The 136,944-nt window shown below is 37.7% G+C and overlaps 9 protein-coding genes and 1 pseudogene across 12 annotated transcripts; 6 read left to right on the top strand and 4 right to left on the bottom strand.

Moving 5' to 3' along the window:
• Positions 1-1,663: 1,663 nt before the first annotated feature.
• LOC149023572 (SKP1-like protein 1A pseudogene) lies at positions 1,664-4,198 on the top strand (annotated as a pseudogene).
• Positions 4,199-10,497: 6,299 nt separating this feature from the next.
• LOC149023571 (MLO-like protein 3) lies at positions 10,498-14,214 on the bottom strand. Its single transcript, XM_089144112.1, has 15 exons — positions 13,954-14,214; positions 13,817-13,874; positions 13,480-13,706; positions 13,264-13,374; positions 12,844-12,904; positions 12,569-12,651; positions 12,412-12,486; positions 12,190-12,278; positions 12,033-12,082; positions 11,892-11,932; positions 11,637-11,810; positions 11,505-11,540; positions 11,330-11,397; positions 11,155-11,215; positions 10,498-11,014 (listed from the first exon to the last, which is right to left on the bottom strand). The coding sequence occupies exons 1-15, from the start codon at positions 14,083-14,085 to the stop codon at positions 10,679-10,681; spliced, it is 1,602 nt and encodes a 533-aa protein (XP_089000238.1). The 5' UTR covers positions 14,086-14,214; the 3' UTR covers positions 10,498-10,678.
• Positions 14,215-15,827: 1,613 nt separating this feature from the next.
• On the bottom strand, positions 15,828-19,913 carry LOC149023570 (MLO-like protein 3). Its single transcript, XM_089144113.1, has 15 exons — positions 19,749-19,913; positions 19,600-19,657; positions 19,255-19,475; positions 19,025-19,141; positions 18,465-18,525; positions 18,015-18,103; positions 17,833-17,907; positions 17,613-17,701; positions 17,423-17,472; positions 17,282-17,322; positions 17,020-17,193; positions 16,874-16,909; positions 16,709-16,776; positions 16,536-16,596; positions 15,828-16,424 (listed from the first exon to the last, which is right to left on the bottom strand). Exons 1-15 carry the CDS (start codon positions 19,899-19,901, stop codon positions 16,116-16,118), a joined length of 1,602 nt encoding a protein of 533 aa, XP_089000239.1. The 5' UTR covers positions 19,902-19,913; the 3' UTR covers positions 15,828-16,115.
• Positions 19,914-36,756: 16,843 nt separating this feature from the next.
• Positions 36,757-41,623, top strand: LOC149023568 (serine carboxypeptidase-like 27). Its single transcript, XM_089144109.1, is given in 10 exon segments — positions 36,757-37,292; positions 37,413-37,508; positions 37,599-37,691; positions 37,785-37,870; positions 37,949-38,185; positions 38,187-38,210; positions 39,036-39,163; positions 39,257-39,352; positions 39,637-39,742; positions 39,849-41,623. Coding segments are annotated over 10 exon segments (1,371 nt in total). The 5' UTR covers positions 36,757-36,937; the 3' UTR covers positions 39,999-41,623.
• Positions 40,863-41,202, bottom strand: LOC149023569 (uncharacterized). Its single transcript, XM_089142756.1, has one exon. It carries the CDS (start codon positions 41,200-41,202, stop codon positions 40,876-40,878), a length of 327 nt encoding a protein of 108 aa, XP_088998882.1. The 3' UTR covers positions 40,863-40,875.
• Positions 41,624-41,868: 245 nt separating the features above from the next.
• LOC149023567 (tetraspanin-6-like) lies at positions 41,869-44,502 on the top strand. The gene is made up of 3 exons (XM_089144110.1): positions 41,869-43,317; positions 43,467-43,783; positions 43,881-44,502. The coding sequence occupies exons 1-3, from the start codon at positions 42,799-42,801 to the stop codon at positions 43,918-43,920; spliced, it is 876 nt and encodes a 291-aa protein (XP_089000236.1). The 5' UTR covers positions 41,869-42,798; the 3' UTR covers positions 43,921-44,502.
• Positions 44,503-54,376: 9,874 nt separating this feature from the next.
• Positions 54,377-58,431, top strand: LOC149023566 (MLO-like protein 2). 2 transcript variants are annotated; one of them, XM_089144108.1, is made up of 16 exons: positions 54,377-54,521; positions 54,727-54,854; positions 54,939-54,996; positions 55,079-55,305; positions 55,444-55,560; positions 55,679-55,739; positions 55,837-55,925; positions 56,238-56,312; positions 56,399-56,493; positions 56,614-56,663; positions 56,759-56,799; positions 56,914-57,087; positions 57,193-57,228; positions 57,332-57,399; positions 57,495-57,555; positions 57,647-58,431. In XM_089144108.1, the coding sequence occupies exons 2-16, from the start codon at positions 54,732-54,734 to the stop codon at positions 58,148-58,150; spliced, it is 1,779 nt and encodes a 592-aa protein (XP_089000234.1). In that variant the 5' UTR covers positions 54,377-54,521; positions 54,727-54,731; the 3' UTR covers positions 58,151-58,431. The 2 variants fall into 2 exon arrangements, with proteins under 2 accessions (XP_089000234.1, XP_089000233.1); XM_089144107.1 differs by having other exon boundaries at positions 54,377-54,854.
• An 8,341-nt stretch (positions 58,432-66,772) lies between these two features.
• LOC149023565 (Preprotein translocase Sec, Sec61-beta subunit protein) lies at positions 66,773-67,099 on the top strand. Its single transcript, XM_089142815.1, has one exon. It carries the CDS (start codon positions 66,773-66,775, stop codon positions 67,097-67,099), a length of 327 nt encoding a protein of 108 aa, XP_088998941.1.
• A 7,606-nt stretch (positions 67,100-74,705) lies between these two features.
• On the top strand, positions 74,706-80,421 carry LOC149023564 (uncharacterized). The gene is made up of 6 exons (XM_089142814.1): positions 74,706-75,038; positions 75,158-75,185; positions 78,429-78,659; positions 78,998-79,061; positions 79,151-79,210; positions 79,795-80,421. Exons 1-6 carry the CDS (start codon positions 74,914-74,916, stop codon positions 79,848-79,850), a joined length of 564 nt encoding a protein of 187 aa, XP_088998940.1. The 5' UTR covers positions 74,706-74,913; the 3' UTR covers positions 79,851-80,421.
• A 2,307-nt stretch (positions 80,422-82,728) lies between these two features.
• On the bottom strand, positions 82,729-133,635 carry LOC149023563 (uncharacterized). Of its 3 annotated transcripts, XM_089144104.1 has the most exons (8): positions 133,230-133,635; positions 132,709-132,884; positions 87,372-87,535; positions 86,347-87,090; positions 84,174-84,592; positions 83,366-83,464; positions 83,143-83,280; positions 82,729-83,042 (listed from the first exon to the last, which is right to left on the bottom strand). In XM_089144104.1, exons 3-8 carry the CDS (start codon positions 87,469-87,471, stop codon positions 82,890-82,892), a joined length of 1,653 nt encoding a protein of 550 aa, XP_089000230.1. In that variant the 5' UTR covers positions 87,472-87,535; positions 132,709-132,884; positions 133,230-133,635; the 3' UTR covers positions 82,729-82,889. The 3 variants fall into 3 exon arrangements, with proteins under 3 accessions (XP_089000230.1, XP_089000231.1, XP_089000232.1); XM_089144105.1 differs by having other exon boundaries at positions 132,709-133,635; XM_089144106.1 differs by lacking the exon at positions 132,709-132,884 and having other exon boundaries at positions 133,230-133,634.
• Positions 133,636-136,944: the final 3,309 nt, after the last annotated feature.

Below are 136,944 nucleotides of genomic sequence, written 5' to 3'. Positions count from 1 at the left end.
TTCAAACAATAATCCATAATTAACATACACACTAATATGAATCGCCTGTTTGATTGGATCTTGCATCCTGAGATATTAGTCATTATTCTTCAATGATGCCACATAACAATAGAATTCTATATATAGCTCACCTGTGTTACAAGGGCATACATTTATTTTTTTTTCATTTAAGTTGATTATATATGCACACACGAAATCAAAGCAGTCGAAATTTAATGAAATCCATGTGGCGTTCATCCAATAGTGGGGATCACAGACACCACTACAGAGTCTAGATTGTCTCACCCGATAGGGAGCAATTTGTGCTTCCAACGGGCATTAACCACAAATTACAGGGGGCCCCACAAGGTTAGGGTGATTAGATTTTTTTTTTTATATTTTATGTTTTATTATTTTTTACTTGTGGGCTCCACATAATTTGTGGTTTTAATGCCATCATGGGAGATGATACACCCTCCACCGCTACATTAGATGCATTACCCAAACAAGACCCCCAAAAAGTTTGGGAGACATGAGTTTGGAGATTTCAAATCTATGGAGTTATAATTCATAAAATTATCTGTGTGGTTAACTTGAATCTATGGATTCATCCCTAAAAACTGTTTGGTCGACTTGTTTTTGTGAATGCGTATATGTTTAGCGGTTTTATAGTAGGAGTCTCATAAATCTATAGATTCACGTTTTTAGTGTAAAAATATGAATCTCTAGATTTCATGAATCCTAGAATTGTCACAATCAAAAGGGTATAAATCTCACATTCATGAATCCAGAGATTTCAAATCTCTGGATTCATGTAACCAAACATGCCCTAAAAGTACTTTAAAACTTATGACTGGAGGGTAATATTGAAAATGAATGAATAAAAACTATTGAAAACTATTAATGCTGCGTTTGTTTGCTGGAATAAAGGTGGTGTGAGAAAATTCTCGAAAAAAACAATTTTTTTATATTTTTCTTAAAAGTGTATATTGTTTGGTTGTTTGGAGTGAGAAAGTGAGAGACAAGTTTAATTTTTTGAATCAAAGAAACTTGTGTGGTGAGGTGACAGTCAAACTTTCCCATCCCAAGGCTCTTTAAAATCCCATAAATTTGGTGGTATTTTATGGAAAAATAAAAAGTGGGACCAATCATTATCACTTTTCCACAAAAAACCTCTTTTCCTTTCCTTCTCCCTCAACCCACTATGGGGCCCACATTTTTTTCCTTTTTCTTTTCCACCCCTTATTTGCCACCCCCACCTTTGCAAACAAAGGCAACCTAATGGTGTTAGTAGTAAAGGGTCTCACCCTGTTTATTGCATATATGCAAGTTTGGTCGCTTTCCGCTCCTTGGTTCGGTGTGAACCTTGTGTTTTCATGCAGCTGTGTGTCTGGACTTTTCTTTCTTTAATGAATGAAGTACTATTTACCCAAAAAAAAAAAAATAGTAAGGTGTCTCTCTGGTAAAAACATAAAAAAATTTGTTACTATAGGTAAATAAATAGATTAAAAAAAAAGGCTTTCCACGAAGAGTTGGACTTACTGGCCAATGATCTGTTATTCAAGCGGTTAAAGACCCACGTGGGAGGTCTTCTGTTCGCACCGTGGCGTATATTAGTAATTTAGTTCCCACCCCTGAAAAGAAGAAGTTACAAGAAATTTTCAGAATTTTTTTTTCTGCTACAATGTCTTCCAAGAAGTTAGTTTTGAAGAGTTCTGATGGTGAAATCTTTGAAGTTGATCAATCCGTCATGCTTGTTTCACAGTTCATCAAGAACATGATCCAGGATGGTGTTCTAGAACATGATCGAGGATGGTGTTAGTGGAACGATACCGATACTTTGCGTTCTCATACTTGCTGCAAATTATCTAGAGATTGCAGGATTATTGGAATTAGGCACCGACAAAATAGCTAGCATGATAAGGGGAAAAACAGTTGAACAGATACGAAATATTTTTAACTTTTAATGTGGAAAACGATTTTACTTCTGAAGAAGAAGAGGAAAATCGAAATCAAGCCCCTTGAATTTCCAGTACTGATCAAGCTTTGATCTAAGATTAATTGGAAACACAGAGAACTCTGCTTTTAGAATTAGGGTTATGAACAGAGAGAGTTTTCGTAACAGATTTGGAGTCTTTTTAATATCTTTTCTTTTTTCACTGAGTCTGTAATTCTAGTTCGGAATTTCTTTAATCAAACTTAACAATATTAGTGTTTGTTCTGGCGTTGGGCGAAACTTGCTTCTAATGAGTTTTCTACGGATTCAATTTCTGAGCTGTGTATGCCACGATCTTTCTGGTGGAGGTTGAAATCTCAAACACGCCATTTTGCATTTTTTTTATATGTATGGTTGAAAAAGTAAAAATAAAAAATAAAAAATGCAAAACTAGTGGTTGAGATTTTACCCTCGGCCATCTGTTCCATCTGAACCGTATGCAACTCAGTACTGCACATTAATTGCATAGTACCGAAGCTCTATCCGTTTTCTACACCTTAACTTTTCCTGTGTCTTCCTTTATTTTTTGTTATTCTCTTACCATGCATGTTGAGAGCCATCTGAAGCCCTCCTTTCCCGCTCCTACAACCTCTCTTGTGCTTTGCCTTGGTCTCATTGTTAGTGTTGTTGCTGCCGCTGTTCTACACCTACTACAACCTCTCTCTCTTCTGGTTGTGAGATTCTTAACATTAAGGCTTCTTAATCCTTTGCTAGCTATGCAATAGATGAAACAGACCTCTTCAGCTTTGCTACAAGACTTGGTGTCGCATGTTGAGCCTTCTTGGTTCTCTTTTCTATGTCCCTCCCTCACCCTTCTTCTTCTCGGCGGCAAGGGGGGTGGGAAAAGGGGTTGGAAAAAACAGTGGGTCCAATGTGAGGGGGTGAGGGAGGGAAAGGAGAAGGGTTTTGGGAGACCTTTCTTTTCCCACTTTCCCACAAGTCCCACCAAAGTGGTGGCGGGGTGGGAAAGTTGGCCCGTGAACTTGCTCCCTCTCCCCCCCCTGCACCAAACAATCCACCATTTTGGGATTTGGAAAGTGGAAATCACTTTTTCAAGAATTTCCCCCCCCCATTCTTTCTTTCCTTTAGTAAAGAATTTTTCACTTTCCCTCTCCCCTTGCTCTCCCTCTCCCCTTGTTGTTCCTCTTTCTCCCGTTGGAATTTCATCTCTCCTATTGAATAAAAGTTTGTACAAGCGTGAGTTAAGGTAAAGATGGGCCAAATTCAAGCCCAGCCCAACTTTCAAAAGGCCAGAATCGAAAAGGGTTAAAGGAGGCCAGGCCCAACATTTAGTTTTAACTGCAAAACTTTGGCTGGGCCGTGTTAATTTGAAATTACATGTAAGCCCTCGTCGTTAGCTTAAATTTAATATATATAGACTAATTCTAGTCTTTGTATAGTATTATAGCAGCATTCCCAGAAGGAATTGGATTCCTAATTTCCTTCGGATTCCACTTTCCAATTCCTTCTATTTTTATTTTTTCAAACCATTAACTGCTCACTCCCTTTCCCTATAAATTACTCGCCTCCTTACATTCTAATTAATCTCAACATCTTTCGATTCCGTTTTGCTGAAATCGAAACAGTGGTTGAAGAAATTTTCTGAGCTCAGACTGCTTCTTTTTTATTTTCTCACACAAACAGAGACAGAGACAGGTGCGTTCAAGAATTTTTCAGATTTTTTTGGTGCTACAATGTCTTCCCAGAAGTTAGTTCTGAAGAGTTCCGGATGGTGAAATCTTTGAGGTTGATCAATCCGTCGTGTTTGTATCACAGTTCATCAAGAACATGATCGAGGATGGTGTTAGTGGAACGATTCCGTTACCAAACGTTAGTTCAAAGATATTAGTGAAGGTGATTGACTACTGCGAGAGGTTTAGCAACGTCGACAATGGATCTTCATCTTCGAGGAAAGGGAAAGAAATTATTCTGGTTGGCGAAGCAGATGGAGATGAAAAGAAAAGAAAAGACAAAGTAAATCAAGAAAAGAAATGGGAAGAAAAGTTTCTGGACGTTGATGAACAAATACTTTGCGATCTCATACTTGCTGCAAATTATCTAGACATTGCAGGATTGTTGGAGATGGGCACGGACAAAATAGCTAGCATGATAAGGGGAAAAACAGTTGAACAGATAAGAGAGACTTTCAATGTGGAGAACGATTTTACTCCTGAAGAAGAAGAGGAAATTCGAAATCAAGCTCCTTGGGCTTTCCAGTACTGATCAACTTCCTCGATTTTAGAATTTAGGTTATAAATAGAGAAGTTTTTTAATGATTTGAAGAGTTCATGTTAATTTCTGTTCTTCTTTCTCAGAGTTTGTAATTCTAGTTGGGAATTTCTTTAATCAAACTTAAACTAGATGAGTGTTTGTTGTATTTGTCTATTTCTATTACAGAATTTTTTTTGCTTGTTCCAATTCCTTACCAGCAATCAGGATTCATCTTGATTAATTGTTCAATTTGGCATAGCCCCTTCAACACAAATCTCCATCAACATTCAATTTGTGAAGGTAGAAGTAGTATCGGCTAGGAATTTGATACTATAAATTCCTGAGTGATTGATTTTAATTGAAAACTAGAATTTTCCCAAAGAGTATGAACTTATGTTCATTCACTGTAATCACATATCTGATGCAGTAATAAAACCAACTTCCTAAGAATTCTAAAAACCATGAAGTATTCATCAGGGAAGCAATTTGTTTTTCATGTAATATTGGGTGTAATGTTGATAATGTTCACCGAGATGAGTATCTTTTCCAATTCAGTTTTTGCTATTTGGGATATTCTTTTGGGTAAATAAAAAATTTATGGAGGCTAGGCAAGAAAGGAGAAAGCTCTACAATCTAAGGAGTAGAAAGAGGCCAAAGACTTGTTTGCTCCCAATCGACTAGGACTTCCGTGTGCAATCTGACTTTAGAATAACCTTCCCAAAACCTTTCTAATTTATTAAGTCGACAGGGTTTGCAATTTGGATTGAGAAATTGTATCCCAAAGAATGAATTTTATTTATATATATTAAGAGGTGAAGATTATTACATATATCATCATAGGGATCGAACCTTGACTTCTCTACTGAGAGACATTGGTCTTTTTTTTTTTTGTGATAGAAACTGAGAGACATTGGTCATTGCCCAAAAAAAGGATTTACATTGAGAATTTCTATTCCTAAGTCAAGGTTAGGTTAGGTCAGGTTTGAACCCTACAATTGTGTGTAGCCCATTTTGACTCGTTTTCTTCTTATTCGGTTATTCCTCTTCCATCTTCCTTACGATTATTTCTTTTACTCGTCCTTATACTCACTAGCTTTTTCACTAAGGGTGTCAATTGTGTACCGATACCTTTTTACCGTACCAAATCGTGCCGTTTTCAAATTCGGTACAGTATATACTGAAACTCTTTTTTGGAATTTGGTACGGTAGGTAGCATACCGTCGGCATGTACCAAATTAACGTACCAAATTTGACACCTTAATATCTAGGTTGGGTCAGACCCAATTTAAAGCCCCAATCCATGTTGACATTACTCCTGGGTTGAGCCCAATTTAAGGTTCAGTCCATCTTTGATGTTACTCCTGGGTTAGGCCCAATTGATAAAAGAAAAAGAAAAATAGACTTAAAATTAAGAAAGCTTAGATTGAAAGTATACTGTATGAAAAATATAATACACTGTTCTTCTTCTTCATATACTGTAAATCTAAACATTTAAAATGTTAACTAAAAGACCAAATTACACAACCAATACCGTAAACACTCTAAGTTGTAAGTGAAGAAGATTAGAAGAATGAGGTTTATACTGAAATTATACCGTACCATATACCAAACCGTACCTTTTTTTGTACCAATTTTATACCAAAATTGTACTGAACCGGTTTAAAAAAAATAAAGTTTTCATATCGTACCGTTTTTTCTTGTACCAAATTTATACAAAAAGTATATTGAACCGTTTTTAAAAATACCGTTTTTATACTGTACCGTATAAATTTAGAACAATATTGTACTTTACCAAATTGACACCCTTAATATTCATTACTGCCAATATATTTGGCTTTCTTGTTTTCTCGGTGTTTATAGGATATGCCATGTCAAAGTCACCCTTCAACGTATCCGCTTCCTCCACCTCCCTTTGAAAATATAGGGAGTTGAGGTTATGAGTTATGACTTTCAACGGTAAGTTTTAAAAAAAGTAAATAAACCCCATTGATAACCGGTGATTGGAAGTTATCAATTAGTTCAGATTTAATACAATAGGTTTAATAGCATAATTTTTATAAGTGTTCAGCCAAGCTAATCTCATGGCCATTCAATCACAATTGTGCTATAAAAAAAAAAAAAAAAAAAAAAAATCTCAGACAACATGTGTAGTAAGAATGCTCATTTTAGCCAAAGGTGGTATGTTAAAGTGGTTAAAGATCCAACATCCCTAGGGGAGGTTGCGGCATTAATATAAAAAATCTCTTGAGGATGTAAATCGTGGTGCGCGCAAGCTGGTCCGGATGAACTTCATATCCAAAAAACAGAATGCTCTTTTATTTCTATTGATAGTTAATAATACATAATCTTATTGGGTATTTTTCGGAATACAAGAACCTAAGAAGGTAAAGGAACCTAGGTTATTTTATTTCATTACATTTTATATCAAATCCTAGAGTTTAGATGCAATGTTTTGCTTGAACTTGTGGTAAGCTTCTATAATTAGAACAAACATTCATATCTTAATCGTTGGATGGCCCAACTAGGTTCTTCCACGTCTCTTTGGACTGTCCAATGAAAGACAGTTGTGGCCAAGGTTTAAAGTATCCCACGATACCATACTATACTAGCCGATACGTATCTATATTTGACCCAACCGATACGATACATCTCGATACGTCTCTCTATTGAATTACACTAAAATACATTAGCCAGAGCGATACAATACTCGATACAGGACGATACGTCTCTTAAAATCACCTGATCGATACAATAGTCGATACCGATACTTTAAACCTTAATTGTGGCATCCTACTGGGACCCTGCTTCCTCTCAGCGAAAGCTTCAGGTGTGGTAGTTGCACTGCCACATCAGGTTGACCAATTTCTTGATTTTTTTTTTGGTAAATTTTTTTCATAAACAAACATTTTCATCTCATTCTAGGATTTTCAAAATGTAAAATAAGAGCTACTTGCCAATGCAAGGTTGGAAGAGTGGTTTGATGACTTTAATCCATACTTTTCAGTAAAGAGGTTGTGGGTTCGACCCTTGTAGACGACAATCTCCCTTTTGAAGATTTAGTATGGCTAGATAAACTGCAGATACCCAAAAAAAAAAAAAAAAAAAAAAAAAACTAAAACTTGGACTTGAAATCTCCTTGATCTCCCTGAGTGGTTTAGGTTGAAATTTCTCGGCCACTCATTTTGCATATTTTTTTAACAACTAGGTATGGTTGTAAAAGTAAAAAAAGAAAGAAAAAAAATGCAAAACGGGTGGTCAAGATTTCACCCTTGACCATTAGTTCCATCCAAACCGTACGCAACTCTGTGTTGCACATTAATTGTGCAACACTAAAGCTCCATCCGTTTTCTACACCTTAACTTTCTACGATGGAGTGGAGTGTTTCAAATATTCTAGTTCATTGGGTGTGCATGTGTGAGTGCCCAATAAAATTCTCAAAATTATTATTCTAATGTGACTAGTTAAAGAAGTGGTTTAGTAATCGTGCTTGGGGAGTAGGAGAGGTACAATAACATAAATAATAAAATTTTTCAGGTGATATAAATTCGAGACAAAATATATAACCTACCATCTTCTCGAGTAGGGGTGTCAAAATCTAACCCTAACTGTTAAAACCGGCCGGTTATAGCCCGAACCGGCCCTCACTAAAGCTTAATGGGCTGTGTTTGGGATGAACAACCTCAGCCCACAACGGTTCGGGCTGGGCCGGGCTAGCCCGTGTGCGGCCCGCTAGCCCGAACCGTTTGTCCGAAACCAACCCGAACCCAAACCAACCCTTTAAACCCATTATACATAAATAAAATAAAATAAATTTAAATGTAAAAACCAAGAAAACCCCCAAGTTTCTATTTGTTTTCTTAATTGTTTTGTTTTATAATATGTAAACAATAAGCCTGTCAAAGCCTTCGCCATTTGGAAGATGGGTTTAGTAAATATTTAGCAAATGTATTATCATTTGAAAATCTTTTAATACTTTATTTTGATCCATTTTTACAAGTGTTAAGAAGGGAAAGGAGAATAGCCAAATACAACCTACTAAAATTCATCAAGATACTAGATTTCTTTTGTATATTAATTCTATAATTTTTATTTTTTTGTAGAAAAAGAATTTTTGATTTTGAACACCCAACACAAGAGATTTGAAGAGAACCCTTAATGCTTATATGTATTAAATGCTCTTGATAAATTCCACACATCAACAAAGTATTCAAAACATACAGCTAGTAAACCCGAACCCAAACCGCACCGGCCCAAAACCGGCCCGAAACCGTTATTTTCTTAATGGGCCATGTTTGGGCTGAGTGCTTTTCAGCCTAAAACCAACCCAACCCGAACCGTTGACACCCCTATTTTCAAGGTTGATGAATCCGTCATGTTTGTATCACAGTTCATCAAGAACATGATCGAGGATGGTGTCAGTGGAACCATACCGTTACCAATCGTTAGCTCAAAGATATTAGTGAAGGTGATTGACTACTGCGAGAGGTTTAGCAACGTCAATCATGGATCTTCATCGAATCTTCGATGAAAAGGAAAGAAATTATTCTGGTTGGAGAAACAGATGGAGATGAAAAGAAAAGAAAAGCCATAATAATTCAAGAAAAGAAATGGGAAGAAAAGTTCTTGGACGTTGATCAACAAACACTATGCGATCTCATACTTGCTGCAAATTATCTAGAGATTGCAGGATTATTGGAATTAGGCACAGAGAAAGTAGCTAGTAATGATAAGGGGGAAAACGGTTGAACAGATGCGAGAGACTTTCAATGTGCAGAACGATTTTACTCCTGAAGAAGAAGAGGAACTTCGAAATCAATCTCCTTGGGTTTTCCAGTATTGATCAAGCTTTGATCTCAAATTAATTGGAAACCCCAAGAACTCTGCTTTTAGAATTAGAGTTATGAATAGAGAGTTTTTGTTACGGATTTGGAGTCTTTTTAATATCTTTTCTTCTTTCACTGAGTCTGTCATATTAGTTCTTTCACCTGGATTAGTGCTTGTTCTATTTATCTATCGATTACAGGATTTTTGCTTGTTTTAATTCCTTACCAGCAATGAGGATTCATTTTGATTAATTGTTCAATTTTGTATAGCCATTTCAATACAAATCCCCATCAACATTCAACTTGTGGAGTTAGAAATACCACGCAATGAGGTTCCATCTGATGTGATTTGTGGGCTAGGGCCAAAACAAACATATATGGTGGATGGGCTGGCTCAAAATAAAGCCAAAAAGCAAAGCTGTCGAAAGAAAAAGTGTCTTTTCAAGGTTGTCTTATGCCACTTTTTTTTTTTTTTTTTGATAGAAGTCTTATGCCTCTCCACTAATAAAGTAAGGGTGTCAATCGGTACGGTACCAATTTTGAATACTGAAAATCAGAACCGTACCGTACCGTACCAAATTTACACGGTACGGTACGGTTTTGGTATTTGTAAAAAAGGTTCAGTATGGTTTCGGTATTAAATTGGTGTGAGAAAACGGTTTAGACACAGTATCTAGTGCGGTAAAATTTTAGTACGAATGAACCCATGCGACTTTTGCTATTAGTTCATTAAGATCCTAATGAAATTGTGATCAAACAATTCATTAAATGTGATATTAACAGAGACAAAACAAGTAAATCTAAGAAGAGGAGTGAAGGACGAAACAAAAAATTAAAACAGGGAACTAAGGATAGGGTAAAGGTAAAGTGTTTTAATTATAAAAACATATTTATATTCGTTAATTTGGTATGGTACCAATTTGGTACGATTTCAGTACATACCTAAAATTGGAACCGTACCGAAGAAATTCGGTTTCGGTATGTACCGTACCGAATTTTGAATGGTGTGGTTTTAGATGGCGCAGTTTGGTTCGGTTAAACGGTTTCGGTACATAATTGACACCCTTATAATAAGATGCTGCATGGAAGACTTGCTAGGATTGTTGATGATATCAAATTGTTGATGAGATCAAAGAGTCACAAAGGGATTCTTTCCATCTTCATAAACGTGGCCGTGTCTGTGGCTGCTGATTCAATGTCGAAGATGCCATTGAAAATGCAGAATTCCTTGACATTCTTTTGGGGTCATCCATTTGAGTTAGAGGAGATCCTTCAGGCGGATCACTCTATATCTATTTAGTTTTCTCTTTGCTTTGGGTCTTTGATGGTTAAAAAAAAAAAAAAAAAAAATCTAAATCCCCTCCAAGGAAAGAAAAATAAATCCTTCATTCCTGTTTGACAATTTGATCTTTATGAATGGATCGGTCTCCAAAGGTTCAGAACTTTAAATTAGTCTGGGTTTTCTTTAATAAAATTATTCTGTTATAAAAAATAAATTCATGTTTAAGTATTATGAAAAATAGTTGGTAAGGGAGGCTATAAATATACGGTAAGATCTAACTTTCAAGTATGCCACCAAAGAAAGAAGTTTAAAGAGACGAGAGAAAAGAAAATAGAAGAGAAACACAACCTAAAAATATCAATACAAGGAATTAACCCTCGGCAGAAATCAGTACTTCCTTTTGGACTCCAAAACTGACAATTCTAGAACTGCCTCCCCAGCAGGTAGGTTAGGCTCACCCAGTTCCTCTTCAACTTCATTAGTTACATCTTCAGCAGGAGATGAAATAGTTTCTGCAACTGTCACTGTGGGTTGTGCTATTGGTGAAGAAGAATTTTCCATATGACTAGTACTGCTCCCAGTTTCAGAGTTAAGACTACTTAGTAGTGGTTGATGTGATGATGATTGTCGTTTCTTTTTCTTCTTCACCCTTGTATGCCATTGCAGTATTGAATCTATGATTTTCTCTCCCAGAGCTGCACTACTCTTATACTGGGAACCCATCTGCCCAAACAATAATTCATAGTTAACATACATTAAAAGATGAATCACCTATTAGTTTGAAGTTTGAACCTTGCATCCTGAGGTAGTAGTCATTATTCTTCAACGATGCTCATGAAAGGAGAATTCTATATATAGCTCACCTGTGATACAAGGGCATATAATGGAAGTGTAATGTAGCTGCAAATGATCTGCACAATCATCCTACGAAACAAGAAAGAAGTTTGTTTTTAGAGTAGGATGAACATTGAACAACTCATGAAGAACTGGTGATGAAATGATTTATGATTCGAATGAAAAGAAGGAAAAGGTCCTCACGCTGATACCATTCTTGCGAGTGTGCTCCCTAAGTTCTCATGGTAACAGGTATCCAACCGAAATTGCCACTGATAGAAATGAGAAATAATAAACATAATAAACTAATTTAAGGGTTTTTCTTCTTCTTAATCATGGGTATCTTTTATGAAAGACAAGGGGAATAAGGGAAACGAACCAATGCCCAGAGAAAGAAAGCAAGCTCAAATGCATTCTACAATGATAAGGGCAGACAAAGAAAGAAAAATTAGATTTGAAATCAAGCATCACAAAATTGTAATCTGTTCTTTTGGAGTTACAGAGGATTTACCATGACCATGATGAAGTGTAGAATATACAAAACAAATCTTGGTTTACTAAACCAGAAAAGCTTGTCATCAGGGTGCACCTCTGGAGCTCCTCTAGTCACATCAGTCAGACCTTCAAGTTGCAGAGCCATTCTTGCCAAGATGACTTCGAGCTTGGTTCCAAGAACTAGTAGCATCTACAGAAGTAGAGTGGACTAGTGAGGATACAAGTAAACATGCAATAATCCCTAAACAAGTGTTTCTTGCTTAATACTTACTATCAGTGGAAAATAGGCTATCCAAACATAAAATTGAAATCCTGGTTCAGTACAAAAATGATCATTAGAATAAGTTAAAATCTTAGTAATCCAATTAATAGCACAAACATTGTAAACTAGAGGAATTAATTGCATTCTTACCATTCAAATCAGCTAGCAGTAGAAAAACAACAACCAACCACAAAGAAGGGCTGTTCGTTAAGAGACATAAGTCAGTTAATTTGCAAGTCTAAAATTAACTAAACCGATAGTTTATTTTGGCATTTCTACGAACACCTGAGGAGCATGACACATTTACCTGATTCCCACTACTACCTTGAAATCATCTTCCAAGGACCTCTGAATGTAATTTTGAAAATTGAAATTACTGTTCGTGGGCATATGTGCCTACATGAGTTACGAAACAATGAAGTCACAGAAAAGTTAATTGAAGGACCATCCGGTTTCAATTCTCAAATTCTCAAACTAAAGATTGAGACTTTGAGTGTAATGAGATTTCAAAAAAAAAAAGAATACTTACTTTGATAAACCCATGACGCAATGTAAAATAATCTACTTTTTCAACTGAGTGGAAGAATTGGCGGAAGAAACATTTCTGATTCATTTGAGAAATTAACATGAGCTCCTTCATTTCTTTAATTTCTAAATGACAAAAGGAGGGAAGAAGTGAAACTTACAACCCATAGAAGTTTCGTCGATGTTTTACCCAAATGTCTTCTCACGAATGTTGTGTCCCGGGTTAATCTGAAACGACGAGGATCTAATTTGGAAGGGTTATTGCATTTAATATAGTTGCATTGTTTATTCTGATCCAACACACAATGAGAACCCTAAGCATGAAGATGTGAACCTAATCATGATTATTTGTTCTTATCAATTTCTCGAGAGACAAACCATTGACAAACAAGAGGAAGGAGGAGAGAAATATAATTGTACAATTATATATACATACCACAGGCCACTTGGTATGAGATGGAATGAGTCTCGTCTTCCCAAGCTTTCCAACTACTCATCTGTTCAATCAAGAATGGGTAAACCCCAAGAAAAGGTAATCTGCTCATCAGTGTAAGTTTCTTCAAAATCTGAGAAAATAATGTTCTAACAAATCCTCAAAGAGTTTGTATTTTGGGTATCTTCAACCAATCCCCCAACCCCCAGAAAAAGGTCTATATTTAGAGAAGTGCTGGGTCTTTTTCATGTCTGAAAACATAATTGGGGTACAAGTATTCATTGATTTTGCTTTGGAGCAGTGTTGCTTCTAGCAGTCAAAGTCTAGATGCATTTTAGGGCCTAAAGCAAATCTGGACTGTTGAGTGAACACTGATATATAATAAAGGCTTCCAACCTAGCTAATTGTACAGGTTCTTCATACCTTTGCCCTTCCCAGGGCCATGATGAGTAGACTAAAAACAAGTTGTGTCGATGCCAGCAAAAATACGAAGATATGTAGTTGGTGTACTCCTTCTTTAGACACCAAAGTCACCTGCAGATCAATATCATATAAATGCTCCTCTTATTATCAGCTCATCTCTGTTTAGAGTTTAGGAGTTTTGGTGGAAGAGCAGCAAGGAAGTAGCCAGGGACATACCTTAGGGAATTCGTGATTGTCAGAAGTGCCACCGCAAGTTCTATGTGGTTTCCGTGGACCATCTACAGAGGGAGAACTACGGTTGAGTAGATTTTCAGTCTCCTTGAGTTTGTCACGTTGGCCGCATGGAAGCATGAAATTTGCATATTCAATGGGTACACAGATATTGGAGATGGGTCCTTGCAGTGCTGCTAATATAAGTGAAATGAAACCCAACTGCATCAACTCTTCACCAACCAAGCACACAGATCAAAACTAAACGATTAATACCTGCTAGCTGCTAACATATAGGAATTAATAAATCAACAACTTGCAACTAAAACAAAGGCAGGCAGACCTGATTTAAGCTTCTCTACAGCTTCCTCCACTGATTTCATCTTATGTTTCCTGAGCCACTGTGATTTGTTGTTTCCATTATTTGGCATCAAAAGGGTACATCATGAGAGCTGATGAAGAAGAAGGGAAGAAACTTACTTGGGTGATGAGATTTAGTGAGCGTTCAAGGATTATGGAGAGGAGTATCAGGAGGAGGCAAATGGTTGCCACTGCCCAAGTTGGTGTCTCTTGCAGATTGCGTGTTTCTGCTTCTGGTATTTCTTCTGTCATCTTAGCTCCCTGCAAAGAAGCAAGGGAAGGGAGGTGAGAAGTCCTGTGAAGAGAGGTGAGAGTTTGTAACAGCAGCAGCAGCAGCAGCAGAAGATAATTTGAGAGAAAACTTAGCTGGAAGAAGCTTTACTTTTAAAGTAAGATATATGGCTCCTGTATTAAGCAATAAAAAATCCACTTCAATATATCTGGACACTCTGATGGTGAATTTCATGTGGTTGACAAGAGGAATGTTTTTCTTTTTTTTGTAATCAAACTTTCAATTAGAAGGCAAGAAAAGATCGAGGCTCCTGATTACAAGCTTCAAGAAGCCAAGGAATGAGAATTAGGCCAAATAGTCCTACTTGCCACAGACTGGGCCTTCTTAGTTAGATTATCGGCTACAGAATTAGCTCATTTAGAAACATATCGAACCGACCACGACAGTTCAAGATCAAACACATGACGTATATCGTCCACCGACAAGAGGAATGTTTAATTGCTAAACAAATTAACTATCTAGTATAATCAATTATTATTATCTACTTTACAAATTCAATCATCTTCCATTAGAATGGTGTAGCATATTTTGCTGCTTCTCAATCAATGATCCTTCAGTAAACCCAATGCCATTATTAGGTTGTTTCCATTATATTCTAGAATTCAAATCCTTTTTTGTGTCCAATGCGTCTGGCATTTCTCAATTGTGGGCCTGGGCTGAGAGAAACAACTTTGGTTAATGGGCAGGATGGCCCAACTTAAAGCAAAAATGTTGAATAGAAAAGCCCCTTTTATCTGTGTGCTTTAAAGCTCTAATGGATGTTCTCTTTTACTTATCCATTCAGATTTCTCCTGTTTTCAGCCATTGGTTCCACATTGTGGAAAATCAATAAAGTTACCTACCTCACTTTATGTCTCTTTTGCAAGTTATATAGGCCCATTGCTAAACAACTTTTAAAATTCGTTTGTTTTTCTTTTTCTTTTTCTTTTCGACGTGGAAATGAAGACAAATTCTTGTCGTGTTCTCCCCAATTGGTTTCGGAGTCCAAACAAGGTCTGGGCTTAAAATTTTATCCTTTGAGGGTGGGTCAATGTTAGGACAGAGTTGAGTGTTTCACCTGGGTAGCTAGTGATGATATGAAATTCTGCTCGGCCTTCCCAGCTCGGTTCCTGCAACAATGTGCTCGACCTTGTTGGTCGAGGTACGCCTCCGACGAGCAAGTCAGTTACTCAGAAGATGTAAACGCAATTACTCTTTAAGAAACCAAAGCAATTGATCTCACCCAAATGACTTACCTTCCTCTGCTCGCTCGTGGGGTTTATATATATAGTTGAGTCGATAAAGTTTGATCAGGAGTCAAACTGTGGTCGGAATGAGGAATCTGCATAAGATAGAGTATTTTACCCTACCAAAAAGTATGTTCTCATCCTCCATACATTTGAGTGTTATGGATGTCTATTAGCTCGAACCTTTGATCTGATAATTGGTTGAACCGGCTTCACGGATAGCTCGGCAAGCTAGGTCGTGTAGGTATTCGTAGTCGAGCTTTATCACCATGGTCGGTCCAGTCATTAACAGCTAGACTTATTGGACCCGACCTTATCACTTTGCAGGATATTTTTGGAACATGTAGGATAACAATATGGAATTATGATTCTATTATATTGTTCTAAGTTCCATATTGTGTGCAGTCACATAGTTGTGAAATTTAATCAAGATTTAAATTTAAATTTGAACTAATTCATTCAATGGTGTGGGACTCGGCTGACAATTGGCACAACATCCTTGTTTGGCTGAAGGATGGCCGACACATCCATAGCTGCGAGGAATTAATTATTTTTTTTTAAATGATACATTTTTTTTTTATATATAAAAGAAGAAATGATACATTTACATATCTTTTGTCATCTTAAATCAATGCATGGGTTAGTTTCATGTAAACTCCAGTACGTACTCACAATTGAGGCAACAACACCCATGTCTTATGTTGTATGAAAACTATAAAAGAATCTCTATACATTTTTCGTTGCATGAACCAATATTTATTGTATCACTTCAAAGTCGATAGTTCCACGATCACAGACCCAGAAGCAGCATTTGTTCCAACTGTTACTGCTTTCACTTCCCTGGTTTCATTCCAAGAAGATGAAATAGTGTCTGCAGGTGGTGTTGTATGTCGAGGGGTAAGTGGTGAAATCGCCAAAGGACTCCCAAACTCAGAGTTCTTGGCACCTTTTATTAGAGGTTCGTCTGATGATTCTGGTTGTTGTTCTTTCTTCTTCTTTGCCCTTTCATGCCATCGCCTCACTGAAATTATCATGCTCTCTTCTAATATTGCACTCTTGTATTGAGAACCCATCTGTTTCAAACAACAATCACTGGTAATTATTCTTGGGAAAAAAAAAAATATTTGTGTTTGAAGTTTGAACCTTATTGCATGCTTGTATGCTAGGTTTTATATATAACACACCTGCGTGACAAGTGCATAGATTGGAAGTGTAATGTAGCTGCAAATGATTTGCACAAGCACCCTAAGAAAACAAATAAAGAAAGTTCTTTCAGATGAAAGTAAACAATTCAATAAGAGAAGAAGAGGTGAGAAAGATTGTGAAATCAAAACAGTAAGACGCTATAGGCCCTTACGCTAATGTAACCCTAATGATGGCGAGCGCAACGGTATCTTGAAAACAAGAGTCAAAGGTAAATTGCCACTGAAAATGATGATAAATGAGAAGGGTAAGATTAAATAGAACAAGAAGGAACACATTTTAGAAATTAAAGATAAAGGAACAAGGGGAATGAACATACTGTTGCCCAGAAAAAGAAAGCAAGCTCAAATGCATTCTGAAAATTAAGACAAGAAAAGATAAGAAACATCAGTTTTATGAGTGAATGAAACATCAATAAGTGAGTTTTTTTTGTCTTATACAGCGAAATATTATAAATGGATTTACCAGGAACATGGTGAAGTGTATAAGATGCAAAACCCATTTAGGTTTACTGAACCAGAAAAGATTATCATCAGGTTGAACCAGAGGGGCTCCTTGGACAACAGCATTCTGGTTATTGAGTTGCAAAGCCATTCTTGCCAAAACGACCTCAAGCTTGGTTCCAACAAGTAATGTTATCTACATATAGAAGGAGAAGAATGGTTTAGTTATAAACTTGTGATCCTTACAAGAAGAGAAATACAATGGTGATAGCTCTGATACTTACTGCCAATGGAACATAAGCTACCCAAAGAAATAAATGTACTCCTGGTTCAGTTCAAAAGATTTTTAGAATCAGAAATAGTTGGAAAACAGACACAAAAAAGAAACCCATAATTAAAAAAAAAAAAATTATTAGTATTATTACCAGTTACATCACCAAGCAGGAGGACAACAACAACCATCCACAGAAAGGGGCTGTTCAGAGAGATAAATTATAATGAAGATTAAAATGCGATATAGTGAAATTAATGTGAGTGGCTGCTAGAGTCTCTATGATATCTTTATAGGAAGAAAGAAAGAAAAAAATGTTCCCAGTTTAATTGATGATATATTACCTGATTCCAATTACGACCTTAAAATCATCTTCCAAGGATCTTTGTATGTATTTTCTGAAATTGAAATTGGAGTTTGCGGGCATATGTGCCTACAGGAATCATGCAACAACGAATTGAAATATTTATTTATAGGTCAAATAATCATAAATTTAAAGTGAACAAAAAAAAATCTTAGATGCATTAACGTTGAAATTAATAAAATAATTAAAGAAGCTCTTACAATGATGAAGCCATGACGAAGCGTGAGATAATCAACCTTTGCCACAGAGTTGATGAATTGAAGAAAGAAACATTTCTGATCCATTTCACATTCATGACCAATATAAGATTATCGTTCCATAGAGACTTTCATTCCAGTTAGAGATTTTTTTTTTGACATAACAAAGAGATGAAATAACTTACAATCCACAAAAGTATTGTAAACCTTGTCCAAATACCCGTGTGCCGTCTTGCAAATGTAGTTTCTCTTGTAAATCTAAACCGTGCAGGATCTGAAATATTAGAAAAAAATTACATTTAATTTAAGTCATCATATGTTGGTAGGTTATGAGACTAAATATATTTAAACATATAAGTTTAGAGGATAAGTCAGCCTTTCAGCTAAGAATATGAAAAGACAAAAAACCTACCTAAGATAATTGAAAAGTTACAATTGATGACCTAATCAAATTTAGAAGATATGATTGACAAATGATAGATTTAATTAGTTGTTTTCATTCGGAGCTAGGTGGATTTCTCAGGCATTGATATTTCTTAATTCTCTATTTTAGAGTCTTTGACTTTGTATATGTAGCAGGTAAAAATAATTCATTAAAAAAATTAAAGAGGAAGAAAGAGTTATATATATAATACCATGGGCCACTTGATAGGAGATAGATTGAGTTTCTTCTTCCCAAGCTTTCCATCGCCTCATCTGTAAAATAAAGAAAGAGATTCATGATCCCAACAAGTAATTAAGACAGAGATTCATGATTTCATTTACTTATCTCCCAAAGTAAGTAACTTCAAGAGAAAAAACTAAAGATAATGATTATGGCAAAATCTCGGTGAGATCCACTGGTAATTTTGTATTAGGAAATATAAAACCACCCTTACAAGTTACTTCTTTTATGAAACTAAGACTAATTGGATTGTGGAGTTGAATGAAAAACTCTCTCTCCTATTAAGTGGAGTTTAGGTTTTCCATCGTCAAGATAGAAGTTTGTGTTTTTCTCAAATCTCTTCATCATACATTAATAGGGGATTTATCTCTGATTCATTTTGTCACAACTTAGAAGTGATCGAACTCCTTTCTTAATATGTGGTGAGAAGTGTGAAGGGAGCACGGACCTCTACTCTTACAGATAGAAGATTGAGTCTCTTAGTGTTAATATTAACCTTATTCAAATAAAATAGAAAGTAGAGACTTTTACCCTTAGCCTTCCCAAGCCCATGGTGAGGAGACTGTAAACAAGGTGAGTCATTGCCAACACAAAGATGAAGATATGTAATTGGTGTACCCCTTCATAGGATATCAGTGGAACCTTACCCTGCATGTATAGATTCATACATCAAACATAATATCATTAGCTGATGAAACAATTTGTGTCAAGTCCAGATAGACTCTCTCTGTGTGTGTGTTGTGTTACGATGGGTGACATACCTCAGGGCATGTAGCAGTGGTGGTGGTTGTAGCAGCTAATAGTCTGTGAGATTGCCTTGGAAGAAAGAAGTGTTGGGTGAGACTGAATTTCCCAGTGGTGGTGACTGAAGGATTTTCGCAGGGAAGCATGGTGTCTGCAACTTTAATGGGAATGCAAAAACTGGAGATTCGTTGTTGTGAGGCTACTAATACAAGTGATATGAAACCTAACAGCATCAGCTCTGCAACCACCGGTTAATCACAGTGTTGATCACCCACCATAAAAGAAGCTTAATTTCTGCAATCCAGCAAAATTAAGAAATCACAAACATCTAAGAACGAAACTATCTATATATATATATATACCTGATTTAATCTTCTCCACTGCCTCCAACAATGGTTTCTTATTATGTTTCTTTAGCCACTGCAACTCATATTCCCAAATTCAATATCAAAACGGGTGTGTATGAGAGATAAGATAATCAAAGAAGAAGAAAATTAAAGATGATACTTACCTTGGTAAAGTACTCAAGGAATCGTTCGAGGATTATGGAGAGAAGTATGATGCAGAGGCAAACGACGGCGACCGCCCATGTTGGTGTCTCTTGAAGGTCGCGAATTGCAGTGGTGGTTGTTGATGATGATGATGATGATGATTCTGCTACCATTATTTCGATCGTTCTGCACGATTGTTAATTCACAGTAGAAAGACTTGAGATGGAATATCTTGACACTAAAAGTTAATATATGTATTTATATGAAAGAAGATTAATTTCAGTTGGCATATTATAAGGGTATTTGATCAAGTCCATGATTGTTGAGTGTTCTTCCATGGCAGCTTCTGAGTGCAACTTCAGATTTGGTGAAGGTGATATCCATATGGTTGACCAGACTAATTCTCCCGTTAACAAATCTAGGAAGAACCGTTAGATTGAAATCGCAGCGTTCCAAAATCCCCGAGTCGTGACCGAATCATAACAAGAAAGACAGAAAATTCTCCGAGTCATGCACTTCTCATATGGATTGATGTACCATTTTCAACTTGGAACTAGCTTACAGAGAAATGTGAAATGTCAAAATGTCAAAATCCTGAAAGCAGCCTGAAATCTACAAGTGGGAATTGGATATTTTTTTATGCGCAGCCATTGGAGATTTTTTTTATGCCTTGTTACTCGTGCTTTTTTTGGGGTATGAACCTTATATCCTCATTGAAAAGAAAATTAAATTCTCTTCTTCATAATAGGAGACAGAATATCTTGATTTCTCATCTTCTTCTTGATCTCAGCATTGCTTTTCTGGAAAATTAACAAGCAGCCTGGAAATTTTATATATCCAACTGTTATAAGTTGGAGTTAGCCTTGAAATACCAATAACTTACCTGGTTAGAAACTTGCCTTATACCGTTACTTACTTTTCTAGTCTCTAGGTTTTTTTTTTTTTTTTTCATAATTGGTTGGTCATTGAGATTTTTTTTTTTAATTTTTATTTATCAATTATCATTCTCAATTATGAGATTTTTTTTAATTATTTTAAATTGTTTGATATCTATTATTAGTTTTATTTTTATTTAAAACAATAGAAAAACCTCCAAAATTCATAATATACTTTTTGTCTATTATAGATTATGGTTAGAATTTCATTATCTTCATTTATGTACAAGTTTACTTAAAATTTTATAATTAAGCTGAGGATAAAATAGTCAATATATATATTTTTTAATAACAACCATATTTTCCCCCTCTTTTATCACTTGTTTACTATTATTTTCTAACAAATTTTTTTTTTACACCAAACTTATTTTTCATTCCATAATTTATTTTTGACAAAATTTATCAAACCATTTTCATTCTTGACAAAATTCTTGTATTTATTTCTTTTAGATAGACGTAATAGAGAATGAGAATTGTTACCAAAAGAGAAATAATATATGAAATAATAGTAATTATCCTTAGAATATAATGTATTTTCAAATCCCACATATTATTCTCTTTTACTTGGAAAGAACTATGGATATCTCTTTCTTTCCTTTTCTAATTGAATTAATAAGTCAGAGAATTTGTGCCAAATATTATGTTTGGTTATTTTTTGAATCGTATTTCAAAATTTTTTTTTCTCAATTGTAAAAAGATTCAACAAAGATCACTATGTTTTTTTCCTAGGTAAACTGATAGAATCAATAAAGATGGAGAAAAAAATCCTCTACTGTGCATAGTTCTCTATTGTGCACAATAATGCACATATATGCTAAATAACAGATTGTAATTTAAAACTTCATTTCAAATTTAAAAAGTCTAAAATACCCTTGTAATTTCTAAACTTTCTCAATCTGTTATTTGACATATATGTGCTCTACTGTATATAGTAGATGATGTTTTTTTTCAATAAAGACAACCATTTGTAATAAAAAATTAAAAAAAAAATTGAAAGTCTAAACATAACAGTTTGCAAACCCAAGAGATATTTGCATAATTTATCAATAACATTCCTCCCAAAGGCAAAATTAAAATAAATCAGATAAACTTTAAAATTAGAATATGAGCAAATTTTTTAAGAAATTGTCATTTTCTACGTTTTTCCTTTTACTTGGTAAAATGTCTTTTTCTATTAGTTTAGACATGAAGAAAAGCAAAACATAACATTTAAACTATCATTATGATTACTTTGGTGGCTGAGTCAACCAAACTCCCTCAAGATGGAGGACAAAGCAACAAAACAAGTTTTAAATTATTATCATTATTGCATTATTGGTGATATATTCAGGATTTTTATTTATTTATTTTAGAAATTGAAATTTATCCGCACCTACACTATATTCACGCGAAATTAATTAGATATAATTATTTAAATATATGGCAAAGCTTGCTCTTGACCTCAAAGAGATTCAAATTCTTACACATGCCTCAACTATATCCAAGAATATTCATATTCTACTTAATCAACTAACAATTCAAATCGCACCATATTCTTTAGTTAGGAAAAACATAATGCTTGTGTACTTACTAGTACAAACTTAATAATCTAAGACAACGATAATAGGGCTTCTAACAAGATCAGTATACTATACGCAACAAGAAATTGAAAAAGATTTACAATCGTTAGATGAAAAACCTTAACGGGCGGAAGGGGGGCCGAAGGGCCGGCCACCGAGTTAGACAAAAGAAGGGGGAGAGAAAAGCCGGAGGAACAAGGGCGGGAAAGGGAACGGGAAGAGAAAAGGGCAGCGGGGAACCCGGGGCCAGGGAGGCCCCACCTAAAGGGGGCCAAAAGGGTCCGGAGAAAAGCGCCGGGGGGCCGCCGCCCGCGCGTGAAACGTAAAAATAAATTGAAAAGTATGACATAATTTTATCATCCATTTAATTCTTATATTTTTTTTTCATAATTATTATTATAATTATTTTGAATTAGTATCTTGACTCTTTGACTCATTTTTATAGTTACAAAAATCAGTGGGAAAATAACTTAAAAGATATAAAACACATGGGAGGGGTAAAAGAAACAATTTCAATGACCATAGTAGAAAAGATATTTTCTCTGCTAATTAAATTAATTAATTAGAAATTTTACTTGTGATAAATTCACAATATTTTCTTAATATTCAATGGTGAGAATTATCGTATATTTTTTTATTTACCAGCATATATCTTGATGCTCAAGATTAACTACAAAGAATTTGTGCCAAATATTATGTCTTGATTATTTTTTAAATCGTATTTTAATATTTTTTTCTCAATTGGAAAAAGATTCAACAAAAGATCAATATGTTGTTTCTATTTAAACTATAACAGATTCAACAATGGGGATCATTTGTAATAAAAAAAAAATTTAAACATAACAATTTGCAAACCCAAGAGGTATATATATATATATAATTTATTCAATAACATATTACTAAACAAAATTTATATGGAAAGAATTACTCCCAAAGGCAAAATTATAATAAATCAAATAAATTTTATAATTTGAATATGAGCACATTTTATTAAGAAAATGTCATTTTCTATGCTTTTTCCTTTTTCTTGGTAAAATGTCTTCTTCTATTAGTTTAGACATGAAGAAAAGCGACATAAAATGTAGACTATCATTGATGGCTGAGTCAACGAAACTAGAAGATCCCTCAAGATGCAGGACAAACAAGTTTTAAATTAGGGATAATTACTATTGGCCCACTTTGATTTTATTACTAATAAAACCTCATTTTTTTATAAAATTAATATTATCTACCTCATTTCTAATGGTGTTAAGTGATTGTTAACATTGATTATGTAATGTCTATTTTGCCCTTCATTAAAATTAATTAGTAAAAAAGATGACATTATCCTCATTTATGGAAACTATATTATGAATGCCAATTATATCCTTAAAATCTTATATTTTAGAATTAATTTTAGATTTGAAAGAGTACTAGTTGTCTTCATTTAAAATGTGAAGAAGATCCAGATTAAGAAAGTGTGTGGGTGAATTATTTTTTGAGATCTTGCTACTTCATTCTTAATTCCATCAAAATATGCGTAATAGTAAAGACGAACTGTTTTGCAGTATAAATTTAAGTTCTATGGTTACCAAAAAAAAAATTAAGTTCTAACAGTAGGAGCAGTGATGTGGGAGAAATGAAATGAATCTCTGCGTGTGTGTTGTAATTCTTGGAATTTACACAAAAGAACAAAACAACAATGATTTTTGCTATAGTGTGATACTTATTAATGAGGGGTTTACTATTGCACTAAAAAAAATATAAATCACATACATTTTCAGGTAAGGTTCATTTTCAATGGAATCATTGTCCTGAAATTTTTTTTTCTTTTGAGAATTTGGTCGGAGATTGGTTGTTGAACTCAAGCTCCACTTAAATTTTCTATAATAACAATGATAGAAGTTTTACATACAAATTAGCATATAAGATGTTAATTGATAGGAAATTTGATAACATGCACAATGGTAAATTATGTGATTTTCAATTTGCAATTTAGAATTAAATTTGATATTTTCTAATATTTAGTTTCTATTTTGAGTTTTACTCAATCACATCTTTCTTTTTTTGGTGGTTTCTTTTTAGAGAAAAAAATTATGTCTTTTTTATTGGGTGGGTTCTTGTAAGATAAAAAAAAAATGTATTTAAGGTTATTTTTTCTCCTATAATTAATTAATGGTAATATTATAACTTAACAAAAAGGTAAATAAATAAATAGATAACCTCAGGGTTATTTTTGAGATTTATAAAAAATATATAGATGCCGCATCATCAGTAAACTAACGGAGTTCAATAGTGGGGGCAATAGTAATTGTAAAAAAAAGTTATAGGTTATATTAATAATTTTAAAAAATATGGAAGATAAAGTTGTAATAAAATCAAAGTACATAGGGACAACAATAATTATTCCTTCAAATTATTATCATTATTGCATGAAGGGTGATATATTTAGGATTTTTTTTTATATTTTATTTTAGAAATTGAAATTCATCCATCCCAATTTATGCACACTTGCATTATTCACATCAGGGTAATTGTATATAATTATTTAAATATATGAAAAGCTTGTTTCTAACCTCAAAGAGATTGAATTTCTTAAATATATAATTGTATTTTTATATTTTATGAAAAACAATTTCACTGTCCATAGTAGAAAAGGTATTTTCTCTGCTAATAAAATTAATTATAAAATTGATTTGCGATAAAATTCACAATATTTTCTTAATATTAAATGATGAGAATGATCATATTATTTTTTATTTAATCCAGCAGCAGATTTCTTGATGCTCTAAGAGAAAATTTTGCAACAAGGCAATGATCTTGAGTTGTAGGAGAGTGAGGGTTTTTAATTTTATAATGTACTTTAATCAAATATCCTCTGATTTGAGACCTTAGAAAATGCATACACATATTTATTATATTAAAAAATAAATTACATTCAAAAGAGCCACAACAATTTCTCGTAATCCAACCTTGTTTCAGACATGTTGGATTTGATGATTTAATTCTTTTTTAATTAGACTAAAATTTTACAAGTAAAAAAAAAAAATATAACATTGCTCTATGTGTAGGATTTTTTTTTCTTTTTCCTAAGACACAGAATTGATCTATGTTACAATTTTGACCGCTGACCATATACTGAAAAAGAAAATTGACCCCTGATTAGATATTTCATGATTTTTATTTTTTGGTAAACAAATTTTTTGAATTTTTTATTATTATGAAAGTGGAGATTTTCACGCATGGGTATCGTTTAGTGTTCATTTACCTAAAAAAAATAAAGAACTCCATTTTAGTTTCTCTTTGTAAAAGATAAGCTTCTGAATTCACCATAATTAACTCTATTCTTGATTGATATCTCCAATGGATCAAGAAGAGTTTGAGTTACTGTTAAAGTGTCAACAAGTTGTAGATTTTCATTTGCAAACAAGTTGTAATTCAAATTCAATAATTTAAAATATAGTAAATAATATTAATATACATCTCCCACTCACGAATTTGAATGTAGGAGAATTCTCTGTCAAACGAAAGTCTAACTTTGTCTATTTTTCTCTATCAAAAAAAAATGTTGCAAACAATAGCAACAATACATGTTGTGGGAGGAAAACACTACCCAAGGTAGCAAAACACGAGCCCTTGATATCTGCTTCAAAGATGATTTGTCTCCAATTTTCCTGAACCGCATAGAGCATCCATATGGTCATGACAACCAACACCATCTCGCATCCATATGGTCATGACAATTGCCAATAAAGGAAAAGGCAATGGGTTAAAAAAGCCGAGTTTGCTCCCTTATCATCCATAGGTACAAACAGAGGCAGAATTAGGATTCAACATTTTTTGTGGGTGGGGACCGAAGAATGAAAGTCCAAATAACTTTTCCGTTGGAGAGGCACTCATGCTTTTTCCGCACACATATTGTGTGGACCCTTATAAGACCTTATTGGGGTCCCACCTATGAATTATTTTATTATATTAAAGGATATACTCACATATTTTTTGTGGGGTCCACACATCTTTGTAAAAACAAGGTAACTTATTGATGATAATATATTTTCTTTCCAACAAAATATAGGTAAATTAAAGCAACAATACACCAAAGAAAAAAAAAATTTAACACATGACTTTGAATCCTAGAAAATTAGATGCAAACCAAAATTTTCTTTGGTAGGACATGTAAACCAATTACTTTTTTAGGTAGGAGATACAAACGAATGGTAGTTAGTTACCTTACTAACTATAACCATTTTATTCACCATATAAATTGAAATAACAAAAATTGAAACAAATAATAGAAACAAAAATATATGAAAAAAAGAAAAGATAAATAAATTGAGAAAGAGAAAGAATACCTAATTATGGAGAATATTTTTTTCTAAAATTTCTTTAACCTACTCTTATAGAATAGGAATAATAGATGAGAGGAGAGAATAAATATGGATTGAGGAGTTAGTTTCTAATTAGTAATGACATTTTGAATACCTAATAAGATTTTTTTTTTTTTTTTTGCCAACCCCAGTTTCCAAGGCTTTGCCCTGACTAATCCGGTGTTCGACCTGGGTCGCACACCTGGCTGTGGTGGGTGAGTCTCCCATCGAGAATTTTTTACATCCACAACTTGCTGCAAGCTGCTTACCACTTGGACCAACCCCCGTTGGTTCAAAATTTTCTTTAACAAACGTTTATTGAAAGAGAAGAGAATAAATAAGAAGAAAATATGAGAGAAAAAAAGGGAATAATAATTAGGAATGAGATTTATACTCATTATTTTATCTTTAACATTTGTTCTCGATATTGTAAGTGGAAAATAGTGATATTTCACATGTGGGAAGAGAAAAAATTAAAGAAATTAAGCAAAATTTTCACAAAATGGGGGGCCATGGCTCGCTTTGGCCCCAATATAGGTCCGCCTTTGGTAGAAAGGATCCTCATCTAGAATGACATATGATAGCGTACTACAAATCACGCGGCCTTCGCGAAGGAGCAACCCAAGATTACATGATTAAAATCCTCGGCATCTCTCTTCCACGGTGAATACAACTCAGGTCAATATGAAAGTGTCGCTTTGCCATGGCCTCACCCATGGCTAACCCCACCACACAACCTCTCCATAGGAACAACTCAATCTTTGATAAAACAGGTGCTCTTCAAAGGGATGGCATACTGACTGGGTAACTAAGATGTAGACGCTCCACCATGACTGAGCAAAACCGAGTTGGAGTTCAAGGCATGGTAGCCTTCACAGTAATCATTCCATTCCTAGCTCTAGTCCATTGTAATTAAACTTGTAAACGAGGTGGATGTGGCTCGGATACACCAGTATTTGAATTCGAATTCGATTAGCAAAACCATTATACGAATCCAAATCCGGTAAAAATTTAAAGAAGGCATTTGAATTCAAATCCGAAAAGTTGTCAGATATCGATAATACTCCGATCCGATAAACTACCCAATTTTTGATTGGTGATTGTCATTTTTTTATATTTGTTATTTCTGATTTCCAATTTCCGATTATTAGCCCCTGTTTTTAGAGAAAAGTGCTTAATACTTCACTTTAACCGAATAATCTAATTTTTGATTATCTGGTTGCTAATTACCGGTATTTGAATCCGATTATCATTCCTCTTTAGAGAAAAACTGTTGAATACTTTATTCTATCCAGATAAATTTTTATACGGATACTATCCGATCCGATAAACAATTATCCGAATCCGAATCCAGTTGCCTAGCAAACGAATGTTGATTTTTTCCAATAAGAAAAATTTTGGATATGGATACCCTTAAACGAATACGAATGTGAATTCGTGGACGAATACTGATTTTTTCTGAGTCAGAGACGGATTTCGGCTATCCATTTACAGGTCTAATTGTAATACATCAAATTTGGAAATAAACAGAGCAACATCTTGCAAAGAGCGGCAACCACATTGATAGGAAATAACTACTTTTTTTTTTCTTTTTTTCTTTCTTCCATATTCATAAATGCTGGTCAATAAGATTTTAAACAACCAAGTTCTCCAACCTTGGGGAGGGCTGTGTAGGTTGACAGGTGAAGGGAGACCCTAAATCCACTTATTTAAATTTTACACAATAATTATGTTATAAACATTTGGTTTGAACCCTTGGACCCAAGTAAACCCAATGAACCAATACCTCTGGTTCAGTCTTGGTTCATTGAGTTTATAAGGCACTTTTTGGCGAGGCATTTCTTAGCAAAACGCTTGCTGAAAAGAGCGCCTCATAGTGACAGCCAGCTGTCATGAGGGACTTCTCGAATGACCTTTCAATAAGCACCCGACAAGCTACATCTCAGATAAAGTAGCGTTGCCAAAGGATTCTGCGCATCTTTCTCCAAACGTCAATCAACACATTAATTTCAGCATTGAATGCGCTGAGATTCATTAAATGCTCATTGACAGCCAAGAAGTTTCTCATTCGCCTAAAGCTTCCTCGAGTATTGCACTATCCCGTTTTGTCTGTCGAAGATTGGACTTGCTGTCACATCCATGTCAGTGTGAATCTGATCGCCTTATTCTATGAAATTATGTGCAGCTATCTTGAGGCTTCTTTGGATAGTTTGGGCACTTATCTTGCTAATCAAGCTACACATCTAAAGCCATCGCCACCCTCCTTCTGGGATCAAGAGATCCAAGGGCTACGATACATCTTCGCCACCTCAGAGGCATAAACATGATATATATATATATATATACAAACACTCTATACAAATGAATGTAAGGTCTAAAAACATTAACTCTAGTTATTACTCTCCAGTAACTACCCAATAAGACATTCTCTCTTCATCTTCTAGGAGCCTTTATTCCTTCCTACGAGGATTTGTATTCATTAGAATTTGATTTAATCATAGGAGGTGGCTTCCTATTCTTTATTTCTCAAGAACAAGGTTTGCTCTTATAATGAATCAGTTTGCTAACATTCAGATTTTGGAGCAAGAAATTTTATTTTATTTTATTTTATTATTTTTTTTTTTTTTTTGTTTTCTATGACTTTCTAACACAAGTTATACAACGAACAATAAATCCTCCTCAAATGTAATTGAATTATATCATGTGTGTTCGCATATTGTGAATTATATAGTGGCAGTTATTATGTAAGCATAACACTAAAGAAAATACCGAAAATAAAGAATGAGACCCAAAAATATTATGTAATGCAACAGGATCCACATGACACGTATGAAGCAATGAAACCGACCATACACGTGTCGCATGTTGGCAGTTTTGGGCCAACAGACGACCCACACGCTTGTGCGGGTCCTTGGGGAGTGGCATGGGCCCAACAATAATACCTAAAGATCATACTGCAGGCCCAATACCAGTAACTGGGTCGAAGTTTAACCCACCCGTTTGAGTCCAATAGTTCCAAATTTTCTTTTCTTCTTCTTCTTCTTTCTTTTTTTTTTTTTTTTTTTTTTTTTTTTTTTTTTTTCTGTGGAGTGGGGTTAGACTAACGGGATCAAAGATCTAAAGGAAAGAAGACTACATCGCACCGGGTGCAAACTTGCCTGAAGGATTTCCTTTCAAATCTTGAGGGGGATCCAAAAAGAACACCGAGGGATTCTCCAAAAAGAGCTTCTGTTGTAACGCTGTTGAGGAATCTGCAAATATATTTGAATGCTTGTTCTCACAATACTGTCAAATGAGCTGAAACGTACCAAAGATACTTTCTTTAAGGTATTTAGACCCCCCGATTTGTGCAACACGGGTTCTACAGTGTCTTCACCCCAAGATCAGTTAGCCCAACCTTTAAGGTTGCGCCCAGAAATGTTACTTAAGGTGTATCAAGTTATGTTCACTGTTAGACAGAACAACAACAGGGAGAGAGAGAAAGAAAGAAAGAGGAAGAGAAATTTAGTGTCCAGAATAAACATGAAACTGAGTTTATATAGAGCCCCAAAGGCTGTGGGTGAAAGGGTAAGGTACCTCTCTTTGTAATGGTATCTTTCAGTTCAGCTCCCTTCAGGAGGGGATCTATCCAGCTGACCTCCCTGCAGAGAGTGCCTTTCATGGCATCTCCACGTATTCACCAAGCAGTGGACTCTCCAGAATAGGGCCCATGACAAAATGGGCCTTCTGAATTAAAGCCCACGACCCAAGTCTCTATATATAATCATGGCAGGATCACAACAAGATTCAGGCAAATTAATAATATATGGGCACTTACTATATATAAACCATATAATCAGATCCTCTCAACCCGATGTGAAACTAAATAAAATCATAGATAAAAGACACAATTAAAACAAATATTTATATAAATAAGTTTTAAATATATTTACAACAGCTTCACCTCGACATCCAATTAGCGAACTTTCTTCCCTTCCCTGCTAACATGCTTGAAGCATGGGCACCCATCAACTCCGGCCAACGTACAAATAAAATTACAGAGAGAATTACCGGGGAAGAGGGAAGATTATTATATATATATCCAATGAGAGTCGAATTATTGATCATTTACAAAAAGATATCGGTCTTTGTCACTCAACCAACCCATTTGATGATTTTGGATTCAATAGTTTCTTTCCCTCACGTCTCTTGACAAATCATTGTCAACGAAAAGAGAGGGCCCAACCCATAGTAAAACAAATATTTAGTCCAACATAATATCTTTGCCGTGTGGTCCACTTAAAAAAGTTGAAGGATAAGCCTTGATTTATAACATGCACTCAAAGGACAAGGACCTCCAAGATTGCCAGCCTTAGCCCTTAGGTAACCCTGCCCTACAAAAAAGATTCCCTTGTCTTGCTAAGAAACGGTGTTTGGTTTGTATATTTTGTAGATATCTTTCATTGATTACGATGCCAAGAAAACCCATAATCCTATTGTTAGTACTTACCTTGTACTTATAAGTGATCAAATAGGGGTAGGTCTCAGAGTAACGGTTGGTGAATCATAGTTATACTTTGAAGTCAAAATATTTAAACAATCTCTTGACGAGATAAGTTGGGATGAGATGTGCGTTGGACTAGGGTCATGATCAGGTTTAGTTCATTCATATTCATTCTATGCTAGTGATTCAGATTGTTTGAGGGAAAATATTCACGCTAGGGTTGACGGCAGACAGGGTTGGTGGAGGGTATTTGGGATCTCCGGTCTTCTTTTCACTCATGCGTGTTTCGGCATCATATAAGGAGGCAAATTTTCCAACTGATTTTTTAGCAAGGCCATGTATGGTGGCCTAGAGTTAGTGTGAAGGGATGGATGCTTAGGACTTTTTTTTATTACCATATGTAAGCTTTCTTGTATATATTTTACCACCAATAAATATTTCAATACCCTCTCGTGAAGAGTTGGGGTAGAAAAATTACTTGGACCGACCTAAATCAAAGTAAACCAGGGTTGGCTCTAGTCCAAATTAGCTTATTCAATTGTGTTATGGTCATTACGGTCCAAGGGGTTAGATCGGATCAGATCACTTGAACCAAACCAAGGGCTCAAGCTTGGTCCAAGATAGTTCAACTGACGAATCTCAGTCATGACGCTTCTTGCAGGACATGCCAGCTGAGAAGTCAAGAATCACACATCATAGTTACACACAACTATCATCATATGACTTTTCAGCAGAAACAACGCTAACAGAATATTTGGCGCATCATTGCCCATATGTTAAAACCTAGCATTTAATTCAGCATTGAATGCACTGAGTTTCACCAAATGCGCATGGATAGCCCAGAAGCTTCTTATTCACCAAAAGCCTGCCTTGAGTACTACGTATCACCGTTTTGTCCACCCAATTGAGGAATGACATCACATCAAGATCAACTTAATGTTGATCTCTTGATTCGCCTGTGAGATCATCAGCTGTCTTGGGAACGATGCGTATGAACTTGTTGTGCAAGCCTTGTCAAGAGGCCATCTCCAATATTCATCTAAGTCATCCTCATCAAAGGGTTAGGATGAACCCGTCTTCAGTTTAGGTATGGACCAGCTACATATATAACCTCACTACACACGAGTAACGGTAAGAAGATTTGAATACTCCAGCCATTATTTTCCTGCATTAATTAACTCCTGAAGAACATTTTCTTCTTCATTCTCTTGGGCATTTATTCTTCAAGGGAAGTCTCTAGTTGTCTTACCTGAACTGACTTAATCATTGGAGGTGGCTTCCCATCCCTAGAGGCGGCCCACTCACACTATTGCTTTGGTCTTAGGAGCGAGGTCCAGATCATGAGCAAATCATGGAGCTAAGAGCACATTTTCACAACAACATTTTGTATTTTAAAACTAATGAACCAGACCAAACGGATTGCAAAACTAAAAAGTGTTGGCCCACCTTAATGAGCAACAATTCAATTAAAGAAAATTGAGATTTCCTACTTTACACCTCTCTTTTTTGTGTCTTTGAATTTGAAACAAAAAGTTAGTAAAGGAAGAGTTGTTTGGGACTTTTCTTCTCTGCTTCCATTCCCATCTGAGTAATTAAATTTGAAGATTAACAATCTAATCACCTACTTTGTTGACCCACTTTCCTTGACAGCCTAACCAAATTAAACAAGCAATTAAACAAAACAAAAAGTAAGATTAATTGTTAATATATACTTTACTAAACTTGGTCAACATTTGATTTTATTTTTTAATTTTTTTGAATAAATCCACACCCTCCAAGTTTATCTTAATCTTTAAGATACAAAATTAAGATTTGTTTAACTATAATTATATATATAAATACATAGAACAGCTCATATCAATAATGTTCGATAATGGCTTCTCCTTCTCCTCCTCCTTCTTTGGCATGCAAATTAAGTTGGAGTTTTTAATTGTTCAGCCCCTTAACTTGTGGTCCTTAAAGGAAGAAGAGCTTCTTGATTTTTGTGAAATTATATGCAAATCACACCCACAAAATAAATAATTATTAAAAACATTATGCTCCTTACAGAGTAATGAATGAAAGAAATATTTTTCTAGAAAGAAAATAATTTTTTTTTATATATACATCTTCGACTTTACCACTAAACTCATGACACACCTTTAAGTATCAAATTTTTTTTATAAGAAAGCATGCTTGAGAGCATGACATTTGTTTTACAGAGTAATGAAAACATATAGAATCTTCCTCTTCCCCCCCAAGACCCCTTCCTCAAAAAAAGGAACACATATGATTTCTATGAGAAAAACAAAGATTAACTCTAAGATAAAATGTTTATTTTGACTTGTATGCATTGAAATTTCATAAATAATTAAAATGATTATTTTCGTTTGGACCTTTGAGGTTTGATCTAAGTCATTTTTAGTTTAAAGAAAATAAAATTTTACATTTTTCTTTCCTGCGATATTTAAAGAATTCAATTAAGGATGTATCATCATTTTTATGATCAAAATAACCTTGAGTATTTTATTTCTTTTCCTTAGTTGGTAGTGTATTTAGAGTTAGAAGCTTAGTCTAGTACCAAATTATTGGCACCTCATGCCTCTAATTAAGATCTAGGTAACTTGAAGAAAATAAATCAAAAGGACACAAAGACAAAAGAGTTTTTTTTATATGTACGCCCCTAATTCTACCACTAAACTTGTGGCATAACACTAAATGTTAATTTATATTGGGAAGGATTTGTTTGTTCAAGAGCATAACGCTTATGCAAAGACTAATGAAAATATATGTAAAAACATTTTCCTTCCCGATCCATGACTCCTCCAAAGAAATGACTACCCATGATTTCTATGAATAAAAACAATTTTTTTTATTTTTTTATTTTTGGTTCAAAGAATTAAAAAGAAAAAGAAAAAGACAGATTAACTCCAAGATGAAATGTTTATTTGATTTCTAGGAATGTGAAGATGACATGTAACATGCACAAATTTTATAAATAGAAGGGTAATTTTCATTTGCACAAATTGTATAAATTCGGGCGGACAGACCGAGACAACCGGACAGACGGAACCCGGGGAAAAAAGACAGAAACGAGACACCACACAAACGGAACGAGAATGGGAAGGGGAAACCGAGATTCAAGCCGGCCTCACAAAACACGCGATAAATAGTTTAGGGAACCAGTTCTTCCCAACCAAACACTAATTTTATAAATATACCCATAGATTTGAAATCTCGATTTTGAAATCTCCGCTCTTAACCAAATGCCCTTATGTATTTTCGATTTCTTTTTGTTTTTTTCAACTAGTAACACATTCAGTTAGAAGCATATTTTAATTTTAAATTATTAATACCTCGTATTCTTTTTTAAGATGCAAACTAAGCCGAATAAAAGAAGTCAAATTGATGTAAAAGACATATGAAGATATGTCCTTAATTAATTATTTTGAACACCACCGAAAAGGCCGATGTTAATGTCATTTTATTTGGATTGAAAATGACTTAAATCAAACTTCAAAGGTAGTGATAAAACTTACTCTACATAAAATCTCTCCTATCTATTTGGAAAATAGATATAAAGAGATGTCATAAAGTTGAACTTTTCATCAGAAAATGGACTTTAACTTAAAACAGAAGCAAAGGGATAGGATGTGTAGGGTCTCTACATCTTTTGTACCTTATTTTAAGTTGTGTTGGTGTATATGAAAATGTGGTTGGGACTTTAGGGCCTGTCACCTAGAGGGTCACTCAATTTGAGTAGACAGCATGCCATATGAAACTTCTTAAATAAATACAAAGAGAGATCATGTGGTGCATTTCTATTCTTCCATTGGTGTGGACCACAAGATATAGTTACATTTGGTGTCCTCTAATGCCTTTGTAAGTTGTAACTACTACTTTTGAGTATCAATATTGCTTATAATGAATCTTGGAGTTTTTGGAAAGAAGAGACAAGTCTCTCTGACCCTACATATACCTTTTCTCAATATAATTCTAATAATAAAAACTCCTATGTTAGAGGTGTAGAGAAATATCCTAGAGGGTGGTAAATTGATAATATTTAAGATCAAAGGTTCTCATAAATAAAAGAGCAAATTACATTTACAATCCATAAGAGAAATATCTTAGAGGGTTCACTTTCAACTACATTGATTTCTATTCCATGGTCAATTGTGACTGCAATTCTGACTTTGGGGGTGCATATGCTTATAGGCTTGGTATGTCAAGGCCTTCCAATCATGAGGAAGACAATAACGGTGAGTCTGGATTTCATTACTATGGAATGAGTCTTACCTTCTTTAGCTCGCTATTGTCGAAAAGCTTGTAGTTGTTGGAGCCGTAGAAAGAGAAGGCTAGAGAACAAGAATTGAGAGAGGAGAGAAACTAGAACAGAGGGACGAGGGTAAAATTGATACTGTGAAAAATACTTGGATAAAGAAAGGTAAAATTAATATTTTAATATTTGTTTAGTGATGGCATCTCATTTCAAGTTTGAATTCTGCACCGGTGGAGGATGAGACTTCTACTCTCAACTTCAAAGTATATACTGATGTAGCGTGGGATGCAACATCTAATCAACGGGGAAGAAGTTTTATTTTGTGAAGTCCTATTAGTGGTTTTGTACTTGTTAAGGCCACCTATGCTTTTTGTTTTTAAATTTTAACACTTGAACTTGAAGCTATTAGGGATGTTATTTTCACTGCTTTGGAATTCCGGATAAGTTATATAACTTTGTTTTTAGATTTCCTCTAGGCCCAGTCACTAGATTGGTCAATCATGGTTTGATTCAGCATATTTTGAGGTTATCTGCTAGGTTTACTTTTGTTAGGTTTATGTTCATTAGAAAATCTTGTAACGCGAGTGCAGATTATATTGCTCGGGGTTCTAAGTAATACAAACTTTGTAGGGTCTAGTTAGAGATCCTAATAAAATCTTTATCCTGACCCCACCCAAAAAACAAAAAACAAAAAACATAAAAATGGGGTGCAACATACTTAAAAATGGGGTGCATTTGTAATTGAATTTTTTAAGAATAGTAGATGTAATTGATTATGAATGCAGGGTGTTGTGTGCAATTTGCTCTAAATAAAAAAAGATTCTAATCTCATTATTTTGAGACAAAGTTGAGCTGTCAAGAGATCCCATACAAAAGGGATGAGGGCTTTCTGAATGGAACAGAGTCCAAATAGTAAGATTCTGATCAAACTAAGTATAGCATTTGAAGGATGGAAGAAGAGAGAAGATCATACACGTAATCCAAAGAAGATGAATAATTGAATCAAATTTCATGTAACAGTTGCAGGAAGCTCCAAGTTTTCGCGGTTAAACCTGGACAGAAGCTGATACACGTTTTTGCTTGCGAATTCCAGCTTCCTTCTTCTTTCTTTACCATTAAAACGCAATTAATGGCAAAACGCCATGTGCTTCCCTTTGTATACCTGCTTCTCTTCCGCCCAACTCAATCGTCTTCATCTCTTAGAAAACAATATTCATAATCAATGCTACAAGACTACAACTAAGAGAAGAATTAGAAAAAGGAACAAGAAGAATCCAGGAAAAACCAATCACAGATAAGAACACAAAAATGTAAAAATGGCGTGCCAGTCTCTATCACAGCTCATCACACCTTGACTTATCTTATTCAGATTTCAGATTGTTATTAAATGACAAATACTTCATTATAAATGTCAATAACTTCCACGCCCCACCTTCATTTTTATCTTCCAATCGCAAAAATTCTCTCTCCTCTCAATTTGTTCCTCCTTAAGACTCGGTAGCAGAGCAGAGCAGAGCAGAGCAGAGCAGAAGGGAAGTAGTCCAATCGCAACCGTTTCGGTTCTATATGTGTTTGTCAAGAAACCCAGACGAATTTTGGGATCTGGGTATTAACTTGATTGATTGATTATGGGTTCCTTTCGTTTCCCCTTTCTGGGTCTTCTGTCTCTGCTACTGTGCTCTGCTACTTGTTCTTCTTTTGAGAATGATCGAATCACTGAATTGCCTGGTCAACCACACAATGTTCAGTTTGCCCAGTATTCAGGTTACGTTACAGTTGATCAAAAAGCTGGGAGGGCCTTGTTCTACTGGTTGGTAGAGGCTCCTGCAAATCGTTTTCCAGAATCGAGACCTCTTGTTCTGTGGCTCAATGGAGGTCCTGGGTGTTCTTCCGTGGCTTATGGATTTGCAGAAGAGATTGGACCTTTTCGTATTCAACCAGATGGGAAGACCCTTTTCTCCAATCCTTCTGCTTGGAACAGTCGTGCGTATCGATTTCTCTTTCTGTGAAGTTTTTTTTCTTTTTTTTTTCTTTACAGAATATCCTTTTCAAACCTTCGCAAATGACGATTTTGTTCTGTTGGATCTGATGGATTTTGACCAGTGGCGAATTTGCTTTTCTTGGAATCTCCTGCTGGTGTGGGTTTCTCGTATTCGAATACTACTTCAGATCTGTATACTGCTGGTGACAATAGAACAGGTGTCTCTTTTCTCCACATTTTAATATTTTCTGCAACTGTTGTCTTTTTTTTTATTTCAAATTGTAATCACTGTTCTTGTAAAAATGTAGCTGAAGATTCATACACCTTCCTAGTCAATTGGTTTGAAAAATTTCCCCAATACAAGCATAGGGAATTCTACATTGCTGGAGAAAGTTATGCAGGTGGATTTATTGCTTCAATCTATACCTTCTTCCTTACCCCTTCTGTTCCATTTAACAGAGATTTGAGAATAATTCTTTGTTCTATAATTTCAGGTCACTATGTTCCTCAGTTGTCTCAAATTGTTTACCAAAGAAACAAGGGAGTCAAGAATCCAGTTATTAATTTCAAGGGGTTCATGGTAAGAAAAATGAAGGAATTAAAGAATTATCCATGATTCTCCAATGCTTGATTTGATGATTATGTCGTCTCTTTTCAGGTGGGAAATGCAGTTACAGATGATTATCATGACTTTATGGGAACCTTTGAATATTGGTGGACTCATGGCTTAATTTCTGATGCCACTTACAGAACTTTGAGAGTTAATTGTGATTTTGGATCTTCTACGCACCCAGCTGACCCATGTATGAAAGCTCTAGATGCTGCAGCGACAGAACAAGGAAATATTGATCCTTACAGCATATACACACGCACTTGCAATGATACTGGATCTCTCAAAGCGAAATTTAAGAGGCCGTTATGTAAGTCTTCATACTATATAATTGAGTTTTTCATCTTGACTTAACTGTAATTCAAGCTTGAAGATTTTAAATTCAGAACCTCACCAACCTCATTTGCTGTCATCTTGTCTTCTGCTCTGTTTTCCTTTGAAATAGTCCAGCTCTGATACTGTTCATTTAAGCTTCCCAGTGTGTGGAGACCTTCCCCCTTTTACTCGTCATCTTAGAGTAGCCTGGCTACGAAAGCCTCTGATCATGCCTGGCCGGCAACCATCTGGAGCCCAATTCTGGGATTCTTTCCCTTTTGGATCCTTGGTCACTATCCGGTATTTTTTGTGCCTTCATTATAGTTTCAAATTTGAAGTTGCCAAAGTTGCACAAGGGCCCCTCTATGACCCACGTTCCTCCTTTTGAGACTCTGAACTGCTTCACAACCTCACCTTTTGCAATGAGTCTGTCTGCTATCATTTACTCACTTTATCATTACCAAGTTCTTTCATGACCCCATTAGTTGCATGCCTCTTGAAGGCAAGGGTCAAGTTGCGGATAAGCCTCAACAAAATTCTGATTCAGCCACAATTGACTTGCACCCTGAAAATCCTGTATGGATCAGCTGCTTTGCTCAATCTGATTGGGAGAACAGAGAGAGGGAGTGGGTATGTCTAAAGGAAATTAAAGTCTCAGGTGGTTGATCCATAGACAAACAAGTTAATTTTCTATAGGAAACCATCTATCCAATGATTATTTGTTAGGGGTTGTTGAGCATTTCATGTTTCACTCATTCCAATAAAATCTACGAGTTGTTGAATGGTTTTTTAGTTGCTCTAACTGTTTCATTCAAACCAGCCATGGATGCCTAGAGCATATGATCCCTGCACTGAGAGGTATTCTACAATGTACTTTAATCGCCCGGAAGTGCAAAAGGCAATCCATGCCAACGTAACTGGCATTCCTTATCGTTGGGATACCTGCGGGTATGGTTACTTGTTATGAACATTGCTGGAAATACTCTTAAGGATTCTCCCTTTCTATGGTTGGCTGATTGATTAAATCTCTCTCTTGTGCAGTAATATTGTTGGGAATTACTGGGCTGATGCTCCCCTGTCTATGCTTCCTATCTATCAAGAACTTATTGAAGCAGGTCTCAAGATTTGGGTGTTCAGGTAAGACCATTTTCCTTCTCTTCAGTATTTAAGTGAGATTTTGACATTTTTAGGTCATAAAACTTGATTAGCTGCACAGAAACTTTACGGAGGGTGGTTTCTGATGAGATTTACCTTTGGAGTCTTTTCTTGGAAAGGAGTAATTTCTTTCACTTTAAACCAAATCTTCAAGCTTTCTTTGCATGAACTCCTTGTCATTAATGGTACTTGTGAAATAAGAGACTTCAAAATACAACTGAGCATGTCAAACCCTTCACCATATAATGATTTAATTATTTGTGCAGTGGAGACACTGATTCTGTGGTCCCTGTCACTGCAACTCGATACTCAATTGATGCTCTCAAGCTCCCAACTCTTCTCAAATGGTATCCCTGGTATGACAATGGAAAGGTCAGTTCCATAAGATTATCACTTTGTTCTCCTTTCCTTGCAGAAGATGTTAATGCCATATGCTTCTTCTCACTGCCTTTCTTTTCTGTTCTTTCTTGTGACATAGGTTGGTGGATGGAGCCAGGTATACAAAGGTCTAACATTAGTCACAGTGAGAGGTGCAGGGCATGAGGTTCCTCTTCATCGCCCCAGACAAGCTTTGATATTATTCAAATATTTCTTAGAAAGTAAGCCAATGCCCAGCTCAAGCCAGTAGTCCAATACATCTGATCCTGAGAAATAAACAAGATTTGATAGAAGCTCTCCAACTAGAGTTACAAAAAGAAGGAAAAATACATGTGATCTTACATACCAATTCATGCTCATGCTAAGGCTCTGTTCTCTTACTAGGATAATGAGTTTCATCATTTATCATTTTCTCTCATGGCTTCCTTCTTGCATTCATTGATTTTTAACATTTTAGGGTTATTGATCATTCTGCAAGGATTCTTGTAAGTAGTATTTAAATGTACCTACAACTGGAACCAGAAAGAAGTTATCAAGATTTTGAGTTCCGTTGATCATTTTGAACTTGTTCTGTGTATTCAGAATAGCAGTTAGACATGATAAGCAAAGGATTCACACGTCTCCTGAAAACCATAAAGCAAGAAGAATTCAACGGGGAAAAAATGAAAAACGGAATTCCAGAAAGAACAGTCTTACATCATATGTACACATAGCAATCATTAGTCCATGGAAGTCCTTACTAACATTGCCCAAAACAAATTCCTTAATATCTACTTGACTTGGCATGAAACAAATTTAGAAAGATTTCATTAGTAAAGCATTTTCTTCAAGCAGCTGGAGAACATTTCCATTTAACTATGCCTGATACTGTGGGATGGAAGGTATGGAAATTTGTGAGACAGGGTAGATGGCTATCTGGGTAGTTGAAGTTCTAGTTATTCATTTTCTTGATGAAGATTCTTTAACAACCCCAAACCCTTGCATCTCACTTCAGAAGCCCTAACAAAATCATGTGAGAATCATAGAGTGATTTTATGGAAGAAACAGAATTAAGTTGGGGTCATTGAACTTATGTGGAATGAGGAGGAACAAGATTGCTTCCTTCTCCCTCAGGTGATTAACCGATATCAATAATCTTCTTCCCACAAGGCCATGGCTCGAACGACGCAAGCAGAAGCAGCCACAGCAATGGCTGCAAAAATTGGAGGAACGAAGAAATCCATAAAGGTCATCTCACCGAAGAGGTTTGCCGGCAAACACACCACTTCTCCCGGTACATCTAACGGCACTCTGACGTTGCTCACCTGACCCCGCCCATCACACGCTCGAGAAAAGGCCGATGACGGAGTTATCGCAGACACGAAGGCCATTTCAGGGGAGAAGGACACCAGCGCCACCGTCATGGTCAACAGCACCGTCCATGTTGCCGTGTAGAGTATCAGATGCCGTGGCATCTTCAACCATAGCAAGACTGAACGTATGAAAGCCAAACTCATCATAAAAATCAACTTTCTCTGTCAATCTTTTGCTTCATCTCTGATATCAATGCCACTGGTGATGTTTGGATATTTATCAGTAAAAAGGGAGGGCTAGGAGAGGGAGAACCTAATCCTAACCACCCCATTTAGCTTCTTAATCTCTTGTCTTTTGTGTTTTGCTTCCTTTGCAGTTTAGTTGAATGGGTGACCCTAGCAACTGATCCCCTCACAAAGGCAATATCATTCAAAGTCTTACACTGAATATAGCCAGACTAATTTCATATGCTGCAACCATATTGAATTTTTATTTGTTGACTGAAAATTAGACAAAATGTCCTTGTAAGCAGGCCTACTTCTTCCCTAGGAAGTGTTAAGTGAAACTCCATTTATGAAAGGAGAATTGATGAGACATCCGTTGTCCTCTTGGGAGGGCTGGTTAGCAAGAGCATGGAGAGATTAAAAGGAGTTTGTAGGAACAGATGCAAGGTTCCACAGCTCTGCAACCTTAGAAAATCAGATACTCCATTGCTTTGAAGCAACCCATCTTTCTCTCTCTTCTTTTTTTTTTTTTTTTTTGGGGGGGGGGGGGGAGGGAGGTGGGGGTGAAGAAATAATTAACAAAGCTGAGCCTAAACCCCAAGTAACAACAATCATCCTGTTCCTTGGATATCTAGAAGTGAGGTGGTGGGGAATCATCTATAGTCTAGTAGAAACATTAAAGTAGATGAAATTTTCAAATCAAGTCAAGAGACTTGGAGTTAGACATCCATCTCCCAAGGTTTTGGTTCCACCATAAGTGAGAAATAATAGCACCAATTACCAATTTACTGACCAAGTCACAGAAACAGTGCCAGAATAGTCTATTGCCATCTTATTTGATCTTTGGAAGTGGTTTCTGTTGTAGATTTTGGGGAGAGAGATTACAGCTGAGGCGATTTTTAAGGTAGTTTCTTCTGAGGAGAGATATTGCTGCTGTTTGGTTTCTTATGATTTCTCCACTATAATAATAATAATCTTTCATTACAGAAGTGAATCGTCTTCAGCTTCACTAATAAATATGATTGTATCAAAAGAAAATAAAAAGCAGCCGCAAATGAAAGCAAGAAAGGACAATTATTGCATACTAAGTCAGCAATCAATTTTGAATTTCAGAAAAATAAAAGAAAGATAAAAAGATATGTCTCTTGATAATATATCATATCTTGACACCAACTAAATTAAAGGCCAAAGCCATCCAATTCCAATGTTGCCTTCTTCAAGAAGCTAAAGCATTCATGTCCACATAAGCACTACAAACGCTCTTACATTTGAGAGCAGGGTTCAGGAATATAGAATGCATCAGTCCTTATCCATTTTCATCCTTTCCCGTATTATAGATCCTTCTCACTCTGCGCGGAAAGCAAAAAAGTGACATAAGAAAGCAGAGACAAGATCAGCAGCCAACAAAAAGAAGGGAAAAGCAGCAAGGTAGACAAGCTTATTAAGTAATGAAGCACATAACCCAGTAGAGGCAAAGAGAGAGCTCTTCAGAAGCAGAAGGTCTGGTAGTTTAAATTTATAAAAGGGAAGAGAATGTATAGAAGAGGTAGAGAAGAGAAAATGTATCGGTTCAGCAACTCAGTGATCGGCTTTCTTAATCTCTTTACACTTCTGGCTTCCATACCCATCATAGGTGCAGGGCTATGGATGGCCAGAAGCAGCAGCACCTGTGAATCTTTCTTGCAGACACCTCTTATGATCATAGGGTTCATCATTCTAGTGGTTTCCCTTGCGGGTTTCATCGGTGCTTGCTTTAATATAGCATGGGCTTTGTGGTTCTACTTGTTTGTGATATTGTTGCTAACTGCCACCTTATTGGCCTTCACCATCTTTGGGTTTGTGGTCACCAGCCAAGGTGGTGGTGTTCAAGTGTCTGGTCGAGTTTATAAAGAGTATAGGCTTCAAGACTACTCTCCATGGCTTAGGAATCGAATCCAGGATCCTCATTACTGGAGAACTATCAAGACTTGCATCTTGGGTTCCAAGATATGTTCCAAGGTTGTTTCCTGGACTCCCCTGGATTATCAAGAGAAGGACTTGACTCCTGTACAGGTACTCTCTCAGTCTCTCTGTTTCTCTCTGTGAATTTTGTAACTTCATCAACTTCTCATGTTGTTTTACAGTATGTCCTGTTAGAGTAATAGACTGTGATCTCAAGTAGTCTATCCTTAAAACTTTGTTGTGGTCATTGATGGGTGCAGTCTGGTTGCTGCAAGCCACCAACTTCATGTGTTTATGGGGAGGCAACAATGGTGGCACAAGATTCAGATTGTTATAGATGGAACAACCTGGCCAATTTGCTTTGCTATGAATGTGACTCCTGCAAGGCTGGTGTACTTGAGGATGTGAGGAAGGACTGGCACAAGCTATCGGTTCTTAATGTTGTCATGGTTGTCTTTCTGATTTGCATCTCTTCTGTTGGGTGTTGTGCTTATCAGAACGCCAAGAGATCTGATACTGGCTACCTTTTTGGACACAACAGAATGAAAAGAGTGGAACCCAGATGGGACGACTACTGGTAATCAGCATTAAACAGCTTCCACTGTTATTCATTTCTCTTCATTGCTTTGTTTCTCTTTACTAATGAGAGATTTCTTTCATCTGGGCTTTTGCAGGAGGAGATGGTGGCAAGACGCAAGAGATTTTCTTTACTAAATCTCTCTCTCTCTCTCTTGGGATCTTTCTCTTCCTTCTGTGTTAAGTTCTCTGATATGACTGTTCTGGGTTTTAAGCATGTTTCATTTGCAGGTCTTGAAGGCCATTATTTACATAAGTTGGTGGCAAAGTTTGCTTTTTCCCTTTTGTAAAGATGGGTTTTGCTTACTTTATTTCAAAACCATGCGTGTATCTTCATTTCCTCTTTATTTTCTACCTTTCTGAATCAATGGGGTTAAACAAGTGGGTCCGCTAATCCACCTTGTAGAAAAGGTTGCTAATCCACTCCATAAAGAAGAGAAATTCTTCTTTCATGATAAGTGTGGAAAGTGTTGTATGCTTTGGCCTACCATTAAGTGGTTGGGAACATTCTTTCTCATTAGAAATTAGTTAAAAGTTTCTTGGGAATGAATGTGAAATCAATTACAAAAGCAATTATTGTTAGCTTCTTGGGAATGAAAATGAAATCAATCACTAAAGCAGTTATGGGCCTTATGGCTAAGGATTGTATAATGATTAGGTTTAGATTAGCCACAAAACATAACCTACATGTTAGTGGGAAGAACACAATCTAAAAAAGAAAAAGAGGTCAAGAATTTAAATTTCATTAGGATTAGGGTTCTCCCAATGTATAATTTTTTTTTATTTTTTTATTTTGTCAAAAAGAGTAAAAATTATATTAATCAAAAGCAACTTAGGAACAACTCCTCAGTTCAAAAACAGTAGGATTAACAATGAAGTTTGGTGGCTTAACCCACCCTTCATACAAATCTTAAATTCAAGGAAGCTTTTGCTAAAAAACCAGCAAGGCCATTAGAAGACCTACAAATCCAACAAAAAAAGAGAGATAGAAAAGATGAATGTATACTCCTAATGTCATCAATAGTATCTCGAGAGACCCAATTTGATGAAGCTGGAATATCAATTAGTGCTGTGATCACTGGAGCACAGTTCGGAAAAACTATGCAGTCTTGAAGGTTGAAGTTGACAACGAGGTGAGATCTATCCCATGACACCCATTTGTCATTTAGATGTCTATATAGGAAAAGACCCAACCGTTCAACAAAATAAAATTTTTGAATTTTCCTAATAGAATCATAATATTACAACAATCTCCCAAAAATTTTTGACCTACCATGCAAAAAATTTAATAGCCATCAAACACGCACATAGTTGTACTAACTATAGTACCATACTATGTCATTAACTTCCACCTAGGCCTCACTTGGAAGGTTTGCAAGACATAACCTTACATACATGAATGCAATGGTAGTTTGACACTAGTTCCAAGAGCTAATATATTTTATGTAGATCACTACCCTCATTGTTTCTGATCTACCTTCATTACACATGCATTGGTAAAACCCAACATTTAGTACCACCAAGGTATACAACCCCTCATAATGCAGTGGCCATTGATGGATCCAAAATTTATAAGTACATCCAATGTTTGGCTGCTGCCTCTTACTGTTTCATGCAGCTTGAACAACTTGTTTGGAGGCAAGCTAGCCATTGCACTACATAGAGGAAGCTATGGAACAATGTTGTTAGCTCCCAAGCTTCCACCGATATGATGTAGATCATCCACAAGCAGGCATATGCCAATCATCATTGGATTCTCAAGGCTGTTTCAGATCGAGTAGATCCAATAGTGACATTGGTGACACCAAATTTAGAAGGACAATTTGGAAGACTTAATTCGAGGTCAAATTTGGACTTACTTCCAGTGGCTCACAGTAGCACGAGGAGGTTTCTTTGGGCTTCATGCTTTCCCATTTCCAAGGTGGAGACTAAAATATATGCCAATAATACCCATTGATGACTACTCATTTTCTTTCGTTGAAGACATGGTTGTGCAAGCAGTTGCTGAACTTCTTGTGCAATAGAACTTGGTGAAAACCCTTGCCAAAGGGCCGGAGAAGAACTATTCTCCACAGTAAATGATGCATCAATTACACTACATTTTATCTTGATTCCCTTTTGTTGAAGATGCGCCAGATGAGTTGAGCCAATGCGGTATTGGCACAATAATCTACTCCAACTCTTCCAACATTATTGCTTAGATTCTCAAATGCATTTGTGGAAGAGTTAATAGTAAAAACCAAATGTTGAACCTACAATGCATCCTTCTTTTCCTTTTTTTAAAGAACCTTCTCTTGTTAGAGGATAGGGACTAGATTTGCCTTGTGAGTACAAACAACTAAAGAATGTACAAGGAATCAAGTTCCTCTCCACATAAAAACGCAACATAAGGATGCATTGTAGTTTCAGTTTTTCTACTAACCGGAATCACGTATGGAGAAAATGCTTCAGTTTTCTTTCCCTTTCATGATTTGATTTTCTTTGACAAGATATTTAATTTCCATTTGATATAAACCACTCGAGCTAGAGGTCGTAGATGGAAACCATCTCTTCCTCTCCTACGGTGTTTGATCTCACTCAAATGTTTTCAGTATCTCTCACTCAAATGAATAATGTTTATTCCTTTGGCAAATGATATATACGTGATCAAACCATTTTTGTGTCTAGTGATATTGTAATTAACTTCTGTTTTACGATATTAAAGTTTGCCTTGATGGACTTCAACTTTTTATGGATCCTTATGTTTTTTGAAGGTTTCTAGAATCTAATACATGAATTAGTTAAGATGTTTGTCGTATGTTCAATCTTAGCATTTGTGGATAGGCATTGAGAATGTGGAAAGTATCCTTTGTCTTTCATTTATTTCTTTGTGGCGTGGTGCAGTGGGCCAGTGGCTGTTAAAATCAGAAGTCAAACTTTGGTCAACCAATGAAAGTTTGTCTTGATAGACTTCCTGATGGCTGTTAAAATTACAAGATAATAGTTGCCTCTATATCATTCAGCTAGGTTTCTTGAACTTGACTTGTGTTTGTTTTGATGTGTTCAGAGCCATCCTTCATTGCCTGTATTAAAGCATCTAGCACATTGTTTTTTTCCAATGTCTCTGCTTTAGCATAGATAATACGATCATGCTTCACAAGTCCCACACTCCAACATGCTATATTTAAAGATTCATTAAATAGCCCTACACACAATAAATTCAGAGAGTGAGTGCTTGATATTGGTGTTGTAGAAAGACTGGGGTGGGGGTTATGCATTGTGGGATTTAGTGTTTGCTTCATGAATGGTGTTATATTCATCTCCATTAGTCACCTATTAATATTTGTTATTATTTTGTAGGGTTTAGGCTTAAGTTTGTTCATGATTACGATATTTCTTTTAACCCATATAAAATAACATGTAGTCACAAAGACACAAAAGAAGCACCAGATTTTTTGCTTGTCTAGTTGAAAATCAACTAGGAAGTTGTCACATAGTTGCAAGATGGAATTTTGGGCTAGGTGTTCTGTCCTTAGCTCAAGCGGTCCTGCTGCCCAAATTCTCTTGGTCCATTTACAACAGATGAAAATATGTCAGAGTTTCTTTGTCTAATTTCCATACAATTCACAAAGATCTTGCATCTCCGTCCATTAAGATAATGCAGATCTAACTGGTAATCTTGTATTCAAGAAACGCCAAAAGAAAGATTTGAGTTTAGGGTGAAGTGGTAGTTTCCATAACATTTTTACCAGTGTTGGAAATCATTTCGAAAAGTAGAGTATTTATGTTTCATTAGCACTTTTCCTACCAGTTTAGCCGAAAATTCACCATTGGTGGAAATACGTGAGAGCCATTTATCATAAGAAAGATTTAGATTAATGTAGGAGATAGGGAAGTTTGAGAGATTGAAGTTTAAGAGATATTCCTGTTTCTCGAGATGCATCTTGACATTTGAGCAATAGAGGTATCATGTGAATGTTAGCTAGAAGGCAGTTGTATGTTACTGTCAATGCATTGGGAAACCAAGGGTCATACCAAAATGAAGTATCCATACCATTACCTACCTGTCAAAAGTAGAGTATTTATGTTTCATTAGCACTTTTCCTACCAGTTTAGCCGAAAATTCACCATTGGTGGAAATACGTGAGAGCCATTTATCATAAAAAAGATTTAGATTAATGTAGGAGATAGGGAAGTTTGAGAGATTGAAGTTTAAGAGATATTCCCTGTTTACTGAGATGCATCTTGACATTTGAGCAATAGAGGTATCATGTGAGTGTTAGCTAGAAGGCAGTTGTATGTTACTGTCAATGCATTGGGAAGCCAAGGGTCATACCAAAATGAAGTATCCATACCATTACCTACCTGTCAAAAGTAGAGTATTTATGTTTCATTAGCACTTTTCCTACCAGTTTAGCCGAAAATTCACCATTGGTGGAAATACGTGAGAGCCATTTATCATAAGAAAGATTTAGATTAATGTAGGAGATAGGGAAGTTTGAGAGATTGAAGTTTAAGAGATATTCCCTGTTTACTGAGATGCATCTTGACATTTGAGCAATAGAGGTATCATGTGAGTGTTAGCTAGAAGGCAGTTGTATGTTACTGTCAATGCATTGGGAAACCAAGGGTCATACCAAAATGAATTATCCATACCATTACCTACCTGTCAAAAGTAGAGTATTTATGTTTCATTAGCACTTTTCCTACCAGTTTAGCCGAAAATTCACCATTGGTGGAAATACGTGAGAGCCATTTATCATAAGAAAGATTTAGATTAATGTAGGAGATAGGGAAGTTTGAGAGATTGAAGTTTAAGAGATATTCCTTGTTTACTGAGATGCATCTTGACATTTGAGCAATAGAGGTATCATGTGAGTGTTAGCTAGAAGGCAGTTGTATGTTACTGTCAATGCATTGGGAAGCCAAGGGTCATACCAAAATGAATTATCCACACCATTACCTACCTGTCAAAAGTAGAGTATTTATGTTTCATTAGCACTTTTCCTACCAGTTTAGCCGAAAACTCACCATTGGTGGAAATACGTGAGAGCCATTTATCATAAGAAAGATTTAGATTAATGTAGGAGATAGGGAAGTTTGAGAGATTGAAGTTTAAGAGATATTCCCTGTTTACTGAGATGCATCTTGACATTTGAGCAATAGAGGTATCATGTGAGTGTTAGCTAGAAGGCAGTTGTATGTTACTGTCAATGCATTGGGAAGCCAAGGGTCATACCAAAATGAAGTATCCATACCATTACCTACCTGTCAAAAGTAAAGTATTTATGTTTCATTAGCACTTTTCCTACCAGTTTAGCCGAAAACTCACCATTGGTGGAAATACGTGAGAGCCATTTATCATAAGAAAGATTTAGATTAATGTAGGAGATAGGGAAGTTTGAGAGATTGAAGTTTAAGAGATATTCCCTGTTTACTGAGATGCATCTTGACATTTGAGCAATAGAGGTATCATGTGAATGTTAGCTAGAAGGCAGTTGTATGTTACTGTCAATGCATTGGGAAGCCAAGGGTCATACCAAAATGAAGTATCCATACCATTACCTACCTGTCAGGTAACCATTTTTTTCAAATTAGGTAAGACGTTGCATAAGATTTGCCAAGGCCAAGAGCCATTTTTGACTTTGACTCTTAGCAATGTGAGCTGGAAATGCAACCATTGTATTGCAAAGGGATGGAATTACATAATGGAAGGATGATCTCAGCCTAGCCTTCTAAATTTGCCATTGAATAGAAGCTACAAAAGAATTAATATCATTTAGGACCTGAGGAGTTGTACTTATTCGAAAGAAGAAGAAAAAATCAAATCAAATACTCAACTCTGAGATAGACTTCCATCTTAATTGGAGCGACTCTGGATCAACTCTAACGTACCCTTTAAGGCTAGAATTTTGAGCCAAAAGCGGATTCAAGCTCAGGGTACACTAATGCAAATTTGGGTCATTAGGGCCAAACTTACACCCTCTAGAACTAAAGAAATGCAATAGAGTTAAGTTAGGCTTTTCAAAATCCTAATTTTGCACCAAATCAAAACTTATCTTTCTGGAATTTCAAATTGTTTCCACCATTACTTCATCTAACAAGCATATCATTAGATTTATGACTAATTCAATCTTTTGAAATCCTAGATTGTTTACATATAGGTTTTCAAATTTAATAAATAAATATAACCTCAACCATTCTCTTCAGAATTATTATTGATTATGTATTCAACCATAAATGTGAAAGCATAGGACTTTAAGGCTTTTAGATTCTAATATATAAAACCAAAAATATGTTCACTCATGTTTGGAGTAAATTTTTAAATATTTGATTCTAGCTATGTAGAAAAAGAAATGTTGGTTCCTTATAAGGTATTAATTAATGTATTTTTAATATTTCTTCTTCGCTTAATATAATGATCCCTTTAACTAAAATTTTTTTCTTCTAAAAGTTGCTTGAGATCAAAAAGCGATAAGGATTCAGATCAATCAGGTTCAAATTCTTAAAAAAAAAAAGGGAATATCTTCTAATTTTCACTTACCTAAAAAAAAATCTTCTAATTGCTTGGAGTATAGTGAAATGTAGAGATGGAATATATTCTCTTTGTTTTATTGGGTTATGATTATATCTTTTATAAATACAACTCTCTTCATTATTTATTGAGTGCCTGCAACCCAATGACCAAAGACTTTTTCTTTTTAAAAGACTATTTCCTCAGATTTCTTGGATTTCTAAATCCTTGGAAGTAGTCTTGAATGCTTTCAACCACATATAATTCTTTTTGTATTTTTTGTTCAACAACCACATAAAATTCATTTCATCAAAAAATTTGGCCCAAAAAAAACAGTTTTACTGTTCATTGATGTGATTGTGGTCAAACCTCCATTCCTAATTAATGCCGGAAACAATTTTCTTGTATTCGTAGGTTTAGCCAAGGTCCAAAGTGTCGACAACATCTCATCGGCATTTGGTATTATGTTGGTAAAAAATCGACTTCAAATGCTGACATTTTTAAGAGTCATTTTAGTTTAAAATATAACATACTAATGTTTCTGGTTGACACATGTCCGGTTATACGCGATAAAATTAGAAGTTTAAAAAAATTATATAAACTAATATAAATAAACAAAGAGAACACAAATACACAACTAAAATTATTATAATAAAAGAAATAGGAGAGAGAAGTCCTGAAAAGCCTTGGAGAAGAGAGAGAAAATGGCTAAAGATTGAATAAAAATCATTGAAAATTCAACCAAAGTTCAGATAAATATCACATGGCATTGACAATACATGGTCGATTCTCGACGACGTTTGGAATTTTCAACGGGTTTTTTTGTCGGGGTTTATCAACACGGCGATATATTGCTGACTTTTCATACCACGGGGTTTAGCAGGAATAGAGAAGTGGGACCTAAAATGAACCCCCAAAATTGACCCAACCAGACCAAAACAAAACTAAACCCAGCCATGGAATGGAATGGAAGCAAACATGGAAGTTCAACCATAGGTATTAATTAGTGCTACATCACGGAATCCTATCCATTGACTTTGACTAAGTATTTGTTGACCCATGAGCCCATGAAGCTGACCCAATAACTTCCTTCCATGAAACAAAGCCCGCCACATACGGCCCATTTTATGGTTCTAATTTATGATTCCTTCTGTCCTTGGTCTCCTGAAAGCGACTGACCCAACCGCCTCCGTTGATTCTAGTGATGCATTTGGAGTTGGTATGATAAATTGATAATGATAAAGATAGTTTTTTTGGTTTCTTGTTTCACATGTTTATCTACATTTTTTGAAGTGGAATAGTTCAAATCACTTACGTGTAATTCATTTGTTTCTTGTGTTTTTGTTTTTTTTTGGGTTTGTCAATTTGGTTTCCAATGATTTGCCCTGATTATTTCGGTGTTCGATCCGGGTCGCACACCTAGCTATGATGGGTGAGTCTCTCAGTGGAGATTTTTCGCATCTACAAGATTTCAATATCGAAACTTTGCTTAAATGGACCAAACTGCTTAGACCAACCCCTTTTAGTTGTTTCTTGTGTTTTTAATGTTTGTATATTTTCTGAAATGAATTAGAATTTGTTTCAGTTTTGAGTCCATTTAAAAAAAAATGCTTCTCTTAATGTAAATTTTTTATTTTGAAACCTTAAAAATTGGAAATTTTATCTCGATTTAATTTGTTTTTTTAGACAAAAACGTTTTTTTATTGTGCAAAATGGTTTTCAACTTCCAAAAATAATAAAAATGTATAAATATAAAAATTAATATTAAAAAATCAAACAAACACTTGCCCCAAAAAAAACCAACAAGATAGAACCCTTTTTAGGAAGCGGGGCGGGACCCCCACAAGAAACAGAAGTACGATTCATTGGTGGATGGTGTCACTTTTATTGACTATATGAATTCTTATTTAATTATAAGATATTATATTTAACTAATTATGGGACAAAGTGGTAAATATGAAAATAAATTATTTATTTTGAACTTCTTCATGGAAATTAAAGGATTTGATATAGTATTTGAAAAAAAAAATCATCATAATGGTTGATAGATCAACTAAATATTTTAAATTTTTTATGTAATTGGATAATAAGGTTTTCTGACTCAACTAATTTTTATTCTATGGTTAGCAAGTCAATACATGGTCAAGACGAGTCATTTTTTTATAAAATTATTTATATAAATAAATATATATAAGTTAATGAAATTGATTAGAATAAGCAATTTTTTTAATCAAATAAATGCCTGTATAATTTACATGCGTAGAGAATATACTATATATGTCTTAGTATTTATTATTTGTAACACAAAGAATAAAAGAATCTTAACAAATATATAAATTTTTATTTTTAAGTAAGAAAGTTTTTTGTCTTATTATTATTATTATTAAGAAATAAGAGAATCTTACTAAATATAGAAGAAAAAAATTTGGATAGTTTTAAGTAAGAATCGGATAGTGGCGCATGTTAGTCTTGGTGACATCCCAATATGAAGGCGCCACCATATGAACATGTGACTATTTGTTATCCAAGAAAACAAATTATTTATCTTCTTATTTTATATTTTATTGGGAGAAAAAAATTATATTTTAATGTGGATTAGTTGAACAATTGCCATTTGAACCCTTGACTTTGGGTTTAAATGGTCTATTCGATTGGGTCTAATCTAGTTTAGGTCAATTAAAAAGGATTTCATATGTGTACCCATTCAAAATCGAAGCCAAATTGTCTAATTTCAATCGAAATCTACCCCCTTAAAGTAAAAACCCTAGGCTCTCATCGGTTTTTCTTTTTAAATTTCTTTAGATAAAGTTTAGGAGATGAATTGACTAATTCCTCAAGTGAGTGGTTAAAGAAGACCATCCATTGATCACGGTAGGGGAGTCGATAAGTTTGCATCCATGACAACATTGGACTAGCACCATTCCAACTCTTCTACTCCCTTAGCATGAATTTGGTAGGTAGTGTTTCCATTTTGAAAGACAAGTTCTTATATAAAATTATTTTTACATATTTTTGTGTTGAGATACTGTTATTTTTTTGCAATGAGTGTTTGATAAATCTGTTTTTAAAATACTCGCAATTGAATTTGGAATATGAAAAATCTATAACCCATTTGGTAGTTCGATCATCGGGTGTTTTTGTTTCGAGAAACATCATAAGCAATATTGAGTGTTTCTGGAAGCATAAATACTTTTGTAGACTTAATGATAAAGAATCTTTTTACGAAGACAGGTGCTAGGGTTTCACCAAAGATGGGGATGATAAAGAGAAACTTAGGGCATTGATAATTGAGAAGATGAAGAACCAAAAGATTCATATCGCTAGAGGTGAAGAAGTAATGAATGAAAGAGATATATTGTCATATGAAAGGATTTTTGTAGGGTTTCTTATGTTTATGACACCAAATTCTATGGACATTTCTTTCTAAAATTGCATCCCTTAAGTGTAAGGTTTGTAATTTTTGCTACAAAAAATAGACAACAACTAATTTTAATTGCGAGAAAAATGTTTCTCTAAGCAAATTTTTTTATAAATTTCAAATAACATAAAGCAAAAAAATCCCAATATAAAACAACTTCATTGAATGAATTTTGAACCAAATTTTCTAGTTTTCAAAACGAGAAACATGAATACTGTTTTTGGTTGAGTTATCAAATGAACCAGTCTTTAGCAGGGTAAAAACAATTTTCATCATTTTGACATGTCTTACATATTCAGCAAAAACAGCGTACTTCAGAGTTCAGACCACTTTTTGTTATCGATGCAATGAACAAAATAATGCATGACTTTGACAAGAAAATATCAAGACCGTTCTCCAAAAAAAATTGTTACCAAAAGAATCGAATCCTTCAGATTCCCCATCCACATCACTCATAACTACTTGTTTCTGCCAAAAGGATAAAATATCTAATCTGATTAAAAAAAAATCTGATCTTGTAAAGATAAAATCAACTTGTGGTTGTCACGGGTACCCAGAATCTGACACAACAACTATGATCGATGCAGCTCTTCCATGTTAATCACCTCATAAGTCATAACACAACTTGTGATAAATTACCATATCAATTATTTTTGAAAATCTCATTTTTATCTGGATTTCCTTTTAATGAGAGGAAGAAGAGTAAACACGACTGTTCTTTAATGGCGGACGCCTGTCCCAGACTTAGAGAAGTCAAATAATCAACTCGTTCTTCTTTCTATTACTATTATTTATTTGCAACTTTCTTATTTTATGTCTTTTAAATAGGTGAGAACAATTCTAGTTTTTAACTCCGCGTAAGAAGTCTTCCGTTACTGCTACTTTTTCTTTTTGTTCACTTGGGTATTTAAAACCGACACAATAGTTCAATCTCTGCAACTTTCTTGCAACTCGTTCGTTTTCAAGCTTTACCCAGTTCATCATTTCCTTTGATTTCTTTGTTGTCTGCAACCAATTTTGTTATTTTAATCAGAGGATATGGCTGGAGGAGGTGGTGGTCGATCTCTGGAGGATACTCCAACTTGGGCCGTTGCTGTGGTTTGTTTCGTTTTGGTCCTTATTTCGATTTTCATCGAACAGATCATTCATTTCATTGGAAAGGTAACAAGAATTGAAGCCCTGCAGATCTTCAGATTTCTTCTATCAAATGGGTTTTCTTCTTATACTTCAAAACCCCTTTTGCAGTGGTTCCTTAGTAAACACAAGAGAGGTCTCTATGAAGCTCTGGAAAAGATCAAATCAGGTTTGCTTAGACATCTCTTAGAACTGTGAGTTGAAGCTAATTAAATGCTGTTAGTTGAAGCTAACTCTGTGTTTGTTTCCAGAACTTATGCTGCTAGGGTTTATATCTTTGTTGCTGTCGGTTCTACAAACGCCCATTTCAAAGATTTGTATCTCGGAGAAAGCCGGAAATTCTTGGCATCCTTGTAGTCTGAGCAAGACCACCACAGATTCTGAATCTGAAGAACACAGGAGGAGACTTCTCTCGTTTTCTGCTGGTGGTTTCCGGCGGTTTTTAGCCTCATCATCAACTGATAAATGTGCAGAGAAGGCAAGAAACTACTACTTTTGAAACTTGGGTTTTCTCCTTTTAATTCTTATAGTGGGTTAAAGCTAGTTCTTGAGCTGTTTGATCTGTGACCTGAGTTCTGAATGAAGTGGGTTTGTGTTTTGGGATGAAATTTTGCAGGGAAAAGTTCCTTTCGTTTCATCTGATGCAATTCATCAGCTTCACATCTTCATTTTTGTGTTGGCTGTTTTCCATGTCCTGCAATGCATTACCACCATGGCTTTGGGTAGATTGAAGGTGAAGAACCCCTCCCCTCTCTCTCTCTCTCTCTGTCTCTCTCTCTCTGTCTCTTGCATATTCTATCTCTTTAGCTTCTTTCTCACTCTCACTTGAACACATTGAAACAAAATTGCAGATGAGAAGCTGGAAGAGGTGGGAAAATGAAACAAAGACGATTGAATACCAGTTCTCACATGGTAAAGTCCACTTATTTCGATTCAAAATTGATCATTTTTGAAGGGTAGCTTTAGCCATTTTGATCTCTGATAATGAAAAAAAATTATAACTTTACAGATCCAGAGAGATTCAGATTCGCAAGAGATACATCTTTTGGTAGAAGGCACCTGAATTGCTGGAGCGCTCAGCCTGTTCTTGTTTGGATTGTAAGAATTTTGAATCTTCATACTCAATTTCAGCTACCAAACAATTTCTCTAAGTGGGCCCAGATTTCACTGTTTGAGAGTGCAGTGTGGGGCCTACTACTAGTGTTGCCTTTATGGAAACGTGTGTTGAATTTTCTGTTTCCAAGTGGGCCCCGTGGGCTTTTAGATAAAGTCATATTTATGACTTGTTTGCTTGCGTTAACGGTAATTGAACACCTTAATTGGGCCCATCAATATAATGGAAGTGTGAATGGTAAACGAAAGCTGCATTGAACCACTCTAATTCAATGCACATCTATTTTCGTTTTGTAGTTTTGCTTCTTCAGACAGTTCTTTAGATCCGTCACAAAAGTGGATTACCTGACATTACGACATGGATTTATCATGGTGAGTTCATACTTACACTTTTATTTACATGAATTGCCACTCCATTTTAAGGCCCATCAACCTAACCATTCTTTCTCAACTTTCAGGCCCATTTGGCACCTCACAGCCACCACAGTTTTGATTTTCAAAAATACATCAACCGAAGCCTCGAAGACGATTTTGCCGTCGTCGTCGGTATCAGGTATCGTATCGTATATCATATCGTTAACGCCTTCGATTTTAGAATTTTGTCAAAAAAATTTCTCAGGTTAGAAATTTTTTTTTTTTAGGGTTATTAATTATTGTATACTTTTCGTTGCAGTCCACCAATCTGGTTCTTCGCAGTGCTGTTCTTATTATTCAATACCGATGGTGAGTTTGGAGCCCATTTGTAGGCCCAATGTAATGGGCCCATTTGTAATAGTTAATAAAAGCCCAATCTGAACGATCTTTTCTTGTTGCTGCAGGCTGGTATTCTTATCTATGGTTGCCTTTCATCCCAGTGATTGTAAGTTTCATTTTTCTAAAATTTTTTTGTAGTTAATAATACATAATGTCCGTTTATTCATTTTTGTGGGCCCAAATGATTGGATCTGATGGTGGTTGGGATTTGGGTGTGTAGATACTTTTATTGGTGGGGACAGAATTACAGGTTATCATAACCAAAATGGGTTTGAAGATTCAAGATAGAGGAGAGGTGGTGAAGGGTGTTCCCGTGGTTGAACCGGGTGATGACCTCTTCTGGTTCAACAGTCCCCGGCTTGTGATTTACCTCATCCAGTTCGTTCTCTTTCAGGTATAATTTTATCTTCGGTGACCCAGAAGAAATTCTAGCTTATCGCCCTTTTAGATTGTTTGCACCACTAAAAGTTTTCATGGTTTTGTATTCTTGGTTTTGCAGAATGCGTTTCAGCTCGCTTTCTTAATATATACTTTGGTAAGGCATTGCATGATTTATCTTTCAATTCAAACTCAAAATTGAGTAGTTTTTCCATTTTTTATTTATTTTTAATAAATAACAAACTAAGCCTTCATCGCAGTTGCAATTTGGGACGAGTTCTTGCTTCCATTACCACACTGCAGGTTACATAATCAAAACCACAACTGGGTTAGTGATCTATCTTCTGTTTTCATGACGGATGTTCTTCTTATAACGTAAAAACACTGATTTGATGATGGGTTCTTTGGTTTGTGTTTGATCAGGGTTCTCATTCAGATTCTCTGTAGCTACGTCACTCTTCCTCTGTATGCGTTGGTTACACAGGTGAGACAATTTAGCTTTCATGGTTTGGAAGGAATTAATGGGTATCTGGTTTATGAAGATAAGGTGAATGCTAATATGCCTGAATGAACAGATGGGTTCGACCATGAAGCCAACTATCTTCAACAACAAAGTGGCGACGGCTCTTAAAGACTGGCACCACACGGCGAAAAAGCACATAAAACATAACAAAGGAAGTGTCACAGCTTCAGCAACCCCAATGTCAAGTAGACCAGGAACGCCGTCACGTGGCAATTCTCCTGTTCATCTCTTGCGCAACTACCATGGCCAGTTCTCGGATGATCTCCCAACCTCGCCAAGTTACCACAATGTTCTTGCCCCTTCCCCTGATGATTGGGAGCTCAAAGACTCACCTCCCACAAATAATCAACTCGGTGATGGCTCATCTACTTCCCACCATCAGCAACAGACCCAGAAGCTTGTGCACCGTGGTAGCTTAATAGATCATGTAGATGATGAATACGAGAGGGATGATGAGAGTGGCGAGCCTGCTCCACCTCGCTCAACCAGCACTGCCCAACATGAGATCGATATGGGTTCAGTAGAGTTCTCGTTTGCCCGGAGATCTAGGAAGTAATGAAGGAAATCTAGCATCTTAAATAATTCCTTTCTCTGTTGTATCATTTGTAAATTCTTTTTTGGTACACTCTTGTACCATATTATTTAGTTGGATTATTATTAATTCTTCGAGAATTGTATAAATGAGTGTTATTGGTCAAAAATCATATGTTCATGCTCGAGAGGAGGGGGGCTAAAGATGGATATGGATATGATCTTGCCACGTTGGGTGGTGCCCGTGGTGCCTAGTGTTGGATGGATGTCACTTGCACTCTGTTAAATCTTAGCCATATATACAAAAAAAAGGTTTTGATTTAAGTGATGAAAAATTGATTTATTTCACTTAAGTTGGTATAAATTGCACACGTCTTTTGTGCAGCTAAAATTTGATGGAATCCACGTGATAGTCTATTTAATGTCGGGCATGATAGGCGTCACCGTGTCAGACACACCGGCCTACCAAGATCATGTTATTAGTTCATGTTATCCCTAGAGCAAGTTAATTGGTTCTAGTTTTAACAAATTAAATGAAGAATCACGAGAAAAATGAAGATTGATAATGGAGTATAGCCAACTAGGGTTAGAGTTCAGATATAGCACGATGCACTAGAACAAAAGAGTGAAAATCACTTTAATACTTGTACAAACTTACAACTATAGGTAGATCTTTCAATTGAAATCACAAAACATCAAAAAATCATTTTCATAGCCATCAAACACCATAACATCTCAAGAAATGAAGAGGATTTAAGACAGACCTAGAAACCACAAGTCGAAGGCCAAACCTTTATTTATTTATTTAATATATTGGGGATGTGGGCATTATATAATATACCATGAGGCATAATCAAAGTCCACAACATCATCACTAAGAAGTGTTGGTTCCAAGCAACTATGCAATGGTAGAGCCCCAAACGTTTAATTTCTCTAAACTAAAGTGCACCAACAAGACACATACAAAAACCTTCTGGTTCAACCGGTATGAGTTTGGCGCCGGTTCAGGTGGAGTCAAACCAGAGAGATGAGCAACGGTTCAGAGAAATAGAAAATAGAGAGACTAAATTCACAATTAAAAATCACGTCTTCCAAAAAGGGGTATGATATGAATGCCTTTTTTTTTTTTTTCTCAAATGGTTTCAAAATCTTAATACCACCAAGGTCCCAGGCACCGTTGGTTTCTGCCGTCTGGTTGTCATCTCCATTGTTGGCTAGCTGCATATGGAATTATGGATTCGGTGTTGAGGTATTTGAGTCATACCCAACTTGTGTTGAGGTACTCAAGTAATACCCAACTTATTGTTGAGGTTTTTTTTTTTTTTTTTGGAGAAAATTGTTGAGGTATTTGAGTCATACTCAACTTATGTTCTAATATGAGCCATCAGATTAGTTATGATCTAACGGTATAACGGACCTTTGTAGGAGAGTCCAATTACCAATAGAATTCAGTATTTATACTATAAATACTAGCTGGAAGCAGTGGGTATTCCAAATTTGATACTCAGGTATAATGCTTTAAGCAACCTCATGCTTAAATTCTAACCCTAATCCTAACATTCGATTCTCCTGCACAGCAAAGAAAGATTCAGAGCTAATAGCGACACCATCATCTTCAACATTGAAATTGCAGTGATGTTGTTGTTGGAAAGGTTGAGTCAACATTTGTACGCGGTGATATGTGTTGGAGTGATCATCGTCACAACCTTTATTCATCACTTCTCCTCCTCTTCTTCCTCTTCCGAATCGACGACAATCGATGATCACAACCGTCGTCTCCGCACAAGTCGACGCCTGCGACGGCTGCTGCTACTCAACTGAGACAATCTGTGGATCAAACGCAGAATGAATCTTCAAATTTAGAGAGTTCGATGAGATGCGAGATTGGTTTTGAATTGAATCGCTGAAGACGAGACATGTCATTCCAAATGAGGGATCTCGCTGGCCATCATATGAAACCGGGAGAATAAGGTTAGCATCGACAATCGAACAGATCGAGCTTGTTTCTTCTTCTTTCGCTGCCTCGGCTCTTTGATTTCTGTAATGAGAACCAATCATTTGTTCTTTTCACCAGTTTTCTTCTTTATAATAATAAAGCGCCCTCAAAGAACACTTTTCTTTTCCTGGTTATATCAGATGACATCCATCATCCCTGTGTAAAAGAACATCCAGCTCTAAGTTGCTTCTTGCGCCATTATTGTAAACGTAATAACACTATTGAAAATTGCCTCTGCCCATTTCAGTGATACAGACACATATGATACAAGAAAAATATATATTACAAATGACAATACTTGTTTTTGTTGGCATCTTCCTGAACCTGAAGAACGCTAACAAGGAGAGAAGTAGGATGGAAGAGGATGTCATGGATGAATTAAATAAATTCAACTACAAAATCATAAAAATTCAACTCTGTTAGTCCAGACTATATAAAATTTGACATTTCCAATCACTTGTTCTCTTTTTTACCAAAAAAAAAAAAAATCACTTGTTCTTTTCACACTTTTTTTTTTCTTTGGCAGGCATCACTGTTTTTTTTTTTTTTTTCCTTTTTGGTAGTAAATCACTGGTTCTTTCACTACCTTTCAACAGTAATGTGGAGTAGGAACTTCACTGGTTCTAGATATGCGGCATTTTTTTTTGTGAACCGGCTTTAATGTATTAGAAGTTTTTAATATAACAATAATGATATGTATCCCTAACATTTATAAAATTTACAAGTTAAACCCAAATTCCTCCCAATCCAATGAAATTGTAATCATATCCACCTCACCTATAAAACCAACGACCATTATCAACATCTCAAGAACTAGACGATTTTGCTTCAGTCCTATGCTCAAGCGGGTTGTCGGATCAAAAGTGAAAAGATCCTGGCCATTGATGCAATTTTGAGGAGTTAACTGAACAACCCGACCGGTTTACTGTCTACAAACCGAACCTATTCACTGGACCAGACGAACCTGTTGGAATATGCTCTTTGAGCATGAGTGAATGTGAATGAAAATCATTCATATGGAGAGTTTGTGGAAATATGTGCATAGAATACCAATGGACTATTTGGTGATTCATTGCACTAAGAGAGGTCATGAATGAAGGGTTATGGGAATACCTATGGACTATTGGGTGTTTCATCTCCCAAGGAGAATTCATGAATGGAAGTTATGAGACCTTTTATTTCCTAACAACAAACTTCTCATTTCTCTATTGTGATTAATGGAGGATTTATGGGACTCTTGATTTCCCAAGAAAACCTCTCACTTCCTAGCTTGTGATTAAAGTCTAAATCTTTTCATTTCCCATAACTTATTCATTAAGTTTGGTAATAAGTGATTATGGCTTTTCATATGTCAAGCTAGTTAAAGAGACATTGTTCACATCTATATATAGGGATCCCTCCTTGATGAAGATGAGTTGTTGTTTTGGGATATTTTCTTTCTTTATTTGAAGAATTTTTGCTAAAGAGCTTTGAAAGTTTTCATAGTGGTTTGGGGTTCTTGTTAATGGTTGATTGAAGAAGGTTGATTGAAGCTCTTCCTTTGGCGAGAAGAAAGTTTTTGGGTTAATTCCTTCTTTCTATTTTAGAGTCTTGCTAAAGTTCTTTGAGTCTTGTTATTTTGTGGTGTTCCGGTGATAGAAAGAAGGCACATGTCAAGTTCGTCGTTGCGATATACTTTGTGCTAAGTACATCGTTGTTCGTCGTTGTATCCTAGGAGACAGACGTCCGTTGAATCCTCAAGCACACTGTGGAGGGGACGAATCTGTTTTAAGGAAAGCGTCTGACATGCCTCGACGGTTTTCCTTTACTCTTCTTTTCAGTTCAAGTTCTGTCTTTCTGGATCTTCTCTTAATTCTTTGTTCCCCTTATTATATTATCAATTTTGGCTAACAGAACCAACCCATATGTTTTTTCAAAAATCGTTTGAAAACACCAAACTGGGCGCTCGAATCCTCATTTTGTCTTCTACCCTAGCGATATTGCTTCAATCTTGCACATTTAATGAGCAAGACAGTCAAACAGGCCGTTTGATCAAAAGTGAAAAGATTCTGACCATTGATGCGATTTTGAGGAGTTAACTGAGCAACCCGACCGGTTTACTGTCTACGAACCGAACTCATTCACTGGACCAAACAAACCAACCCATATGTTTTTCAAAATCGTTTGAAAACACCAAATTGGGTGCGCGAATCCTCATTTCGTCTTCTACCCTAGTGATTTTGTCCTGCTCATTTAATGCGTAGGATAGTTAAGTGGACCCTCCAATCAAAATTGAAAAGATCCTGGCCGTTGATGCAATTTTGAGGAGTTAACTGAGCAACCCGACGAGTTTGCTATCTACAAGCCGAACCCATTCACTGGACTAGACGAACCAACCCAAATGTTTTTTAAAATCGTTTGAAAACAGACACAAAATCGTTTGAAGATTTTTTTTTCAAATCTCACTTAACCCACACTTATAGAAAAAGAAGAATAAATAGGAAGAAAGAAACAGAAGAAAATAAATAGAAAGGAAAGAGGAGATATGAGAGAATAAATAGGGATTAAAGAGTTAGTTTCTAATTAGAAATGACATTTTGAATATCTAATAAGATTTTTTTTTCAAAAATTTTCTTTAACCCTCGTTTATAGAAAAAGAAGAGAATAAGTAAGAAGAAAAGCTGTGATGAGAGAGAAGAGGGCAGAATAAATAAGGAGGAGGGGTTAGTTATTAACTAGGAATGACATTTATACTCATTATTTTATCTTTAAAAGTTGTTTTCAACCTACGGGGGTTGGTCCAAGTGGTAAGCAGCTTGGTCCGCTTAAACAAGGTTCCAGTATCGAAACCTTTATGGATGCAAAAAATCCCCGCTGGGAGACGCACCTACCACAGCCAAGTGTGAGACCCGGGTCGAACATCGGATTAGTCAGGGCAAAGCCTTGGAAACCGGTTTTGGCACAACAAAAAAAAAAAGTTGTTCTCAACATTGAGGGAATTATAAAAAAAAATTAAAAATCCGGTGGGGGATGCATACTCCTTATGGGACACCTTATGGGTTCAAGCTACAGGGCCAAATCAACATAGGGAAGCTGTTTGATTTGATTATCTTGGTTTTTAACTCATTTAACCTTATCAAGTTGTTTGTGATGTATAATCTAAACTCGTAATGAATCAAAAGAATCTTGGTGGATTTGATCCACCATGCTCTTGAAACATGCTTATGTTTCAAATGTTCTACCAATTGAGCTAAAAATCTACTGCTTCACGTGAGCTTAGAATTAGACTTTGGTAAAGACCCACCAGGTCTTTTGATTGTGATGGGGCTAGGTTCACTAAAGAGCAAGTAAAAATCGAAACTAGTATGAGAGGATGAGGAGGTGTTGAGTTCAACAACTTAAACCTTTATGCAACAACAACAACAACAACAACAACAACAACAACAAGGGTTGTAACAGAGCAACAAAGATTAGAATTCGGGCAGCTACACTAGTATTAAGCCACAAGGTTCTGGTTACAATCCATGGGCCAATTAAAACTAAACAGTACAGTCACTGGTTCTTAGTAGTCTCAGATACCTTTGCCTCACTACTCTTCTAACATGAAAGCAAGAAAGAAAAAGACCCTATGAGAGTTACGGGGACTCAACGATTCAGGACTCTTTGGAAGGTTACTTTGATGTGGGGCCTTTTGAGTTACCCTGAGATTTTTATTTGCGGCAGCAATTGCCTGCTGCCGCCAATGGCTAAGATTAGCCCACGTAATCAAAAGTTAATCGGACGGTTCTAAATTAAAGAACAAGGGATTTTTATATAAATACAAAAAATTATGTTTACATTTAAAGGTTTGGAAATTTTGGAATTTACAAACTTACATCCCTGCCTCTACCCGACGTCTCATTCACCGGAACTACCCTAGAAAACGTCTCGGCATCAGGGTTTCTGATGACTTTTGAAATCCTTTGATCACCTCCGTCCATCTGTCATGCTGCCGATTCAAAGCTTATTTTTTTGGATGCAGAGATCGCCTCCTTGAAAGAGAGATGTCCTAACCCGCTAAACGATGGGGGCATACCTGTTTGACTGCCATCAAAAGTATACCCATCTCATAGTATGAGTATGAACACTAATTCTTAATTGTATGAGCAAGTATTCTTAATTGTATGAACACTTAATTGTGTGAACACTTATTCTTAATTGTATGAACACTTAATTGTGTGAACACTTATTCTTAATTGTATGAACAAGTATTCTTAATTGAGTGAGAACCCACAAAAGTTAATGAGGCAAGACACTACAAAATTGTTTTGAATATGATCTACGCGTCTTTGCGAGGAGATAAATCCTGAGAAAAAAAGGGGTTTTGAAGACAACCGATTGAGCCGTCCGTTGAAGCTCGCACAATCTTTCCGATCAGGAGAAGATTTAATATTTTGAATATAAACAGTGGCAGAGCCACTAAGGGACAGGGGGCCATGGCGAGTCCAGATCAGCGACCCCGTCGGCTCCCCGGCGGCTTACCACCACAAAATACAGGGGGCCCAGGGGTGGTGATGGGAGTTTTTTTTTTTAATATTTTTCAGATGTGGGGCCCACAGTTTTTGTGGTGGAAAAACCGTCGAAGAGCACTTCTGTGCTCCCTGTAGGGCCTGTTTGGTTACATGAATCCAGAGATTTGAAATCTCTGGATTCATGAATCTGAGAATTATACCCGTGTGGTTGTAAAAATCTCTAGATTCATGAAATCTAGAGATTCACCTTTTTACACTAAAAACGTGAATCTGTAGATTTATGGGTAAGGGGTGAAATCCAGAGATTTCAAAAAAGCTATACTTTTGCACATTCACAAAAATCATGTCGATCAAATAGTTTTTTAGGATGAATCCACATATTTCATTCCACAACCAAACATCTAATTTTATAAATTATAACTTCACAAATTTGAAATCTATAGATTTGAAATCTCCAGACTCATGTAACCAAACAGGCCCTAAGGGAAGGGGTAGCTGAACGGACTTGTGAAAAGGTTAGCTGAACGGTTCTACCATTAGGTTTGTTTACTAAATCTGAGTCGTTCATTAAAATTTCTATTTTCCTTCCTATTATTTATAGGTTAATTGATTAACTTTCTATTGCCGGTTAAAGGTTCAAAGAGAAAGAAATGAAGTATGCTCAAATCTTGTAGTTTGCAGTTTTCCTCTATTCGTTCACTATTTCTTCCTCCTTCTCAATTGTTCTTCCTCTTCCTTCTCAATTGGCTTTACTTTCCTCTGTTCGTCTTTTTTTCATTTTTTTCCTTCTCCACTTCGCTGGTGGCTTTCAGTAAGGAAGACAGATTTTTCCTTTTACAAGGCCTACTTCTTCCCACTGTGTGAAGATGCTCGACCAAGTGGATCAGTGGCCATTTGGAAACCCTAGTATTGAAGTTCAAGAAAACTTAATCTAGTTATTCTTTACTTGTGTTTCAAGGTATGACTAAGTCGTTCCTTTCTACCAAGTGAAAAAGAAAAGAAAAAAAAAGGGCGCACACAAAGAACAGAAAAAGAAAACAAGAAAAGAAAAAAAAGAAAGAGATTGCAAAAAAGGATATTTTCTTTCAAGATCCAAGTTCTAATCATTCGAAAAACCATTCCCAAGTTTAGACTGAGATAAATGTTTATTTTTCTATTCATGTCATCGTCTGGGAGGCCATTGGCATTATTTTTCTATTCATGTCATCGTCTGGGAGGCCATTGGCATTATTTTTCTATTCATGTCATCGTCTGGGAGACCATTGGCATTATTTTTCTATTCATGTCATCGTTTGGGAGGCCATTGGCAGTGTTTACCATAAAGAGGTGTCTCTGAAACGAGATTTCGTTTCACTTTTTCAATGATAAAGGAACTGGAATCACAAGATTTTCAGTGATGAACTCCTACCTTGATGAACACAAATGAAAATTGATGGGGATAGAGAAAAAATAAAGGAAGAAGGCTTAGATATTTTAGCAGTAATAGAAAGTTGAACTTAACTAACCACTAAATAATAAAACTTAACTAACCACTAAATAATAGAAGTGAAAATAGGTATTTTATTGAATGATTTAGATTGAGTTTAACAAATCTGATGGTGAATATTTAGAGTTGTTCAGCCAACCTATTCACACGTCCATTCAGCCACATTTATGCCATTCCTTAATGTTTGTATTTTTTATGTTAATTTCCTTCATTTTTTTACTTTTTTTTTTTTTTCTTCTCACATGTGAAATATCACTATTTGGCCCCTTCCCAATATTGAAAACAAATTTTAAAGGTAAAATAATGGGTATAAATGTCATCCTCAGTGAAAAACTAGTTAAAAACTAACTTCTCAATCCCTATTTATTCTCCCCTATCTTCTCAACCGTTCGTTTGATCAAGCACTGGTGACATGGCACTATCATGACCGTCGGAAACAGTAGGCAGCTGCCGCAAATAAAAATCCGTAACCTGGGTGTGACCTAACAAAATTTGATATATGAAGCTGGGCCCATGGGCCCACAGGATTGTGGGGCCCGCTCTCATTCAACGACTACTACCATAAGGTCTGTAACACGGTATGCATTAATTTCTTATTTCCGTTCTCTGCTTGCTCTGAGCTTAGTTGTTCATTGCTCAGGTTTTTCCGTCCCGAGATTACAAAAATCAACGTCAATGGCTAAAGGAACTTCACAATCTCAATCTTCTTCATCTTCTTCAGCGTCCCGGCCGGGTCCTGTAGCGCCTCGCGGTTCAGCTGCTGCTACAGCCGGGATGCGGCGACGGAGGGTTGGTGGCGGCGGTGGCGGAGGAGGCGGCTCCGCTGGATTTAGTGGCGGCGGGGGAGGAAGTAATATGTTGAGGTTCTACACCGATGATGCCCCAGGCTTGAAGATCACTCCCACAGTCGTCCTTGTAATGAGCGTCTGCTTCATCGGCTTCGTTACTGCTCTTCATGTGTTTGGCAAGCTTTACCGCTATAGATCTGGTCCTGGTGCTTGATTTCAACCCCTTCGATCTCCTTCTTACCCTTCAGTCAAACTGACTTGGTTCGGTTTCCCGATTGCTCTCTTTCAATTCTGCGGATTTTGACTTTGTTTAGTTTATGTCGGTTTTTTCAGAGCTTGTTTTGGCACTTTTTCTAGTTCTTACAGTATATCTATTGTCCTTTTCGTAACTTTTGTTGGTATAGAATTCCTCCACATAACTTAACTTTGACAGAGACGAGGAGTTTTGTATTAAGCTTCATCCTTCAATATTGATGAGCTTTTCTTTTTGCCTTTTCCATTATTTGCAGATGATTTCTGCTTAAAATTGTGATCAGATCTTTAATGAGGACGACAATGCGTGATATATCTGTCCCATTAGACCACCATACATTGATTCTGTTTATGACTTCACTAATAGGAAACAGAGAAACCATTAAATCAACTCGCTGATTTCTCACCCTGCGCCTTGGACTCAACCTTTGGATACAAAATTAGGATAAAGCCCCCATCCAATTAAAAACTATGAAATGGAAACCTTACAGAACAGTTATTCTAGATTAACTCTGTGGAATTAGGTTGGCAGCCATCCCATTTCGGGCTTCCCTTGGATTCTGGTGTGGATTTTATGCTTTATGTGCTGCTTGTTCTTGCAATTGATTCCTTTGTTTCTTTACATGTTTGGCTTCCTAGCACACTTTTCATTGCTGTTGAAGTTGAATTCCTGTAAAAATGGATAATATGTTCTATTTGTATGGTTGTTAAGAGTATTTTGCTCCAACATTTTCTATCATCTTTAACTTGATTGAAAAAATATTATAATTGAATCACAAAATTGGTTTGCACTTTAAGCTTATCTTCTTGTGTAGTATAACTTGTCAGGATTCTGTTTAGTTGTCAAATATATATTCTTCCTTGTTTGTTATAATTGACAAAGCAGTCGTGCAGAATTCTGTGACTGGGGCTTCACTGCTTTACTGCTAGAGAGTGCTTCATGTTTAAAATAAGATGATCATCTAATCATGTGAAGCATCTTGCTTGGGATCTAGTGATGGATATCAATCACACTGAATGCTATAACTTTGACAATGAAAAGGATCATTCTGGTGTGAGGTGAAAAAGCAAAAATAAAAGTGTTAAGGAGAGCGACAGATTAGAATCCAACATGTATGATTATCGAAGCGTGAGCTTCCGCACAAGTAGAGTCCCTGGCGGTTGGGGGGGGGGGACATGACTTTCTGAGGTTAAAATCAGTTAATTTAGTATTGAGGAATCAAATTTCCTGGTTAGTGCAACTAATTAAAATTTAATTAATCGAATCAATAAAAGGCAACATTGGAAAGAGAGTGTTCAGACTTGAGACCGTTTCAATTAGAGGCTTTACCGTAGTTTCTTGGTTGAACAGCCAACATTCCCTATAAAAGTTATGTTGTCTGACATAGAATTATATTATTTGTGTTTTACTTTCTAATGAAGACCCCTTTGTTTGAATGGGACGAATTTTGTAGGGTTCATAGATAAATATGGGGAGGGGCTTGTTTGAATACTGTGTTGTGATTGGGGTATGTTACTTTTGCCATTAAGAGTAAAGTTGCTCGTTTGATTTGTGCTCTTTTGTTAGGATTAGTTACAAGAGTTTGTCTGTACCCTTAAGTAAGAGTAGAACATTAGAGACATTTCTCTGGCTGACGATCCAATGTGAAGGGATTTTGCCACTTTTCATGGTATGAAATATGGGAGAGAAAGATTCTCTCCTTCAGCTCTCGGGATTCAAGCTTGGCTCCTTCCCCGTCACCTATCTCGGTCTTCCCCTCATTCCTGGTAGGCTCACTCGCCATCACTGTCTCCCTATGCTTGACCACATTCGAAAGAAGCTTCAACTTTGGAAAGGTAAGCTTCTCTCCTTTGCAGGCAGAGTGGTGCTCATTCGCTCCGTACTTCAATCCTCCTACCTCTACTGGTGTGGGATCTTTTCCATCCTAAAATCCACTATCCATGCCATGGAGTCTTTGTTCTCTGCCTTCCTCTGAAAGGGGTGCGAAGCCTCCCGCTTCACCCACCCTGTTTGTTGGTCGACCATTTGTCACCCAATCTTTGAAGGCGGCCTTGGTATCCGTCGGGTTTCTGATGTTGACATGGCCTGCCTTCTCAAGCTTATCTGGAAGATTGCCTCAAAGCAAGACTCCATCTGGGTTTCCTGGGTTTATTCCTACCTCCTCTGCTCGGATTCTCTTTGGACTTCCCCCGTTCCCCCTAATCCCTCTTGGATCTGGAGGAAAATTCTCTTGCTTCGCCCCTGTGCTCTCTCCGCCATCTCTAATTCTGTTTCTACTGGCTCCTCCACCTCCTTTTGGCGTGACCCGTGGCATCTGATGGGCATTCTCTACTCCCTCTTTGGTCCCCGTGCAGTCTATGACTCCCGTATCCCAAAATCCACTCCCTTGTCCTCTTTCATTTCCAACAACTCTTGGGCCCCTGTTCCCCTCCCCTCTCTCTCTCAAGTTTGGGCCTCCCTCCCCTCCATTTCTGGCTCCCCTAGTGACTCTACCGTATGGCTTCCTTCCCCCTCCAAAGCCTTTTCCACCTCCTCCACTTGGAACCTTATCCGTGCCCATAACCCTAAGCCCCCTTGGCCTCCCTTGGTTTGGTTTAAAAAACATATCCCCCCGGCACTCCTTACCCTTTGGAGGGCCCTTCACCTTGCCCTCCCCACCCAATCCTTCCTTATTGGCCGCCATATCCCGGTTAACCCAAGCTATGTCCTTTGTTGGAATGGTATTGAAGACCTGGATCACATTTTCTTCTCTTGCCCTTTCTCTAGATCTATCTGGGGAAAAGCCCTTACCTACATTTGGCCCTGATCCTTTGGCTTTGCTAGCGAGTGGTCTTGGATTTTGAGAAACTTCCCTGGCTCTTCTATTTGCGATCGGATCGGTAAGCTTGTGTTTTGTGCCGCTGTCCATCATCTTTGGTGGGAGCGTGACCTCCAAAAATGGTCTTCCAAATCTCGCTCAAAAGATATGATTTGGAATGCCATCTTTTTTTTTATGTTTCTCTAGACTTGTAGCCATCCCCCATTCCCTCATTCATGATACCCCAAGGAACAGGCTCATTGTTGTCTCCTGGGGTCTCAACCTTTCTTTCCGGTCTTCTTCCTAAAGACCGTTCTTGTTGGTTCCGCTTTTTAATATATTATTTATTCATCCAAAAAAGAAATATGGGAGAGAAAGAATGCCACCGCTCATATGCCTAATGTGGCTCCCACTCGAGACACAGAAACTGCACTGCTGCTTGGAAATGGTCTCCTCCCTCCCATGAAAAAGTGGAAATCCCACAAGAGTTAGGTGTCACAGCCTGCCCAAATATTTCTAGAAGCTATATGTTAGATCTTTCTAGTGTTTCCCCTTAGTGCTAGAATCTTCTAGATATTGGGCTAATCTTAGCCTAATAGGAATTTTAATGGACAATGCCATGTAGGCCTCACAAGTTCTGCTTTTGGCCAATCGGCCTATATTTGAGCGGGTTACGGCATAGGGCAGTAATTTCAAGTCAGTATGGGGGTTTCTGTGTCTCAGTGTGGGAGGTAGGGAGCCACACTAAGCTTACAACTGGTTAGTGTTCGCTTACCTTTGAAATATTTTGATAACTTTATGGAATTTCTCTGGATCTAGTGGCATGGAGAGTTACTGGAGTACTTGTCATCCCCCCCCCCCTCCGGTGAATGCAATAACTGTGGACTTCTGTTGCAAACAAAAGAGATAGCAAACAATGCTAGTATACAGCAAAAGGAAAGGTAGAAGCCCAAGCAAAATCCCAAGGCATTTATTGTTGGGCAGGCAAAATGGAGTAGGAAACAGAAAGTCATGGGCTCATGTAATGGGGTTAGGGATGCCAGCAAAGACGAGGAAAGGAAAGAATAGTAAAGGATGAGATGGAATAACAACATATTAATCCTTCGTATCCCCTGCTTTCCCACAAAATCCTCAAAACATGGTAAGACTTTGAAGAAGGGTGGGGTGGAAAAATTCCCTTGTCATATACAACACAGCATTTAATGCATGTTATCTGTTACTTGGATTTTGAAATTCATGGAATATATTTAGATCTTTTCTGTTCACGCATGGTCCTTTAGGCTCCTGATCTACTTTTATATGTAATAAGTGTGCTGTATATTTTCCCTTGCCTGCCTTTTGAAATTCATGGAATATATTGTTTCTCTTTCTAGTATTCTGATGTGATCATCATTCTTTCTCATCCCCTTCCCCTGATAAAAGTAATGGTGGAAGCTACTAATAAATGAATTGAAGGATATGTTTTCTGCATGGGTGGATAGAGTTACCCGATCAATTGACAGTACTGATAACAATTTTTGAGAAGAATAGTAGGTGATCCGAACAGTTTTGCTAAATTGTGAGCTGGCAGAGCTTCCCAACAAAAGCAGTTTCAGTAATAGTTTTGGTGGTGTGTACTGTTCCATGAATATGGTGTACATGGCAACTAAGGAAGATTGTCCTTTTGTTTATTCCAATTGAAATATCTATTGGGGGTCTCACTCAAAGCAGCATATGGTGTTCAGGATCTAGAGGAGACTGTTTGGTTGGCTTGTTGGGCACTCCATGTTTACAAATGAGTTAGGAGTTGTTGAATGAGTTAGCCCCAGTATCTCCATCTAGTTTGCTTTTATATGAAGTGTGGAATTCACATAAAAATGAAGAGTTGGGGAAAAAAATGCCTTAACTGGAGTTGATTTCATGTCTAGGTAACTCCAGAAATCTTTTTGACTTGAGGTAATCCATAGTGTGTACATCAGTTTCTGATCGTGACATGTGTCTCAACATCACATCAAATGGTGGAAATTTATTTACATGTCACATCAATCAACTCTTTGATGCGACTTATAAATGGATTTCAACCATTTGATGTGATGTTAGGACACATGTTATACATTTACAAGGAAATTGACCCGATAAATTTTCCACCACTGCTGCCTTTGATATTGACAAAGTACTTCTGTTGATGAACACTCTGAACTTGAGCTTTTATATATATAGGAAGGTCTCGGTCCCAGTTCCAAGGAAATGAAATCTTCACTCTTGACCTCTCATTGATTAGGAGTTGGTCTGTCAACTATACAATTAAAACAGGTCAACCTAGTCACAAGAACCGTTAAAGGAGAATCTGTACTCTCGACTTCTTATTGATTAGGTGTTGGTCTTTGTCAACTAAGCAATTAAAACAGGTCAATCTAGTCACAAAGACTAAGTATAGCCCAAGGGATGAGGAGTTTGTATCAACTCGTTGTTGGGGTATATTATGTGGGGCCCACGTTTGAGCATTATCAAATAATTTAGAGTGGGTCTCATGTGGGTCCCACACAATATGTGTTAGGTGAAAAGTGTCGAGGTGCACTAGCATGTAGTGTTCCCTCAATGGGAAGGTAATCCTAACTCTATATGGGTAGGTGTGAAGAAATGAAAGTTTGAGCTTAAAAGACAGTGTTTCTCTACTGGAGGGAGGAAGGTGTGGAGAAACGAAAGTTTAAACTTAAAAGACAGTGTATCTATACATGACATGCTACTATCACTTGTTTATGCGGATGCACATTAGTTTAAACAAATTATGTATATGCTATAGATTCTTATTAAGAAAGAAGCTTTTATTATGAAAATAATTTATTAAGTTAATGATCGACAGGCAATACTGTGCTTGTTTACCTTTTAACTTCAACTTGTTGCTTTACGAGCTACTGTTACCCAATTGATTAAAATCCTTCTCTCCTTTTAGCCCTATACATTTATTACTGTGTCATTAAAGTAATTACCTTAACTGACGGAAATGTTTGTGGCAGTTCGCGTTAAAAGGTGACTGAACGCCATGAAAATGATAGGCACTAAGTAACAATTATATAGATGTGATCTGATTTTGACGGCAGTGGATTGAAACAAATCTTTTGCAGATAATGGGGTTAAATTTGAAGGCACAGAGAATATCCACCAGTAACATATAACCAAGGTAAAACATATTGTCGAAGATTGGCGAAATTTTGTCGATTTTCAGTAGTTTTGCGAAATAAGAAGCGTATCAAAAACGAATTTTTCTATGTCGCCGGAAATCACCGATTTTTTTACGAATCAGCGAAAATTGTTGAAATTTTGCTGGATCTCTGTCTTTTTCTTCAAATCTCTGAGTTGGATCAGATGTTTAGTTGAAAGAGAAGAAAGAAAGAAAGAAAGAAAGAGACAGAAACAGAGAGAGAGAGAGAGGGTTCGAACCTTTGAATTTTGACATTGATTTTGGGCGAGATTTTGCCGGTTCGCCAGGTAGTGAACCGGCGAACTCTGCTTGGATCTAGGGTTCAAACCTTTGAATTTTGACATCGATTTCAGGCGAAATTTTGCCGGTTCTCCAGGTAGTGAACCGGCGAACTCTGCCGAAATTTCGCAACTGCATATAACACTATGTTAATGGGTAATATCGATGAGATTATCAATCAAGAATAAAGAAGGTGAGATGTATCAGCTTTGTAAAAAAAGAAGAAGAAGAATATGAGATGCATCAAGAAATTTATGCATATTTTATCAAATTTAAAAAGAAAAGTTATATGATCTGAAATATTTGCCAGTTAAGGATCATTGTCATAAATTATCTAAAATGATGAAAAAGCATATCAAAGTTGGGTTAGTTGTAATGGTTCCCATACATGATGAGCTTTGAGAAAGTTAACTAAGGTGACATGGGCACCATTAGAATAGCCGGTGTCCTACTTAAAATAACCTTAAGAGGCAAGACATGCATGGATGGGCACCTAATCAATTATGCAATTATGAAATTCAAATGGGCTTACCTGGAGAGCAAAGAACTATGCAAGTGACCCCATTTGATTGTGATAAAGCTTTGTGTTCCCAATGTTGATAAGATATGCTTTGGATTAATCACATGCTTAGAATATAATTCAATCAAATCTCCATTTCTTTTCTTTTCTTTTTTTCAAATGAATCAAATCCCCTCTTGACCCCCTTGAAAAGAACAAGGATGTGAGATGTGCCGCATGCTAGCATTTTGCGAATAACTCTTTCCTTCTAAAACGAAATTTCTAGAGTTAGAATTCTAATCCGTTTGTGCCTTTGAATGGTGTGGAGATCAATGTTTAAAGTATCGATATAGAGTATCGTATCAATGAGGTGATTTTAAGAGACATATTGTCATGTATCGAGTATTGTATTGCTCTAACTAATATATTTTAGTATAAACAGAGAGACGTATTGAAATATATTGTATCAGTTGGGTCAAATATGAATACGTATCGGCTAATATCGTATGGTATCGTGGAATACTTTAAACCTCTGTTGTTGTGTATGTATTATTCTTCACGCCATAGTATAAAGCTATCAATAAAAAATTTTAAAAAATTTAAAAAATTGTTCACCAAAAAGACGTGTTACATGAAAGGCCCTCTTTCAGTTATGAATGAGTACATCATACGAAATGATTCGCGCTTATACATGAAAGGTCCTCTTTGATGGGCATCCATATAAAATATATAATTTCTAATTTTGTTTTTGATATAAAGATTTAACTAAATTATATTAAAATATTCTGTTGTGTTAGTTGGTTTTCTCCCACATTAGCTCTGTGCCTCTGTTGTTGACTCGTTCTTCTAGCCTTCTCTTCTCTTCTCGTTCTCAACATTGAAGCGGTGAAAGAGATTGATCCATTGCCTTGATCGTCAGATTCGAATTCTCAGAAACTGACAGACGGCATTGTTTTTGTGTTTCTGTGTGTACAAGAGAGACAGAGAGAGAGAGAGAGAGAGAGAGAGAGGGGAAGGGGATGGAGATGCGGAACAGTGTGGCGATGGATAACTCGTCCATGGCGCAGCATCCAACACCTGCAACTTCGTCAAAGCAAGCCAAGGCTTCAACCAACTCTGTGGACACTAATTCCGTCACTCGAAGGTTCTTCTCTCTCCTTCTTTCAATTCCATTTTTCTCTCCCTGGATTTTCCATTTCTTCAAGAAGCCAGTTTCTTGTTATTGGGTTTCATCCGTTGACGCTGTGTCTCATCTAATTGCAGGCTTCAAACGGAATTGATGTCTCTCATGGTCTGCTCTCTCTCTTTCTCTCTCTGGGTGCTTGTTTGAATACTTGATTTTTGTGGGCTTCTATTATTTCCTATACATTTCTCATAGGCACGAAACTGATCACTAGGCATGCATGCCTCTCCTGCCCATGGGATTGTTATATTATCATTTGTAAAGCTCCATCAGTGGCTTGTTTTCCTTTTTGTGATTTTGTTAGTTCTCTTTAGGATGGAATCGATGTTCTTCTGAAATCCCAGTGGAAAAATCTTGTCAGTAAATTTGTAAAATCTGATTTGGTTTGGATAAGGCATGAAGCATTGGAGTAATTGAATATCCAATTTAATGGACATGTTGAATGGTGTTTTGGGCATTAGTTCTTGTTTCCATAGAGTCGATACCTTTATTGGGCTATTCAAAGAACTATTGTATCAAACCTCCTATTTAGTTCTTGCTCTGGAATTGAGAGGTTCAGCTCTCTTTGAACCTCCTTTCTCTTTCCCCTTCTTGGGGTCTTGGTAATGATATTTTATTCATCCGGAAAAGAAATAAATAAATAAAAAGAACTTCTGTTTATGTTGCATCTGGCAGGCCTTGGTGCAATAGTAATCCTGCTCTGTTGTCACTAAGTAGTCACTGGTTGAGTCTGAAAACAGCTCTATGAAAGCAGAGGTAAGCCTGCATACCTTATGACCCTATCCACACCGCACATTGGTGGGAGCCTTATGCACTGGGTATGTTCTGTTTTCATATAGAAATTGTGAAATGTGATAGTTAAGAAAAGGTTCAGGTCCTAATACTACAGGATCCTTCTGGCAGTAATCTTTAAGGGGGAACTGATATGTTGCACACAGAGATTGAAATACAAGTCTGTTGGAGTAGAGCATAAAATTCAGGCTTCATCAATCAGATTGCAAATGAAGGAGGAACAACAACTCAAAAGTTTTTAGTTTGAATTGTATCTAGAAATCCCAGGGGACTGATTATTTTGGTTATCTCCCATTGCGCAATCTGATTCTGTTTGTGCAGGGTTGAAGGATGTAATCATAGGAGTAGGCCTTGCTTTGGACAATGGTTTGTTAGACATGATAGTGAAGGTGATACTCAGTTTGTTATTAGAGATCATCAAGCGCGCTTGGTCCTTGAAGCTATATGCACCTTATTAAGAAAACTAGGTTATGCTCTCAAGGGAATTTATAAATTTTCTAGTAGGCTTCACTTTGAGCTGGCCAAGGTTGGGAGTGTCTAAGAAATCTTTTGACATTGGTATTCTTCACATTGTATTGTTCTTTTTGAGTGACTTTAGCTTTGATCTTCTTTTTGTTTTCATACTTTATTCTTTTATCATACTTGTAGCTGTTTTCTTCTCAATAAAATTTTGTTAGAAAGATTTCAAAGCTTTGAGGTTGATAAAAGGACATTCAGAATATTTTACTGTTTTACTTGACGGATATAAATCCTTCAGATGGTGATTTTAGCTTTTGATTTGATGGTTTGCATTGGTACTATTGAGCAGTAAGCCTAATATTTAGAGATCTCCAGTTCAACTAGGATAAATACGTAGGACCAACTCCTCCAAAGAAGGGGGAAAAAAAAAAGAAATGTAGGACCTGAGGGTTCTCCTTCATACAAATGTGGATGTCGAAAAGGATGTGTGACCTGTGTTCTAATGAATTGTATGTGAGGGGTTAAAGCAGTCATCCTAATATATATTGTAATACTCTGTCCATGTGATAGGTTTGCTTATCAGTTCATAAGAACATCAAAATTTTCTTGCTGATAGGTTCAATGAGGTGCTACATTTTAAGGTTTCCCCATCCAAATCTTTTGTCATCGGTCAAAATCCCTACCAGAATGAGATTGTCAATGATTATCTTAAATAGAAAGCGGCGCTTTAACAATTTGTTTTGCTTCTTCAGGTATTAGCAGCATGGTTTTGAACCAGCGCTCTCAATTTCCACCACTCAGTAGTTGATAGTTAAGGTCTTGTAATTAATGGGCTAATATCACTGACAGTGATAACCATGGTTTGGAAATCATGCATAGTTTTACACTTACCTTGAGCTACTATTAATATAGTTCCCAATCCTGACCATGGTGCATCTAAGTGTAGAAATGCTGGATGAAGTCGGAGGTTAGGCAAGAAGCAGTTTTTGTTATGTGTGTCTCAAATTCTTGTACCCATTTTGAAGATTGGCCAGCTTTGATATTTTTAATGTGCACCCAGTGGAAGTGGTTTATTTTTTGTTTTTCTGTTTTTTTTTTGTGTGTGTATATCAGAAAACTCTGAGCTACCATCACTGAGCTTGTTTTAGGGGGAAGGCTGTGACAGGGGAAAAGCACCTGCAAGACAGTGTGACTGGATTTGGAGGAGTATTTTTATGTTTCTCATCTTCTTGTCTAAAATGGAGAAACAAGTTTAGATTTCAGGATTTCAAGCTAGAATTTTCTGGGGAGAGTATTCACTGCTCCATCTTTGGAGTTCTTGAGAGATCTCCACTGGATTTTCTTCCATTTATGTAGTGAATCATCTTTAGCTTTGTTTGTGGATGTGACACATCTTCTTGGGTGTGTGAACTACATTAGACGCCTTTTTGTCATCTTCGTTTGAATCTGTTTGTTTCTTCGGGTTTTGTGGTGTTTGCTCTAACAATTTGTTCTATGACATACAATGACATTAGATAGTGTAGGTTTGGAAATGAATACACTCAAAGAGAAAAAAGGGTTGTTTAGTAAATGGAGAAGCTGAACATCATCAATGCATTGCATTTGCACATTTTGTTGTTTGATGGCTCAAGCACTGCTGTTTCTAATGGTCTAGAAAAGAAGTTAATGGACCTTAATATATCAAAATTATTTTTTGTCAAATACTTCATTGTCTATGATGACTGTGTCATATTTATCGCATTTTATGACTCAAAATGTTAATATTATTTTATTTGTCACCTGCAACTACCATGTAAGCAGAAGACTGTCAACTATTGTATAAAACTTAGGGAAATGGAAGAAAGGGGAAGTTTTGAGCAAAATTACTAGTTCTGATTCCCCACCGCCACTTTTAAATGTTTGGATGCTTAATGGTAGGATTTGTTCTTCAGAAAATTCTAGACATACATACTCTCACATCTAACAAATTACGAAAGGTTCATGGATGTCAGGGAATTAGTTTTCAATCTTTGATTTACTTAATATTTTGGTCTCTCTTTTGATGGTTGTAACTTTTTCTCATCATTTGCATTATATATTTGATGATTTTCATATCTACAGATGAGTGGAGGAGATCTTGGGGTATCAGCCTTCCCTGAGGGAGAGAGCATCTTTTCTTGGATCGGCACTATTGAGGGTGGCAAAGGAACAATATATGAGGGTTTATCTTATAAGCTTTCCTTGCACTTCCCCCTGGATTACCCTTTTAAGCCTCCCCAGGTTAAGTTTGAGACAATGTGCTTCCATCCCAATGTGGACCAGTATGGCAACATATGTCTTGACATCCTCCAGGTATCGATCTTCTTCTGCTAAAAATATATTAGTAGCACTAATATTCAAAGACGAATGCAGAAACCTGTATGGGAGAAGGGGGAAATTTGAATTTTCCTCTCATGCAAAATACATTCAGGTGTTGGACCCACAATTTCATGGATTTAAACAGTGTTATGCCCGGGGAAAACATGTACCTCAATTGGATGAGCAAAACCTCCAGCTTTATTGGACCTTTGCCCTTATAATAGAGGTGGGGAGAAGAACTCTTAGCCACTCTTCTCACCCTAGCTTGACCTCTCCTTATAAATGATTTTTCTCAAAGAGCTATCTGATGTAGTCCTTTCTTTGTTCTGTAGGACAAATGGTCTTCAGCTTACGATTGCAGAACCGTTCTTTTGTCCATTCAAAGCCTGTTGGGAGGTGTGTTGGTTCTCCCTCTCTCTCTCTCTCTCTCTCTTCCCTCCTGTGGGAGTGTGTTGGTCTGAGCCTTATCTGATCTCCATTTGCAGAACCCAATATTGATAGCCCTCTCAACAGTTATGCTGCAGCTTTATGGAACAACCAGGAAGGTGGGATTTATCACATGCTAAGCCATTTTATATATTAATTCATGTTTTTTCCTTTTTCCTTAAATGTTTTAATTAGTAAAAGCTAACCAGGTTGCGTGGTATGAGGGATCCTGAAATTGTCAATTAAAGCTCCCTAATACATGCCCAACTTAGGTTTTCTTTGATATAAGATTCTCTTTTTCCTGAGTCATTATGCATGCACAGAACCATAAGCAATTTCTTGATGGAACAAGTCGAAATTCAAAAAGTTTGAGGCTTTAACAAATTAGAAGTGTGTAGAAAGCCATTGATTTTTTGTTGAACTTGTGACTGCCATTGAACAAATCTGAATAGGTAAAGTTGGGAGTAATTCAGCCTGAGCAATCAGATATAATTCAATTATGTAGAACATTTGGGATTATGAATTGTCTTCTTCTGCAACTTTTCTAAAATTGCAAGTAGCAAGTCAGGTGATATGTTGTGCAACTTCATACTAGTCAAGTAAAAGCATTGTCATCCCTGGAAGTTTTGATACATCATGCGTTGACATCATGGAGAAACCTTGGTACTTGAGCTGATCATGCCATTATGGTTCTCTCTTGCAGATTACAAGAAGATGGTGCATAGGCAATACATTGATGGAGAAGTGTTTGAAAGCTGACCTGTGAGCGTCTCATATCTCAGACACAGTAAATTTTACACACACCGTCACTAGGCAGATACACTTCTCTAAAGGACATACTTTAAGAAAGAGTACATACAAGGAAAGGTTTTGAGGTATAAACGTGTTTCATCCATGAATTGCATACCAGGGTCCCTTTTGAGGTCTGAAGGACTCACTGAAGCAGCATCCCACTACTCCTTTTCAGCATTTTACCCTACGTTGATTTGTATTGTTGGCTGGCTGTCCATATTTATGTATAGTTGCAAGGAATACATAAGAAACTTCTGTCAATTCAACATCATTTGAAAGTTGCATCATATGTGCCTTGTCTCTCCCCCTGCGATGCAGCAGTGCATAGAATTACATTGGTTTCAAGTTCAAGTTTTGAAAATTTGTGGAAATCAATATGCTATGAACCCTCATGTAACCTACAATTCCTTTACTGATTCCTATTTTGGTAGCTTTTCCTTGAAAAATCAACACTGGGTTGTGATGGACCAGGTTATTTGATGTCTACATATGCTGGAACCAAAAGGTTGCTTTCCACTACGGCATCTGGATAATTTCTTTCGAGTATGTACTGTGTTTTTCAACCATATTTTTGGTTCTTAAAATGAAAATTGTACATCCTCAAATTTTCAAGGGACTGGGATCGAACAGCCATTTTTGTTTTGGTTGTGTTTGGTGCCCTTGCTGCTTTTCTAAAGTGATTCTCCTGGGAAGCATTTACTTGGACAACCAACCCTGCTCAGTGCTGCTTTCCTAAGGAATGCTCCATATGCCCCCCCAGAGAGTACAGCAATCTTTGCAAAAGAAAAGAACCAAAGATAGAGTTTCTCTTAACCAACCCATGTTGAAGTGAGGATCTCTTCATCTGGGGTGTCTGACCCTCTGACTGCACTACACAAGGGATTTCCAGACTTGAACAAAAGGTGGGCAGGATATTACTGGTCATATTCTCTCTTCCCCAAGTCTAATCAGAATAAAAAATCATCATCTTGTGAAAGAGAAATCAAACATCAAACACAGAGAACCAAGATACACTATAATGTCTAGATCTACCTTTCAACTAATCTCAAACATATCCTGAAGTCAAATGAGAGAAGATAAAGCCAAATGCTCTTGCATGAATTGTCTAGAAAGTGTTAGAACAGGTGTCAGGTAACTTTGGATGAAAAATATGTTGACCTTGGAGAGTTCAAACTGGGTTTTGCTTCATGAACTCTACATTAATGCGTAAGAAAAGTGGGTGAAATAATCTGGAATGATCAGACTGGCAGAAAGAATATAGATGGGACAGTGCCATGACTTTCATGTCCATTACTGCTTTGTCAGCTCAGATAATGACTCCAGGAAATGGTTGCTGCCCTTGTCATCATTCATCTTTAGTGATTGGAATATCTGGCTTGAGCTTACCCAGAAAACAGTAAAAGATGTGGCTAGAGATTGAGCAGCAAGTAAGCAGTCACTTCAAAATCATATATGTGGGTCCAATAATATCATCATCCTCATGCCTTCAAGGTTGTTATAGTGTAGGAATTTTCAGTACAGCTATTCTGGGATTGAAGGCTTGATCTTGAGGACAAAGACAGGTAACTAAAACTATATTTCATATTCCCTATCTTCAGATTCCATGGATCATCACTAACATCAGCATTCTTCCTGATGACCATGTTGAGAATGAATATGCAATTAAGAAAACAAACAATCAACCACTTGGATCTATTGGAACTTCATCTCTATATGATATGACATGAAAATTCATGGATCTCCCCCTTGCTTAGATTTTACAAATCATCTCCACCTCCACCTTGGTTTTTATCAGTCATCAGTACTTCACTTCTAACTAACTGTAGCTCTCACCATGTTTCAATGCTCCCTATAAGCTTTATCCAAATTCTTTACAAGTGGTTCTACATCACAACCATGATTCTTCTAGAGACAGACAACTTCATCATTTACTATCTATATTCAGTGTTCCTGATGAAGTCAAATTTATCCTTAGTTCTAGTACCAACAACATTCACACAGTGCTATAAGACTATTCTAGCAATTAATCTTTCAGCATTATTTTCTACTTGATTACATGATACGTAGCAAATTAACTCTTGACTTGAATTAATACAATGAGACGAACAATCAAATTCAAAAGTCACAGAGAAGCTTGAACCCATCACTATAATTTACTGTATTCAACCTTTGCCTTTCTATGCTTGTCCTGCTTTGTCCACTCCATTTAATGAGTTAGTAGAGATAAAAACCTTGTTAACACGTTTTCTACTATGGACAAGCTTCCCACACCATGGATTCCACCTGCACACCTCTTTTCCCTTTTTCAAAGGATATGAACACTGGAATTAAGAAAAAGTAATTCAACTACCTTATTTTTTTTTCTTTTTTCTTTTCTTTTTATCTCTTACATCTCTTTCTTTCCTTTTCCTTTCTACGTTAAAAAATAAAAAATAAATTGCTTCACTCCTGTTTCATGGTATTCATGTCGGCACCGGAATATTTATCCTGACCGTCCGATCATGATCCCCTGGTGAGAGAGACATAAAGCGTGGAATCCAATAAATCTAGATTCCATCAGATTCCTTCAATCGCTATCAAACGTTAAAGCAACTTAGCCCACTTGCAAAGTGCGTGATTAAGTGGATTAAACTTGCTTATGCCACCTTATCATCAAACCATTAGAAAACTGTTAATTCCCTTATCATGTACTCACATTTTCGTTTGGTTAGTGTAGAATTTCTAATTATTTATGAAAGTAGTTGAAACCTTCACGTAAAAGAAAGCTTATCCCCGTGTAGCCATCTACAGGGTTTGTAAAGAACAGTGAATCCACCACATAAAAAAGAGGGAATATCATAAAACAGGTTTTCAACAAGTCAATAATGGAGGTTGTAACTGGAAATCTTCCATACAGACACTGTAGCTAGGCTAGTCTCTCTCCTGCTTCATAGAGGACTGGTATGAAATCCAACTTATATTTACAGAATGGACAAAGCAAAGATCATGAATATCAACAAATGAAAGCTACTTCTCTTGCAATCCATCTTCTGCTATAGCAGGTGTCTTACAGATTGGACAGGCGTTCTTCATCGACAACCATTTCTTGATACAATCCACATGATAATCGTGTTTACAGTTCTTCAGAGTCCCAACTTCCTCCTTTTCTTTGTACTCTTCCTGTCAAATATTGGTAATGGTTTGTTAAGTGGTTGGAATACCCAAAACAGGTATTTTCAGAATCAAGGATTCAAAATGTCGAAACTAGTTGGGAGCTTACCAGGCAGATCACACAAGATACTTCCTCTTGGATTTGATCTGAGGAACGATGTGTTGTTTCTGTCAAACTGAAAGAAATCTCATCTTCTGACAAGCCTGTGTTGACACAACCAATTCTTTCCCCCAAAGCAAGCAGTTCCTGCACCAAGCAAAGAATTGATAACTGGTAAGAGACAGCATTTACTAAGATGGCTAAAGAAAGAAACAGGAGGAATTCTAATCACCTCATAACCCATGTTGTCTATGTCTAGCCTCATCTCCCTATGTGGATCAAGAAAATCCCTGGAACCATACAAGGCTGAGTTCTCCACAATCATGAGACCCTGCCAAGAAAATAAAATTCCTCTCTTGTCAATTGGTTAGTAACATGGATATAAAATCATTATGTGGGCTATTTAAAGGGCTTGAAATATGCAAAACAAATGAAACCCCCCCCCGGTTCCCCGGGAACCCTGCTTGTGCGGAATCCTTCAGCACCAGGGTTCACCCTTTTCTAAACAGGCAAAACAAAACGCATGCTACAAGAAATTACAATCTCTCCCCTCCCCCCCCGCGGGCCCCTTTCAGATAACTGATTTTGTTAATAGATGACTTGGGTTAACAAAGCTCTACGCTGAAAAGAAATGAGTATTGGGCAAGAAGTCAGCACCATGGTTGCTTTGAGTTCTCATAATTTATGGTAGCTTGTGAAAAGAAACCTGTACTGCACCTGGAGAAAGAATGACAACCGATCTCCACTAGTTGGAGATTCTTCGCCTCATTTCTTTGTTAGGCAATCAATTCTACAATCATAAATCTGTTTATCTACTTAGTCTTTCCCAGTAAAGAGCATTGCTTATACGTGTAAAACAAAACCAGTAACAGTTGTGTGGGCCACTCAGGAGGGTTGTCAAATTTAAAGTGCCAAATAATTCAATATAAATCTCCATGCATATGTGCAAGCTCAACGAATTGAAATTCAATGGAAGAGGTGGAATTGTCACCAATGAAGTGCAAAAAAAAATGGGATTCTTGATATGAGAAACTACCAACCTCAGTCAACGATCTATCATGGGCATCTGGCGTGTCAGGTTGTAAAGAGAACCTCTCATAAGATATCCTAGACCTTCCACTTCTGTCATTGTTATGCCACCCTACTGTAGAAAATGACCTTGACTGTCTGGCAGGATAAGTTTCGGATGCCAACTGCAGACCATCTTCTGAAGAAGTTGCATAATGCCCCGAGTGTGGGTAGCTTGAAGAGGACCTATAAGCAGGGGCAGATGACCTCTGATAGTAGCAACCACGAGCACCCCTCACAGATTGAGTTGAGTTACCATGAAGATTTTGGGGAGTAACAGCAGGATTTCTGCTAGAGACAAAATCATTCTGGTACCCGCCAAGCTCTAAGGAACCATTAGTAGTAGAGACTCCCAAAAACTGGTTGGTCTCGTGAGTCGGGCCACTAGTATCTGCAATTTCCAGAGAGATTTTTCTTAGCAGCCATGCATAATTGTTTTCAGGATGCAGCCAGCACAAGGCTCCCACCACTACAAGATCTGGGGAGGGTCATAAGGTACACAATCTTAACCCCAATCTTGATGGAGGGCTGTACCCTAACTCAAAACCATGATCACTAGTTCACAGTGGAGCAACTTTACCATTGGACCAAAAATTTTGTTCTAAGAGACGCCTCGCAAATGTTTTGAAGATACAGCAGATATGCTTACAAAACATAAACAAGTGTTTCAAGCACTATGCACCATCAACAGCCAAAAAAATAATAATGTTCATCCAATATCAGGTTATCTCTGTCTTCACATGATTCAAATCCTCACTGAAAAGTGTGATGTCAAACCTACTAAAAAGTAATTAAAAAAAAATTAAGTAAAAAAAATTAAAAATGAAAAATTTATGCGCATATTAGAACCAAGGTTCGACATGTCGGTGACATTTCACCAACATGTCAACGATGAAAATTCGACCCCTGGTTTCGGGGGGCATTTAGGGTCGCTTTGGCTTTAATTTTGTTGGTTAGCCTAATTTGAGGCCAATAAACACACTGGGAGCATTATTTTAGCCTAAAACATCACTTAATCTGAAGTCTCTGATTGGCACATACCCGACTATATGCAGGAAAAACTAGAAGTCTGAAAAACTCATATAAACTAATGTAAACATGCAAAGAGAACAAAAGTACACTACTAGCGAAGAGAAGTACTAAAGTCTACAATTCATTATACAATTATGTTGAGTATGGCTCATGCTTCACATTTTACTGCCGACAAACACAGGGTCCAACTCCCCAGTGACTGGGCGGGGTCCGGGGAGGCTACCCCGACGGGGGTGTGGGGGCAACACCCTGGGAGCCTATAGAGGTCCTACGTCACTTTGGCAAAAATCAAATGAAAAATCGGTGAAAAACCAAACGAAGTTCTACTAAATATAGTGAATTTGGCGATATATCGCCAAAAAATTGACCAGTGATGATACATTGCCGACAAATCAGCGATATATCGTCGACTTATTGCTTATGTCGTTTCGGATGGAGATTCATGTCGCCGACACATTGAACCATGATTAGAACACTAGCTTAAAGTAACATTTAATGGCCGAAACCAAGGGAAACATATGTAAGCTAAACAAACTAATATTACACGACATAAATATGTACACATTACAAACTAATATTTAAGTGACATAAATATGTACACATTAACCATACTATTTTTTTACTAGTAACATAATAAACAAACTTTAAAGGTAGTGTTGAAATACTAGTAATATTACTAGGCACCAAACATAACAATGCATTATAGATCACCTTCAAGATGACCCAAATCTAGGTCAACTTTCCAGGTTGCTGTGATACCTGGCAAAACAAGCAAGAAAACGGAAAAACTCAAGAAACAAAATCAAATATTTTACTTGCTTAACCACTACTAGATCATTTTCCAGGGCACATGGGATTCACATATTTTTTGGCCAAATCATCAGAATAGGAAGATTTCACTTTGGACAGATCTTGCTTAGTGTATCAACCAGCATCAGTACCATATCGATCCATATCAGTATTGTATCAGCTTGTATTGGTAAAAAATCAGTTCACATTAGTACTAAGCATAATTTTTCCATTTACTGATTCTATATATCTTATCAAAACTGCAAATCTCGACACGTTAGGAACCGTATGGCCAACATGTTTTGATACTTTATGTCTACAAACCTGAAGCCAGAATTCTTCCTCTAGCAGGAGGGATGGGATTATGACTCCACTCCCAAGTTACTCCATTAATACCAGGACCAGCAGGATCCACCACACCAAAATGATCAACTGGATGGCCAGAATGAGGAAGGTGTGAAACATTGCTTGACAAATGAGTCCCAGCTAGATTTCCTTCCATATCAAGACTAGATTGGCTTCTCACATTCCTTTGTGAACCTTCATTCCCAATCGACAGACTACTGCCTCTATAACTGGGATTTATGCCAGTAGGATCCCAAGCACAGTGACGAGAATGTAAACTATGTTTCTCCTGATGCATATCTGAAGAGAGAGAGCGATCGGAGGAACTTCCAGCACCATAGTGTCTGCTGGTACTGCCTCTCTCACAGATCAAGGAAGTCGCTGGGCCTTTTCTTTTACATGGTCTTCTTGAACTGCTAGCAGAAGAATTAATGACACTACCCTCAATACCATGAATTGCATTTCTGTAATAGCTTGCAGGAGATGCATGGTGAACATAATATTGTGAGGCTGGACAGAAGTTCCCATTGTCTGGTCGCTGCTGCAGAAAGGGATCATAAGATGAGCCTCCAGAAGCTGTTCGATATTGTGGTACCTCCATTCTGACACTAGATGGAGGATACTCATTAGACCTCATAGCTGAATTCCTCTGGAACGGAAAAGTTAATCCACTTGCTGAAATGTCTTCAACAGGAAAACCATTTTCCGGACTACCAGCCCTGCCTGCAATACAAACTTGAAAATAAATAATGAACATAAATGGAAGGGCAAATCCATATACTGGTGGCAATTACCATTTATGAAAGGCTTACCCCATCATATATATTGCCAACTTAGACCTCCAAGGTGGAACCCACAAGGGCATCACAGGAGGTCCTACCGTCCTAAGTGCCATGCATGTGTGCAATATAACTTAATTACAATTTTTAGATGTAACTACCATCGATAGACTACCTACATAAAGAATCTAAATGAATGAATACAGATGTATGAAGCTGCAGTACCCAAATGCACATAAGGCTGCTCAGTAGGAATATGATTCCGGTTCTGATCTTGGTCCCTCTCATAATTTTGGGATGTGCCAAAAAAATATCTGTGCCCCATAACAATATCACTACAAAGTCCAAGATGACTTAGGTTCTTGTGCAGAACAGCCAAAAAGATCCACCTGCATAAATAGGAAAAGCATCCGGAAAGTCCAAGTCAACTTCAACACAATGTGCTAGACCACATACACAAAAGAAAACTTCAGGAATTAGAAATTTTATTCCAAGTTTGTAGATTATCAGCCACAAATGGGTTTATCACAATTGCACCTAGAGAATGGGTCTGACAATTCAAGCCAAGCACACCATTGTAGAAAACAATTAGGAACTGTTCCTACATGAACACAAGTAAGACTATGATACAAGTTACAAAACATCTGAAAAGTTCCAGACAATCAACCATTAGAAGTCCTCCCCTTCACTTCACAGAAGCAATAATTTGAAAGACCTAAATCTTGTATGCAAACTTCCATAAAATAGATGCTTCATTTTTTTTAACTATTAACATCATTTTCCTCCTTTGGTAAATTTCATCTGAAGCTGCCTCAATGCCACAGTACGAAACACCAATGAATTCAGCTACATTCTAATTCCAAAATTCCTATTTGTATGTTGACCCAAATTTTGCAGCAACTTACCTCTTAAATTGTAAACATACAATTAATTCTGGATTGTTTCTCTATACGGTTTTAGACTTCAGCAATTTAAAAAAAACATCTCAATCACATGCAGTTGCACCTCATATTCAAGCTACTGAATCTCCAATCACTCTCACAGATGGATGAGAAATTTCAACAGCAGCAGTTGCATCACAGAACTGGACAGAAGATGCATATGAAGAAAAAAATCAGAGTTAGGAATCAAAGGACTCAAGTAATCAAATACCAATAGTGATCAAGCTACAAAGATCACTTTAATGATGACCATTCCATAGAAAGATGAAAACCACTGTAAGCACCACTGACTCGATCCCTACAGTTACTCAAATCACCCTAGAAATTCTGTTCTTTACTACATATATCTCTACTCTCCATGTACAAGAGATTGTGCATCTGGCGGTTTTGTTCTCTTCGCATGCTTCTTTTTACTTCTCCAAGTACGACAACTTTCAACCGTGTGATGCTGTTAATGCCATACAAAAACTCCTCTTTAGATTAGGTCCCCAGCATTATTTTAGTTGTCTGAGTATAAACATAAAACCATTTAAGCAGGTTCACAAATCGTCTCTAGATCAAAAGCTTAGATTACTAAAAAAGACTTCAATCCCATAGATATTCAAACGATAATTCCCACCACTTGACTTCTGCATTGAACTTTATATTGGTGCCTGCAGGAAGGGGGGTTTAGATCTACAGTGCTAACCAATAGGAAGCCATACAGTGGTTGAAGCAGAAAGTCAAATGATCACAAACTCAACTTAACTTTAATCTGGATGAAGCAGGAATAATATCCCAAAAATCAAATCATTGCATATTAAAAATACCTGCAGTACCGTCAGCTTCAACATTACATATATATTCGGAATTTAGGTCACAGAAAATTGTTGACCACTACTTATCTAGTGGGCGAGAGAAAACCTATGTTCACTTACAAGGTATCTAATTTGAAGACCTTAAGAGACTATACTTGTATAAAGTTACCCAACAACAACAACAACAACAACAACAATAAGCCTTGTCCCAACTAAATGGGGACGGCTACATGGATTCTTGCCCTCCAATCAGTTCTGTTCGAGGCCATGCTAGATACAAGGCCTAAGCTATACATATCCTTTCTCACCACTTCTCCTAAGGTTATCTTAGGTCTACCCCTAGCTCTTCTAGTTTCTTCAATATGGATTATATCACTTCTCCGTACAGGAGCATTTATAGGTCTCCGTTGAACGTGGTCGTGCCACCTCAAACGACTTTCTTTAAGCATATCACTTATGGGAGCAACTCCCAAACCAACTCTAATATGATCGTTTCTTATCTTATCCATCCTAGTTTTGCCACTCATCCATCTTAGCATCCTCATTTCTACTACATTGAGTTTATCTATATGATTCTTTTTAATAGCCCAACACTCTGCACCGTACATCATAGCTGATTGAACAACGGTCCTATAAAATTTTCCTTTAAGCTTTAATGGAATACGCCGATCACATAAGACCCCGGACACACCTCTCCACTTCATCCACCCTATTTTAATTATTTGGGAAACCTCATCTTCTAAATCACCTCTTTTACTTATGATTGAACCTAGGTACCTAAAACAATCACTCTGAGGAATCTCTTTATCGTCAAGTATCACCACCTCATCATCTGCCCGATCATGACTAAAGTTACAAACTAAATATTCTGTCTTCGATCTACTAAGTTTAAAGCCTTTTGATTCCAAAGCTACTCTCCATGATTCTAATTTGGTATTAATCCCCACTTAGGTCTCATCAATCAACACAATATCATCCGCAAAAAGCATACACCAGGGGACCTCATCTTGAATGTCTTTGGTTAAATCATCCATTACCAGTGCAAATAGATATGGGCTTAAAGTTGACCCTTGATGTAGCCCAACTGTTATTGGGAATTCATTACTTTGTCCCCCCACTGTTCTAACACTAGTCATCGAACCATCATACATATCCTAACTATATCTATATATTTACTTCCAACACTTCTTTTCTCTAGTACTTGCCAACTTAACGCTCTAGGGACTCTATCATAAGCTTTTTCTAAGTCAATAAATACCATATGAAGATCTTTCCTACATGTATAAAGTTACCCATATTATGTAAATATAGGATATCTGTCTTTGCCATAAAGCAATTTAACTTATAGCCATCAAAATCATCAAGAATGTCCACATGATCCACTAAGTTGAAGAAGATTGAATGCAAGGTTTTAAGAATCCTACCATATCCACCAACACTAACCAATATGTATTGTTCCTTCAAGGTTATATGATACCTATAAAAGGGTACCAATACATGTAAGAAACCTCATTTTATGTACATAATTAATTGAATGCACTTGTCTCACCGTACTTGCTTTCAGTATTCTACATGTTACTTATAAAAGAATTTATGCTCCAAACTGTATTTTGCATATATCCTTAACATTTAATACGTTTCTTGGCTATTTCCATATATATCTTTGGTGTGTGTTGCATCTTCCCAATACAATAACCAATACCGATACTTTAAACCTTGGATTGATGATTCAGCAAATAGGGCACCAAAAACATTAAGTCAAACCACAATGAATTAGTCAATATACAAGAAAATGAATTTGATACAAAATTAGACAACAAAAACCTAGAAGTTCATCACCAACACCACCGACACAGAAATCCCCCAATACCACCCTTGGAGAGTGAAATTGGTGACAAAAAAAAATTAAAAAATCCAATTGAAGATCCCCAAAATCCGATTTGATATTGGACGATCCTTCCTGAAATTCCTTTGCAAAATGCTCCCAATGAGTAATAAGTTCAGATAGTGACATTGTAAATAGGGAAGTTCAGACTTGATACCACTTGGTGTACCCTAGTTTAAATAGGAATAACTAGGGACTAGTTTTCCAAGGTCTTAAATAGCACCAGCTAGCAATGAGTTTGATCAAGGGTTTTGGGGTGATATAGGATGAGGTTGTACGCGGCACGAGGGCACGCCATGGAGGAGGCAACTAGGGAGGGGAGTTAGGGTTTGGGAAATGATTAAGCAAAGGGGTTGTAACTTGTATCAGGCAAGAAGGAAGGTACGAGGTGCATCTGCTTTTCAATTTGGTAAGGTTTTAATGGTCAACTTAGGTAGAGTTTAGGTTAGAGATTAGGGTTTATTGGGGAAAATGAAATTCGAAAGCAAAAGGGGGAAAAAATGCTCAGGAAATTAAAAATTTGGAAGAAGAATTGGGGTTGGGGATAGTGTTGAGATTTCTTGAACAGCAGCTTGAATGATAAAAGATATTGTTGGGATAAAGAAAGAAGATGAAGAGAAGAAACCACTTTCTTCTGGGAGGGTGGGGGCTGTGTGTGTATGTGTGTGCGCCTTTTTTAGGTATAAGATGGACACAACCATGCTATGCCATTACACCCTAGTTCAAGTTTAGCCCCCTTTTTTCCAAACTGAGACAACATTGCTATTGGGAAAGAAAGACCCAGCTTCAATTGGAAATCAACCATCTCAGTTCGTTTCGGTCAAACAGACCAATCCAAAAGCTTTTTATGCCTTGTTTCAACAAGATCTGCCGAATTTTGTAGATCTCATCTCCCTTGTTTCGCAAGTTTCAACACCCCTCCCCCATTTTTTACCTAAAACCTTGAATTTTTTTAACAAATCTCTACATGCCTTCATCATTCTTCCTCCATTTTCTGGTTGAAGGTGGATTAAAGCTCATTTGAAGATCCAAGGTATGTGCATTCTTACCAAAAACTTGAATTTTGATAGTTGACCTATAAATACATGTTAGGTTTTGTTCAAAGTAATATATGTTTAGTTTAGGGGCCTGATCTATGAATACATGCAATTCATATTTTTTCTTTGAGTAGTCCTAGTATTTTTATTATTTTTTTTTTCTGGTTTAAGAAACTAATTTCCATACAACATACTTTGAAAATAAATGCTATTTATACATGATGGATGAGAGCCAATTCAATGTGAGACACCATCACTCGATCTACGCCGTGATGGCGTCGAATTTTTCTTCTGTTGTTATTTTCTTACTTAAATTATTCCAAAGTTATTATTTATTTGCTCTAATTTAGAAAAAATGACAAAAAAAAGAATAATTTTCTGTTTTATACTTAAAAAAGGTAGAATAATTCATTCCAAAAAATGAATAATTTTCTGTTATATACTTAAAAAAGGTAGAATACTAGTAATAATATGTATGCAATTATAGGTTGCAGTTTATGATCATGATGATTATGTTTTTTTAATTAAATTTAGTTAACACTGTAATTAAAAATTGATACAACAATTATAAAAAAAGTAGATTACAGAGCAAAAAATTTCCAAACTTACAGGAGTAATTCAGTATATGCTTTCTTCGTTCAGGGGTCACATTAGACCACTAGGAATGCTTTTTATGATACTTTTCTTTTTTTGGATGAATGCTTTTTATGAACTTAGTCTGTACTTCTTGTATCAGGTTGCTTGTATTGAAGTATGGGTGATGGGTTGCACAGGCATCCCCTGACTGGAGATAAGAACAAATCAGAATGTAATGCTGCAAGAAGCAGATTGGAGGTGGGGCCACTAGATTAAAGTGGCATCTAGCTGGGGGAGACAAGAATGTCACTAGTTGCCCCAAAGTTCCATTAGAGATAAAGGTAGGTTTGGCACAACACCTTAGGGGTGGAATAGCAAAGCAGAGGGATAAGAGGGTAGCTAAAGAGTTCTAAGATGCATGTCCAAATGATATGCCTGACCTAGGAGATGAGGAGGAGGAACCAGATGAGTTTGGTACTTCACAGTCTAAAGCATATGCAGCGCAGATGAGATGATAAATTATGGCAAGCAAAGAGTCACAGAGGATGGATGAGATGAGAAGACAACAGATGGCCAAGAGAGCAGGTTCATCTAGACAACCTGCATATGACAGAGCCTGAGAGGAGAAGAAGATTAGGTTCACAAGGGAACCCAAACATTTCACTAAGGAGGACCCAGCCTGTGAGGACCCTAGAACCAAATCCCATCCCAGTCCCAGCATCCCGAGGCTGAGTTAAAGAACCCTCATTCATGACCCAGATGCAAAGATCCTTCACACAGATCCTGCAGTTTTTAGATTACCAGAGTTTAAACAGAAAAATTAGAAGCAAATGCAGGCCAATGTGAAGGAAAAAGTGGGGATTGTTTTCTTGAAATGGGCTTCCTACCATAGCATTCCTGCTAACGCTGCCCAGGGGCCACTCTACAGTGCAAAGTTTGATGAGATCAGTGAGGCTGGAACTGGAATGAAGGGCCAGCCCCGTATGAGATGTACAATGTATATTTGTCAAATCACAAGGAAGATTTAAAGACACATGTTGATGGATTAAAGCCCAACACTATGAGGTGATAGTGATATGGTTGGACTGGTCCCACTAGACAGTCCTTCATCAATTTCATATTGAATTGTGATGGGAGGATAATATTGCTCAAGTCAATTGATGCATTCAAGGAGAAGAAAAATGCGAAGTACATCTAGAAGGTGGTGGTGAAAGAAGCTGGAGAAGATAAATGGTACAATTTGTCGCTGATAATGGCTCTAACTTCAAGAAGGCTAGGATCAAAATAATTGAACACCCCCGATAAAAGCTCTTTTGGACTCTACGTGTTGCACAAGGTATTGACCTCAAGATTAAGGACATGGATCAATTGAAGATTGTGAAAAGGTGGTGGACAATGCAACTCAAGTCAGCACCTCCATCCACAACCATGGATTCACATTGTACTTGTTAAGAATAAGGTGTGGTGGTGACACAGTTAGGTCAGGCATTAAAATGTTCGCAATCAATTGGGTTGCACTGAAGAGCTTTGAGGCTAAGAAGGCTGGCCTTAGGTCCATTTTTGCCTCTAAGGAGTGATTCAATTGCAACTCATGGAGGTAGAAGAACCCAAGCCACCAATCACCATCTCTAGTGACAGCTTCTAGGATAGTCTAGGGAAGGTGGTACAGGTAATTGACCTATTGTCACAGTGCTAAAGTAGGTAAATCAACAAAGGAAGCCAACTTTACCACACTTATGGGTCACAATGGCATAATGAAGCTGTAAGTCGAGACAATCTACAAAAAGGGGAACAAGAAATTCCTCAAAAATAACCAGGAAAGATGGGAGAGGCAGCTGTAGCATCTACTGGTAGCTTATTGTTTTTTATTCAACTTAGTATCTTGGTCCTTCTTGTTGAGTTTCTTACTAGGGCCTTTTGTTTTTTTAGCATATTATCTAAATCCCAAGTACGACTACAAGCATCTACTTAGGATGAGGCAAGAGCCGATGAATACAGTTCAAAACTGTAGTGGAAAGGACACAACCAAATCGAACAAAACAAACAATTATCAATTCAGAAGTGAATATTAGTTAGTGTTATTTATTGCTGTCCAGTAACTTGGTAAGGTTCACTTTATAATAACCTAGTTATTATTAATTTTAGATGAACATGTTCACATGCACTAGGCAGTACAAGTTTGAAGCCAATATGACAATGTTAAAAGAATATCCAATTTCAATATGTAGAAATACAATGTTTGGCAGAATGACTTATTGATCCATGATCTCAAGCCCTCTATTTATAATTAAGTGGAAAGTAGACTATTACAAGGAATAGAATTTTACATGAATGCAAACTCTAATTTAACTCCTATACAAACTCTTATTAGACTCCTAATAGAATCCAACACTCCCCCTCAAGTTGAGGCATTAGATATTAGTCATGCCCAACTTGCCTACAATAGGAAGGAAATCTCTTTCTTTCAAACCCCTTGGTGAAAATATCTGCTACTTGGTCTCCAGATCTTACAAAAGGCATGCAGATAAGCCCTTGTTCCAACTTTCCTTTGACAAAAAACCTGTCAATTTCAATGTACTTAGTTCGATCATGTTGCATTGGATTATTAGCAATACTAATAGCAAACTTGTTGTCACAATATAACATCATAGTGTTTGGAACTTGGACTCCAATATCTTGCAGCAAGCCTTTCAACCATAGTAGCTCACAAACTCCACGAACCATAGCTCTATATTCAGCTTTGGTACTAAATAAAGCTACCACATTCTGTTTCTTACTTCTCCAAGTAACTAGATTACTTCCAACAAAGGTACAATAACTTGAAATTGACTTCCTGTCTGGAGATCCAGCTCAGTCTGCATTAGTGTATGCTTCTACTTTTAGATTATCGGTGGGTGATAAAAGTACTCCTTTTCTAGGAGTTCCCTTCAAATACTGTAGTATTCTGGTAACAGCCTTCATATGAGCTAAATATGGATCATGCATGAATTGGCTCACTATCCCTACAGCATAAGCGATGTCTGGCCTGATGTGAGACAAGTAAATAAGCTTCCCTACTAGCCTTTGGTATCTTCCTTTGTCCACTGGTTCTCCCTCTTTTTCTTTAAGTTTAGCTCCAGCTTCAATAGGGGTATCAACTGCTTTACACCCCAACATTCCCACTTCTGATAATAGATCTAGGACATACTTTCTTTGGGATAGGAATATACCTTTATTTGATCGAGCCACCTCAATCCCTAAGAAATACTGTAACTTCCCTAGATCTTTAATTTCAAATTCTCTGCCAAGAAAGTCTTTCAGCTTTTGAATTTCTTCACCATCATTCCATGTGATGACAATATCGTCTACATAAACAATGAGAAGTGTGATGTTAGTATCTAACTTCTTGACAAATAGTGTATGATCAGCATTGCTTTGCTTGTACCCAATAGAAGTCATTGCCTTCAGAAGGCGTCCAAACCAACATCTAAAAGACTGTTTTAACCCATATATTGACCTCTTCAACCGATGCAGACAGACTTTCCCTGCAGTATTGTCATCGGAAAAACCATGTGAGATTTCCATTAGACCTCTTCCGCTAACTCCCCAAGTAAGAAGGCATTCTTTACGTCTAGTTGGTGCAAGTTCCAATGTTTGTTCACATCTACAGACAACAGAACTCTGACAGTATTTAGTTTCGCAACAAGGGCAAAGGTCTCCTGATAATCAATCCCATAGGTCTGGGTAAACCCCTTTGCAACTAGTCTAGCTTTCAACTTGTTAATTGATCCATCCATATTTTGTTTAACCACAAATACCCATTTGCAGCCCACTGGTTTTTTTCCTGGAGGAAGTGTAATCAGCTCCCAAGTGTCATTTTTCTTCATTGCCTGCATTTCCTCTACCATAGCTTCCTTCCATCTCTTATCAGCATAGGCTTCCTGCCAACTTTTAGGAACAGATACAGATGACAGAGAGGATATAAAAGCACGGTAGGAGTCAGACAAAGAGTTATAAGAAACATATTTAGCTATGGGATGTTGAGTACAAGATCTGACCCATTTTCTAACAGCAATAGGAAGATTGGAAGAAGATACCTCAGTAGAATCTGATTCTCAAGCAGGAGACTGAAGTGGTAACGTATCACTTTTCTACACCTGCTTTAGACGGTTGTATTTCTTCCTCTAATAAGTCTTCACCTCCTTATTCTGGTCAATCTGGTTTTGAAAGACCCCAACAGTGTGTCTCACAAGAGTGGTCTCCCCCTGGCTAGGTTCTTCACATGGTTCAGAAATCGAAGGGGGAGGATTAGAGTCCTCAGGTATACTGGCCGAAGTTTCCCCCTGGTCAGGAAACTCTTCTGGGACTCTTAAGTTGTGTTGGTGTGTGATAGGAAGATCTAGAGTCGAAAGAACACCTCTCCTCTAGGACTCTCCCCCTGGAGAGGTGTATAGTAAGGGCAAAACTCATTAAAAATTACATCCATGGATACAATGGTTTTCCTGGAAGGAGGATGATAACATATGTACCCTTTCTGAGTAGCAGAATACCCCAAAAATATGCAACGTAGGCCGCGGGGAGCCAGCTTACTCTAGTGGGCTATGATTCTGGCATAACACACACATCCAAAAACCTTTGGGGGAATAACAAAAGAAGAGGCTCCCTGAAGAATCTCATTAGGACATTTAAAACCAAGTATCCTCTTGGGCATCCTATTCATAAGGTAAGTAGCAGTGAGAATAGCGTCACTCCAATATTGGTCAGGGACATTCATAGAAATCATAATGGAACGGGCTATCTCTAAGAGATGCCGATTCTTCCTTTCAACAACCCCATTTTGGGCAGCCGTATCAACGCAACTGGTCTGATGCATTTTGCCAAAATCAGAGAGATATCTTTGAAATTCACCATTAATATACTTTGTGCCATTGTCACTGCGAAGGATCTTCACAGTGGCATTGAACTAAATTTTAATCATATTATGAAAGTCACGAAAACATCGGAAAACCTCATTTTTTTGTTTTAAAAGATAAATGCATGTAGAACGAGAGTGACAATCAATAAAAGTAACAAAGTACCTATGGCCAGTAATAGACACACGTCGGCAGGGACCCCACACATCAGTATGAATTAGCATAAAAGGAATAGATTTTCTATTATGAAGAGAAGGTAAATAAGTAGAACGAGTCTGTTTTGCAAAAATGCAGGCTTCACAAAAAAAACTATTTTCATTATAAGAAGAAACCAAATCAGGAAATATTTTCTTAAGAGTTCCTAAAGGGGGGTGACCTAGCCTACGGTGCCACTGATGAAGGTATGATATTACCGAATGGACCGGATTAGAAGATGTAGTCAAAGCAGACGTAGATTCTCCAATCGGCTCGAGCAAATAAAGTCCATTGTCTAGTTTACCACGTCCAATCTCCTTCCCCGTGACCAGATCCTGGAAGACACATTAAGATGGGAAAAAATCACTTTACAATTCAAGTCATGTGTAAGACTACTGATAGAGAGCAAGTTAGTAGAGAAAGAGAGAACATGTAAAACTTTAGACAAAGAAAGTGATGGAGAATGCTGAATGGTCCATTTTCCAGCAATGTAAGAATAGGATCCATCAGCAATTCGAACTTTATCCTTTCCAGAAGTTGGAGAATATTGTAAGAAAGATGAGGATAAACCTGTCATATGATCTGTTGTTCCTGTATCAATGATCCAAGGAGTAGAAACTGAAGAAGCTTGAAAGCTTGTAAAGGTTTTACCTGAAGTAGCAAGGTAGGTGTTGGTATGGGTAGTAGAGGAAGCAGTGGTTGTACCATCAATAGTTGTCATGTTGACAAAATTATCTGCAGTTCTTCAGTCTTCACCCTTTCGAAGTAACAGAAATGTCAGAGAATGCAATAACCAAACAACCCAAACAGATCTACCTTTTTTTTTTTTTTTTTTCCCCAGTAATGACAAATATGTCCTTGAAAAATCTGAATTTGCAAATAAATCTCAGAACTTATACAAATTAACATATAAGTCCCTGCAATGCAAATTTACCAAAATAACCCTCAAATATCTATTTATTTGGGCTAATCGAATTACCTCAGATGAAGAATTGATTCTCAATCGCAGGCTTAAGAAGAACAGCCCCAGTCGAAGAACCTTAATAGCAAAACCCCAATCGAAGAACCTCAATCGCAGGTTTCAGATGAATAACCAAGCTTCAGAATCGCAGGTTTCAGATGAAGAATCAAAGAGAAAAAAATGGGAGAGCCGAAGCTGAAGTTGTTGCGATTGCGAATAAAGCGGAAGTTGCTGATTTCTTCTTCTCTTCTTCTTTCCTCTATTTTCTGTTCTTATTCGTCGAATCGAGACGGAACTGAATCGTCGTCTTCTTCTTTCTTTCTTTTTCTGTTTCAGTTGGCGACCAAGATGGTATTGAAAAACTGCCAGCAGTAGAACTGAAGATTGGCGATGGGTTTGAAAAAAAATCAGAAGAAGAAGAAGGTAGGTCGCTTCCCTAATCGAACGATAAGTTACAAAATTTCTGTGATAGTTGCAGAAAATTCCTGCGACTATTGCAGAAAAATTCTGCAATAATTGGAGAGAATCTGTGATGGGTTTTGCAGAGAGAAAAAAAAAAAAAAAAAAAAAAGAAGATCCTAATCGAGGCTGGATTTCGATGGATTTCGATGCTCTTCGACATCTCGCAAGAGAGAGAGAGAGGCCAGGAGGTAGGTTTTTTTTTTTTTCCTCTCACTTCCCTAATCGTATTTAGGCTCTGATGCCATGTAGAAATACAATGTTTGGCAGAATGGCTTATTGATCCATGATCTCAAGCCCTCTATTTATAATTAAGTGGAAAGTAGACTATTACAAGGAATAGAATTTTACATGAATGCAAACTCTAATTTAAATCCTATACAAACTCTTATTAGACTCCTAATAGAATCCAACACAATATTCATATTTTGGATAAAATGAAGAGCTTCATCTGTATAACATGTGTGATTCAATTCTTTCAAAAAAATTCCATTTCAAAGACAAAGTTTCTTTTTATTCATATAAACCAATGGATTTCTACATCAACCGTGTCTGAAAACTATATCGATGTCAGATGTATGCTTGTATATGCGGAAAAGGACAAAACCAATCATGAAATGTTCATAGTGCTTAACAGAATTAAACAATAACAATTGCCTATTAGTCATACCCAGAAAACCTAGCTCATCGGAGTATATTGTTCAATCACAAACTAGGGGAAAAAGTACATATGCTTCACAAAGACTAAAGAGAAAAATACCCAAAGGTAAAATGGCAAACCTTAGTAATGGGTTCTTGGAGAGTAAACCAACTTTAAAAATCAAAGAAATCCCAGCTGTATAAGGTCCATAATCCAAGTTAAAATCTTGCCATCACCCCACAAATAAAAAAAGGGGTGAAACTATGCTTTCTAGTCTGAGCTTTCAAAAGAAGACATGCTAGACATTAACATTAGGTTCTTTAATATTCCTTTTAAATGTCCATTTAATTCCCAGGGCCATCAATAGGAATAGGCTAGATATGGATGAAGCACTTATGATGTACATTGCCAGATATTAAAAAGGTAAAACACTACAACTTTACTTGCTTTACAACCTACAACTAAAATGAAGTCTGAAGATACTATAAGCTAAACCTACAGCACACATAAAAAGTATCTCAACCTTCTCTCTTGAAATATTGGACCAAGATAGTAGTTATTTGTCCACATACGGCAAAAAAAGTAACTTAACCTGAGAAAATAGTAAGTTATATTAACCCTAAGAATTAAAATAAATTAAAAAAGAACAGAAGAAAGACTAGAGACTCCAGCACAATACTCTACCATGATCCACCTCTGTAAAGAAAAAGAAGCATAAAGGGCATCCCTTTGCTGTTTCCATGGGATTGAAAAATGGGAAAGATGAATACCAAAAGCATAACCATATCATTAAAGCTTTGTTAACTGTTAACATAGACGCATAACAATATTTTCAACTCTGGAACCTCATACTAGAACCACTGGTTTACACAAACTGATGGTTTAAGCATTCAGCCCACCTCTAAGATAACTCACTTCAAAACAAGATCCACTTGTTGATGTGACAAAAGACCTGTTATCATGTAAAACTCAGACTTAAGATAGAATTACCAACAGCCAAAAGAATTCTTTTCTTTTTTTGTGGGGAAAGGTCAATAAGAATCATATAAGCCCTAGATGCAATTTTGGGCTCCCAAGAAGATAGGCTTTCTCTCAGTTCCAACATATCAATATATCATATTCAGATTTCTTATGGCCATCCAGTACAGTGCTTGGAGTTGCCATTTTCTATAATAATATAAAGCATGTTACAGTTTCAGTAGATCTGCCACACATACACAAGAGATTGAGCAATGCCTAATAAAAGGTGACTGGCTTCTTGCAAGAATCAACCATGAACAATTGTTTGAGATTTGACCACATAATAAAATACAAAGGTGGTGATAATTCTCGAATGAAGCAGATGTGGAAACCTTAGTCGTCAGATAGTCTCTTCAGATGCAAGTGGACTACGTGAAATAACCCAATAGAGACACTCCAGGATTTTCTTCAGAAAATTTCTACTTCTCAACTTCTACAAGAGAATTCCAATCGCTGATAAAGCAGCCTTTTCAGCAGCAAAATTACAGTAATCTTTCTTACAGCTGGATGGTAACAAAGCCTGCAGATACAGAGGATGTCTCCCTCCATCTTTTTAGTTATAATAACTCAATCATTGCAATGGGCGAATTTCCTGGGAACTGCAAATCAAAATTTTTCTTCCATATTTGCCCAGAAAAAAAAAATTTCTTCCACTTTCCAATCATGATAAATTTATTATCTTCAATGCCATATGCCTTGCATTCCACCTCAAAAGACTCTTCCTGTTTATCAGCTCCGGTTAGAAATTTCAGAAGGAAAGATGAGAAAATTTCAATGTTTTTCATACTTTACAAATCATAAAGTATGCAAAGCATCAATTTCTTTTGGAGCATCAACCCATAAAACCGTAGTAGCAGATGCTTATGTCTTGGAGCAACAGGGAGTATCAGAAACGTTAACACAATATCTGGAGCTTTTGGCAGGCAAAGGCCTTTCCTGCATGTCAAATAATTCAGTGAAACAGAAAGCCTGTTGGCACAGTATGCTCGCATTTCAATCCACATTCTTTTTACAGGTTCCCTTGCCTTTCACTTCTTATTCACAATGGCCAACCAAAATAGGTAACATTCCCAATATGAAGGTATTTGGATACGGAAGTTGCTGGGCAAAAATTTCTGAGTCGTGAAATTGCTTTCATGCGAAAATAGTCAACCATCCCACTGCAGAATCAAATTGGGGTACTCAAACCTTGTAGAAGATGAGATCTATCATGTTCAGCCAGACATCAGTAAGGAGGAATAATAGGTATTTTGCCTGAATTTTTAATTTCATTGATGTCCCTTAGTATATTTGACCACCATCATCCTTCTCAAATGTATTCACACAGACTAGTTCAAGGATCCTATCATCCTCAGAGAAAACTGCATAGCTATGAGCAGAAAGTACCATTCCAAAGCTCCCTCTATGCTTGGAGTACCATGGACATATTACACTAACAAGCGCCATGTAAGTTAAGAAATACCTAGACAAACCAAATATACAATCTTTTGTAACCTTTGTTGTCCTCTCCCAATACAGAGGCAGGCTTTAGATCTTTGGCATTGTGGCTTGTCATACATAACGACACTTGATGGGCACACAAGATCTCAGAATGGAAATTGTTTCTTCTGTTTTCCCCAGAAAATTCAAGAGGTGCTTGCAACACTATCAATAATTCAGCTGTAGGCAGAAAAGTAGAAAGCCCGACCATGCGATCCACCAGATTTGCCTAGTACAGATAGCTTGGAAGGAAATAGCCTTTTGACAGAAAACAAAGTGCCCACAACAGTTAGCTTAGATGATCAAGATTTTGGATTTTGGACCGTTTCAGAAGCCAAGGACAACATAAAAGAAAGAAGAACCCTTAGAAGGTCAAACTGAGAGACAGTGAAGTCAGTTGATATGTGAGCAACTCAAACAACCATGCATATGGTCTAAACCACTAACGGAATCAATATCCCTGAGAAAACCCGTTTGAAGGAGTTAAAATGCTATAAGTGGGAGGGAGAGAGAGGCTGTGGTATGCAAACTCTTCTTACCTGACCAGAAAATCGTGCAATCTAAAGTTCCCATGCAAATTGGCATGCAACATCCCAGAGGGGAAACGATCAAGAAGAAGTATAATCATCATGCATGGACCTGTATAATGAAATCAACTAAACCTAGGGGAAGATAAGGAAATTCATTACATGATAACCAGCTTCTAGGATGCCTTCACTAAGCTTAAAAGTGTGCGAACGAATCAATATATGCAGAGGTAGGACTCTAGTGAAACATAAAATGCTTCAATTACAAGTGCATCTCCCTTCCATTAAAAATAGATGAATATCATTCCCAATTCCCAGACATTTCTTTCCACAAATGCTTCGCTAGATACCTCAATACACACATTGGTAAAGAAATTACTTGACTCTCCACACACATTGGCAAAGAAATTACTTGACTCTCCAACATACCTACAACATATCTAATTAATGTTACTGACCTAATCTATGGTTCTACCTAAGGCTGTCATTCTTAAAACTGATTGGAATTTCAATTAAAAGAATATAAGAAATATAGTCATGGAAGTTGGAATTGCATTGGTACCATTAGGACATTGGCCGCCAGTTAGAGTTTTTTCTTTTATCAAAAGAACTCTCACGAATGCAGAAAAAGAAATTAGCTTTGCACGAACAATATGGTCAGGAATGAATTGGCTGTGACAACCAGAGTTTCATGCCAGTCCAGGGACTTCAGACCAGAGAAAGACAAGGGAGTACAATATATTTTTTTAGAAAATCAAATCAATGCTTCCTTCTTTTGATAAAATATTGGAACTTCAGACAAACCAACAACCAGACAACCAAACCAGAGCTTGAAAAAGTGAGAGACGGGGAAAAAGTTGAACTATGATTGATTCGATGTGTCTATCACGGACTGCATATGATGTATCCATAATAGCAAACAAAAAACCAATGTTAAACTCTTAGTAGAATACTAAGTTCCCTTTGGCATAGTTTATATCTATGTTTATAATTTAAGTGCGAAAATCAATTCTGGTAATAGGTTCTGAACTTTAAACAAACATCTTTTGCTTACTAGTAGACATAATAGCTTATATAATGAAAAATAGGTTTTGAGTGTCTAGGCAGAATAAATTATGCAACACTGAGTTTTTATATATATATTTTTTTTTTTTAAAGATATGCCTTGTAGGTAGGACATCTATATTTGAAGATAGGGACCCACACAAAGGTGAGATCTAACGCATAGTATACAAAGCGAACACAATACTTTTCCTGGAACTAGAATGAGAGATTTAGGTGACTAACAATCAGAGAAGAATGGAAGGAGCAAAGAAGTAGGGACAATCAATATGGAAGGGAGAGAGACACACAAGATGAGATAGACAAACAAGATAAGAGATAAAAAGAGACAAAAGAGAGTAAATGGAGCCTGCAGAACCAGTCTGCTACTCTGCTGATGAAGAAGTCGAAGTTCCTGAGATTTCTGCTCCTGCGATTGATGCTGCTGCTGCGCCTGGAGCTTCTGACCGGTCCTTTGAGGTATTTGGGGCTCATCCCATTGAATACATGTCACTTCCTTTCCCAATTGATGTAGATCGAGCATTGAAACCCCAAAAGCTTTGCTACCCAGAGACCACTGCAAACTCCCTAACCCTCATCCGAAAACCACTATCCCACTTCCACACGTTACCTTAAACCCTATTTTACCGACACCCTCTCTCCTCCAGCTGGGACCCACCATAAACATCCCCAATCATCGTCAGCTTCCCATTTCCTTCAGTAAGCTCATATCGCCTTCCCTCCTTGGGCCCAAGCCCATCAAGAAAGTTATTTCCCTTCCCCTTGGGCCTTCGGCTATCATTAGGTCAGCGCCCACTAACTCCAAGAACTCGAAATCTCAACCCATTTCTTCTAAATGCAATTTACCCTCTTTGTCCTCAGCCCATTCTAAAAGCAAAGTTTCCAGCCCACCTGAATCCTTAAACCAATCGGCCCAACCTGGTTCTATCTCCTTGACCCATCGCCTATTTGACCCTCCATCTACCGACCAACCCTTATCTCCCTCCACAAAACCTACAACTCCCAATTCGATTTCTTCCATTGACCCAAACATCTTTGAAACCCCTTCCCCATGGGACTCCCCCTTGTGTGAGACTACTTCTCCCTGCTCGACCCACCAAAAAGCCTCATTTGACCCCAACATTAGTTGCTAGTTATTGCCCATCCCCCCCCCCCTTTAATTTATTATTGTCTGAATTAATTGTGTGGAATGTTAGAGGCCTTAATTCTATTGCAAAACAAGGGGATATTAGGAAATTCCTTTTGGACTCTAAAGCTTCCCTTTGTGCTCTCCTTGAGACTCATGTCCAATCTGAAAATTCCCATTGGATTGCCAAGTTCTTAGCCCCTTCTTGGTCTTTCCTCTCCAATAACTCCCATTGCCCAAATGGCCGAATCTGGCTTCTTTGGGATCCTTCTTCTCTCAATATCTCCCTCATTGATTCTTCCCCCCTAATTCATGCATCTCTCGATCTCCCCTTCTAATGCCTCTACCAATTTCTTCCTCACTATTGTCTATGGTTTTAATAGGGCCTCTAAGCATACCCCTTTGTGGGACTCCCTTTGTTCTCTCTCCTCCTCTTGCGAGGGCCATCCCTGGAGTGTTGAGGGGGATTTTAATATTGTCCGCTATTCCCATGTGAGAGTGGGTGGATGCTCCCCTAATCCTGTTGTGGTCGAGGACTTCAATTCTTGCCTCGATGACTCTAGTCTCACTGACCTTCGTTGGTCGGGCCACTTTCTTTCATGGCACAACCGTCGTATTGGTGAGGCTAGAATTGCCTCAAAGCTCAACTAATTCCTTGTCAATCACTCATGGCTCTCTCTCTTTCCAGTCTCCCATGCCTCTTACTCTCCTGCTAGCCTCTCTGATCACTCTCCCTGCCTTGTACATCTTTTCCCCCCTTCTTCCTTCGGCCCCAAGCCATTCAAGTTCTTTAATATATGGATCTCAAATCCCTCCTTCATCTCCACCATCAAAGAAGCCTGGGAAAAGCCGGTCCATTGTCATTCCCTCCCTCTTATAGCATTTGCCCATCGGTTTAGGAACACAAAGGAAGCTCTCCGTCTCTAGAACTCTTCCACTTTCGGGAACATTTCCTCTAAGGTCTCCGAAAGCCGCTCTAATCTCCTAAGAACCCAAGCCCTCCTCCAAGATGACCCCCTCAACCCTTTGTTCGCGGAAGATGAAAAGGACCTTTCATCCGAGTTGTCTTCCCTCATCTCTCTGAAAGAAAGTTTTCTTCGCCAAAAAGCCAAAATCAAATGGCTCCAGCTTGGGGACTCCAACACCGCTTTCTTTCACCGATCGCTTAAAGCTCGCCATAATCATAACTCCATTCCTATTCTCCTCTCTAGTAATGGTTCTTGGATCTCGGACCCCTCTGGCATCAAAGCCGAAGTTGTCTCTTTCTTTTCCAATCTTTTCTCGCCCTCTTCCCTCCCAGCCTTGCCCCCTCTCCCCCCTGACATCATCAATAAATTCATTGACCCCCAATCTCTCTCCCCTCCATATTCTATTCCTTCCCATGATAAGATCCTTCCAGCCATTCATTCCCACAAATCCAACCGTGCCCCCGACCAGAATGGATTTAGTATGAGTTTCTTCTTTAGTGCTTGGGATATTATTGAGGAGGATCTCGTTCGTGTTGTTCGCAGTTTCTTCCTCAATCCTTCCCAGCTCTCCTCTATCAACCAAACTTTTCTTTGCCTCATTCCCAAAAAAGGCTGGCGCCTCCTCCCTTTCTGATTTCTGTCCCATCTCCCTCTATAACCTCCTCTACAAGTTCATCTCCAAAATCCTTGCGAACCAACTCAAAAAGCTCATGCCAAATCTGTTAGTGCCAACCAAACTGCTTTCATCTCAGGTCGGAGTATTGCCGATAATATTCTTCTTTGTGCAGAGATTGTCAAGGGGCTTGAGAGATCTTCTCACTCCCCTACTGCTCTCCTCAATGTTGATCTCCACAAAGCTTTCGACTCTATCCGCTGGGATTTTATTTATGATGTTCTTTCCGCCATAAGGTTCCCTCCTTCCTTCATCCATTGGATTGAAGTCTGTATCTCCACTCCTTTCTTCTCCATTATCACCAATAGCTGGCCGGCTAGCTTCTTCCCCTTTAGTGTCGGAATTCGTCAAGGATGTCCCCTATCCCCTTATCTCTTCTCTCTGGCTTTGGAGGTTCTCTCCCACCTCCTCCAATCCAAGACGGATCAGCTCCTGATTTCTCTCATTCCCAAATGTAAATCCCTCAATCTCACCCATCTAGCCTTCGTTGATGACCTTATGATTTTCTCCAAAGCTAATCACATCTCCATCTCCTCCATTATCTTTGCCCTCTCCTTCTTCGAGTTCATCTCTAGTCTTAAGGTCAATCTTGACAAATCTACTCTTTTCCTTTATGGGGTGTCTAATCCTCTGCGCTCTAATCTTTTGAATCTCTCTAGATTTAAGCATGGATCCTTTCTTTTTGTCTACCTTGGTCTTCCTCTTATCCCTGGCAGGCTCTCTCACCATCACTGTTCCCCCATGCTGAATCACATCCGTAAGAGTCTCCAACTTTGGAAAAGTTGGCTTCTCTCCTTCGCTAGTAGGGTGGAGCTCATTCGGTCTGCCCTCCAATCCTCCTACCTTTATTGGTGTGGCATTTTCCCGATTCCTAAGTCTATCTCGTCTCTCTCTTCTGCGCCTTTCTTTAAAAGGGCCAGGAATCCACACGATTCCTCCACCCCATCAGTTGGTCTAACATTCATAGGCCTAAAACTGAGGGGGGCCTAGGAATTCATCAAATCTAGGAGGTCAATTCTGCTACCTTGCTCAAGCTCATCTGGAAAATTGTTTCTAAACAAGACTCCATCTGGATCAATTGGGTCCACTCTTACCTTCTTAAATTTGATTCTTTTTGGACTGTCCCTATCCCTTTTAACCCTTCATAGATCTAGAGGAAACTCCTTCTCCTCAAACCCCGTGCCCTCCCTGCCATTACCACCCATATTTCTTCTGGTTCCTCTACTTCTGGCTAGATCCATGGCATCCGATGGGCATTCTCCTTACCCTCCCCCCCCCGCATTGTCTATGAAACCCGCATTCCTAAATCTACCCATCTCTCAGATTTCATCTCTAATGGTTCCTCGGTCCCTCCCCCCCCCACCCACCATAGTCTCACACAAGTCTGGAACTCCCTCCCCCCTAATCCTTTCCTACCCCCCATAATACAGTTGTTTGGCTCCCTTCCACCACCAAATCCTTCACCACGTCGTCTGCTTGGAACCTATTTCGCACCCCCTCCCCTTCCCCCCTTGGCGCCCCATGGTTTGGTTCAAAGGTCACATTCCCTGTCACTCCCTTACCCTTTGGAGAGCCCTTAACTTAGCTCTTCCCACCCAAGCTTTCCTTATTACCCGCCACATCCCTGTGATCCCCAACTGCATCCTTTGTTGGAATGGTACTGAGGACATCGAGCATTTGTTCTTTTCTTGTCCTTTCTCTAGTTCTCTATGGACGAAAGCCCTTGCCTACATTTGGTCTCGCTCCCGTCGCTCATTTGGGTTTAATCGTGAGTGGTCTTAGGTATTAAGTAACTTTCTAGGTACCTCTATTTGTGACCGGATTGGTAGGCTTGTCTTTGGTGCCATTGTCCCCCATCTGTGGTGGGACCATAATCTCAAGCGCTGGACTTCCAAATCCCGCTCTCTTGACTCAATTTGGAATGCTATTTACTTTGATGTATCCTCTAGGCTTATTTCTATTCCCCATCCCTCAGTTGTTGATTCCCCAAGGAACAGGCTCATAATTCCATCCTTCTCTCTGATCCTTCCCTGTTTGGATCTTTCTTGTACTTCGGTGTTTCGTTCCTTTATTTAATTATTTATTAATCCAAAAAAATGATGAGGGTGACTAAATGGACTTCTCCTGGAATAATTTATCTATAAAATGGTTCTACAAGTAAAGTGGAATATTGAGGGAGTACCAACAAAATGTGGATTGAGATGACAATTCTATTAATGAAATTTCAAAATAAGCCCTACCAATTTCAAAGGGTAAGTGTTTGGCTATAGCGTCCCATACAACCATTAAACTTTTAAAAAAATAAAAAAGAAGAAGAGAGAGAGAGATCTGGAAAAGGACAAACGAGGCAGATGATAAAGTGAGATAATAATATGCATCCAAAAATGAGCTCACTAGATGGTAGGGAAAGCAAGAGCAAACAAGTATAATGACTTCTATGAAAAACTTAATACTAAAAAAGGAAAAATGCAATTTATCGAATAGCTAATAAGGGAAAGGAAGAATAGAGATTTGGACCATATTAGATCCACCAAGAACAAGGGTGATAGAATGCTACAAGGAGATAAGGATACTATGGAGAGATGGGGTGAATACCTTTACAACCTCCATACCTTCATTGATAAAACTGATGCTGAAGTTGAGAGAAATAGTCTTGAAACCACCACACATCAAGGACATCAATAATGGGTTGGTGAAGCTAAAGTTAAAGAGGTCTACAAAGATAAAGATAGGTAAGATACTAGGACCAGATGAGATACAATTAAAGCATAGAAGAAGTGTACAAGGGTTATCCTGGCTAACCAAGCTATTTAATAAGATTTTGGATACAAAAAAATGCTAGATGATCGAAGGAGAAGCACTATACTTTTGATTTTTTAGAATATAGATGATACCCAAAATTCCAATAACCATGGAAGCATTAAACCATACAACTTTGGGGGGAAGTTCACTAATGTCCACTAAGAAAATTGATGTGCCAACGGACCAATTCAGTTTTATGCCAAGGAGATCCTTAACAAAATCTATTTACCTTTAAAGGAGTTAAGACCATGGTAGAAGATCTCACCACCCTGAAAAACTGAGATCTCGACCGAGATGGCGAGATCTTGGTCAAGATGTGTGATCTTTTTGGCGTCAACTCGGTGACCCATCTTGGTGGGTTTTAAGGTCCCAGTTGGGCTGAAATTTGGTATTTAGTCTATTTAAGGCCTTTTGAACACATTGGTGGCTTTCGATTTATGAGAAAACAACCCTAAGTATGATATCTAAGTCTACCCATAATGTGAAACTGAAATGCTGTAGGATTAGGGAATGCAAGGTTATACAACATGTAATATAGAACCTCTTAAGGCATATAAATGAAAAGCAAGTTCATCAAATAACTTAAATGTAATCAAAATTCCATCCATATGAGTATCACAATCTCAACTTTCGAGAATAGAGTAATAAAATTAGACAACCATTAGAAGTTCTATATAAGTCATTAACTCATAAGTTCATAAGACAAACAGAGAATGATTGATCTTCCTTTGATGTTGCAGATGTGCTAAGAGTAGTTGCAAGTGAAAATCCAGCTGAAATCCGTACAAAATTGGGCAAAATTTGAGAGTTCCAACGAGATATGGAGAGATCTGAACCAAGATATGGCGAGATCTCGAGCAAGATATCCCATTTCACAGAACTCTATCTCTATCTTGTCTCAGTTTATGAAAAAACTAAGATATCTCACGAGATCTCCCACCATTGTTAAGACCCTGCTTAACAATCCTCCAAAACCAACATAGAACAACACACCAATAGAAGAATGAAGTACAGATTAGGAAAATTACCTGCTGCCTTCAATTTTCAATCACTCTCCCCCTGAATAACCAGCAGCAGAAACCTTCGTTCTTCCCTTTTTATTCTATCCCAGAGCTAAGGCTCCCTTTCTTTGCTCACCGAATGCTCCCTCCCTTCATCCTCCCCTCCTTATTACAAAACCTACCAAAGCCTCACTAACTTCCATGTAGGCCATATTCTTATTACAAAACCCCAAAAACTAACTAACTTCCACATAGGCCATATTGTTATTGTTATTCATATCCACGTAGGCCAAGGTGATTCAGCCCTTTTCATGTTCATGAGCAGTTGGGGGGATGATCCCTTGTGACCCCTTGGCTTGTTTCGTGTATACACCTTAAACATTAAGGGCTTATCAATACATCCCCCTATCAATTTCACCTTGTCCTCAAGGTAAAAGGTGGGAAATTGCCGATGCACGTCAGCTAAGGTCTCCAAAGTGTCTTCACAAGGAGGTAAGTCTTTCCACTGAACCAATAATTCCAAATCCCCGTGTTGTAAGTATCGAATGGCAAGCAAGTCTTCTGGAATAAGCTGCAGCTCACAATCTTTGGCCAAACAGGTAGGAAGTGGTTGGGATGTGACATCGAAACCTAGGACCTTCTTCAACTGAAAAACATGGAAGATGGGATGCACTTTGGAGTCAGCAGGTAGGGTAAGCTTAGAAGCCACAGGGCCAATTTGAGCTTCAATAGGGAACTGGCCATACTAGAGGTGGCTAAGCTTTCCATTGGGTCGGTTGGCCAGTTCTTTGAAATGACAAGGTTGAAGCTTAAGGAACACCTCTTCCCCTACCTGGTAAGTCACCTCTCTTCAGTGCTGATTCGCTGAAGCATGCATCTAATCTTGGGTGACCCTTAAAGTAGACTTGAACTCATCCAAGATGTGATTGCATTCTTGGAGAAATACATCAACCTCTTCAACCTTGGTACGACCCTCCTCCCAATGTAATAATGCTGGAGGTTCACGCCCATAAACAATCTGAAATGGGGTCATCTTTGTGGCTGAGTGGTAAGGGGTATTATGCCAATATTCTGCCCATGTTAACCACGCTGTCCAATCCTTAGGTTGCCTTGCACAAAAACACCTCAAATAGATATCTAAGTTGTGATTCACAAACTTTCGTTTGTCCATCTGTTTGAGGGTGATAAGCACTGCTGAAATTTAGGTTGCTTCCTACAATTTTGAAAAGCTACTTCCAAAAATTACTGATGAAGACCCTATCCTGATCAAAAACAATTGTTCTAGGGAACCCATGCAGTCAGATTACCTCTTTGTGAAAGACTAGTGCAACATCCTTTGCTGAATATGGATGCATCACGGCAATGAAATGGGCATATTTAGAAAGCCTATGCACTACAACAAGGATAGTGTCACCCACTCATATTTTGGGTAATCCACCTATGAAATCCATACTCACATCCTCCCATACACGATCTGATATGGGTAGAGGTTGTAGAAGGCCAGCTGGTTTTAAAGATTGATGCTTGCTCTGCTGAAAAATGTCACAACCAGCAACAAAAGCACGAACTGCAGATTTCATTCCTACCCAATACACAAACCCAACTAGTCTTTTATAAGTATGAAGGAAACTCAGCAAGCAACCTGGGAATCAATTGGGAGTTGTCAGGAATGACCAATCTATTCTTATAGAACAGTGCTCCATTCTTCAACGGATAATGGGGGAACTCTTGAGATCCATGAAGTAGAGCTTGAACCACACCCTATAGCTATCTGAAGCTTGTAGCTCCACTTCCAGCTCTTCATATTCTTGCAAAATAGCTGCTGAAATGGAAGAAAGAGCAACCTCCCCACCTCCTTGGCGCAATAGAGCATCCGCAACCTTGTTCTCACTTCCCGGTCGATACACTATCTCAAAATTGTAACCAAGCAGTTTCAGCACCCATTTTTGCTGATCTTCAGTCAATATTTTCTGATCCACCAGATATTTTAGGCTTCACTGGTCCGTTTTGACTTTGAAATGCCTTCCCAACAAGTAATGATGCCACTTTTGGATTGCAAGGACAATCGTCATGAGTTCCTTCTCATACACAGATTTTGTTTGGGCCCGAAGAGATAAAGCTTGACTCCAAAAGGCAATTGGATGACCCTCTTGCATCAACGTAGCCCCCAGTCCGACTTCAGAAGCGTTGGCCTCAACCACAAAGTCTTTTGAGAAGTCTGGCATGGTTAAAACTGGTACTATTGTCATGGTTGTTTGCAGTGCCAAAAAGGCTCTACTGGCTGCTTCATCCCAATGGAACGCGTCTTTTTTGAGTAACCTTGTAAGTGGTGCTGCAATCTTGCCATAGTCCTTCACAAACCTCCTATAATACCTTGTGAGCCCTAGGAAACCCCTTAATGCTTTAATGTTTTTGGGCTTAGGCCAGTCAGGCATGCACTGAATCTTTTGCGGATCTACTGCCACACCATCGCCTAAAATAATATGACACAAGTACTGCAGTTTTGACACCGCAAAGAGGCACTTTTTGCGATTCACCACCAAACAATGTAGGGACAGCAAGGTGAAGGTAGTTCAGAGATGACCTAAATGCTCTTCAAAGGTCTTGTTGAACACCAGAACATCATCAAAGAACATTAAAATAAATTATCGTAAATGATCTCGAAATACCTCATTCATAAGGGCCTGAAAAGTCGTTGGCACATTGAAGATAAAAATCGCATTACCAAGAACTCATAATGCCCATTATGAGTGCAGAAAGTTGTCTTATCTACATCCTCAGCAGCCATTCAAATCTGATGATATCCCGATTTCAAATCCAACTTGCTAAGCACCCGTGCTCCCCCCCGAATTCGTTTAATAACTCACCAATTGCAGGTATGGGAAATTTGCCTAGTATTGTTAATTGGTTTAGTGCCCGATAGTCCATACAAAACCACCATCCACCATCTTTTTTCCGAACCAACAACACTGATCTAGAATAAGGATTAATGCTTGGTTGAATCAAACCAGCAGCCCACATCTCACCTACCAATCATTCTACCTCGTCTTCTGTGCATGGGGATAACGGTAAGGTCTTATGTTGGGTGGTTGGCTTCCCTCTACAAAGTAAATCCTGTGGCCTTGAACTCTTGTGGGAGGTATCCCTGTTAGTTCGTGAAACAAGCCCTCAAACTCAGCTAGCAAACCGTGCACTTCCCTGTGTTCTTCCCCAATTTTCTCATTAGATGCATCCTTTGTGTCCATGAGTCTCAGGCAGTAACCTTCCCACCTGCTTGCACACTCTTCCATATACCTTTGAAAGTAGTCTCAAGGCTAAGCAAAGCAAGGTCTCCACTCAACGTTATTGCTTCCCATTTCACCAAAAATTCATGGTCTGAAATTTCCAATTACTGCTCATTTCTCCCAGTGAAGACAACCATTCCACTCCCAAAATAGTGTCCACATTGCCGAGGTTGAAAGGGAGTAGACTCAACACAAAAGTCACCTCGCTTAAGGTAATCGAAACATTACAACAAACACCCTGGCCTCCCACATTGTTACCGTCGCCCAATGTTACCTAGAAATTTTTCCCTTGTGTGGTAAGCCCTAAGGCTCCTACCAGCTCCTACGATATGAAATTATGGGTCGCTCCACGATCCACTAAGATCACCACCAGCACTCCAACAATATCGCCTCTTAGTTTCATTGTAAGAGGGGAATCGAGACCAATTAGAGAGTTGTGCGAAAGTTCCAACTCTTTTAGTAACTCTATGCCAATCATTCCCTTGCCCGTCCCTCCTATTTCCGGTGTCGGTATATCATCTCCTTCCTTTGTTATAGCAACACCTTCAACAGTTTAAAAGGGCATTGGTGAGACTTGGAATAGGGAGCATCGCAGCGGAAACAAAGTTCCTCATCCATTTTTGCCTTAAACTCTTCCGGAGACAACCATTTAGATCTTTGATTTCCGCCACTAGAGATCGTCATAGCCTGAGAAGATGCTAAAGTCGACGCCGTTGGTTTTGCCATTTGATTTTGGCTTGATCGAGTCGGTGCTGCACGGTTTGCGATAGAAGTATTGTTGGTTGTAGTTGCTTGATTGAACCAAGATCCAGCAAGGTTAGGTGAACCAAATTGTTGTTCCATTGGCCTAAAATGAAGGTGTTGTCATTGTTGGCAACTTAAGTGGGTTTTGATATGGTACAGCAACACACAAAAAGGTTCCGAGAGAAAGAATCCAATTCAAATAAAGAAAACTCAAGAATCCCGTTTGAGGGCTCTGCAAGTTTGATCAACCTCTTCATCGGATGGCATTCAATGTCCGATTGAGCCGATTTGGAGGAGAGCTCACGACCGATCTCAAACCAACGGTGGGATTGTTCATTGGAGATCTCTAAGTTAGTCCGATTGGACGCAAAACACCCTTGTTTAAGTCGGATAGGAACTCGAGTTTGATTCAAACTCGAGTCCAGCTTGATCAACCTCTTCACGGATGGCATACGGTGTCCGATTGAGCCAATTTGGAGGAGAGCTCCAAGACTCTGACTTCAAATCCAACGGGGGATTGTTCATTGGAGATCTCGAAGTTAGTCCGATTTGTACGTTAAAACACCCTTGTTTAAGTTAGATAAGAACTCGAGTTGATTCAAACTCGAGTTAAATAATCATAAAAGGAGAGCAAACCCAGCAGAAGGGGAGGCGTGAGGAGCTTGGGAATAGCGTGGAGGTCGAACCGAAGACGTTGGTTGGCTATGGAGATCTGAAGCATGGGAATAAGAAGTCTTTGTTTTCTGAACAAGAAAGAAAGTGAAAGAGAACAAAAGAGAAGAGCAGAAGAAAAGAAGGGAACATGGTTGTATGGCTTTTTAAAGAGAGAAAACTGAAAAGATTGAAAAGAAAAAAAGAGTTGGAGAAAAGAGAAACAAGTATGTTACCATGCATCACACAAGTGAGGTAACCCGATTCACAAGTGATTGCTATTATTCTAGGTTATGTTAGTGATGAAGAATCTAGCTCATGAATGTAATTTGGGGAACTTGAATTATTGGTTTACAGGACCAGCAAGTTGGAGCGCCAGGGGTGGGGTGGTGCCTGCCAATGCATTTAGACTAAGCAGGGATTGGTGTTCCTGGACGCGTAGCACAAATAAGTGACCAGCAAGTTGGAGCTTGTCTAAGAATGCATAGACAAGCGGATTGGTGTTCCCGGACGGAGCGACAAATAAGTGACCTAGCAAGTGGAGCGCAGGGGGGGGGGGCCTGTCGAATTGCATTAGACATAACAGGGATTGTGTTCCGGACGGAGCGATCAAAATACAAGAGTGTATTAAGAATATACGAAACCCATGTGGGTATTATCCGGGAGAGGCAATGGGAACCACGAAACCGGGCAGCGTTTTGTTTATTTCTTGTGCACAATTGGAGGCCGATGCGAGTGGTGGACACGCTGCAGACCCACCACATTGTGGTGAATTTTTGAAGACACCGTTCACCCCCCTCCGGGTCAACTGGGAATAACACAAATGTTAAGTAGTGTTGGGGTCCTCCGGTGTTTAAGACCATGGGCTTTGGTATAATGGGTCGTCCCCAAGTTCCCAAGGCCCAGTCCCTCGCCTCAATGGATTGGGCCAAACCTATGACTTGGGCTAGCTTCTCAAGTGCAAACAACTTCACTTAGGCCTAGATCTTTTCACTTAACCCAGCAAGAAATGCCCCTCGGAGCCATCGTTCATCCCGAGCATCGGCTGCTGCAACCAAAGTCTCAAAGTGTTCTCTATAGGTTGCACGATGCCAATTTGTTTCAAACTAATCAATGCTTCTTGAGAACTCTTTGATTGCGGCAATCCAAACCTCCGATTCATGACTTCCTTCAAGTCTTTCCATGCGGTAATTGGGGCCTACAATTCCTGGAACCTCAATCATCCCAACGTCGCTCTGTCAAAACATAGGGTTGCTGCTCTAACCATCGCATCTCCATCAAGTGTATATAGTTGGAAATACCTCTCGGCTTTGGCAATCCATCCTAACGGATCTTCGCCTGTGAAGATCCACATCTCTAGGTGCCTTAGTAAAAATTCCCCCGCTTCTCTAGATCTCCAATTTGCCGGAATCCCTCTTGCTGATTTAGTGGTATAATGCTTCCAACCAGAGGATCGTTATTCCCTGAAGCTCTCCCTACTGAATTCACCAGCGATTGAGAATCCACATCGATCGCTTTTCCATGCTGCAGGTACGTTCGCATCTCATTACAAAATTCCAAACTGGCTTGTCTCTCTCTCCATGCTCTAACTTAGGATGTTCTCTGACCCTAAAGTCCCTCACCATCAACTCTAGATCTTCAACACTTCCTTCCATTCTGCTATTTACCATACCCTAGGATTGATCAGAGCTTTGATGCCACCTTGTTAAGAACTTGCTTAACAATTCTGCAAAACCAACATAGAACAACACACCAATAGAAGAATGAAGTTCTAATTAGGGAATTACCTGTTGCCTTCAATTTTCAGTAGCTCTCCCCTTGAATAACCAGCAGCAGAAACCTCCATTCTTCCCTTTTTCTTCTATCCCAGAGCTAAGGCTCCCTTTCTTCCTCACTGAATGCTCCCTCCCTTCATCCTCCCCCTCCTTCTTATTACAAAATCCACGTAGGCCATATTCTTTTCACAAAACCCTAAAAACTAACTTCCACGTAGGCCATATTGTTATTGTTATTCATATCTACATAGGCCTAGGTGATTCAGCCCTTTTCATGTTCATGAGTAGTTAAGGGATGATCCCCTGTGACCCCTTGGCTTGTTTTGTGTGTACACCTTCGACATTAGGGGCTTATCAGAGGCCTATAAAAATTTTAGAAGTTACAAAGAAGAATCTGCATATAATATTTATTAACAGTAGAAAAGTTTATGATAGAGTCCCTAGGGAGCTCATTTCACATGTCCTAAAGCAGAGGCCCTCAAGTAACTATATCAACATAAGTAAGGAGGTATAAGGATGTGGTGACAAGTGAAAAAACTATAGAGGGCCAAGGTAGCAAATTTCCAATGTTACTAGGTTAAACCAAGGATCAACTCAAAACTTTTATTTGTTTGCACTAATTGTGGATGATTATACCAAACACATTAAAGATGAGGCCCCTAGGTGTATGCTATTCTGCAGACGATATTGTTTTGATAGATGAGACAATGGAAGGGATTAATGTGAAGCTGAAATTATGGAGATCAAGCATGGAATAACGAGCTTTTAAGCAAAAGAAACCAAAGACAACATATAAGGTGTAATTTTAAACAAATAAAGAGGCATAATGAAGTAATAAAACTTGAGGAAAGAGAGCTACAGCAAAGTGATTGCTTTAGATGTCTGAGGTCAATCTTTTAACAAAGACGGTGAGATTAGAAGATAATGCTTGTCAACAAATTAAAATAGGATGGATAAAATGAAGAGGTGCACCGGAGTACTATGTGATAAATGCATGCCAGCTAAGCTTAGCGAGAAATTCTACAGTACAACAATAAGACCAAAAATGGCATACCGGATGGAATGTCGGGCAATCAAGTATAGTATTGATAAGATGACTGTAATGGAGATGAGGATGTTGAGAAGGATGTGTAGTAAGATCAAAGAGATACAATTATGGCTGCACCAATCCAGGACAAGCTTTGTGAGAACTGCCTGAGGTGGTATGGTCATGTCCAACAGCGACAAATTGGATGTACCATATAAACCTCTCATCATCACCATTACCTGCTTGTTGACTGCCATCTGACTTTACCACGTTAGATACATCAAACTCAAAGTCCTTGCTAATCAAACTTTTATGTAATACTGGATCCAGAACTTAAATCCTTCACAACCTTCTCGTATCCAAGAAGGATGTACTGCTAATACCTCACGTCTAGCTTAGAGTGTTGCTCACTTTGTAATGCATACAGGCTGGCCATCTGAAGGTTTCAACAAAGAGTTGTCTACCACCTTTCCGTTCCAAACCTCATCAAGAACCTTGTCCTCAAATACTATAAATAGTGACCATCAATAAAGAAAGACACATAATTCACTCATACCCAGAAACTTTTCTTTTTATTCAATGTCACACTATGGGCTGTTTCCGGCCTAGTCTTGTTCATCCATTCAAGCCACTGCATTTTTCTATGGAGTATCTGACACAATGAAGTGATGTGCAGTTCCTCCATTATCATATCTCAAGCATTTGAGTTTCTTTCATGTCTGTTCTTCTACCTCTGCTTTCCACTCTTTGAACTTGGGAAATATCTTAGCATAATTTAGCTTCATAAAGTAGTTCCAGTGGACCTTCCTTGAAAAGTAGTCAAACAAAGGAGATAAAAGTATTCTACCCCACCTTTGGATTTGATTGGCAAAGGCCATCATACATCGACATGTAGATATTCAAGTTCATCTTTTAATGCAGATTCATCATCAAATTGGGCTTCTTTTCTGAGGATAAAGTCTAGGGGCAGTCCATACATGTTCGGTCTTTGACCCAATGGATAATCTATGTAATAGGCCACTTTTATGGGCCAAAAATATGGATAATTAGGTTGTATACAGCATTAATTTTTATTGCCTTTCGTTGTTTTTATTTTATGCTTTAAATAAACCAGTCTAGCTGATTGAACCAGTTGTCTTTCTAAGTTATTTTGGAATATTCTCTTCTAAGTAAATTGACTCTATTTGAGTCTAGTTCAGTGGGATAGTGAAGGAACCCCGATTTTAGGTTTAGGGTTCCTAGGTTGATTTCCCTAAAATTATGTGTTTGCCCATAATCTTCCAGCAAATAAGTCTATCATATTAAGGGATGTCTATGGGTTTCTAAAAAGGGTGTGGGAAGCTCTCAGAGGCAAATTAGGATTGATATGGATTGATAGGGAACACTCAGGGTTTTACAAAATTCCCATGGGATGATCTTAAGACTTAAGAGATACAATTGATCATACAGTTGGTAGGAAAAGGGAAGGGAAATTTGGTTTTAATTTTGGTAGGACTTAGGAAAGAGTTTAGGGATATGGGAAAAGGCTTGGATGAAAAATTGATGGGTTCTTGGATGGATCATGGGCAATCTTTCAATCTTCTTTTCTTTCTTTTTTCCTTTCTTTCTTTCTTTTCTTTTCTCTTCTTCCGTTTTTTTCTTCTCTTTCTTTTCTTTTCTCTCTTCTCTTTCTTTTCTTTTCTCTCTTCTTGTTTCAAATCTGCTGCATATCAGAAAAGGGGGTGGGAGGGATGCAATAGAGGGAAGGGTGGGAATGGGGGAGCCATAGGGTAGGGGAGAGGTGGGGGAGGGGCTGGGGAGTGTCACAGGGGGTAGAGGAGTTTTAGGGGCTGTCCGGGTTGGGGGAGGGTGCTATCAAAGGTGCGACAGCAAGAGGGAGAGATTTCTGGATTGCGCAGACAAGAGGAGGGGCAGGGGGAGGTGAGGGAGGGGCTGGGGTTGCTGTGATTGAAGGGGAAGGGGTGGGACTCACATGTATGCAAATTAGGAGGAAGCTTGCTGGGCTATGCTGGAATCGCAGGACAGAATTGAGGAAGATAAGAGAGATCTTGATACCCGCAAGGTCCCTCTGAAAAGGATCCTGCAGCAGCACCTTATTGGCTGCAATTCTTCAATAAATTTATTAATCCAGACTTAAGATTATAATGAAAAGACTAGGCTACTTATAGTCTAAACTAAAAGACTTTGACCTACTTGAGAATCCTGTATAATTTAGGATCTCTCTCACATATACTCTCAGCCACACAATTAAAAGACTTTAACTTGAATTAAACAACAAATTGAATCTTCTTGAAAATAGATTCCCTAAAACACTAAGATATCATTTGTTTGTTAGATAAAAGTGGGGTGGGAAAAAGTGAACTTCCCACAAAATTCCAAATTTTAGATTGTTTGGTTCCATGGGGTGGGAATGTGGGCAGCCAAGCTTCCTTAATTTAAGGAAGCCTGACTGTTGACATGACATCCCGCTTTTCCCACCCCCACCCTTTTAAAAGTCCAGCATATTTAGTGGGACTTTTGTGGGAAAGTGAACGATATAATAAAAGTGGGACCCACGAATTACAACATTTCCACAAAATCCTTTCCTTTCCTATTCCCCCATCCCACCATAAATGGGTCCCACATGTTTATTTGTCCCACCCCTTTCTATCTAGCAAACAAATGATGCCTAAGACCCAACATAAAGGAACGGAACTCTTCTTGAAATAAAATATTTATAAGACTCCTACTTTAAAGGAAGACTTCTATGGACTCAAGAACTCAACTCACAAATCAAAACAAGACTTCTAACTAAACAACCTTTGAAATTTAAGAAATAAAATTCTGAAATTTAATTCCAGCAAATGATTAGGGCTGAAATTGACCAAAATGCCCTCTTGAAGGGTTCGACCAGCCCTAGATGTGCCACTCTGAAGTGACCTTGGGGCCCACTCCAGGGTTTCAGCCAGGGGTGAACCCTTGTTCACATCAGCTAGTCACTTTAAGTTACCAAATTAGGATTGGATTAGGCCTTCACTACTACTATTGAGCATTCAAGTATTGAAAACAAATAAATGAATAGCATTTCAAGCTCTTTTTATTGCTACTGGTGACACACAATGGCATAGTGTGGTTGTGTGACAATCTTCTTCTTCGGTTCTTCCCCTTCCTCTTCTGCAATTTCTTCTCCTTCAAGTTGCTGAAATTTCTTGCAACTTCAAGAATATCCTCCATTAAACAAGTTGTTGTAAAGGTAATTTACAACAACCATAAATATAAAGCATCCCCATAGTTCTTCTTCCAATCTTCTAACCTACACCCCCAATTCTCCCTTAGATTTTGTTTTCCATACCATCACTCAGTCACAGACCAATTAGCCATTAAAACATCCCTAAATCAGGTTCAAATAAGCCTCTCCATCCCCTTGACCTTCAAATCTTCAATCCAAAGTTTGTCCAATTCTGTCCAGCAAACACCCTAAACTTCCAAATGCATAAATCTAAAATTACTTCTAACCCAGCCATAAAAATCCTTCTAAACTATGGCCACATCACCATTACCTAACAATAAGCAGCACTTGTTCACCTTTGCTGCCAAATCTGACCATAAAAACATAACTTCCCCTATCTCAGATGCTTCCGGAGAATCCCTAAAAATTCACCCAACCCAAACCATCAGAATCAACTCCAACTCTGACCAATTACTTCCCATAACCTCCCAACAGAGCAATTCGAGATTGCATTTTGAACAGTGAAAAACCTAGATTCCCTTATTCTTCACTTTCCAAAAACCCAACATCCTAACCCTAAATTGTTTTCTATTTTTTCAAACTCCGCAAAATGCTAAAAATTCACTAGTGTGCTCCCCCACTCTTAGTTGACATAACCCTACCATCAAATCTTGGGTCATACCAACCTTAGACCTAAATTGACCAATTTGAGTTGCCTGATCATTAAGATCCTAGTTATTGCATATTTTGCTCCTAGTTGGTCTCCCATCAATCTAAAGACTGTATCAGCCTTGCTTGTATAATTTGCAGTTTTGAATCTAACCTGTGTACTGTTTATTGAAAACATAATACTTGTAAAAGTTCAATTTGCAAACTCTTGTTCCTTTCAACAGATTTCTGTTCCAAAGCTCTATCATACCTCATTCACCTGTATGCCCTAACCACATCTACTATTGACTACTGTCACCTACGTTGGACTATGAATCTACATTACAAATTCTCCACCTTGTCATTGTATTTCCTATCAACTTGTATAGGTTTTCAATCATGTGACCTCTTTCATGACAACCATAGGTCTCTTACTATCTTTGAAAACTCAACCTAATGTAGATTACTTGCATGCGTTGAAATCAAAAGCCTCCAAAAATATTAAGTTTTCTTTGATTCTGGAACATAACTTTTAGTAGATTACTTACATGCATTGAAATCAGGACCCCCATAATTACTAAGTTGTTCTTTGTTAGAGGGCAAAAGGGTCCAGAAAAAGGTCATCAAGAATTAGCGCCTGAACATACTTCAGTTATTAGTTGTAGTTTGGATCCAAATCCTAATCTGTTTCAGTTTGTCATTTCCTAGTCTGAATTTCACTTGTCTCTTATATTTATAAATAATGGATTAGTAAGCTGGAGTCCTCACAACTTTACAGTGAAGCTCCAACAGAAATCATGGCTTCTCTCCTCTCTTTATCTCTTCTTTTGATGTGAGCCAGAATTTTCCCCTTCGCCAAAGCTCTAAGTGGGGCCCACAAACCACACCTACGAGAGAGCCTCCCTAGGCTGGCCGAACCTTAGGGAGGGTGGTTTTGCCCTTATCTCCCCCCCCCCCCTCTTAGATTAATTAATTATAAATTTCAGGATGTGTTTTTTAATTAAGTCTTGTTTCCAACATGTGAGTGTTAGTCTTTTAATTAGCATGTGTCAATTAGAGTTTTAGTTAATTAGGATTTTATAAATACTTACTTCAAAAAGAGAGATGAGTATTTAATTACCTTCAAAAGTGGATATCATAGAAGCCAAATAGATTTCTTCCTAACTAGAAGGACTGAAAGATGTTGTGCAAGGATTGCAAGATGATACCGGGGGAAAGCTTAACTGCACAACATAGACTTGTGGTCTTGGATATGTGCTTAACCCCAAAAACTCATAAAAGGTCCAAGGTTAACTATCCCAGGATAAGATGATGGAACTTGAAAGGAGAGTGCTTGAAATCCTTCGTTAATGAAGTAGTCAAACGACGAAAGTGGGATTTTAAGGGGGATACTAATGCGATGTGGAATGAGATAGCTATGTGTATCAAGAAGGTGGCTAAAGATGTCCTAGGTGAATCAAAAGGAAAGTTCCATTCTTATAGAGAGACTTGGTGGTGGGATAGTGAGGTTCAAGCTGCCATTAGGAAAAAGAAAGCTTGTTTTAAGACATGGCAAAGAACTAAGGATATTGAGGATCTTCAAAGGTATAGGTTGGATAGAAATGAAGCTAAGAAAATTGCAGGAAAAGCAAGGGAAAAGAAGTATGAAGAGTTATACATTAAGTTGGGCACGAAGGAAGGGGGAAAATCTATATATAAGATAGCTAAGATGAGGGATAGGAAGAGTAGAGATCTTGACCGTGTTAGATGTATTAAAAATGGAGATGGTAAAGTATTAGTATGTGATGAAAACATTAAGAAAAGATGGGAAATCTATTTCTCTAGTCTACTAAATGAGCATACTTCAAGCACTTATGATTCGGAAGATTACACCTTTCACCAAAGCACCAATTTTCAAACTTATATACGTAGAATTTCGATGTCCGAAGTAAAAGAAGCACTAAGGAGGATGAAACTCGATAAGACACAAGGTCCGGATGAAATCCCAATAGAAGTATGGAAGAGCTTAGGAACCCATGGACTAGTTTGGTTGACTAAGTTGTTTAATAAGATTATAAGCACAGGGAAAATGCCAGATTAATGGAGGAGAAGCGTCATGGTTCCAATTTACAAAAATAAAATAGATATTCAAAGCTGTAATAACTATAGGGGCATTAAATTGACGAGCCATACTATGAAATTATGGGAGAGAATAATTGAAACCCATTTGAGACACTTAACTACAATTACGGAGAATCAGTTTAGATTTATGCCGGGAAGATCTACAACGGAGGCTATTTACCTAATTAGGAGACTTATGGAAAGGTATAGAGAATGCAGGAAAGACCTTCATATGGTATTTATTGACCTAGAAAAAACTTATGATAGAGTCCCTAGAGCATTAATTTGGCAAATATTACAAAAAAGAAATGTTGCAAGTAAATATGTAGATATTGTTAAGAATATGTATGATGGTTCGGTGACAAGTTTAAGAACAGTGGGGGTTCAAAGTAATGAATTCCTAATTACAGTTGGGCTACATCAAGGATCAACTTTAAGCCCATATCTTTTTGCACTTGTAATGGATGAATTAACCAAAGACATTCAAGATAAGGTCCCTTGGTGTATGCTTTTTGTTGATGATATTGTGTTGATTGATGAGACTCGAGTGAGTATTAATTCCAAATAAGAATCATGGAGAGCAACTTTGGAATCAATAGGCTTTAAACTAAGTAGAAGGAAGACAGAATATCTAGTTTGTAACTTTAGTCATGATCGGGTAGACGATAAGGTGATGATACTTGATGATAAGGAGATTCCTCAAAGTGAATGTTTTAGGTACCTAGGTTCAATCATAAGTAAAAGAGGTGATTTAGAGGATGATGTTTCCCAAAGAATTAAAATAGGGTGGACGAAGTGGAAAGGTGCGTCCGGGGTCTTGTGTGATCGGCGTATTTCATTAAAGCTTAAAGGATAATTTTATAGGACCGTTATTCGACCAGCTATGATGTACGGTGCAGAGTGTTGGGCTGTTAAAAAGAATCATATAGATAAACTCAATGTGGCAAAAATGAGGATGCTAAGATGGATGAGTGGCAAAACTAGGATGGATAAGATAAGGAATGATCATATTAGAGTTGGTTTGGGAGTAGCTCCCATAAGTGATAAGCTTCGAGAAAGTCATTTGAGGTGGCATGGCCACATTCAACGGAGACCTATAAATGCCCCTATACGGAGAAGTGATATAATCCAGGTTAAAGGAACTAGAAGAGCTAGGGGTAGACCTAAGATAACCTTAAGAGAAGTGGTGAGAAAGGATATGCATAGCTTAGGCCTAGTATCTAGCATGGCCTCAAACAGAACTGATTGGAAGGCAAGAATCCATGTAGCCGACCCCATTCAGTTGGGACAAGGCTTATTGTTGTTGTTGTATTTCAGTGTGTCCATTAGAGTCCCTTAGATATTATGTTGTTTGGTCGTTGAGATTGATTAGTGTGGTGGGATCCTAATCTATAAAGGAATCCCACTTCGAGTTAAGGTTATTTTAGTAGGGGCTATAAATAAGCCTACTCTTTCTTTGTCAACTCAGGTCTGATTATTGAATAGGAATATTGAGTTTGGAGGAGCGTGGTTGCTGTTTGAGGGGACCACAGTAGATTTTTGAGTCAGCTTTCCTATTCAAGATCAGCAATTCTGTCTAACATTCTTCTTCATCAATTCCAGCAGGTGTTCAAGGGTTTACAAGTAAGTTTCAGTAATCCCAGCCCCTTCCCCCTTCACTCAAATAGCAAAGATCCCCCACCCCTTCCCCTTTAATTGCAGCCCCTCCCTACCCCTCTCCTCCTCTGTTCTGCACAGGTGTTTCCACCCCCTCCCTAATGTAACCCAGGGTCTGGGTTAGTCTTCCAGGACCTTTTAGACAGGAACCAGCACTAATTGGGTCTGGTTGGTAGTAAAAATTGGGTTTCAGAAAACTGGAAGTCTTCTAATAGGTGCTGGAAATTCTGGGAATTTTCTGGTTTCCTATCAAATAGAGAACTGAAAAGGGGTGGGAAGGCTCCTAAGGGTCTGAAACAGCAAGGGGGAGGGGTTACTAGGGTCTGCAGGGTGTGGGGGTGCTGCTGTAATGATGTGGCAGCAAGGTTAGGGGCTCAGGAAGGCTGCACAGGAGAGGGAAAGTTGGGGTTAAGGTGTGATGTCCTAGGGAGGTGGGTAAGGGGAGTCAGAACTTTCTGAACTTGAGAATTGAAAAGTCATGCTGGAACTGTCACTGGACTACCTTGAAGAAGGAAAATGAGAGTAAAACTGCAGAATTAATGCCATAAACCTAGCTGCAGGTCACCCATCTCAGAATCCCACGACTTCTCTCATGTCCATTCTTCAAACCATAATTTTATTAATCAAAATCAATCTGAAAATTTCCACCACCGATTAGGCTATTTATTGCCTTCAAAACCTAGGATTCCCTAACTAATAGGGATCCAACAATCTTGTTACTTGTTCTTGGACTCTAAGTTAACTAAAACTTACTAAATAAGGACTCAACTAATTTCAGAAATAAAACCAACGCTAAAAGATAAAAGTCCCTTAAGATACCCCTTATCCTAACCAACCACTAACAAACTACTTAAACTGAAATTCATAAATACCTTCCAAACTAGGATTCCAAATAGGAGAACAAGATTAGATCCATGACCTTTGCATCAACAGGATTCTATCAAGACCTATATTGAGCCCCAAGGGGGGGCTGCAAAATGACCAAAATGCCCCTGGGTTAATTCGACCAATTTTAGGAAGCCTCTTTGGGTTTGGAATTTTGGCCCCTTTTTTTTTTTGGGGGGGGGGGGTCCAACCCAGGTTACATCACTCACCCTGCTTCCGCAGTTTGGCAGCAATCATCCCAGGCCCCCACAGCAATCCCAGCCCCTCCCCCTACAATCTCTCTAGCCCTCTCCCCCACCCCTCCCTCCCTATCCCTGTCAGCCCCCGCCCTCCCTTCTCTACCTCTTCCTTCTTGCGGCAGAACCAGGAAAAAAAAAAAGAGGAAAGAAAGAAGAGGAAAAAGCATGAAAGAGATAACAAAAAAAGATTATTTCCCCTTTCTAGATCCAACCCATATTTAGATCTTCATCTTTGTTATCCATCCCCCATTATTTTGCTAAATCCCATAAGGATGGTTAAAACCCTAATTTTACCTATCTTCCCAACTATCCCCCATATAGATTTTCTTAAAACACTAACAACACTTAGGATCCCAATTTTTGTTTCCCAGTCTTTCCCTCCAACTCCCATCAATTTTAGAGCTACCCATAGGTTCCCACAAAATTGTTGGATTATTTGCTGGAAAATTCTAAGCAAACCCCAAATTTCAGGGAATTCATCTTAGAAACCCTAAACCTAAATTAGGTTCACATCAATTAGTATCAAAGCAAGAAACCATGTAGCCAACTCCATTAGTTGGGACAAGGCTTGTTGTTGTTGTTGTTGTTGTTGTTATATCGACTGGTATCAAAGCAGTAGTTACCAAGAAACCCAAAGTCACCATGGATGAGCCAGGTGTTGCCAAATAGCTGAAACAGGTACTAAAAGCTTAACAAGAGATGCTTACACAGTTGACATAAATGAATATATGTGACTAATCTAGAGTAGGCCAAAGCTGGAGATCCCATGCAGACACCACCACCCCCACCACCAGCACCTAGACTCAATTCACAAGTCTATGTGCCTCACAAAGGAGTCAGTGGCATAAGGAGGTACAGAGAAGATGAGCCCAAGCATTCTAGAAAGAAACGGTCATACTAGGGAATCCAGGCACAGAAACCCTATACCTGAGCGTTATGATAATGAAGATGGGCAATAGACGAGGCCACAAGCAGCACAACCCACACTTGAAGAGTACTTAAGGGCCCATTGCAATGGGGGCCAAGAACATAGAAGAGGTGCGGCAAGTGCCAACCACCGCAAGGTAAAGCTAGAACTGAAGGAGTTCAACAGATCCCTTGATCCACAAGTTTTCTATGACTTGAGGGCAGCCCTAGATGATTACTTCAACTTATATGATCTTTCTAAGAACAAGAAAATGCGGCTAGCCAAAAGCAAACTAGTTAGAGCCACTAGAGATTGGTGGAGCAACATGGGGAGAGAGCTATACCACGTAGGCAGAGAACCCACCACACGGAACAAGATGCACAAAGAACTTACAGAGAGGCATCTCCCAGAGCACTACAAGGCCAAGTTTTAAGAACAGTCCCATACACTCAAGCAAGGTACGATGTTTGTAGCTGACTACCTCCAGCTGTTTGATTCCCTAGCTTCTAGAATAGGCATCAAAAAAAGCAAGCTCCAAACCATGACCTGGTTCAAACTAGGTATAAATCTGATATTCAATTAACTTTAGGAGTCACAGACATAGTAGATCTGAGAGACCTATTCAATAAGGCCCTCTGTGCAAAGTCCCTCTTAGCGTTGAAGAAGCAAAGCAATTAAGATTATAAGAGAGACCTACCCACCAGCAAACCCTACACTCCCATTACAACTGCAACACCTAAGGTAACGAATCCTATCAGAATAGAGAATCGTGGGCCTGTCTTCAACGATAGCCGTGGTGACTATCTCTACTATCATAAAAGAAGTCATTTCGCCAAGGAGTGTCCCCATAGGAGAGAACAGTCCTAGAGGTACCCCAGTCAGATCCAGACTCTGAAGAGACCTATGAGTGTCCACGACTAAAGTTAGAGGAGGAGAGTATAGTAGATCTAGAGCCCTAACTCAATCTAGTCTCTAAAATCCTAATGGCTACTACTAAAGAAGAAGATTGGAACAGGAGTTTTATTCTCCACACAAGACTTCGAGCAAGAGGACTCATTGCACAGCCATTGTGGACAATGGCACTGTGGCAGTAACATAAATGCAGTCTTACAAAATTTTATACAGAGGGCGAAACTCAAGCCCGAGATGCATCCAAAACCCCAAAAGGTAGCTCTGTTTAACAATTCCAAGATGGACGTGGTTACCAGGCACCTCATCCCAATCACTCTACAATCCTACTCTGATGAGATTTGGTGCAACGTAATCCCCATGAGGACGAATGATATCATATTAGGAAGCACATGGCTTTATGACAAAGACATAACTATCCCTTGCCGAGAGAAACACATGCATTTTCGAGCGTAATGGACTGAAGATCATAGTCCTACCCCTGAATATTGTTAAGGATGCCAAGAAGAGATGGGCTATTAGCATAGGCCAGCAAAGTCCTACTCAAATCCAACCAGTCATGATGAACCAGTCCAGTAGAGTCCCAAAGTGGCCCAGTGTGAAGACAGTCCCAGCAACACCCAGAGTTTCAATAGGGATCAACCATTCATCGGTGATGAATGTCTTCAAGAAGGAGAAAGATAATGTGAATCCGAATTTTCCCTTTGGCCAAAATCATAAGTGGGGCCCACAAACCACACCTAGGAGGGAGCCTCCCTAGGCTAGTGAAGTCAGCATGCATTTTTTAATTAAGTCTTGTTTCCAGCATGTGAGTCTTAGTCTTTTAATTGACATGTGTCAATTATAGTTTTAATTAATTAGGATTTTATTTTAGCGTGTGTCCATTAGAGTCCTTTAGATCTTATACTGTTTGGTCGGTTGAGATTGACTAGTGTGGGGGATCTTAATCTGATAAGAACCCACGAATCGAATGCAAAACTGATATTATTTAATTTATAAAATAACGAAGAACAATGATAAACTGGTTACAATGGTGTCAGTCACCCCCACAACACATTGTTGCCCATCAACCTACGGCTGCCCAAACACTCACATAAATAATCCTTAACTACTACTCACATCTTACCCCTATTTATAACCCCTAATCAACCTTAATCTCCCCAAGTCTCTCTCATTCAGTAGTAAATATTCTGCAATATTCTGTCTGTCCCCAAATTTCTCTTATTCAGTAGTAACTGCAAATCATTCGCAATATTCTGTCTGTCCCCAAATCCCTTTTATTTAGTAGTAAATATTCTGCAATATTCTGCAAATCATTCTCTATTCAGCAACCTCCTTCTCAGGACCAGATCTGATTGCTTTCTCTATTCAGCAACCTCCTTCTTAGGACCATATCTGATTGCCTTCCCTAGCTGTTGTTCACCAAATCCAGCTTTCTTCTTGTGCTTGCGAGAACACACACGAGATATGAGGGGCCTATCATAATCTATAAAGAAATTCCACTTTGCATTAACGTCTTTTAGTAGACCATAAACAAGCTTGCTCTTTCTTTGTAAACTTAGGTCTATTATTGAATACGAATATTGAGTTTGGAGGACCGTGGTTGCTGTTTGAGGGGGCCACAGCGGATTTGAAAGTCAAGCTTTCTTCTTCAAGACCAGCAATTCTGTCTTGCACTCTTCATCAATTCCAGCAGGTGTTCAAAGGTTTACAAGTAAGTTCCAGCAATCCTAGGCCCTTCGCCTTCTCCTCTCCCATCGCAAAGACCCTACCCCTTCCTTCCCCTTCAATTGCAGCCCCTCCCCCCACCTCCTCTAAGCCCCCACAAGCCTTTCCCTACCCACCCTTGTTCTGCGCAGGTGTTTCCAACCCCTCCTCCTGCTGCCGCAGCTTAGCAGCAATCATCGCAGGCCCCCATGACAATCCCACCCCTCCCAACCCTACCATGCCACTCCCTCCCTCCCTATCCCTCTCAGCCCCTCTCTCTGCCTCTTCCTTCTTGTGGCAGAACCAGAAAAGAAAAAAAGCAAAAAGAGAAAAGAGAAAGAAAGAAAGAAAGAAAAAAATTATTTTCCCTTTCTAGAACCAACCCATATTTAGATCTTCACCTTTGTTATCCATTCCCCATTATTTTGTTAGATCCCCTAAGGATTGTTAAAACCCTAATTTTACCTATCTTCCCACCTATCCCAACCCATATAGATTTTGTTAAAACCCTAACAACCCTTAGGATCACAATTTTTGTTCCGTAGTCTTTCCCTCCAAATCCCATCTATTTTAGAGTTACACATAGGTTCCCATAAAATTGTTGGATTATTTGCTGGAAGATTCTGGGTGAACCCCAAATGTTAGGGAATTCATCTTAGAAACCCTAAACCTATTGGATTCACATCATCTTTTCTCTCTAACTTACCTGGTATCAGAGCAAATTCGTTAGAAGGTATCTAAAAGAGTCTCCATCAAGGTTTTCTTCTTCGAAAACATCTTTTTTCATCATAACTCACTGCCGCAGTCTTCTGGTGATCCATTCTGCTTTCAGTTAGGGTGCAGCACCCCATTGCTGCTGTTTTTGGTGGAAATGGTTTATGAACTAAATAAGAAGACAAAGATCTTCTGTGCATATGTTTTACAGCAACTGTGTATCCCCAATTTGACATACTTTCCGAATTATAGTTGTATTATTTTCTGGTTTATCTGACAGTAACAGTCCCCATTGTGTCTCTCGTAGAGCTTCTTTTTGGGTGTGAAGCAGTGTCGAACCAAAATACCCAACAAGCATTAGCTCTCCCTGAAAAGGAGCTGATCGAACCACACCTTCCTGTATGGCTACCTACTTACGACTTCACTCCAGTCGCTAGCCCTGCCTTCGACATCCCCCCGCTTGCAGTTAAGGTAATGACTTCGGGTATGGCCAGCTCAAATAGTGTAACAAGCAGTGTGTACAAGGCCCAGGAATGAATTTACCACTGCTTTTAGGTGTACTTTGAGGGTATAAGCTGCTGTTGGGGACTGTTACTGTCAGCTTTTGGTTGATCAAAGATAAGGTCTGGTCCAGGTGTGTTTGCTGTCAGATTCTGGTCTAGTCCTTTGATATCAATACTTTGATCCTAGTTCAGGTTTGGGGAATTTTTCTGGTAATTTTTCTGTTTTCTGATTGAAGATAGTAGCTGTAGTAGATTCAGTTCTGCTTGAAGAGAATTCAGCTGGTCTGTACTAATGTAAGGGTTTGGGGAGATATTTTCTTTGTTTTTGGCAGTTTTTCTGTTTTCTCTTTACGGGCAGCAACTGTGCTGCCATTTGGAGGTCTAGTTTGCAAGGGCAAGTTCTGGATTTGGTTAGCTGTTTACAAGCTTTATTTTGGACTATTTGTGGATCTATCCTAGCTGAATTATAGTAGTTGTCTTCATCCTTGCATTGTTGGGCTTGGACATAAGAGCAGTAATAACCTCATCTGTCTCCTCGTGCAACAAAGTAGTGACCAGATGATTATATAGTCTTGGCTTTCAAAGATAACCAATTGTCAACTCAAAACTTGCATATTGACACACGATTTGACAAGGATACAACTGTGAATCCAAAAACAATCTGTTTGTCAAAATTTCATTATATAAAGGCTCATGATTTCCCCAAAATTCAGGAGTAAATTTGAGATCCATCATTTATCATAATGCATTGTCTGATAGATTCAAACAAATAGCTTTGATCACCTCATCCTCTATCTCCATCCAATCATCATTGCACATTTTTTCTACTTTATTTGATTCCCCATGTGAAGTCTTAGCCAGACCCCCATCGCATCAACAGATCTTTTGCCGCTAAAGAGAAAAAGTTTACACTTGAGACCATTCCTAAACATCATGATAACAAGCACCAGAGACAGAACCAATAAATACCAAGTTGTAGCAATTGAAACCCATTCATGATCCAAAAAACACAATAAACATAAAGGAAAAAGAATTACACCCACCAACAACACAAGGATTTATGTGGTTCAGCAAGATGCCTAAGTCCATGGAGAAGAAATCAATTTCACTAACAATGAAGGATGTGTTACAAACTCTTTTCCTCACACCTCTCTATGTTTACATTTTACAAAAGATTCCTAATAACCCTAATAACCCATTGCAACAATTAGGAAAATATCAAAATATAAATTTCCCAAACCACCTCCACATAGACACTAAAAATTCCTCTAGGCTTTAAATGACAATTTGGAGGTGGCCCACAACCCAGTCCTCACTGAATACAAGATGTCAACCCTCAACAAACTATAACAAAGCAGACCTAAGAGGTCGCCTAGGGTGCTTCAACAGCAGACATTCTAGTATCGCCGCAATGCTAAGTCCCCACCACTAGGGAATAGTACGGTACAGCAAAGGTAGACAAGAAGAGTCACGGTCCATTCGACGCAATAAAAATGGCAGAAATATCAAACTCCATGTTGCCAAAGTCTGATATGATAATCCAACAAACTGGAAAGACAATAACCTCCAATGATCTCTACTTCTCGCCTCCTAAGGATAAATTAGGAGAACCTGAAACTTTATCCGATGACACATATGGTGAACTTCGATGGCAACTCACGACTACAGAAGAAATGCTTTCACCGATGCCCAGGGAGGCTAACAGACCATGCAAGATGGTCAATCCTTCAAATGAGGGTACTGCAAATAAGAAAGGCCGAAGCTGAGAGCTCATGAACTACCACTATGATTTCCAAAATTAAAGAAAAAAATTCAGAAACAAAACCACCTCAGGCGAAGCTAACAAACCTACAATAACAGATTTATAACCCTAAGATGCCGTTATCATATAACCAAATTGCTTTCAAAAGCATAATAAGCTATGATTGGTTAGGACTTAGGAGAATTTACCAGTAGATGCAAACTTATGAACTAATAAAATGATATAAAAAGCATAAAAATTTAAATTGAAGGAAGAGAATAGACTTCAACAGCACAGAACAATATTCTAATTAAGAAGGGAAAATATAAGAAATCATAAATTGCCTGAGAGATAATCGATCGGAATAAGAGGATGTTTGGCCGGAAATAGTGCCCAGGAAGCCAACGTAAGTGCGTTCCGGCCGATGAGACGATCGGAGAATTATCAAGAGCAGGTAAAATGAAAAACAGGAAAATTTTATTTCTCAATTTGATTGAAGCGATGAAAGTCACAAAGTGTGTCGATGTTGTTGAAGATCAGAGATTGCTACGAGATCCACTGTAGGGAAACCGTATAAAAAAAATAACTGATTAGTAGTGTTTGCAGTAACAACAATACTAAAATGACTCGTTTAAAAACAAATAATTAGGAATAATGAGTTCCAAACTTCCAATAAATAAAATAATATAAAGCGGCGATTCCTTCTCTGCTGCAGTAACGCGGACAAGAATGGAAGTTGCTTTGACGGTCGGATATCGAAGATGGGCATCGTAGATGTTCTTATGTGTTGACACGTGGTAAGACCTCCAACGTAGCTGCTCAACGGCGATTTATTTTATTTTTTATTTTATTTTTTATTTTATTTTTTATTTTATTTTTTAATACTACATTCTCGAGAGATGAGAAGTCCTTGCGTGCGCTACCCGCCAATACTGCTCGTCTCGGACACGAAAATGTCACGGTATCGCAAACATTGGTGTCGACATCGTGTGTAACCATGCTAACATAGTAACATTTTTGGAGTCGATAAAATCATTCTCAACGACACAAAGGAGTGGAAGGCTGGAAGCTACTCTTCCTTTTATTGAATAGAAAAGCAAGGTTATACAAAATATCCTAATTATAAAGATCAAGGAGCCAAGATTTCAGAGATTTGCCAAACTATCCAACTTGCTAAGGACAAGGTATTCGCAACCTTATTCCTTTTGGTTCCATGTAAGCTGACCCCATTACATTGGCATAAGGCTGAGATTTCCTTTTTGTTCTTTTGTTTTAGTATTATACACCTTAGGCCAATTTATAAGCATGTCATTTTATGTGTGCTTGTAGGACCGGGCTCACAAGATGATCTTAGTATCATCATAGACCATTTGGGTATTTTCTTGTTTCTCTAAATATCTATATAGAATTTTAACATAATTGTTTACCAAAACTGAGCTGAATTAATCAACATATGTTGTTAGGATTTTTGTTTTTAAAATAAAATAATGATATAATATAATATAATATTTAGATAAGTTTCAAAACATTTAAACTCTGTCTCCCTAGTTTTTTTTTTTTGGTACTGATGTTTTTTTTAATACTGGAAATTTAATGCCGTTTGCAAAGGTTGAACCCACAACCTCTCCATTAAGAAGTATGGATCTTTACCACTCAACCAACTCTGCATTGGCAGCCTAGTTTTGTTTGAGGACTCTTGTTTATTTCTTACTCTATATGATTCTTCTGGATGTATAGATTCCAACCAAAGGGTTTTGGCAATTCGGCATATATATTAGGTAATTTAATTTACCATATGGGTTGAGTCCCAAATCGGATGGAGCTAATGATTATATCGTTTATATATACATTTATAGCTCCATAAATGGAATGTATGCAGGTAGAGAGTTACGTGTGGATCACACGCATCCACCGAGCTGGACCGAATCAGGCGTGGTTGGGTTGTGGTCCGTAGACCCTAATCTAACCAAGCCACGCGGGGCACTATAATATTATATAAATAATATTAAATGTCTATGATGGGACTTGGGAGGTGACTGATCATACAGTTGCAGATGTGACCTTAAGTACAAATCAATTCCCATTCTCCAAAATAAATAATATTAAATGTCTATGATGGGACTTGGGAGGTGACTGATCATACAGTTGCAGATGTGACCTCATGTACAAATCAATTCCCATTATCCAAAATAAATAATATTAAATTTCTATGATAGAACTTGGGAGGTGACTGATCATACAGTTGCAAATGTGACAAGGAAGCTAAACATGTTTTGGCCAATAACAGCAGCAAAGAAAGGGGGTAAGGGTAGCGGTTAGACAATCACACAAATTGAAACTCTTACTATGGCCCTCAACAGATGCAGATGTGACCTTATGTACAAATCAATTCCCATTCTCCAAAATAAATAATATTAAATGTCTATGATAGAACTTGGGAGGTGACTAATCATACAGTTGCAAATGTGACCTTAATGGAATGCTATAAACTATGTTTTTTGGCCTACAATTAAACATGCATATAGCAAAAGAAATGGGGATAAGGGTAGACGAGATCTAGACCAATCATCATCAAATTATGAAGCTCTTACTATGGCCCTCAACAGAGAAGTGGTCTCTAAATGAACTACCAAGGTTAATGGACTTAGCTGATACAACAAAATATGTGAAATATGTTGACTTCCCCAACCCAATGCTCCAAATGTATTTTGAAAAGTATGCATATTTTGCAACCACACAGCTGAATAGTTGTAGTAGTACATCACGTACAATATTTAGGTACTCTCAGCACTAACTTCTCCTTTAATTAAAGTTTTTATTACAAAAAAAAAATATATCTCATTCTCCATTATACCTATTTAAAATAAACAAGTACAAGAATTCATTATTGGTCAATAATGAAAAATGGTTTGGTGAATTTTGTCAAAAATAAATTATGAAAAATAAGTTTGGTGTCAAAATAAAAAATTGTTAGAAAATGATAGTGAGCAAGTGAGAAAAGAGTAAAAAAAATATGGTTTTTATAAAAGAATGTGATTGACTATTTTACCTTCATCTTAATTATAAAGTTTTAAGTAAACTTGCACATAAATGAAGAGAACAAAGTTCTCACCATAATCCATAATAGAAAAAAAGTCTATTGTGAATTTTAGAGGTTTTTCTATTATTTTAAATAAAAATAAAATTGATAATAGATGCCAAACTATTTAAAATAATGGAAAAAAATCTCATAATTGAGAATGATAATTGATACCAAAAAGAGCCTAAAGTAAGAAAAAATTATGTTTTTGTTTTATTCATTCCTATGTTGTATACTACCTTTTGTATCTCCTTAGCAAGTAATATTTGTTGGAGTGCAAGCCTTCAGATCTAAGGAGTTGTTGTATCTTGGAGGTGAAAACGTCAATGTCAAACCCAATCTGCACTAAAGGGGGCGTTCAAATACCTTAAGTAAAAGTATTGTACATACGCCTCAACTCACCCTATTCGAGCTCGTGCTGGTTCTGTTTCCGAGTCTTCTACTTCATTCGGATAAGTGGTTCTGACATAAGGTATATTACTATGTATTATGTTTCTCTTTGTCTGATGTTGGTCTGTTTATACTGTACTTCTGGTCTTCTGGTTCTAACACATGTGCTCAGGTGATTCTTTGTCTGACTTAATAAAACATTATGTTGTGAAATTACAAAGTAGTATACAAGCAAAGCTTTCCACCATCTCGAGGTTTATTTTGTTTTCATTATTATGAAATTAAGGATTTAATAATCCACCCCACAATAGCCAATGAAAAAACCATCATATATTCTTCAAAAGTATGATTGCATCTTTAGTGTTGTGGTGCAAAACTCGCTGCCCTCTTATGCTTTGGGGATGTATGTTTATAATTAAATTTTATGAACTCCGTTAAAACCATTAGGGACAAATTTCTTGATTTGATAAAACATGCAAGGCAAAAAAATATTGTTCTCTCGATTGTAAAGCCTCATGCTATTTTTACAAAAAGCTTCTAGCCTTTTTCAGAAAGATTAAAAGCAACTTTCTTATGCTTACTTGTTTCCT

Source organism: Hakea prostrata, chromosome 2 (assembly GCF_041222555.1).
Source record: "Hakea prostrata isolate BN-2017 chromosome 2, UWA_Hpros_2, whole genome shotgun sequence".
Taxonomy (NCBI): Eukaryota; Viridiplantae; Streptophyta; class Magnoliopsida; order Proteales; family Proteaceae; genus Hakea; species Hakea prostrata.
Note: the sequence above shows the minus strand (reverse complement) of the source record. Positions and strands in the feature narration are given on the sequence as shown.

Bases quoted from the DNA above. Each gene is read 5' to 3' on its own strand.
- LOC149023571 (XM_089144112.1), bottom strand. From the start codon at position 14,085: ATGACAGAAGAAATACCAGAAGCAGAAACACGCAATCTGCAAGAGACA. The intron at 12,905-13,263 runs GTATGAAGAACC...TTGATTGAACAG, and splicing joins TGGCCCTGGGAAGGGCAAAG to ATGAGTAGTTGGAAAGCTTG. The intron at 11,541-11,636 runs GTAAATCCTCTG...TTATCATTGTAG, and splicing joins TACACTTCATCATGGTCATG to AATGCATTTGAGCTTGCTTT.
- LOC149023570 (XM_089144113.1), bottom strand. From the start codon at position 19,901: ATGGTAGCAGAATCATCATCATCATCATCATCAACAACCACCACTGCA. The intron at 18,526-19,024 runs GTAAAAGTCTCT...TTTATTTTACAG, and splicing joins TGGGCTTGGGAAGGCTAAGG to ATGAGGCGATGGAAAGCTTG. The intron at 16,910-17,019 runs GTAAATCCATTT...CTTAATTTTCAG, and splicing joins TACACTTCACCATGTTCCTG to AATGCATTTGAGCTTGCTTT.
- LOC149023569 (XM_089142756.1), bottom strand. From the start codon at position 41,202: ATGCCACGGCATCTGATACTCTACACGGCAACATGGACGGTGCTGTTG.
- LOC149023567 (XM_089144110.1), top strand. From the start codon at position 42,799: ATGTATAGAAGAGGTAGAGAAGAGAAAATGTATCGGTTCAGCAACTCA. The intron at 43,318-43,466 runs GTACTCTCTCAG...TGATGGGTGCAG, and splicing joins AGGACTTGACTCCTGTACAG to TCTGGTTGCTGCAAGCCACC. The intron at 43,784-43,880 runs GTAATCAGCATT...GGGCTTTTGCAG, and splicing joins CCCAGATGGGACGACTACTG to GAGGAGATGGTGGCAAGACG.
- LOC149023566 (XM_089144108.1), top strand. From the start codon at position 54,732: ATGGCTGGAGGAGGTGGTGGTCGATCTCTGGAGGATACTCCAACTTGG. The intron at 54,997-55,078 runs GTTTGCTTAGAC...GTTTGTTTCCAG, and splicing joins TCTGGAAAAGATCAAATCAG to AACTTATGCTGCTAGGGTTT. The intron at 56,313-56,398 runs GTGAGTTCATAC...CTCAACTTTCAG, and splicing joins TACGACATGGATTTATCATG to GCCCATTTGGCACCTCACAG.
- LOC149023565 (XM_089142815.1), top strand. From the start codon at position 66,773: ATGGCTAAAGGAACTTCACAATCTCAATCTTCTTCATCTTCTTCAGCG.
- LOC149023564 (XM_089142814.1), top strand. From the start codon at position 74,914: ATGGAGATGCGGAACAGTGTGGCGATGGATAACTCGTCCATGGCGCAG. The intron at 78,660-78,997 runs GTATCGATCTTC...TTTGTTCTGTAG, and splicing joins TATGTCTTGACATCCTCCAG to GACAAATGGTCTTCAGCTTA. The intron at 79,211-79,794 runs GTGGGATTTATC...TCTCTCTTGCAG, and splicing joins TTTATGGAACAACCAGGAAG to ATTACAAGAAGATGGTGCAT.
- LOC149023563 (XM_089144105.1), bottom strand. From the start codon at position 87,471: ATGGGGCACAGATATTTTTTTGGCACATCCCAAAATTATGAGAGGGAC. The intron at 83,465-84,173 runs GTTGGTAGTTTC...TTTTCTTGGCAG, and splicing joins ATGATAGATCGTTGACTGAG to GGTCTCATGATTGTGGAGAA. The intron at 83,281-83,365 runs GTGATTAGAATT...TGCTTGGTGCAG, and splicing joins TAGACAACATGGGTTATGAG to GAACTGCTTGCTTTGGGGGA.